The 143,237-nt window shown below is 37.6% G+C and overlaps 12 protein-coding genes across 22 annotated transcripts in view; 6 read left to right on the forward strand and 6 right to left on the reverse strand.

The window, feature by feature from the left end:
- The window catches only part of LOC117991345 (chitinase domain-containing protein 1), a 3,984-nt gene extending 763 nt beyond the window's left edge, over positions 1-3,221 (reverse strand). Inside the window, exons 1-5 of the mRNA XM_034978915.2 lie at positions 2,864-3,221; positions 2,234-2,414; positions 1,537-1,743; positions 868-1,029; positions 184-421 (exon numbers count right to left, since the gene is read on the reverse strand). Of these exons, the coding sequence (XP_034834806.1) occupies positions 184-421; positions 868-1,029; positions 1,537-1,743; positions 2,234-2,414; positions 2,864-3,118 (1,043 nt within the window). The 5' untranslated portion in view covers positions 3,119-3,221. The remainder of the gene's footprint in view (positions 1-183; positions 422-867; positions 1,030-1,536; positions 1,744-2,233; positions 2,415-2,863) is intronic.
- Positions 3,222-5,946: 2,725 nt separating this feature from the next.
- Prp6 (pre-mRNA processing factor 6) lies at positions 5,947-21,367 on the forward strand. The gene is made up of 17 exons (XM_069505143.1): positions 5,947-6,136; positions 7,400-7,459; positions 8,683-8,806; positions 10,087-10,217; positions 10,850-11,109; positions 11,556-11,816; positions 12,252-12,445; positions 13,021-13,291; positions 13,572-13,708; positions 14,190-14,267; positions 14,435-14,651; positions 14,926-15,089; positions 15,698-15,874; positions 16,543-16,676; positions 17,091-17,241; positions 18,176-18,286; positions 20,158-21,367. Exons 1-17 carry the CDS (start codon positions 6,042-6,044, stop codon positions 20,380-20,382), a joined length of 2,790 nt encoding a protein of 929 aa, XP_069361244.1. The 5' UTR covers positions 5,947-6,041; the 3' UTR covers positions 20,383-21,367.
- Positions 21,368-21,630: 263 nt separating this feature from the next.
- LOC117991344 (uncharacterized) lies at positions 21,631-24,365 on the forward strand. Its single transcript, XM_034978914.2, has 2 exons — positions 21,631-23,046; positions 23,420-24,365. The coding sequence occupies exons 1-2, from the start codon at positions 21,818-21,820 to the stop codon at positions 23,655-23,657; spliced, it is 1,467 nt and encodes a 488-aa protein (XP_034834805.1). The 5' UTR covers positions 21,631-21,817; the 3' UTR covers positions 23,658-24,365.
- A 740-nt stretch (positions 24,366-25,105) lies between these two features.
- On the reverse strand, positions 25,106-31,414 carry LOC117991347 (uncharacterized). Of its 2 annotated transcripts, none has more exons than XM_069505029.1 (6): positions 31,135-31,414; positions 27,708-27,862; positions 26,644-27,258; positions 26,396-26,508; positions 26,000-26,143; positions 25,106-25,693 (listed from the first exon to the last, which is right to left on the reverse strand). In XM_069505029.1, exons 1-6 carry the CDS (start codon positions 31,178-31,180, stop codon positions 25,528-25,530), a joined length of 1,239 nt encoding a protein of 412 aa, XP_069361130.1. In that variant the 5' UTR covers positions 31,181-31,414; the 3' UTR covers positions 25,106-25,527. The 2 variants fall into 2 exon arrangements, with proteins under 2 accessions (XP_069361130.1, XP_034834807.2); XM_034978916.2 differs by lacking the exon at positions 31,135-31,414 and adding an exon at positions 30,927-31,124.
- A 332-nt stretch (positions 31,415-31,746) lies between these two features.
- Positions 31,747-33,422, forward strand: LOC117991349 (uncharacterized). Its single transcript, XM_034978919.2, has 3 exons — positions 31,747-32,070; positions 32,152-32,295; positions 32,777-33,422. The coding sequence occupies exons 1-3, from the start codon at positions 31,970-31,972 to the stop codon at positions 33,369-33,371; spliced, it is 840 nt and encodes a 279-aa protein (XP_034834810.1). The 5' UTR covers positions 31,747-31,969; the 3' UTR covers positions 33,372-33,422.
- An 864-nt stretch (positions 33,423-34,286) lies between these two features.
- On the reverse strand, positions 34,287-54,878 carry LOC117991343 (probable ribonuclease ZC3H12B). Of its 2 annotated transcripts, none has more exons than XM_034978912.2 (4): positions 54,498-54,878; positions 39,090-39,266; positions 37,050-37,282; positions 34,287-36,934 (listed from the first exon to the last, which is right to left on the reverse strand). In XM_034978912.2, the coding sequence occupies exons 1-4, from the start codon at positions 54,720-54,722 to the stop codon at positions 35,836-35,838; spliced, it is 1,734 nt and encodes a 577-aa protein (XP_034834803.1). In that variant the 5' UTR covers positions 54,723-54,878; the 3' UTR covers positions 34,287-35,835. The 2 variants fall into 2 exon arrangements, with proteins under 2 accessions (XP_034834803.1, XP_034834804.1); XM_034978913.2 differs by lacking the exon at positions 54,498-54,878 and adding an exon at positions 52,374-52,613.
- Positions 54,879-55,950: 1,072 nt separating this feature from the next.
- Positions 55,951-67,608, reverse strand: LOC117991495 (protein insensitive-like). 5 transcript variants are annotated; one of them, XM_069505159.1, is made up of 13 exons: positions 67,502-67,608; positions 66,201-66,373; positions 65,245-65,394; positions 64,760-64,925; positions 63,474-63,632; positions 63,065-63,163; positions 61,621-61,703; positions 59,635-59,988; positions 58,581-58,721; positions 57,802-57,914; positions 57,425-57,568; positions 56,632-56,804; positions 55,951-56,114 (listed from the first exon to the last, which is right to left on the reverse strand). In XM_069505159.1, exons 6-12 carry the CDS (start codon positions 63,156-63,158, stop codon positions 56,666-56,668), a joined length of 1,068 nt encoding a protein of 355 aa, XP_069361260.1. In that variant the 5' UTR covers positions 63,159-63,163; positions 63,474-63,632; positions 64,760-64,925; positions 65,245-65,394; positions 66,201-66,373; positions 67,502-67,608; the 3' UTR covers positions 55,951-56,114; positions 56,632-56,665. The 5 variants fall into 5 exon arrangements, with proteins under 5 accessions (XP_069361260.1, XP_069361263.1, XP_069361259.1 ...); XM_069505162.1 differs by lacking the exons at positions 66,201-66,373; positions 67,502-67,608 and having other exon boundaries at positions 63,461-63,632; positions 65,245-65,625; XM_069505158.1 differs by lacking the exons at positions 66,201-66,373; positions 67,502-67,608 and having other exon boundaries at positions 65,245-65,514.
- On the forward strand, positions 66,151-73,603 carry LOC117991307 (uncharacterized). 5 transcript variants are annotated; one of them, XM_069505154.1, is made up of 8 exons: positions 66,151-66,234; positions 67,141-67,341; positions 68,120-68,235; positions 69,636-69,740; positions 70,464-71,003; positions 71,554-71,666; positions 72,596-72,739; positions 73,379-73,603. In XM_069505154.1, exons 2-8 carry the CDS (start codon positions 67,158-67,160, stop codon positions 73,524-73,526), a joined length of 1,350 nt encoding a protein of 449 aa, XP_069361255.1. In that variant the 5' UTR covers positions 66,151-66,234; positions 67,141-67,157; the 3' UTR covers positions 73,527-73,603. The 5 variants fall into 5 exon arrangements, with proteins under 5 accessions (XP_069361255.1, XP_069361256.1, XP_034834763.1 ...); XM_069505155.1 differs by lacking the exon at positions 66,151-66,234 and having other exon boundaries at positions 67,008-67,341; positions 72,596-72,676; XM_034978872.2 differs by lacking the exon at positions 66,151-66,234 and having other exon boundaries at positions 67,010-67,341.
- A 1,254-nt stretch (positions 73,604-74,857) lies between these two features.
- Positions 74,858-77,800, forward strand: LOC117990942 (U3 small nucleolar RNA-associated protein 14 homolog A). Its single transcript, XM_034978444.2, has 3 exons — positions 74,858-75,674; positions 76,044-76,236; positions 76,317-77,800. Exons 1-3 carry the CDS (start codon positions 75,022-75,024, stop codon positions 77,775-77,777), a joined length of 2,307 nt encoding a protein of 768 aa, XP_034834335.1. The 5' UTR covers positions 74,858-75,021; the 3' UTR covers positions 77,778-77,800.
- LSm3 (U6 snRNA-associated Sm-like protein LSm3) lies at positions 77,793-78,597 on the reverse strand. The gene is made up of 3 exons (XM_034978445.2): positions 78,422-78,597; positions 78,228-78,335; positions 77,793-78,007 (listed from the first exon to the last, which is right to left on the reverse strand). Exons 1-3 carry the CDS (start codon positions 78,440-78,442, stop codon positions 77,828-77,830), a joined length of 309 nt encoding a protein of 102 aa, XP_034834336.1. The 5' UTR covers positions 78,443-78,597; the 3' UTR covers positions 77,793-77,827.
- Positions 78,598-78,970: 373 nt separating this feature from the next.
- Positions 78,971-101,221, forward strand: Prp5 (pre-mRNA processing factor 5). The gene is made up of 18 exons (XM_034978443.2): positions 78,971-79,178; positions 79,273-79,464; positions 80,346-80,490; positions 81,071-81,260; positions 81,901-82,001; positions 84,527-84,656; positions 84,753-84,922; positions 86,474-86,688; positions 87,425-87,659; positions 88,689-88,850; positions 89,376-89,495; positions 89,683-89,890; positions 91,353-91,515; positions 92,129-92,340; positions 93,293-93,456; positions 94,284-94,475; positions 95,801-95,968; positions 100,954-101,221. The coding sequence occupies exons 1-18, from the start codon at positions 79,165-79,167 to the stop codon at positions 101,194-101,196; spliced, it is 3,024 nt and encodes a 1,007-aa protein (XP_034834334.1). The 5' UTR covers positions 78,971-79,164; the 3' UTR covers positions 101,197-101,221.
- Positions 101,222-114,708: 13,487 nt separating this feature from the next.
- LOC117991166 (enhancer of split mbeta protein-like) lies at positions 114,709-115,912 on the reverse strand. Its single transcript, XM_034978719.2, has one exon. It carries the CDS (start codon positions 115,707-115,709, stop codon positions 115,098-115,100), a length of 612 nt encoding a protein of 203 aa, XP_034834610.1. The 5' UTR covers positions 115,710-115,912; the 3' UTR covers positions 114,709-115,097.
- Positions 115,913-143,237: the final 27,325 nt, after the last annotated feature.

Consider the following 143,237-nt stretch of genomic DNA (forward strand, 5'->3'; position numbering starts at 1 on the left):
GAAACCTCTCTAGGGGTTACTTATCGTGGTATAAGTTATTTAGTGGCAGAGTGTGAAAAACATCTCTGAATGCGGAATCAATGAAGAAGCTAATCACAAATATATTTTTAAACTTTTAATCATGTTTCCTGATAGCAACGCTAAATTATTATCTAAAACAAACTTCTTCACAAAAAAACTTACCTAACTTCAATATAGTTTTCAGCAGTGTTATTATTGTAGGACAGTGCTTGATTGGGTTTGGCATTCTTCAGAAGTTCAATATACTCAGTACCAACTATGGGCCCGCCCCCATTCGCCGTGTACGAATTACCATAGAAATTGAGGCCTAGTAATATTTTTGATCTTTTTGATGGATTTTCTTCATCACCTATTAATTTCTCTAGACATAACTTCATCCAATATAATGGTGCATTTGGACCTGTATAAAAAACATGGTGTAAATAATTTTGAAAAGTAATTAAAACCGTTTAATCTTTTAGTCAAGCGGTAATGGCCTGGTTAAGACATCGGCCTACTATTCGAAGGGTTTGTCCATGACAATCTTTTCTACTAATTGCTTTTTTGCTAATTGCGACTTTCATGCTAATTGCAGTTTAGTCCAGATTTTATACTAAAGAAAGTTGCTTCAAGTAAGTAAATTTCATAGAATAACTAAAAATTTAAGCATTATTATCCATATCCATACTAATATAATAAATGCGAAAGTGTGTGTGTCTGTCTGTCTGCTAGCCTTTCACAGTCTATCCATTTAACCAATTTTGATGAAATTTGGTACAGAGATAGCTTGTATCCTGGGGAAGGACAAGGACAAGGACAAGGCTACTTTCATCCCGGAAAATAGTCTAGTCTGAAATAAAAACTTACCAGGTTTTTGTGGATTAGAGAAATCGTATGTCATGACAGATACAGCATTGACATATGGATATATTTCATTGAATGCCTCTATAAAGAACTCATCACTGGGGTATCCTCTGAAGGGAGGGTATACTAATATTAGGTGTAAATTGTCTTCTGTCATCTCGAGACCTGTAAAAAGTTTGTGTATTAGCATGCCGGACTCACATGGTCACATCATCATGGTCAATATATAAAGAACTAGATGATGCCCGCGACTTTGTCTTCGTGGATTTAGGTTTTTTAAATCCCGTGGGATCTCTTTAATTTACCAGGATCAAAAGTAGCCTATGTCCTTCCCCGGGATGCAAGCTATCCCCGTACCAAATTTCATTGAAATCGGTTAAGCGGATGGGCCGTAAAAAGACAGACAGACACACTTTCGCATTTATAGTATTAGTATGGATTTACTACACGACCACTGAGAGAATGCAGTTCGTAGGTGGATGTCTAGTGAATATGAGTAACTTTGTATTATTGTACTGTAATACATTGATTGTATACCTATAACAATGTTTTGGTATTGATGGCAAAGGATTTATGGTGATTTTACGTAGTCCAGTAGTTAGCAGGATCATGAATTTAAATCTGGGCATGTACTGATGTAATATAATATTTTAACAGAGGTCTGACACTTACCAAACTGTTGTATAAACTTGACAGACTTGTCGATATACTTTCCAATCTGCGACATTATTTCTAGAACGACCCCATCAAACTTCCACTGCTTGCAGGCCCTCTTTACTTCCTCAATGAGAGCTTTTTGTTCTGTTATTGATGTTGGCTCCATGAAAAATGCTTTGAGATCTGATGGTTCCCAGTTTTCAAAAAGCAGTCTGGGTACAACTGTAATAGAAGGAATTATTTCACTTGGAATTATTTCAATTTATGGTATTCTAAATTCAAACATGAGCTAGAAGATGGCATAAAATATTATAGTAGCAATAATATTTTGGTATTTTGAGTGGTCAGCCACACATAAATTTTAATTATTAGACTAGCTTTTACCCTCAAATTTAACCGTGAAATATAATTTTGCACCGCTCACAGGGTGTTCAAAAGCTTTGCCATTGCAATTCACACGTGATTGAAAAGTCGGCATAAGAGAATCAAGGCATACATTTTTAAGAAAGTTAAAACTGTATTTAAATGATGGGATTGATTTCTGGTGTATTTGAAATAAACCCCAAACTTTTTCCAAAAAAAAATGGTACGGAAAAATAAATGTTGTAAGAAAACCTAGCCCTGACAAAAAAAGTCAAGAATTACAATTTTCTAATTTTTTTTAACAAAAATATTGAGTTGAGTTGTAAATGAATCAACTGATTTTACATACTTTTTACATCATTAGCTGATCCTTTTTGCTTTACAGTTTTCATCCATGCATGGTCCACGTCATGTAAGCCAGATATAATGTAAATGTGTGGGCTTTGTCGCTTGATCTGCAGCCACACTGGAGAGATGTAGTTAAACTTGGGTGCCCATGTTTTCGCTACATCATATCCTTTATTGTTCCACTAAAAAGATAAACTTTCATTAAAATATCAAAATAAAATTCTTCGAAAGATTTGGCAGAAGTAGGGGGTTGAGGTAGGGGAGGGAGGGGGGAGAGGAACCAAACGTCTACCAAAAACAACACCTGTCTCCCTCAAACTCCAGCCAAACGATATCGAATCCAACACGAATAACACGAGTTGCCTCCGATTTTTGAAGCACGCTTTTAGGTGTCAAAGGGTGCGTAAACTCCATGCCAATACCTACCTATTTATTTAGTCTATCGCTACGCGTAGGTATATTATTGTGTGGAAAACAAGAAATATATGTTACAACCAAATTTACAATTTCTTCACTTTTTAAACCCTTATGTATGAGCTCAGCATTATCAGGAGTTTTATAACTTTGGGGGCACCGGTATAAATGGTCGGTACCCCTATGAGTACAAAGTAAACAATTAATTGTAAATTACCGGCGTAACATAACCCAGTACAGTATTCTTGAGATTCCGAAACGATGTCTCCTGGTGGTACGTGGCATGATATTTAAGAATATCTTTAGCATATGGGGTCTCTACGACCAGCTTACGATCCAAAACATTGTTCTTCCTCGAACCCTCTTGAGGTTTAACACCTTTTTGAGACTTTTTATCAGACGGTGGCGATAATGTCGCGAGGCAAACGTTTAATATCAATAGAACTTGTGTTAATGTAATAATACATTTCATCTTATTCACAAATGCTGATCAATAGATATGAAAAATTAGAAAACTACGTGAACAATACAGAAAAGAAACAAGCCGGCGTCCAATCAACAAAATTAATGACATTTGACATATTTGGCAGTGTTTTCTCTCACGATTTTAGCACTACCCTAGTATGTGCTTTAGTATAATATTATTTGTATAAATTTGCCATAAATTACCCAAAATAATCAAAATCCCATGATTTAGGGAGCATAAATCATAATTATTAGAACAACATATAATTTCACGTTTTTAATATTGTAATTTCACAACCCTAAATATCTTCAGCCTTGTGACAAATAAAATGGTTATTATGAATAGTTATTTTCTTCCCTTTTTAAATTGTAATTTTGAATATTTACTGATGAGATGACGATGATGATGATGATAAAAACTTACAGTGAGAGTTGAGACCACAGTGCACAGAGTACTTTGTAAATATTTATAAGAAACCACAGTGCGACAAGGCTCTTGTGGCGCATGGCCAAAATCTGAACTAACGCCGCCATCTTGTGAAGCGTCACGCTGTCCCCTTAATGTTAAGTAAAAAATCTGAATTTTCAGCCACACCATATAAGTAAACATCACGATTGTATAATATCCTGATAAACTACATCATAACGTAACTACACTAGCGGCACGCTATGATGGCCGGTTTGACACATTACAATAGTGATGTGGAATGTCAATTTATTCTCGAACAAAAAACAATTAAGTTTTGTTTTTGTACCTGATTAAATAGGTTTAATAAAACAAAAATGTATATGTTTATTTAATTTATTTGAACGAACTGAATATTTGAACGAAAATGAATATACATACTTTATATGCACACAAGAAACATATGAATACAAAAGATACCGAAAAAGGTGCCACAAAAGGCCATAATTAATCAGATTCGTCCATACTACTATTTTCACTGTCGTCACTGCTATCATCACATACATTAATAATTATATGTTCGTTTTCTATAATATTATCTATTTTCACATCTCTTTCATAATCTTCCCTTATTAATTTAACAGTTCTATTCACAACCTTTTCCCAGTCTCCTTTAGTCACATGTTCACAAGCTTCTTCTAATAATTTTAGCATTTTTTTTGTGGTAAATGGGGGTTCTGTATTGTGTCTTGCAGCATATCCCTTAATTTGAGCCCACACCAACTCAATCGCATTATACTCACAATGGTAAGGCGGTAACCGTATAACTCTGTGCCCATGTTCTAATGCTATTTCGTCAATGACGTATCGGATCTTGGTTGGTTTGTTTTCTTTTAAAAGACGTACTAATTCCGCTTTTAACATATTCATGTTTGCATCTACGCCATTTTTACGAAGCCATGCGACGATATCAGCTTTCTTTTGGGATTGGGCAGGTGGCTTGTCAATTTGCATCGAGTGGTATGGGGCGTTGTCCATAATTATAATAGATGGTTCAGGGAGGCTACACAACATTGAGGTAAACCATTCAGTAAACTTTTCTCCATTCATGTCTTCATGATAGTCTCCAGTGGTTTTTGACGCAAAAGCCATGAGAGAACCTTCGACAAACCCGTTGATGGTTCCGGCGTGACAAATTATAAGTCGCGATCCTTTTCCTACAGGAACTTTGGAAGTAGATGCTGCTGTGTCATCGTTCCAAGAACGGCCTACAGTATGGTTAGCATTAAGCCATGTTTCATCCAAGAACACAACATTTTGCCAATTTTTGATTTCTTTCACTTGCCGTAAAAAAGTATACCTTGCCATCGCTATATCAAATCTTTCCATCAATATTTTGCGTTTGTTACATTTTTTGTATCGAAATCCAATGGTCTTCAAAATCTTCGTTAAAGAACTTTCCCCACCGAAGAATAATCCAGCTTCCTTCAGTGAATGCACCAACTTTTTTCTTGTTGGATACTCCTTCTGTAAATAGTAGCCGTAAACATGTCTTCGGATAGCATCGGCATCAAAGCTATCGATGCCTACGACTGGTTTTGCTCGTTTTCCTCTTTTTTGGTGTGTGAAGTTTATTTTCTTCTGTGCCAGTCTCGCCATATTTTTTTTTAGTTATCCGTCTAACAGTTCGTTGTCCAATATTAAGCGCATCAGCTACGCGTTCAACCACTGACGTTATAGGTAAAATTGGCCCTCCATTTTGAGCTTCACGATCGAAATAGTTACGAAGGCGTATTAGGAACTCACGTGTCTGACTATTTAGAACAGTTCTCTGCGTACGTTCGGTCATATCGACGAAATCCACAACAAAGGGCTTGAACAGAGTCCAAATTAACGAGCAAGGGTCAACAGTAATGCAGTATCAATATTTGAAATCCAAAGCCAGGTCAAAACTATATCACAATCGCATTGCACTGACAGTTTATACTTTTCGAAGCAACGTCAATTCGAAACTGCTTTGTTTTGCATTGAGCATTGACGCGAGTTTGCCGGAGGTAGTAGTTGTGCTAGCCAGCGATCCTATGTGACGATCGTATTAGATTCCATTTTTAAAAATTTATTGATATTTTTTTGCGATTTCAGAGGTTTGTCCACATAGTGAAAATTGTTCATATTCACAAGTACATTCACCCCTTAAATGGTGCAAACTGATTTTTCTACACTTGTATACATTTAAGAAATCAATTTAATAAATAAATTTTGAGTCCTAAACCTAAAACTACATTCGATAAAATTTATGAATCTCTGCACATCACTATCGTCAATAAAGTAATACAATTATTTCCTTCAAAGTCGTTATCAATTAATACGGAACTTCATGAGCGGACAAACGTCAAACCGGCCATCATAGCGTGCCGCTAGTTTAAGCTAAAATGGTGCGAGCTGGTGCGAGAGTATTTTTTTACGCATAATACATTTAAAATACATATGAAGCACGAAATTTAACGAAATATTCAGTTCAGTCATGTCGGTACCACCGCAAGCATTTGTCAATAAAAACAAGAAGCACTTCCTTGGAATTCCAGCACCACTAGGTTATGTTGCTGGTGTCGGAAGAGGGTATGTTTCATCTTTAATAATATATACTTAAATTCTAATGTTTAAGCTTGTGTTTATTTGTGGAATGCATCATGCAACAACTATTGGCATTTGGCGCGATTATTTAGGAGTAATGAGGCAGACCAAACGGAGACTTACACTGTTCCAACATAGATTAAAATTGAGTCCTGACTCTTGAGCCCTTATCTTGCATAACTAAACTTAAGGAATCTATATACAGTAGAAACGCGATTATCCGGACTACCAACCAAAAATTGTTCGGCCAAGTGCGAGTCCGACTCGCACACCGAGGGTTCCATACTCGGGTATTTTTTCCGCCATTTTGTACGATAAATCAAAAACTATTATGTATAAAAATAAATAAAAATCTGTTTTAGAATGTACAGGCAAAGTCCTTTCATATTATGGTATTCCACTTGGCATAGTTATCTTACTTTGAAAATTGAAAATACTATTATAGTGAACTACATAATATGCACAAACCCCGCTTTTCTTCATACATTCGATTATCCGAATCCCTAACGACAACAATTAGTCCGGTTAATCAAGTTTCCACTGTAATATATAAAAGGAAAATGTGACTGACTGACTGGCTGACTGATCTATCAACGCACAGCTCAAACTACTGGACGGATAGGGCTGAAAGGCATGCAGATTGCTGATTGATTATGATGTAGACATCCACTAAGAAAGGATTTTTGAAAATTCAACCCTTAAGGGGATAAAATAGGGGTTTGAAATGTATGTAGTCCACGCGGACGAAATCGCGGGAATAAGCTAGTTTCTTATAAAAAAATGCTACCATTTTTATAACAAGTACTTTGATGATAAATAATAACATCTTTCTAAAAAAAATCTTCAGACTTGTTTTAGATTCTTTTAACTATATATGCTTAAATCTATACCATTAATAATTATTATTGTTATGTTCTTTAATATTCTTACTAGAGTAAGGTAGTTTAGGAATTGTGTTGTATTTACTTTTAACTTTTGCATGCCTTCTGCTAAGCAAAACATATCTACTGTTTAACTCTGTTAGATCAAATCTCCCTCTGTTAGAGTAAATCAATCTTTTTCTGCAAAATAAAAAAATTGAATTGAATTGAATTGCTTTGGTAGAGACCAACCTCTAGTCCTTGGATCCTTATCTTGCTTTGGACCCACTCTTTATGGTGATAAACAGGCTAATTATCCCAATAATAAATCACATTTACCTACGTCTTGTACTATAGGTAATAAATCAATAGCTTTTTACAATTTCAGAGCCACTGGATTCACTACCCGATCTGATATTGGTCCAGCCAGAGATGCAAATGATGTATCGTAAGTATAAAGTATAAATCATAAATACCTAATGATAGAGAAATTTAAGTGGTGTGATGTGTATGTGGAGTACTCATGTTGTGCACGGAGTACTGCAGTCACCTCTTCGATGGCTCCGCTAAGTACCAACTAGCGGCTCTGGATACTGTTGATCGTCAAGCTAGGACACTCATAGGACACACACCCCTTTACTGGCGAAACTACAAAGTCTCGATCACCGCCGCAAGGTCGCCGGCTTATCAGTGTTTTATAGGATATATTTCGGAGGGTGTGCTCAGGAACTTTCGATCTTGTCCCCCCTTCACCATTTTATCACCGAGGCGGCGGTGTTCCACGACGACATTCCATCTACACGCACGAAACGTTTTGCATCATCATTCCTCATACGTATGGCTAAGGTTTGGAATACTCATCTGCGATATGTGTTTCTTACCAATTACAACCCAGGTATCTTTAAAACAAGAGTGGATAGGCATCTTCTAGGTAAACGCGTCCCATCTTAGGCCACATCATTACTTCCCATCAGGTGTGATTGTGGTCAAGCGTATACCTATAATGAATTAAAAAAAAAGTGTTTTATTAACATAATTAGGCATTGTTCTTGTAATAATTTCTATAATGATGCGTTAAAAACTATTGTAATGAAACTAGAATATAATGCAGGAAGTGTCTTGATAGCCACAAATAGGAGTTTGATTTAAAAATTTAACCTACTAACTAAAATCTAGTAAGAAACTTGTGGTCGAATATTACTTTTTGATATCATTAAATTTTGAATGAAAGTGTTTAGTATGCTATTGCCTATGGGTTATTAAATGACAAGAAAGCTTTGGAATGAATTATTGCTCTAATTCTTATACATAAACAGTTCAAATAGTTTAAAGAGTTGAGAGTAAAGTGATATAGGTGGTAGTGATTGTAAAATTCAATTAACAATATTCAAAAGTACCTTCTTTGAAAAGTAAATCTTTGATATTTTATTGTGTTTGTATTTTTATTACAGTACCCAATGTAATGTACATCAACCTTTAGAAGGAGACAGCAAATTTTAAGAGCATTGTCTCTGTCGTTGAGACCAACAAAACATATAGGTATGAGTGACAACGCTCTACAAAGCTGAAATGTCATTCTAATGGTCGATGTAATTACTTTCAGCCGCATACCGTATGTGTGTATTGTGTTTTATGTATTATTATGTAAACGTAAAATGTTTGTTTTCTTAGTGATGACCGTCATGCACCACCTGCTGCTAAACGCAAAAAGAATGAAGAGGAAGATGATGATGAAGACTTAAATGACTCCAATTACGATGAGTTTTCAGGATACAGTGGTTCATTGTTTTCCAAGGTTTTTATTAATTAAATTATTAATTATCCATACATTATCCAAAAAACCGGCCAAGTGCGAGTCAGGCTCGCGCAATGAGGGTTCCGTACTACAGTCGTATTTTTTCGACATTCAAATGATATCGATAATTCAAAAACTATGATGCAGAAAAATAAATAAAAATCTGTTTTAGAATGTACAGGTGAAGACCTTTCATATGATACCCCACTTGATATAGTCACTCACTTCGAAAGTTGAAGGTACTAATTATTAGTTCATGACCACAATTTAATTTTTTTTGTGTGATCTAACCCTAAATTCACGGTTTTCAGATTTTTCCCCAAATGTCAGCTATAAGATCTACCTAGCTGCCAAATTTTGATTCTAGGTCAACGGGAAGTACGCTGTAGGTTTCTTGATAGACAGACAGACAACAAAGTGATCCTATAAGGGTTCCGTTTTTCCTTTTGAGGTACGGATTACGGAACCCTAAAAATGAGAAAGTGTGTCTGTGTGCTATGTTTTCATGGCCCATCCATTGCTACTTTTTATCCTGGAAAAATCAAAGAGTTCCCATGGATTATTGAAAACCTATATCCACACGGGCGAAGTTGCAAGCATCATTAGTTATTCTATAACTAAGCTTATTCTACAATAAATTAACAAAATTAACTAAACATTAAATCTGCCAAGTGCGAGTAATACTCGCGCACCGAGAGTACCGTACTACAGTCGTATTTTTCTACATTTTGCACAATAAATCAAAAATTATTATGCATAAAAATAAATCAAAATCTGTTTTAGAATGTACAGGTAAAGCCCTTTCATTAATATACCCCACTTGGTATATTAATCTTACATTGAAAGTTGAAAAAACTAATTATTTCTCCATGAATACGGTTTCCATTTTTTTCCCCTTACGTGTGCTATACCTACAAATTTCATGATTCTAGGTCAACTGAAAGTACCCTATAGGTTTCTTGATAGAGACGACAGACAGACAGGCAAACAACAAAGTGATCCTATAAGGGTTTCTTTTTCCTTTTGCGGTATGAAACCCAAAAAAGTAAGAATAAACTGTTTTAATTTGAAATACCAAGTATGTAATATTAGAAAAGGATTCACAATAACAATAAAATAACAACTGTCAAGTGTCAACTATTTTTTTTTATAAACATAAAACATGTAGTATAAAAATGACTGGTTCTTGGTGCTATTATGTCAGCATATACTGCCACATACAAGAGGGTATCATGAATTCAAATATCTGCTTAAATAATAACGATCCTCTTTTTCATTAGGATCCATATGACAAAGATGATGCTGAAGCAGATGCTATTTATGAGTCAATTGATAAGAGAATGGATGAAAAGAGGAAGGAGTATAGAGAAAAACGCCTAAAAGAAGACTTGGAGAGATATCGTCAGGAAAGGTACTGATGTTTATAGTACTTGATACTTCCAACTTTATAACACAACGATTTTGAGAAATTAACTTACTTACTTTGCAGAAATTCTTTTTACAAATAAACTCATTTTGTGATATTGAGTAAGCATGAGACTTTAACTTCAATGAAAACATACATACTATATAGCCTTTTTTTATGGCATAGCCTTTTCTTATTTCTCCACTAATAATTATGATTTGAAATTGAATGTATCCCTTTAGCGCGAAAGTTGTGATTTTTACATTGTTACAACTGTAATAGTTGCTGTAACTGCATCTTAGGCAATAGTGAGGTAGCGTCAGCCAATCAGAGGTGATTGTGATCTTCGTACTCGCATGCAGAGTGTAAACAGGCAGGGGTCGTATTGTCACGTGACCTGAGAAACTGACACATCAGTTAAGAGAGAGAGAGATAAGACTTTATGTGATGGAAAGAGAGCTATTTGTTAGATTTTAGGCTGCAGTGCTGTGCAAGCTGAATTGCACTTTATTGCATAGTAACATGAGTCGCTATTTATTGAAAATTCTTTACGGAGTGATCCTTCTTTATCTGGAAAGTACTATTAAGAATTCTGTGCTATAAATTGCCTCTTTGCCAAAATAATCAATATATTTTAGACCAAAAATACAACAGCAGTTCTCAGACTTAAAGCGTGAACTTAAAATGGTATCTGAAGACGAATGGGCTGCGATACCTGAAGTCGGTGACGCTCGAAATAGAAAGCAGCGTAATCCCAGAGCAGAGAAATTTACTCCATTGCCTGACAGTGTGCTGTCGAGGAATCTAGGCGGAGAGTCCTCTTCTACTATTGACCCTAGTTCTGGTCTAGCTTCTATGATGCCTGGAGTTATGACACCTGGAATGCTTACTCCATCAGGTATGTTTATAAAAGTACATCCATACTAATATTATAAATGCGAAAGTGTGTCTGTCTGTATTGTCTGTCTGCTAGCCTTTCACGGCTCATCCGTTCAACCGATTTTGATGAAATTTAGTAGAGATATAGCTTGCATCCCGGGGAAGGACATAGGCTTATGTTGTTTATATGAAAAAGACTTCACAATAAATAATAATAAATGAAGAGTTTGTATTAATTATTTACATTTTACATACACATATCCACTTGGGGTTTGGAACTATTTCTGGTCAGGTCTGGTGGGAGGCTTTGGCCGTGGCTAGTTACCACCCTAACGGCAAAGCCGTGCCGCCAAGCGATTTAGTGGTCCCGTACGGACGGAAACGTTTAATTGCGGAAACCTGCTCAGAAGGAAAAAAGTAATATGTCAATCCACTGTGTTAGTACATCCAATACTTGAATTGCAGGTGATCTGGATTTAAGGAAAATCGGTCAAGCAAGGAATACCCTTATGACTGTCAAACTGTCCCAAGTATCTGACTCAGTGACAGGTCAAACGGTAGTAGATCCAAAGGGATATCTAACAGACCTGCAGTCAATGATTCCCACATATGGAGGTGACATCAATGATATAAAGAAGGCAAGGCTGCTTCTCAAATCAGTGAGGGAAACTAACCCTAACCATCCGCCTGCTTGGATTGCTAGCGCCAGGCTGGAAGAAGTGACTGGTAAGTAAGGATGTTTCTACTGGTTGGTTTGTGCTTAGTCAATCCTTAGCATTGGTATGTGTTATTAAAAGGAAATAAGCGAAAAGTGATACTGTATTTAATTGCTAATCTATACTTATTAAAGTGCCATTTCACGGCCCATCCGTTTAACCGATTTTGGCGAAGTTTGGTACAGAGATATATAAACTATCTCACATGTCGTGATGTACCGCACCATACACCCGGGCCGGGGATTGACATAGGCTATGTTATTCCCTTAAGGCTTTTGTCTGCTACCTACAAGATAGAGTATACATGTAAAGTTTTGCATTATATACTTATTCTAAAAAAATATGTCAGAATTTTTAAAGTAATTCATTAATTTTGCCTTTCTTTAAATAAGCAAACCATAACCATTGCCTGAATTTTTTGTTATAACAATAAAAAATATTTCAGGTAAAATCCAATCAGCCCGTAATCTAATAATGAAAGGATGTGAAGTGAATCCTAGTAGTGAAGAGTTGTGGTTAGAAGCGGCGCGGTTGCAGCCGCCCGACACTGCGCGCGCCGTCATAGCTCACGCGGCCAGAAACTTGCCGCACAGTGTGAGGGTGTGGGTGAAAGCTGCGGACTTAGAGCAGGAGACCAAGGTGAGAAAACTAATATTAATCGAACAATGAAAGGATGTGAAGTGAATCCTAGTAGTGAAGAGTTGTGATTAGAAGCAGCGTGGTTTCAGCCGCCCGACACTGCGCGCGCCGTCATAGCGCACGCGGCCAGAAACCTGCGCACAGTGTGAGGGTGTGGGTGAAGGCTGCGGATTTAGAGCAGGAGACCTAGGTAAGAAAACTATTATTAATCGAACAATGATAGGTTGTGAAGTGAATCCTATTAGTGAAGAGTTGTGGTTAGAAGCGGCGCGTTTGCAGCTGCCTCTTTTCCTTTTTCCCTACGGAGTTTCTTTATACGGATTTTAAATCGCAGAAAGACACAAAAAAGACCACTCCATAGCTGCACAATTTTGAACTTGTATCGGAGGTCCGGCCTACCTTTTACATTCCGAACGCCATCCGGAAATTGTTTTTAGTACGAACTACCAATAATTCTGTATCGTATTTTGCGATTGCCTGTTACAAGTCGTGGGCATATTTTCGTAAATACGCCTCATGACATTCACAAAAACTTTGCCTGGATAAGCCTTGATGACAATCGTATCTTTTACCAGGCAAAACGTCGAGTCTACCGCAAGGCGTTGGAACACATACCCAATTCCGTACGTCTCTGGAAAGCAGCTGTCGAACTAGAAAATCCTGAGGACGCGCGTATATTGCTCTCCAGAGCGGTTGAATGTTGCCCCACTAGCGTAGAACTGTGGCTGGCCTTAGCCCGACTGGAGACATACGAAAATGCAAGGAAAGTGCTCAACAAAGCCCGTGAAAATATACCGACAGATAGGCAGATTTGGGTAACGGCTGCTAAACTTGAAGAAGCGCATGGTATGTTGATTTTTATTTTATAAGTTCCTAAACCTTTTTGGACTCCCAAATCTCGATACATTCGATGTAAATATATAACGTAAATAATCGTCTACATATCTACAGCTTTATATTTTAGTAAATTTGTTCAAATACAATATATTAACCTATTGCGGCGCTAATCTACCTAAGTATTCTCTTTTGAATTGATCATTGTGCTACTCTTTCCTACTATTCAAACGAAGTTCTTAGATATATTATGTATAATCAATAGAACATCTCCTTACTAATTTTTTAACAGGAAACACGCATATGGTAGAAAAGATCATTGATCGTGCGATCACCTCTCTAAGCGCTAACGGTGTTGAAATCAATCGCGAGCATTGGTTCAAAGAGGCCATGGAGGCGGAGAAATCTGGGGCGGTGCATACTTGCCAGGTAACTATACAGGGTGTAACCAGAACGTTAGCAAAAATAGAGTTATTGTTGTACTACCTAAACATAACCCAATACCAATAACCATTTGCCTCATTTTGTAGTTTTAGTGATTTAGTATTTTTCAAACCCGCAATGTATAGCGTGCAAAACTCGGGTTAATCCCGCGGCATTGAATCCGAGTGGCCTACTTACGTAACTTCCGTTGACCTATAGCCTCAGATGTTTTATTTGCAATATATCGTGAACTTTTACAAAATACGTATAGGTTTTTATTTTTTATTTTTTCGCGTTTTTTATGATATATCAGTAATCACCAGTACTATCACCTGTCTTCGTTTTTACTAGCATTCTCGTTACACCCTCAAATTAACCTGGTAAACTAAAAGTTCAAAAATTTCAACTTAAATCCAATATTGAAAATAAAAAATCACCGACCTTAACTTTTAAAGAGCTTAAAATGATGTATGTTTTATTGTTTTAGGCTATCATTCGCGCTGTGATAGGCACGGGTATAGAACCGGAGGACCAGAAACACACGTGGATGGAAGATGCTGAAGCAGTAAGTTCTATCGATGTTACATACTTAAATTTTACCCCATTTTATTTGTCCTACCATTTTTCTTGAGTAACTAATCACTAAAATTTGATGAAGTGATTCACTCTGAATGTCATGGCTTTCGTAATCTCCATTGTCTTCCTAGTTGCAAGCTTATGCTTTGATTCCAGTGCGCAAATGAAGGCGCATACGAGTGCGCGCGCGCAGTATACGGCTACGCGTTGTCCGTGTTTCCCTCTAAGAAGTCAATCTGGCTCCGAGCTGCGTACTTGGAGAAGCAGCACGGCACCAGAGCCAGTCTCGAGGCGCTGCTGCAGAGGGCAGTGGCGCATTGCCCCAAGAGCGAGGTGCTGTGGCTCATGGGCGCTAAGTCTAAGTGGCTGGCAGGTAAGAATTTCTTATATACAGAATAAGTCCCGCAAATTGCTATTGCCCGCGGTCGCAAATACGTGTTGAGGTGATCTATGAATCTATGATCACCTGAAAAAAGAATGTCTTTGAAGGAATGGGGGCTTGTAAGTGTTTTATAGATTCTAGTAAGTATAGGAATAAAAGTAATAAAACTTTTTAATAAAAGTAATAAAATTAAAAAAGTCTAATAGATTACAAAATAAATAAATAGCCGAAAATATGCTTAATTTGACTAGACTATTATGTTCAGGTGACGTACCAGCTGCGCGAGGTATCCTCTCCCTCGCTTTTCAAGCGAACCCTAACTCTGAAGAGATCTGGTTGGCCGCTGTCAAACTTGAGAGCGAGAACAAGGAATATGACCGAGCAAGACGTTTATTGGCGAAAGCCCGGGCCTCTGCTCCTACACCACGGGTAAGAAATACTCATTAGTAATCCCACTGCGCGATTGCGGTAGAATGAGAGCTACAATGTCACGATCGCAATCACCTCTGATTGGTTGATGCTCGCTCACTATTTCCTACAATGCATTGTTTGCAACAAGAATAGCACAAATTCAGCCAATCACAACAACTGAGATTGTAATAATGATTGATGCAGGTTTTCGAAATCGCCCTACCGAAATCAATCGTTATATCCAATACATATATTCAATTGTTTAAATGTAGCATTAATTTGGAGCTTCAGTAGTTAATTAGACATCTTCGATAAACTGTTTGTTTAGTTTCTTTTAGAGCACAAGTTTCTGCTAAGTTGTGTGAAGGCTTTTTAGTGGTTACAAATCTCTTTCTTAGATATTGCCAAATGGCTGAATACCAAGAATACATTTAACAGATTGTAAAACTCCTCTTAACTTTTTATATGCTTTTCAATTTACGGGTGGGTGTTAGGAGATTTTTGTATATTTTTTTAAATTGTAAGGCCAATTTTTTCTATTTTATTGCACCAGTTCAGTCGACCTTTGTCTTTTTTGAGATTTTGAGGTGAAATATCGTAAATTAAATAAATATGTCGTCATTTAGGTAATGATAAAGTCAGCTAAGCTGGAATGGGCGCTCAACAACCTCGACGTGGCACTCAAGCTATTAGAGGAAGCTATAAAAGTGTTCAGCGACTACGCCAAACTCTACATGATGAAGGGAGAAATCGAGGAGCAAATGGGCAGAGACGATGACGCGCATAACACTTATACCCAAGGAGTAAGTATGTTTTTCGGTTGGTTCGTTTCACGGAATTGAAAACGTTTTGAATTGAATGGATTTCGGACAATTAATCTAAAGAGGTCGACTAGATTTAACAACACAAAAACAGACTAGCTAAAGATTTTTTTTGACCTTATGCTCGCGACTTCGTCCACGTGCACTACACAAATTTCAAACCCCTATTTCACCCTCTTAAGGGGTCGAATTTTCGAAAATCCTTTCTTAGCGAAAGCCTACGTCATAATAGCTATCTGTATGCCAAATTTCAGCCAGATCCGTTTTGTAGTCTGAGCTGTGCGTTGATAGATCAGTCAGTCAGTCACCTTTTCCTTTTATATGTGTAGTATATTATAAATATTAAATGTGGGTATTTCAGTAATGAATTGCATCTGTCATTTGTTGTATTAAGCAGTCCGGAATAAACCGTAGTGGAGATTTGGTGTTTTCTTTGATACATTGCAATATGTATTGATAAAAGGTCTAAAATCTATTGTTTAATGCTCGGGTGAGATTGTTGCCAATAACATTTTAATATCACAAAAGATTAGTTACAGAGTAGTTCAATGATACTTTACCATTTGATATGCAACATCATTGATGTATCATTTGTGATCATTTAATTTTATAAGTATTTACTAAGAAATAATTTGAATTGCTTATTTTAGCTCAAAAAATGTGCGACTTGCGTATCGATGTGGATTTTGTTGTCAAGATTAGAAGAAAAGTTGAAGCATGTAACCAAAGCGAGATCAGTGCTGGAAAAGGCAAGACTTAGAAATCCTAAAAATCCTGAACTTTGGTAAGTAAAAATTACCTATTGTCCTTTCCGTTGTCATATCTTGCTATCCTGATGAATTTTTACTTGTTATTTTTGGGCTCCCTCAAAAGCAAAAAGAAACCCTTATAATCCTAAAACTTCGTTGTATGTCTGTCAAGACAAGACAAGGGAATCAAAACGTATAGGGTATAATGCGTAACTCCTCACGCGACTCTTTAACGTTATGTGTCAAAAAAGTACGATTTTAGTACTTATTTTAAAGGTAACCCGTACTTTTAACATGACAGGAGGAGGAGTCATTTGTACGGAATGTCTTGCAGCACAAGTAAAGAAAAAAATCCGAAAACCGTGAATTTGTGGTTATATCACAGCATCGGATGAGTGCGTGATCGCTCTAAAAAGCTGTAAAATAATAATTATTTTTATTGCACACAGGTTAGAAAGCGTACGGCTAGAACGGCGCGCGGGTTGCGCAGAAGTAGCGGGTAGTTTGTTGGCAAAGGCGTTACAGGAGTGTCCGACGGCCGGCCGCCTGTGGGCAGAAGCCATCTTCATGGAAGCACGTCCGCAACGGAAAACTAAAAGTGTAAGTGCCATTAGATCTATTACTGTAATATATCTCGTATCTTCTTAATCTGTTTAAAACATAGGATTAATACGAGATTTTAAGTCTCGCCAACGTTGATAGAATATGGTATTTCACCCTTTTTTTGAAAAGTGTTTTAATTTGACCCTAAAGTGATAATAAACATAAGTGCAATAAAACTGCATTTTTTCGCATTATAAATTTCGCCGCGAAAACGCTACCCACCATCTGTCCAGTTTCATGAGCTGTCATGATGTCACACAGATTGGTAAGATACGGTGTTTTCTTAGTGAAATAGATTACAATTACAATCCATGTGACGTCACAGTCGGAATTAAGATGGCGGCTACGGTATCGTGCGTTTTGGATATGTGTAGAACAGATGAAATCTTTAAAATGAATTATAAAACTCATTATATAATTTTATAAACTGAAATTATCATTTTTCTATTGCTTATTACTAATACTATCTTGTTTACATAATTTTAGATTTTTCTCGCTTGGTGTAAAATACCGCATTCGAGCGTCGAAATGCAGTAACGTCAGAGTAAAATTGATTTAAAGTCATGCATTCAGTACCACCCATTTTTATTTAGCAAGAATTCTCAATGGAGCGCTAGCTGTGTACGGTTACGCTTGCTTATAGGCTGTCTCCACTCTAGGACTTTTCGGCTCCAATGGCCATCGCCTTTAAGACAGGTGTGGCCTGCCCACTGCCACTTCACCTTGCCAACCGGTTGACAATGACCTTGGTTTTCCTGCGGATCTCGTCCTCTCGGGTTCTATCCCTCAGAGAAACTCCTACCATAGCCATACTTCGCATACCATAGCTCGCTGAGTGACTTTGAATTTGTTGATGAGGCCGTGTGGTCGACGTTTCAGAATTTCATATGCCCAATTCAAAATAATTTAATTACTAATTATTTTGATGTAGGTGGACGCACTGAAGAAATGTGAACACGACGCCCACGTGCTGCTCGCCGTGTCTCAGCTGTTCTGGACGGAGAGGAAACTGAACAAATGCCGGGAGTGGTTCAACAGAACGGTAAGAGTGAAGTCACACGATGCGTTGCGTTAGCGGTGCGGCGCCTGAGCGGTGCCGCTGCGTCGTCCTACGTAGAAATCACTACCAAGTACCAAGCTACACGATGCGTTAGGATGTCGTGCGGCGCAGCACCGCACGCGCAACAGACTTGAGACCAGAGAGACGAGCGGGGAGGAGTGGTGCGGTGTTACGCCATACTTTCTGTCGGGGTCTTGGACGATTTAACCTATGGACTTGTAACGCGCCTAATATTACGAATAAAAATTTCTGTCACTTTTGGTGCGGGACGAGGAAACACTACATAGACAACTTGACACACTCACTCAACAAAGTTTTGTGTCATTATTAACACACACATATCTAAATCTTCAACACTACTACATTTTACGCACACTAATAAGTTATATACATCAACATACGAAGACATTACGAGTGTAAGACAGTCAAATTGATTTGCGATGCTACCGTATCGATATTTTAAAATATATCGATAGTTTTTCAGAAACAAAAGTAGAAGTAAGAATTTATTACTCGTATTTAATTACTTAAAACCAGTGTTTGGTCAGCGTAGCGTATTCATCGTAGTATTCGATCGCACAATTGTGCCCACTTCATTTTAAAGTGGGCGTCTTTAGGAAATCTGTAAAAATAAAACGATTATGATAAATTATTACCTGATCCTCATCCTTGAGAAAGGTACACCTTTTAGCTACATATTACCCAGTTCAGAGACACCCTACCCCGTTTCGCGCCTATCACTAAAATTGCGTTGCTTTAATTTTTTTTTTAAATGTATTAAGTACGTGAAATCACAGAAATCGACCAGTTTTATTACAAGTATAGGTAGCGAAAAAATTATGGTAATTAATAATAACTATTCTTTACTTGACTTGAAGACGGTAATTTAGTCGTTAATAATAAAGAAAATGTTTTCATCGATATCGATAATCGAACCGCAATCACTATCGTACTACTACGTAATTTCATGTTGTTCACGCGTATTCAAATTTTAACCTAATTTGTATATATCGAGGGTTGCAATTGTTTAGAAAAAACAAAATATAGTCTCGTGAGGAGTGTGACTCGTTTCTACCGAATTATTACGTACTCAATTACTGAATCGGTAAAGTTCTCGATTGTTATTTTATTATAATAATTTATGTAATTTAATTTATAGAAAGCGTTTATTACACCAAAAATACTTACTTATGAAATGAAATTCCATCTTTTTGTAAATTTGATGTGTTTGATTTGTTCTTGCACTCACTAACGGCACAAACAGGCATTTTTCACCCAGCGTGTAAGACGTCGTCACACATCGAAAACGATTCTGACAATGACAAAATCGATTCCGCAAACAGTGTTTATAAACGCAGTGGATTAAAAATCCATTACTATTGACAGAGGGGAATAATCATGCGAGGCGCGTCCTTAGGTTAAATCGTCCAAGGTCGGGGTGGCACCAAATACTCAAATCCACAGCGGTGCGGCGCCGCAACGCACAGGAAACGGATCGTGTGGCCTCAGTCTAAGACTTGTTGCTAATCCAATGGAGACATTTCATAGCGTTGATATTATAATATTTAGTTATAATCACTACCCATATTATAAATGCGAAAGTGTGTTTGTTTGTTTGTCCTTCTGTCACGTCGACAGAGCATCGGATCGACGACATTTTTGGCATGGAGATAGAGTTAAGAGCTTGCTAAAGAGTTAAGCTTTAACATAAATCTGTTTTCTTTTGAACTCTTCTGTTCAAGAGTTGTCTTATGTTCAAGAGCAAGGTCAAAGCACTGTCTATAAATCTGAGCATAAAAGTCACCTGAATGTCGTTCTGTATGAGATTTTGACGTATCTTAAAATTAAATCAGGTAAAGATCGACCCGGACCTCGGCGACGCGTGGGCGTACTTCTACAAGTTCGAACTGTTACACGGTAACGAGCAACAACAAGAGGATGTCAAGACTCGGTGTAAGACGGCTGAACCGCACCACGGGGAGAACTGGTGTAAAGTATCCAAAGAGATCGCCAACTGGTGCTTCAGTACTGAGCAGATACTGCTGCTGGTCGCGAAGAATTTGCCTGTTCCCACGTAATTTAATTAAAACTTTACTTTTATGGATATAATTATTCTTCACAAAACAATGTCCTAATACAATCAAAAAAAGTTGTGCGTATTTAGTGTGGATACCCAAAAGAAGTGAAACTTCTTCAAGTTCGAGCGAGTTTGAACTACACAATAATGAGCAGCAACAAGAGAACCTCAAGGCTCGCTGCGACTTGCGAGGCCGCTGAACCACGGGGAAAGCTGTGTAAAGTATCCAAAGATATCACCACCTGGCACTTCAGCAATGAGCAGATACAAATCCCTACGTAATTGTGAGAGTCGGTAAACTTTATTTTTATGTATATATTTTATTCTTCAGAAAATTCATATAAAACAAAATATTTTAATCCAATTATATAAAAAGTTGCATTTATCTGGTTTGGATACGCGAAAATAGTGAAACTTCTACTAGTTCGAGTGAGTTTAAATTACACGGCAACGAGCAGCAGCGGGAAGACGTCGAGCGAACTATTCCACAGAAACTGCGCTCTCAAACTACTACTTTTAAAAGTTTCCCTTCAAATAGCTAGAAGCACCAGGAGGAGACGAAAACATTCCATGTTTCATAACTAAAGTCTCCCATACTCAAATAACCTTCCTACCGCGCCTAAGAAGTTTCACTTCAACAATTTTTTTAGTCATCAAACACGAATGTAAATAATTATCGCTTATTCATGACTTATTTACTTAAACTTACTACATACACTGTATTCCCTGTTAACTAAGGTAGCAGTTGTAGTAATTGACACAAAGAAATAGTATTTATATAGTATTTACGGAATATTATCAAAACAAGAATAACGTTTAAAAAAAAAGTGTTACTGTTTTAGAAAAATAATTTGATTTACTTGTCGATCGTTGTAGGTACTATTTGTCGATTTTTCTCAAGACTATCATTTTTGTGTAAAATTGTAAATTATTTATAGATTTTAATTATTGTTAAGCTTAGTAAATTAAACTAGTTTTTAAAAGCATTTGTGTTTGATTTTAAAGTTAGTTTTGGTAATCACTGTTAATTGTATAACGTGTATTATAATGTTGGTCAGGATTAAATAATATAGTTTTTTTTAAATACACAAATCCCCGCATATTAGCATATAATCATCATTAGATTAGATGAGTCCCAATACTATCGGATTCAATGTAATCAAAAGATGATATTGTGTACGGCAAAAGCTGTAAACATGCTTTGCATATAAAAGTTCTATAAATAAAGCTCGGATTTGTGAGTTTGAATTATGTAGTACTGGCACCTCGCCAGCCACGACATGCGCGTGCGCTAAATAGCTCCGCGCATTTTTCGTTTCTTTCTGTTCAGAAAATCGAAAGTGGCAGTAGTTTAGTGATGCTCAAAAAATAGGATAATCATAGTGATATTTATTGTTCATGTTATACATAGATTAAAAAAACATAGTGCAGTGAAAATGTCGCCCAAGTGTCCGGTTCCACCTTTACAAGAAGTAACTCTATCGTTGGTAGCTAGACAATTAATTCACACTCTGTCGAGAGTGACAACCGATGAAGATGTGGCTCTGCCGTTTGCTATGGTGTCTTCTTACTACGAAAGTATGGGAGCGACGAGTGATATATTCCAAGATCTCCTCAATCTAATATTAAATAGCGAATACCTCGATCCGTCGATTAGATATTATACGATGAAATTGCTCCTGAAAGAAAATGTCAAGAGTTTAGCGACGGGCATGTTCCCTTGCCCCTATTACAGAAAAGTCCTTGAACTGATTGCGGAGCAAGGTCGGCACCTGACTTCTCTCAATTTGAAAGGTGTTTGGGTAAAAGACGAGCAGCTTTCGCTTTTGTACCAGATAATTAAGAACCTGACACATTTAACCGCTCTAAATATACCCTACATAGCTAATGATGAAGTGCTTAAGTTCATTGGAGAAAATAACAAAGTTTTAAAACTTCTCGATGTGTCTGGTGAAACTGATATCACTGAGATCGGTCTCGATGCTATGCTATCAGGGAACCCACAGCTTACTCAAAGTCTAACTGTAGTGAACATCGGAACATACGGAGAGGAAAACATAGATCACACAGATGTGGCGCTTCTTATACGCAAACTGCCCAATCTAACAAACCTTGGAAGTTATTCATACGTTGGAAAGGCATTGTATTACGTTTATAATAATGACTGTCCGCCTGATTTTAAAACCAAACTTCAGTACATTCATGACATTCAAACAAATGTAAGAACGATGAAGGCTATAACTGCTTTATGTCCAATGATAGAGACAATTTATTTAGAAGAGCCGGATCAAGGCGTGTTGCAAATGGTGAAAGATCTTCACATCTTAAATAAGATTAAGTTAAACAAATTCCAGTGTCACGAATTGCATCAGCTACTCGACAAGATAGGTTATAAAATTGTGACACTTATGCTTTCTGCTGCCCGGGGATCATTTAATTTTACGAGAATAGCAGAAACTTGTCAAAATTTGGAAAGTTTAGAATTCTACTCGATCCAAACAGCGACGCACGAGGAAGAAGTTCCCTTTAATAAATTGGAGCATATTGAAATTATTGAAGGGCACTTATCACCGTCTTGTCTGAAGTACCTCATGACAGGAAGTCCTAAGCTCAAAAAGCTAATCATCGGGGACGAAGTTAAATTAGACGATCAAGATATGGCACGGTAAGTTCCTTTGTTCCTTACGAGTATAAATAAACATCTGCACTTGATTACGAATAAGGCAAAGCGTAAACAATAAAGTACTTATATATCTTAAAAAAACAATGTAAACAGTCCCAGTTTTATTTATCTCTTTGACTTGCCAAGGACTTTCATAGTTTGTAAAGCAGTTTATTAAACAAATAAATACCAACAAGATTTTTATGGATATCACTTCTAAAAGATTTTGTATTAGTGTGGTTTAAAAGAATTCGAATATGTTGGTGTTCGGACTTAATATGTTTCATCACCATACTCCTACCATGTTCCAAGTATATGTTCCTATCCTATTGTATTGTATAATTTGCTATTAAATGTTTTGACTTGTGCTTTTTAGGATGCTACGTCGCTACAGATTCGAGAACCTCGAGGCCGTCTGGTTTCCCAACGCTCCTCGATTGACCGTGGAGACTGTGGAATTGTTGATGGAGACATGTCCGAAGTTACAAAGCCTCGGTGAACTCAGCGGTTGGCGTTACACTCCTGATGATATGATGTTAATGCGAGCGATCATTGTCAGTACTAATACTGATTTGATCCTGTCGCCGTTGGGTATATTCCAGCAAGGAATCTGAATCACTCTTATGTGTATTGTCTAAGGACCAAATACTGAAACGTCTCTTGTAATGCTAGAACGACTTACAGTACGCGGCAGAAAGTAATGTACATCGACATTACGAAGGAGATCGCAGATTTGTAGAGCATTCTATCTGTCGTAGAGACCGACAAAATGTCATATAGGTATGAGTGACAGAGACAACGCTTTACAAAGCCGAAATGACAATCTAAAGAACGATATAAATTACTTTCTGCCGCGTATTGTAAACATTTATCTTTCGGCATTTTGTCCATACAGTTACAAAAATTTTAACTATCATTTAGCATTAGAGTTAGTCATTTCATAACTCCGTAAGTATTAAGATACGTTTCAGTATTTCTATTTATACGATAAAGCCTGACCAGAAAAAAAAACTTTGCCATATTGCGGAAAACTAGTGGAACAAATTTATAGGTGATATATTAAGATTATCGATGATTGCAATGAAAAATGCAAAGGTCCGATCCCAGAGCTAGTTTTTTATATTTCTAGTTAGGCTATAATTGATTTATTTATACTTACTGATATGGTATTTAATTTTTTTTATTGAAGTTATTATACCTAAGTACTTTAAGATTAAGTACAAAATAATATTAAAAACAAACTGTTTTATCATCTTTAAAATTATTAATGTATTTAAAAGTATACTATACTAATATTATAAATGCGAACGTTTATAACAATGGATCTTTGTTTACTAAATCACGTACCAACACTGAACGGAATTTTATGAAAATTTGCACACAGGTACATCGAGTCATCTGGATTAACAAACATAAACACGGAAAAATAAAATTACTTCCTTCCTTTCTTATGGGGTTTTTAACCAAAGTTTTCAAATGTCGTCGTCTAACTCTATGGTTTATGTCCCTGAAATTCCACCACGATTAGCATATTATCACGGGTTTCATATTACATTTCTATGATCTATCGGCATCATCAAGCGGCAATTATACGATTTAAGTACAGCGCCATCTATAAGAACTATCTACCTGAAATTGAGATAGATAGTTTTCATACAAAACATAGAAATATAATATTTTTAGTCCTAGATAGAACAAAATGTCCCTTCAGTATTTAAAATGAATTTACACAGGAAACCTTATCTAATATGTAGATGGATAGGGAGTTGCAAACGTTGATAAAATAATACTTAACAATAATTTTTATCCAAGGACTAACAAAGAACAAGCCCCCCGATTGGGAGAAAACGTAGGTATTCATCGTAATCGGTCTAAAACTAAATCGATAGGTAATAAACTAACTGTGGAACTGTCAAGATGAAAGTTTTAATAAAACTCAATAATATCTAAAACAATTCAATTTAATACTTACATTCAAAAAGTAAACAATTATTCATTGGTCGTCAATTAAAATTAGAGTATTAATGGTACTGACAAAATACTTAAATCTAGAAATGTACATACAAAATTATCCTTTGGTAATTTAATCTAAATAAAACCATGTCTCATTAACATCGAAATGATGTCATTTTGACGTGATTTGACTATAAAAATATACCATCAGCTCGAAACTTCAGTCTAGCTGACGTCACTAAAATGGCCGCACACGCATTAGCAATTTGCGAGACTTATACGAATATACGTACGTACAAGGTTTTGCATGAAAACAAATCGTAACATGTTGGCGGGGGGCAGGGGAGAATGCTTTGTTGTGATTGGTGGACTCAAAAGTCACGTAATCAAGACAATATGCGGAATGAGGGTACCGTACCGGGCGTTGGCCAACTTTTATGCTAAGCAACTGCCTAAGCTTGGCGATCGGGGGTAGGCGTCTGTGCTCAAGGGCACAGGGATTCCTTGTTTGTCTTTTTATCTATTCTTCTTTCATTCTTGCGAAAACTTACTTTGCTCAGTCTTGACTTGCCTAGGTTCAGGTTGTGCGTTGTTTGACGGTGGAGCATTCTCTTGGTTTTGTATCAGTTTGTTTTTCTTTTTTGATCTTGTTTTTAGCATTTTACATTCGTCAGCACATTTCGTTGTGATTGCACTCCTGAAATTAGTGTTCGAAGTTTATGATTTTTACTAAGTACCTATACTTTCTATTATTTTGAAATACTTGTACGGCTTTACCCTATTCGTAAAATTTTTAGTGAAATTGTATTCAATTTCATATAACTAGGTAGATGTCCTTAATCAGCTGGGAAAAAAAATTAAATATTATAACAGTTTAATTTGTCTTTGGATTGATTTGAGATTGGACTACCTTTTAATCTTCCCTCATTTCGAAAAAAGAACTCTCTTTCTTGAAGTTCTCTGGGAAGATGAAAATCTTTCTAAAACGATCTGCCGAATTTACCTGACTAGATTTTCTTTGACGTTAAACCTGGAGGTGATTTCGATGATTATATCAGAAACAATTTTCGGATCCAGGCACATTTTCGCAGGCTTATCTCGAAAGGCCGGGGATCGCTTTCCCGTCAAGGAGTGTGTTGCTAAAATTCTAAAAAAATCAAACTTGGTAATACCAAATTCTAACAGGGTAAAACATATCTATTTGTAAATTCTAGATGATTTATTTAAACTTTGTTGAGATTTGAATTAAGGCAGGTAAATATTTTTTCGTTGTAAGTAGATTGACATTAGTATAATATTATTTTGATTAGGTAGGTATATCAAATTATTTAAGGTACCTAGTCGTATAAGATTTTGTCCTTTACTAACTAGATTCAAGGTTGAAATATAATTCTCTTACCTTCTTGGAAACGTTGCCAATAATAATGTCCTAGTTGCGATCGTGTACGATCTCCATTTAACTTTGCTAAATTTATCCTTATGTATCAATGTCTTTCCACTTCCAATTGGCACCTGCAAGAGAACATAAAGTAGGTGAGTCTTTTAAAAAAAATTAAAGAACTCGTCAAAAGACTACAACATCGTGCGTAGCAAATTTTAGATTTTTAGACAAACCTACATCTTATTGTTCATAAATTTAGTACCCACCCATTCGTCTACTTCGTCCTCCGCGTTTTGTTCTGTGTTTAATGTTTGTTGAAGCTTGGCTTCTGCTTCGGCTATTTCGAGTATTTTACTATACTTATTGCTAATAAGAACATTGTCGTCAGAACGATTTGATTCCTCACTTTGACTTTTCTCACTTTCTGCATAAGCTTCTGTATTGTTGTAAACAGGAACATTTATTGTATCTTCGTTTATAGGTTCTTGTTGAACTGCTGCAGTGTAATCAAAGTATTTACTCGTACCTCTTTCAGACTCGGGTTTCATATCATGTATGATTTTAAATAGTTCGTCGAAACTAGCTTTCATATCCAAAATATTCTTTTTGTTTAAACTTATTGTATCAACAGAAGTATTAGGGGGTGGTAAGTGTTTTTTTGTTGAATCAGGCAACGACTTTTTGCCAGCTTGAGTTTGTTTGTGCTTCCTTTTGCGGCTTTGGTTGTTTGTTTTACTGTCCATGTTCTTTTGGCGTTCTTTTAATACGTTTACGACCGCGTTCGGTCTATGTACTGGAATAGGAACGTTTTTACTGTTTCGTCTCTTAGCGTAATGGCGTATGTATTGTTCCATTCTGATTGATTTTGTTTCTTTTTTCTTCTGGAAATGAGTATTCAATATATTATTTACACATCTGTACTAAGTATTTCAAACACACTTAATATTATTAACGTCCTTTAACAAGTTCAGTACATAGGTACTCAGTGCGTAAAATTAAGTAATAGTTGTTGAAGCTTATTGTTATATACACATAGAATTAAGTAAAGGGTAAGAATTAGAATCACCTTGAATTTTTCTATAATATGTGCTTACTAGAAAGTACTTAGTACTTGAGGTCACAATGAAACACATTTTACACAAGCATTTCAAATTGGAAGAGCACCACCATATTTGAAAATACTTACATAGCTCTAGTTAAGTCGAAACGGATCGCCGCGACTTCGCTTCGCTTGGGTGAGATTTTTAAAAAATCCTTTCATTAAAATCTCAAGCTTTTAGACCCAGCGGCGTTATACGTTAATATGTCAGGCATTTAGTCAGTTTCTTACATCGGATTCGTCAGAAGAAGACGCCTCGTCACTCGGTGCCCAGGACGAGCAGCTTGGGGAATAGTCCCTGCCTTCGCTCGCAGCATTGTCTTCTCTCGGCCTGCTTTCATCGGCTCTTTTGAGGCGTAGCTGTTGTTCCAATAGAGGCACTTCATCTGCGGGTGATACAGTAGGTAAGTATGTGAAATGAACCAAACGCCGTATTACACAGTTTTTATTCGTTCATGAATGGGCTACTTGACTCATATCTAATTTCGTCCAATAAATCATTATTTATTATAGTATTTTGCTTAAGACAACGAAATATATCAATAACAATTATTAAAAACGCAGGATGGATATATAAATCCAATTTTAAAAAATACAGTTTTTATTTTTATTTGAAACGCAGAAAACGCTGTCAGCCATGATGTGACGTCATTAAATATGTAAACAAAGAAATGTCATCCCTATGTCACGCGGGGACTAACGTAGTATCCATATATATAAAATTTAGAGTCCTGACTAACTTATATATCAACGCACAGCCTAAACATCTAAACAGCTGGTCCTAGATACATGAAATTTGGTGGGTGTGTTCTTTGTAGGTAAAGAGAAGGTATCCACTAGGAAAGAATTTTTTGAAATTCCACCCCTGAGTGGGTTAAATGGAGGTTTGAAATTTATGAAGTCCACGCGGGCGAAGTCACGAGCATAAGCTAGTTTTCATATATTTCTAAAAACTCATAGTAAACGTAAAAAAATATCGTTTTCTCTTTATAAATTGAATAAGTTATTACAACAAAGTGATCTTTGCAAAAATAAATTTGGGTTGAAGTCGTTAGTCATATAGGATCCCTTTAAGCAAGTCTTCGCGTGTTACGTATATTTATTTCACTGGGCACTCTAATCCACAACTTTCCTATGGTCTTTATCGATGCGTTTTTTACATTCTCGGATGATACAATAACGAAAATTACTATATTTTTCATGTACACTAGTATAGAAGTCATGTTTATTAAACTTTGGGAGGTTATGCTGTTGTTTACAAATGCATGACGTCAGAGCACAGATAATCTATCGGCCAAACATGGCCGACAGTGTTTTCACCTGTCTAAGAAAAATATATTTTTAAATGAAAGTTTTACGGGTTTTAGGGCGCAAAAAAATATAGTGTTAATTTTTTTGATATAATAGCACAAATATTAACTATTTAAGACCAACTTAAAAAAAGTGTCAAGTAGCCTATTCATGAATATGGGTACCTACTGCTTACTCAATTTACAAAATCTTTTAACGGATTTACTTAATTCTGCAGAATGTTTTTAGGCTTCCGTACCCGAAGGGTAACAACGGGATCCTATCACCAGAAATTAATTTATTACACTATTACTAAGGTTCCGCTGTCCGTCCGTCTGTCAGCGGGCTCTATATCGTGATTCGTGAACCGTAATTGTTGAAATTTTCACAGAATGTATTCCTATTGCCGCTATAACAACAAATAGGTAATAAGAATTTTAAAATAACCGCCATCTCTACCCCTATTATAAATGCGAAAGTGTGTTTGTTGGTTTATTGGTTTGTTGGTTTGTCCTTCTATCACGTCGCAACGGATCGACGTGATTTTTTGCATGGACGTATAGTTGAAGACCTGGAATGTGACATAGACTACTTTTTATCCGGAAAAATTAAAGAGTTCCCACGGGATTTTTCAAAAATCTAAATCCACGCGGAGGAAGTCGCAGGCATCAGCTTGTAAAAATAAAAAGCGTTATTTCCTGTGTGATAGTACAGAACCCTGCGAGTCCGACTATTATTTTTGATACTGAAATGTTTCAAAGTAGATTGGGTGGTGACCGATCAATTGACAAAAAACAAATGACAAAGTTTCATTTCCCAAACATGGCAAAATTATGAATCGTTTTATGATCGTTATAAAACTTATGTTTCTACAAATAATTCACTTGATAAAACAAATTACCAGACAAATTGTCATTTCATAAAATATCATTTGACAAACAATTGATTTCTTTAATCGTGTTAATTAGTAAAACAACCTATCGCACTTTTTTTTTTTGATAAAATGAACTGTTTGATAAATACTTTAAGAATTATCCAAATCTTTTATATGTCGACCGGGCCGACGGAAGAGACCGCTTACTATAATGGGGGGTCTGTTTCCACCCAGAAAAAAGGAGCCCCGCGAAGCGGGGCTCCGTCGACGGGCCCCGGTCGACGAGAAGAGACCACCAATATGGTGGGGGGTCTCTCTCATCCCCCCCGCTCCCACCATCAAGAGCGAGCTCGGGACTTGGGGCACTCCGACTCGGAACGGTTAGGTTAGAAGGAGATGGCGGGGTCTGTAAGACCCCGCCATCTTCGTGGGTTATTTCTTTTTTTACCACCCAGAAAAAAGGAGCCCCGCGAACGTCGACGGGCCCCGGTCGACGAGAAGAGACCACCACTATGGTGGGGGGTCTCTCTCATCCCCCCCGCTCCCACCATTAAGAGCGAGCGAAGCGAGCTCGGGACTTTGGGCACTCCGACTCGGAACGGTTAGGTTAGAAGAGGATGGCGGGGTCTGAGACCCCGCCATCCCCTTCGTGGGTTATTTCTTTTTTTCGCACCCAGAAAAAAGGAGCCCCATGATATTATTGCTGCGTTGCATAGGGGTTTGCATATGTATGCAAAACAGACTTTTTGTGTGTTTTTTGTTATTTAGTTATTTTATCAAATAATAAATTTATCATCTATTATTTTGTAAAATCGCGAATTTGAAAAACAAATTATTTGGTGATATTAATAAATTTTTAAATGATATTTTAACATTCAGCAAATTTGCAAAGTAAAACATTTGTGAATAGAATATTTGTCAAATGATCTTTTGTAAAATGATATGTTTGCGGTATACGACGTTTGTGATTTGATTAGTTTTTCAAAAGTTTTTGGTGAACTGATAATTTGTCATACGTTTTTTGTCATTCATTAGTGAACCAGATTGGGTAGGTACCTACTCTACTTTGAAACATTTGAAAGGTTAGGTATACCTACGTGTTTAAAATATATAGATTCATATAAGTATATGACGTATTAGGTAGTTCTGTACAGTAGATACCTACTTATATTATTATCTTTGATAGCTTCGTACCTACCTCACTAGATTAAAAAATTACGTTAGTAAAAAGTAGGTAAAGCCACACGTGAAAATTTAAGCATAGTTTATACCACGTTTATACTTACAAGTACGGGCCACTCCTGCCACGTTTCGCTCGTTCGACTGCAAAGAATTGACCTTCACATCTTCCGTCACCACAGGAATATTATTGTTAGCGGTACTCCAGTCAGCCAATAGCCATTTCTCAATTTTGCTTCTCGTACTCATTTGTACAACACAAGTAACACCAAATGCGCATTGAAAGCACGATTGAAAGTGACTAAACTAACTCACCAACCCTCTGCATTACCGGGTACGGGACCTCAGGTAAAAGTTCCATTGCACCCTACTGCAGTCATTATGCATCCCTCGCCCTATTTCGGCCGGAACAATACGGTATTCGCCAACCGCCTGGGCGCCGACAAAAAAGCGACCTTTTTGCAATTCTCATATTTTCTAAGGAGATATTTATATTGTATTCTTCCAAACGGAAAGACGAAATACCCATTGTGTTTACTGTTTTTGGAAGTCGTAAAACTTGTGTCTTTTTGATACCTTACCTAGGTACCTACTCGTTAATTTCAATTGGTTTACAAAATTCTGTATTCGATGGATATTCCGAATTAGAAATTGTTAGGAAAATCCAGCATCAGTAAAGGAACACTTAGTCATAATCGTCCAATGACTTATATAAGTCATTGTAATCATCACGATGTCTTTGAGGGGTTGTAGGGAAGATCAAATCCTACCAAATGACCTTAAATTACCTACCTTTTGGCGAAAATATCCTGTTTTTATGTAAGACCTACCAACCTGGCAAATTTCATGATTCTAGGTTAACGGGAAGTACCCTATATAGTATACTGGCTTATAGGTTTTCTTGACAGACGCGACAAAAAAGACAGACTACAAAGATGCAACGAAGTGATCCTACAAGGGTTCTGTTTTTCCTTTTGAGGTACGGAATCCTAAAAATAATCCTTAATTGAGCAACAACCATAGAGTCTACTCTATGGTTGTTTCGTTCTTTTTTTTCTGGTCGGTGGTTTTGTTTATAATACATAACATAACCTCAACCTCACTTCGAAAAGTTAATGTAATATTGAATAATTAGTATGCGAAAACCACAATGGAAGCTCAAAAATTGAAAAAGAAGAAAAACGCAATTAGCAAAAGCAAGATAAAGAAAACAATTAAAAATGTTATATGTCGTCCGGATCCAGTTTATTGGTAAATATTTTATTAATTTGGTAACTATAGTATTCTTACTTGTTGTTTTACATTATATGTCTAATAAAACTTACATTGCAGGCCCGTTGTGACTGAAGCTGAAGAAAGTAGCCTTCAAACTGCTCTTGAAAAGCATTGTGTTAATATTCCAGAATTCAAGAAACCACATTGGAATGACATAAAATTAATACCTAAAAACGAAAGACCACAGGCTCCTCACATTCAGTAAGTTCTACTACTTATTCAGTTTTTCATACTTGCTAAATTTGCTTAAGTTCTTTCTAACCTACTACCTAACCTCTAAATGTCTATTTACATTAGAAATTTCCTTCGATTTGTTAGCAGTGTGGTAGACTATGGCCATAACCATTCTCATATAAGAGGGGACCCCAGCTCCGTAGTGAGCCAGTCATGGGTGAACTATATCTACCAAATTTTTTATAATTATGAAAATCCATCAGTTAACTTTTTATCATCGATAATAGTTTAAGCTCAATATCTTAAATATAATTTTTGTGGCTATGTTACAAGTAAAATTAATTTTATCAGGTAGGTACATGGTACATAATATGCCTTACATAGTCCGTCCCCCACTATGTTGGACGGACGACGTCAGGCGAGTCGCAGGGAGCCACTGGATGTCTATCGGTTGATGATGATAATGATGATGACTTACCAAATATTTTAAATCATCCATATTTTGCAGGAAAGTTGAAGGACTATTGTTTGGAATATCATCATGTTGTAATATGGTCGAAACCCAAGGCTGTTCAGGAGTGTTGATAGATGCAAATGTTAATCCCCAAGCGATTGTTCAACCAATCATTGAAGCATGCACTTCATCCAATATCCCAGTTCTTTGCTTGAAGAATTTGCGAAGTTTGAGCCTAACTTACTTTGGTATAAAGACAAGTTGTTTGGGAGTAAAAAAAGACTGCTTACAAGAATTAAGTGATAAAATACATGAAATATTTAAGAACTACAAAGTAGAAAAAAAGTCTACACCCATTCCTATAAGCTGTCCAGCAAATGAAAGTTTAATAGAAAATGTGAAAAATGAAGGCTCTCAAATGGATATTGATTCATACTGTCCCTATGTATATAGAACTGACAGGAAAAGTAGAGCATTTGTTCCAGATGCTCAAGAAGACACCAAAGCTAACAATCAATTTACAGGACAGCATTATATTAAGTTACCACAGGAGACTAAATCGAAAAAGGACAGAAAAGCCTATATAAAAATGATGTTAAAGAAAATATCCAATAATCCTAATAGAGTTAAAGTTGAACAAAACTCATAACTATTCATATAGCAATCAATTATATGGCAACAAATAAAAAGTTTAAGCAAAGATGTGTTTTACTGAAAACTTTTCAATGTTCTAAGGCAGCGACTTTTATATGTGTCAGGGTATGAACAGCTGACTTAATACTATAATGCTGGTGGGAGGCTTTGGCCGTGGCGGCTAAGCGATTTAGCGATCCGGTACAATGCTGTGTAGAAACCAAAGGGGTCTGGTTTTAATAAAGATTGCCATACCCCTTCCAGGTTAACCCGCTTCCATCTTAGGCTGCATCATCACTTGAGATTGCAGTCGGACTAAATTGTATCTGAATAAAAAATATACCAGCTACTAAGGGCATCTCAACCCATTGCCGGCCCACTACTGGCCACATGCTGTGACTTCCCACACCTTTGAGAATACTATGGTGAACTCAAAGGCATACATACGTTTTCATTTACTATAAAAGAAAGTGATATTTAATTGCTTACAATATAATATTTAGATGCATACTCAGGGGTTTCCAGGACTCTATACCCCCCTGAATAGAAGGCAGAAGGTATAACCCATAGGCCATCATCTTTCTTTATTTTGCATCAACTAATTTCTCACAATTGAAATTCCTGTAGGTAATTACTTCTAGGATTCTGATAAAATAATGGACACATTCTAATGAGATATTTTATTCTTGCTATGATGTCAATAAAGACATAATTTCAAACATTCCATATATGGAAAATTACTACTTAACTGTACTCAATACTAAAATGTCAGTTTGTTAGTATTTTTAATTAATAATCTAAAATTAATTACATTTGATTATCAAATAACAAGCTAAATTAATGTGCTATACTCCAAATTCTTTACATTTAAATGGTATAGAGCACACAAGTAGATAATATTTATCTTACATTTGATGCATTGCATTTAAGGTTTATAACAGTTCAATTTAATAAAAATCAAACAACAAATGGTGTACAATATAATAATATATTAACTATATCATAGTATATCTAGTGTTTCAAAATGTCTGGCCTTCAGGGCATCTTAAATGTACTTTGCAGATTGCAGATAAATAGTAATGTTTATACTTAATCTTCTATTCTTAATACAATCTACAAAGGCCATTTTAGATGTTGCCTATAGTTGTTTAATCACAGATAAATTTCTGTGATTATTGTCTTGTTATAAAGGACTAATAATATAAAATATATTGTCCACTTAAAACCTACATAAAACTATAACCACTAATAAACTATCAGATACATAACTTTTTACTTGATACATAGTACCAAATATAATTTATACCATCACAAAAGTTAACATTACCTTGCAATACATGAAAAGTTACCTATTATCATGGCTGAAATTTATAGGTTAGTAATATTTTTTTTACAAAAGGGTTTATATGTATATTTATTTGTGTAGTTACTGGGCAGACAGTATAAGGTAAGTGAATGAGATAATATTATGTTATGATATTTAAGATGATTTATCACAATTTCCTCAATAGTTTTCACGCCTGGATACTGAACACATTCAAAACTAAATATTACACTATCCAATACCTTTTAAAGTGTGATTTTAGTGAATTATTTTTACAAAAACTAGCTCAATGAAAGTTAGAAGGAATATATCGTTAAGTGGAAGCTGTGACAACACAACATCTAATGCTTATTAATGCCATATAACATTGATTTTTCAAAAACTGTGATTGCATCATTAGATATATAATTTACTTAATTATTCATTTCCGCTATTCTTTACATACAAAATTCAGCTGTTTGATTTGGGCTTTTTGTTAAAAAATGAAAATGTACCTTAAATATATATAAAGTAGATAACAAGGCGTAAATTAATTGGTTGTTTGCGAAAATTTTAAGTTGTATTTGTACATCCTTACATCTAAACTTAAATAATAATTAAATAACACGCACACTTCTCAGAAGCGTACGTCACGAATAATAAATTTGAATGAACAAAGTTAAATGCCTTTACTGGCGGTAGATTGATATTTTCAACAAACAGTTGGCACTACTTGGATGCAAGTGGATTCATAACAAAAACCTGGAAATAGTTTATAGGAGGGAGAGAAAAATATTTCTACTGTATCCATCATGAAGCTAATATTATAGCAAAAATTTCAGCTGTGCGAAGTTAGAGACCATGGCGGCCTTTACCCACATAATATAAGAATTTTTTAAAGTTTAAAAAATTGTAGTTATGAATACAAGAGACAACATGGTTAAATATCAATCTCATGTGAGTGAAATTGTCAAATGCTGCTTATGTTTTTGCTCATTTCGATGAACATATTGATGATTAGGTACATACATCAATAACTGCCATTCGTCACCTCACAATGCATTGATCCAATGAATATAAACAGCAATTTCCAAAAGGAAATTGGGAATAATTCAAAGATCAACAATTTATTTACAAGAGAGAAATTTCTCGTCAATCTTTTAACATACGTAGGAAATTAATGCGTCGGCCGCGGCAAGGTTGCCTCGCTTGGTCTGTACCGGTCTAGAAGAATCGCGCACATTTTTTGAGGGTCCGTTTCGTCCGGATACGTGGCCATCGCCTCCGTAACTTGGGCTTCAGGGAAAATTCCCGCGAGGTGGAAGTGCATCCGTCGCCTTGCTTCCCAATGCTGGAGAGCTCCTTCGGAAGCGCAAGGTGAAAGAGACATTCCTACCATCTGTGGAGCTATAGCGCCCGCCGCGCCGACCGGGGCTGACGACACGCGAGCGGCGGAGGCGTGAAGCCTCGGGTCACAGTTGGGATTTAGTGTGAGTTGTCGCGCAAGCTTTCGGTGTGGATTTGGATCTGGCGGAGGCTGCGACGGTCCCGGAATTTGAGCACGGTCGAAATGCGTGACGAGACTAGCGTCAGCCAATCGCGGCGTTGCAGAATGGGCTCGGGTCAGTGGTTTCTTGTTGTCGGCGGGCCTTCCGCTCGGAGGAAGGCTCAACGTGTGCAAATCGCGCGCTTTGCGTGCAGCCCGTTCCGATAGTTTCTCTGCAACCGATTTGTGCGGCCGTCCCGCTCGTTCCGGGTGGTGGAATTTACATTTATTTCCGTACGTGCACTTGCGCCCGTAGGGGCACGCGGGAGGTGGGTCGCAGCGGGAGGGTGGCGCTCGGAGAAAAGCGTCCAACGTGGGACCCGATCTCCCTAGAGGGTCATCGGGTGGCATAAATCTGTCGTTAACAAACGAAAACATCAGAAGTCGCTCCTCGACGACCTTACGGAATTCAGGGCTTTCTGCAGCGAGGTCCCTGTAGTTATCGTTCGAAACGACGATTCCGTCCGTTTCGGCCGCGAGTCGTACGATGTATCTATCATCGTAGCAGATAAGTCGTTTTCCGCCTAAAAGGCGACTAGGTGTGTACACGAGTACGCGGTTTCGTTCGAGTCGTTCCAGGGCGTCTCGATCGGCTACTGGGTTATCGGGTCGGGAAGCTTCTTTTCGCCACTTTGGTACGAACACTGTAATTTCTTTATGCCCTCGTGCTCGAAACCAGTCCACACATATTTCGATACCTCTGCACGAGAACACCTCCTTATTTCCGTGGCTGTGAAAAAGAAAATTTTAAATGAGGACAAAAATGTATAGTCATACAAGTAAGTCACTTGGCTATTGTGCCATAAGGATGTAACGTAACGTTTTCCCCCTAAAAGTGTTGTTACCTCATAGCGACATTGCTGCCATCTATGACGATGTGCCGGAGCGGCGCGCGCTCGGGCATGAGCTCGGGCTCGGCGGGCGGCGGCGGGGAAGGCACGCGCGGAGGTCTCTTGGCAGCGAGATTGATGAGCTCAGCCAACAACTCATTCCGAGGAGGATCAGGACCGAGGCGCTGCAGAGCGGTTCTGGCTAGTCGTTCAGAGTAACCCAGTTTCACCGCGAACTCGATTTTAGCCTGGAAAATAATGTTTATTGATATTTTATATACCTGATCACAAAGCGGTTAGGTTTTATAGGTACGTCACGTTTGAAGAGAAAGTCTTGGACGAATCAATTCGCCTAAGGAAAAGTCTGTGTTCTTATATAATTATTCGTAGGTGTTCTTAGGAGATACAGAGTTTCATTAAGAGGAGAGAGTATCATCCTTCGAGTGCGCCCATCGATGTAGTGCGCCCGATTCAAACAAAGATTGATTCTTATTTGAATTTTAAGCTATCAATTTTAATGATGCCGCCTGGTCTACGAAGCTCTGTGTATATGGTGTGTCAAACTTTCGTAATGTAGTTTCACTTTACACGGGCTGAAAGATTTGTATGAAAAGTTTTAGAGCCTCTGTAAAATTAAAATTTGCTCAATATTCAAATAAGAAACTTCGTTTGTATGGAGGGCGTGCTCGAAAAAAACTCCATTTTAGATAACTAATTATGCACTAAGAATCAAACTAGGTATAATGCGTAAAAAATGACTCCTCAACCGACATGTCTTGTGCCAACTTTTTGTGTCAAATTTCATGTCAAAAGTACGATTTTAGTCCTTATTTTAAAGGTGAACCGTACTATTGACATGACAGTTAAGCCATAGAGTTAAAATGGCGTTAAAGTTAAAGTGAGGAGTCATTTTATACGGACTACATTCCACTGTTATAAACATGTGACGTTATGAATATGAAAGTGCATACATTAACGTAATGAGTGCATAGTAACGAAGAGTAGGTATATTCATTATTATCGTCATATTGTTATGAATTTAGTTTTACTCAGAGATTATTTAAATGATCAATTTATATCTACGTAGGATTATGCAATGTTAAGTATTCATTACAACTTACAGATGTTATCTCGTGCATATTTTTTGTCCACAAGTTATATTTGAAGCGGAATATTTTTTGGATAAATGTGTCCCCTTTACTTAAATGATGAAATACACGGAACTGTGTATTTCATCCTTTCCAATCAGTAGAATGCATGTTATTCAATGAAACGACGAATCATATTCGTAGACTTAACTGTCTACGATAATGGGTTTGAATGACTGTCTTTTAAATTTCCAAAGTCCCGGTTTCATTGATTTCCATTTCGTGGTGGTCGTTGTCAAATGTCAAGCATAATAACTTCTCTCCTCTCATGTTATCCATACTAATATTATAAATGCGAAAGTGTGTCTGTCTGTCTGCTAGCTTTTCGCGGCCCAACAGTTCAACCGATTTTGATGAAATATGGTACAAAGTTAGCTTATATCCCGGGGAAGGACATAGGACTTTTCATCCCGGAAAATTTATGAGTTCCCACGGGATTGTTAAAAACCTAAATCCACGCGTACGAAGTCGCGGGCATCAGCTAGTTTCTATATAAAATTATAACGTGAGTGGTCAAGCGAAAAGGGTCTAGTCCCAGAGTGAAATAAATTGATTTTGTGATAAATTGATTTCAGTAAATTGAGATTAAAGTTTGCAGTCGTGTACTGAAACTCCTAAATCATTTAGGACATTAAAAATTACTTAAAAATACTGTTTGGACTAAAATAAAGCCAAAGAATCAATATTACTTCCACTTAATCACTCCACCTAGTCGATTGCGGAAAGGTTCTCTTTCGCTTGATTTATCACAAATTGTTACACTTTTGTTCATGTGGATCATGCATAAACCACAGAGACCGACGGAGACGGAACCTAGTGATTCGAGCCTATATCAGACTGCTCCAAATGCAAGTTTAATCCCATATAGGGCGAGGGGGAGGCAAAAGCTTGTAAAGTATAAGTTTACCTGGTTCGGCTGTGGCGGTGGCGGTGCGAGAGTGACGTACTCCGCGAACTCCGCCGCGAGGGTGTCGGAGGGAGTGCGCGAGGCGGCGCGGTGGCCGCCGTCATCGTCGCACTCCGAGTCGTAGCTCGAATCCTCGCCGCGTTCACCAGCCCATCCTAACGACGACTCCACATATTTCTGTTAACAATAAAACAAATTCAAACATTAATAATTATAAATTACATAATTTCTTTATAATTTTTAAGTTCTCCGAATAGGCTAATGCGAAAGACTGTATGTCCAGACCATTTGTCTGTTATCTCTCACGTCTAATCCGCTCCGACCTTAACGGAATTTAGCACAAAGATAGCTTGCATCCCAGAAATTTTTAATCTCGGCTTAATAACTGTCTCTCGGTAATAGATTTTTTTTTAATAAATGCGGACGAAATCCCTAAGTATAATATAGTCATTCATTTTACATAGAGCGACTACCAAGTACTAACTTGGTAGTCGAGCAATGTTGATTGCGACCATTTTACAAGGAGCGATGTATGGTTGCTCCGTATAAAATGGTCTAGCCTGTCAGAATCAGAATAATACGGACCCTCGTTAAAAACGGAATCTGCTAGGGGGAAGATATCAGCTAGCAACACCTTCGTTCGCACAGCGATCAATAAGCACATTTGCTCAGTACCGGCGCCAGCGCAGGACAGGGTCACGAGGGCGTCGAGGCGGATCTACGGATGATCATTGACCTTTACCGCGCGCGCAAATCCTCAACGTACCGGTTATAATTCATTATTCACTATTAAGGTGCCAATATACCGCGACGCTACACACGAACTCGTAGTTCAATGAAGCCATAATATACTTGGACCGGATGTGAAAAGATGCTGTTTGTGTGTGTCCAATCCAATTTTTACACAGTCATACACAGCGGAAGAAGAGCACTTCGTTCACATAATTATTATTATTATTATTATTTATGTTACATGGAATGCAATACCTAGGTGTCAATTGGTAATTAGGAATCGACTGCAGCGAAGCCAGAGTAGGGTTAGGTATAGACCGTACAGAATGATTCCTCACGCGCCATTTTAACTCTATGGGGCAATTGTCATGTCAAAAGTACGGTGGCTCTACCGCGGTTGTTTGACAGCTACAATGTCACGATCGCAATCATCTCTGATTGGTTAATGCTCGCTCACTATTGGCCACAATGCATTGTTGCAACAAGAATCGCAAAAATTCAGCCAATCAGAACAATTGAGATTGTAATAATGATTGATGCAGGATTTAGACAATCGCCCTGCTGTTCACCTTTAAAATGAGGACTTAAATCGTACCTTTGACATGAAAATTGAGACAAAAAGTAAAAATGGCGCGTGACAAGTTTTTGCGCGTTATAATATGTGTTTGACCTGATTTTGATAAACGACAGACACGTCATAAGATTAGTCTTGATGGAGCGAGTGTCACATAAAATTCATAAAAAATCAAAATGGCGAATTTTATGCGCTTTAATGTGCGGACTGAAAAAGACGAAGTACAAACCACAGTCAGGGTTTTTTGAAAACTTTTTAAATTCTGTTATTTCAAATTACTAACTATCGTTTCACTTTTCCAACACCTAAAACTAGTGGTCGATTTAACTAAAAGGAAACTCAATTTGCTCTTAGTCGCGGCTACATCCGCGTTGGTGTTCGCAAACCACTTGGCCAGGTTTTAAGATCTAAATTCTGATTGTAGATTGCGTTACTTTTGCCAAGTGAGCAACCTATGTCGCAACGAATAACTTACCTACTGCTTTACAAAATAAGTTAGAGCAAAAGTCCGCAACTTCGTCTATATAAATTGCAAGTGAGCTTTAAAAAAACCGGCCAAGTGCGAGTCAGGCTCGCGCAATGAGGGTTCCGTACTACAGTCGTATTTTTTCAACATTTTGCACGATAATTGAAAAACTATGATGCATAAAAATAAATAAAAATCTGTTTTAGAATGTACAGGTGAAGACCTTTCATATGATACCCCACTTGATGTAGTCACTCACTTCGAAAGTTGAAAATACTAATTATTAGTTCATGACCACAATTTAATTTTTTTTTGTGTGATCTAACCCTAAATTCACGGTTTTCAGATTTTCCCCCAAATTTGATTTTGATAAAATATACCTATAGTTCGCCACCGAGTCGATACCGCAAAGCCTTAAGACTAAGGTCTTCAACGAGTGTGTCCTACCTGTGATGACGTATGGAGCGGAAACGTGGACACTGACAGTTGGCCTCGTCCACAAACTAAAAGTCGCTCAGCGTGCTATGGAGCGAGCTATGTTGGGTATCACTCTCAGGGATAAAATCCGGAACGAGGAAATTCGCAGAAGAACAAAAGCGACCGACATAGCTCAAAGGATTAGCGCGCTGAAGTGGCAATGGGCAGGCCATGTCTGTCGCAGAACCGATGGCCGATGGGGCAGACGTGTTCTGGAGTGGAGACCGCGTACCGGTAAGCGCAGTGTAGGACGACCCCCCGCCCGCTGGACCGATGACCTGAAGAAGGTGGTGGGGAGCGGTTGGATGAGGAAGGCGGAGGACCGTGTTTGGTGGCGCGCTCTTGGAAAGGCCTATGTCCAGCAGTGGACGCAAACAGGCTGATGGATGGATGGATGATAGTTCGCCACAGGTCAAGATGGCAATCGGGGTATGGCATGGGACGCCAAAATCTATTCGAAAAATATGTAGGTACCTACTTTTATTTTTTAAATTTTTTTATAGGTAAGTGCATTGCATGGTTCCATCGGATACCTCTTACAATAAGCAAAATAAAAAACCTTTACATTATAAAAAGTGAGAGAGTTTTCGCTTGAGATCCTCAGTTTTTGTAGTAGATTATATAAAAGAAACTACAGACAGATATGACGTATTACATTCCTAAAGTGTGCAAGAGACAAGTAGGTAAACCGGTAGACCTCAATATTAACAAATTATTATATTATCAAATCAGCATAAATATTTAATAGTTACATAAATAATGATCGTTATCACAATATATTTGGATAGGTTAATGGCAAAAGCGTTTAGGAAAACTAAATTATGCACGAAGAATTTTTATTAAAGACTGAACATCAAAACGATTTTCCAGTAATTAATTTGTAAGGGGTCAAAAATAGGTAACGCAGGTACGCATAACGTTTTCGGATAAACTATTGTAAAGTGTGAGTTTTATTCGATACAAGTACACACCTTGCAACGAATAAAATTTTAATAATATTACTTTTAATAATAGCTGTACAGTGTACATTTATGCTTATTAAATAAATATATGGCCTATGTTACTTCTGGATATACTTAGTAGCTTTCTAAGGGTGAAAGAATTATTATAATCGGTTGAGTAGTTTCAGAGTGTATCGATTACAAACTAACAAATCTTTCTTCTTTATAATATTAGTGCAGAAGTACAGATATAGAAATATGTAGATTGATGGTTTTGCAAATCACTCTTAACAATATTTTTAACATGACTGATAACATTTGCAGCACGGAACTATGAATGACATTGATAGTTCCGTGATTTGCAGAGAATGAGCCATAGATTCTCAATGTCATCAATTCAAAGTCATTTATCACTTTTGGACTTGGATGATAGTGTAAATACTAAGGCGATCTCGATTTCTTATCGTCAAGAAAGTCTCTGTAATATTTTTATAAGACAAGTTGTTACCTTGTGTAACTTCAGAAGTAGATATTGTTCACTCGTCATTTAATGTATAGCTGCTATACTATCTACACTGCAGGTTTTGTAACTGGTTGCATTTGCATAAGTTCTCATGGAATCGGATTGTTGACAATGTTCGTTAGTCCTCAACGAAGAAAGATATTATCGTCATCGACAGAAGTACCTATTCCAGTAAATAATAAAACTATGATATATAACTTAGTTGTAGACTTCTAGCCATCGATATAAATGACAAGATATTATGGTCTAGGGAACAAAATTTTTCACGGTTTAGAAACCAAAAAATCAGCGCCACCTCTTAGATACTATTAGAACGACCCGTTTGAAATCCAGACGTCACTGAGGGTGCTTTGGTGCATAAACACCAATGAGTCGGTGCCATTTTGTTTGTTCAATAACCCTGTCCATACGAAGTAATATATAAGTCAATGCTTCTAGCTAATTTCTTCGAATTTCTATGTTTTCACTCTATTTGCCATGTTCCTCTCAAATGAAAAGTATGTAATAACTTTATTTTTGACAATCAGTAGTAATTTAAATAATATGGAGCTAACTTCCATGACGGGTAGCCAGAGTGAACTACCGAAGTGGAGGCAAAGAATCATTTCTAACTAGACTTTTTAATCATCATAATAAAATTATTACATATTAAAAAGTAGGTGATCGGCTTAATTGAGTAACACCAAAGATCGATCATCCACGACCATCGATCAGTTTAAGATTGCGAAACCCAAACCAATCCATACTAATATTATAAATGCGAAAGTGTGTCTGTCTGTCTGCTAGCCTTTCACGGCCCATCCGTTCAACCGATTTTGACGAAATTTGGTGCAGCGATAGCTTGCATCCCGGGGAAGGACATAGGCTACTTTTTATCCCGGAAAATCAAAGAGTTCCCACGGGATTTTAAATCCTAAATCTACGCGGACGAAGTCGCGGTCATCAGCTAGTTTTTAATAAGACAGACATGGGTCATTGACACAAGTTACTCGGATTAGCTATCGAAAGTGTTAAAACAAAACTTTACAGCAAAATCAAGCGTACATAAGTATTTTGTACGGAGCCCACATCCAAACAGAGAACACGGAAGCGCTCCGCCTAGCGCGAAGCCGGATGCGACTTTCTAAAAAAATATGGTGCGCGAGATTCACCGCAATGCCTCGAGATATCGATACCTCAGCATTAAAAAATAATAATGTTCAGAAATATCTAGATAGAATAATAGATCTTTAAGTGCTGGGAGTATGTCACTTGAGTTGTACTATCCGTGCTTGGTACTCGAGTATGATAAACTTGTAAATTGTATCTGACAATGATATACTTAGTAGTTCAGCGGGGAGGGGCAATGCACGCACAACAGACGGAAACGTTTAAGTGCGGAAACCAGCCCAGAGCGAAGAAGAAGAAGAAGAAGAATACTTAGTAGTTAGTTCATAGAAGAACAAAATATTATAATATTAAAGTTTTAAAAATCTGGAATTAAACAAGTTTTTTTAAACAATACTTTGTTTTGCTTATAATATTGTAATAGTTATACGGCATTTAAAATACAAATTAATACAGTCACGTGAAATATTAATTAAGTCATCTTAATTATTATGTAGGTATATACCTACTTATTGTATAACTTGAATTCTTCAAGAAACAATTGTTAAGTAAGTTAGTTAAACAAGTATGCTTACGTGAATGATGAAGATACCTTGGATTAACTATGAGTTTGCATAATAAGAACGGGTGATGAGTTTTATCGATAATTGACACCAAGTTAGCTCAGAATACTTATTTAATATCAGACTGATAGATACAACAACGGAAAAAGAGCATTTAGACATTAATAATCCTGCAACCAACTATGAACCAACTTTAACTATTTTATTTGCGTCAAAAAATACCAATTATTAATCAGATATGTCTAACTCATAAAAAATGTTTAACTTGTAAAGTCATTTTCTCCTTCTAACGGGCCATGTTGAAGTAAATAAGCATTAGTTCAGAAGGAAAGCACCTTATTATTTAACTTAACTTTTACGGTAGGTAAAAAAAAAAGTTGTTGTGTAGAGCAAAGTCGAGAAAATGTAGCTTATTTAATAAAGTGTATAATGCTCTTGAAAAAATTTGCCTTTCGTAAATCAGCCAGCATAGTTTTTGTTACTGTGGTTATATCATGTTATGCGATAAACATCTGTCGTCTGTTTACTTTTACAAAGTAGCTACAAAGGATAAATATTGATCGAAATGTATCTTCAATTACTATAAGGAAGTATAAAAAACTAACGAGAATGGCAAAGGCAAAAAAACCCATTCCACGGCATTGAATTATTAAAGTTCCACAGCAAATTAGAACATTCTGTCTAACAAGCTCGCCATCAAAACAAAGACAGCTGACAATTATATTACGTCTGACTAGATGAACTGTTTAGAAAAAATGAAAAAAACCCATTGGATTCTCCCGTTTTTGATACGATCGTTTAAGCTTGGCATCGTTTGATTTTGTTTGTTTTTTCCTCTTCGGACTTTGCACCAAATACAACTTTATGAACAGGAGCAGCTATGCAGCGTGAGATCTTGGAAAACATCAAGGTCAGACATATAATAGTTACGCACTAACTATTCAAATGAAATACTACCGCTTGCTAATACGCATTGTTGTTTTAATGCTTATAAACTATTGTGAACAATCTTTTAATACACATTACACAGTAGGCGGCATGAGACACATTTTATCTATGAACAGTGAATACTATACTAGAATTTTCACCTAAGTATAAGTTTAATGTTTTTGAAGGTTTCAACAAAAACAAATGTTTGCAGCCTGAAATCCTGTTTTCCATGAGCCACGATTTCCCAACTAGGGTTGGAATCGTTGAAATTTAATATTGGAAGGTTGTTTAAACTTGACTTTAACTATACAACGAGAGTCAATCGTTTCTAACTTGACTTTTATAGTATAGTGATCTTTTATAATACCTAATGTAATTCACAAACATTCCGGGGCTTTATCTGCGGTTAGATCTAGATATTTTTCAATTAATTAATTAATTTAATAATACGTTATCTTTATATATCAATCACGTCACAGTAGGATGACAGAACGAACGGATTGAACCTTGATAAAAAATATGAAAAAAAATCCGCATTGACAAAACAGTTAATTGCCTTGATTTCTTCGCGACCCAGTTTAATTTTGGTGTGGAGGCCACTTAAACTGTTTGTATACAAATGGTGTAACCATACACATTTCGACATTGATGGTGATCTTACGTCCTATTGTAAATAAAGTCCATACTTCAAGGTTATATTTTTGCTGGTTTGTTTGGGTAAAGGCGAAGACCTTTGTAGCTGCTGCGCGTATGATATCATATCAACCGTAAACATAATTCTACAGACAAGATAGATCCTTGTCCCCACTCCCCAGCTGGTTGACGCACGTAGATTTATAGTTATTAGTTCCCGTAAACACTTTCTACCTATACAATTTAGATAACTAAATAGACAACAAGAAATATACGACCCGAATCAATCTTTATGTACTAATCTTTATAGTCTACTTCGTTCTTTCTTTAAATGTTGTACTCTTCGAAACTTTTATAATTAATTAACCCATTAATGTTTTATTGACATACAAAATATTTATAAGCTCGTAGAAAACTAGAAACAGAGGTTATCGAATATACGTCATTCCATCCCGCTGACGTCTATTGTAATCTATTTTGATGTGCGTGTTGTTCATTACGTTTAAATAGGAACATTACACGCGTTTATTTGCAGACAAAATAATGGCAAATTTCATTTATCTAATGCTTTATTATGAACTAAGAGCCAGCGCGTGCCAGACCTTTGTTATTTTATAAAAGCTGAAAGTTTATCTGCGTATTGTCCCCAACACCGGGAGGAACGAATAACGATCAGCGACGGTGCGCGAATCTGACTCGAACTTGGTCGGTTTTTTAATTTTATAATCAATATAATATATAAAATAAAAGGTAAAGCTGACTGACTGACTTATGTATCAACGCACAGCTCAAACTACTTGATGAATTTGGGCTGAAATTTTTTATGTAGATAGCTGGTCATAACATAGACATCTGCTAAGAATTTTTTTTTGAAAATTCAACCCCTAAGGGAGTAAAATAGGGGTTTGAAATTTGTGTAGTCCACGTGGATGAAGTCGCGGAAATAAACTAGTTTTAAATATAGATGCCCCGGCTGTAACAAATTATTGATTATCCAACAAAGCCTGCCGCCGTCCATCATGCAAAGCAACGCGCAACGGTTGCTTTGACAAAACAAAGCCATAAATCCGTACAACGATTACATAGTATCGGATACAAATACATAGTTCCGTTCACCCTTGGAGAAATTCTACTGCGCGATTGTGGTAGAGATAAGAACGACCAATGGAGTAGGAGTATATAGGCGACGTCGGCTCATACGATATTTCGTCAGAGACCAACAGGATGCGAGCTACACATACTAATAGGGTTGCCAACTTGTGTGCCAACCTGTGCTAATATATTTCCCTTGGAATCACAAATTTTAAGAAATAAAAGCGCTAAATGCTCAACCCGCAGAATCTTATACATAGTTATTTTTATTTCTAGTCCACAGAAGTCCAAGTTCAAATTGTTATTAACTAATACAGGTGACCCGAGCTCTACTAAATATTTTTTTTAATAATTTTATTTATATCCACCAAGGTCTTAAAACTATTAGCTCACTATAACAAACTACCAATATTTACTACACAGTTATAGTAACCGTCTAATGCAAATGGTCTGCAACTCTACTCTGTCAACTTTTTATTTTTTCCATCAGTAACCCTAATCATTGATTACTGATTGATCACATAGTAGGTACCTACAGTAATAGAAGTTGATAATATCTTAAATCATTACTCACTGAATATTGTTTGTTATTGTTCACGTTATTAAGAGAATTTGTATTTTTTGGGAAAAATGATTTAAGTACAAAAAAAAACTTTAATTGCCTTCAGACTGTTGATATCGGAAAAGTGTGTAACCGCAACTGACAGCGTTTTAGGTCCATAGTTCAACATAATATCTCAAAGAATATGATTTTAATTAATGAATGAGTAACAATCATCTAAATTCTAACTCCTTTAGGAGAATCCCGTAATGGGATCAGTAAAAATTACATCTATCATAAAAGAGAAATATTTCTCCTAATGGCATTCAAACATCATTTCAGTGAGCATTTCACTTTAAAAAAATTTAAATTTTTCTCTTCGTAAGAACCATCCTCGTATTTCAAGGAATATTATAAAAAAAAGAATTAGCGAAATCGGTTCAGCGGTTCTCGAGTTTTGCGATGAGCAACACATTTGGTGATTCATTTTTATATTATAGAGATGAAGGGTTAAAACATTACAAGAAGAAGAGAGATTTCTTCTAATGGCGTTCGAAATCATTTCAGTAAACATTGTTCTTGATTACACGTGTCGTTATTACATGACATGTATGTGATGTTGTTTATGAAGAGTCAAGAGCTTGCTCCATGCACATCCATCATGACGTCGTCGTCGGAGACTGAGGTTCTGCCCCCCAATTGTGTAAGAATAACCATTTCATGGCTATCGCAATCGTCAAGAATTCGGCCCTTTGATTGGCTGTGAAAAAATGTAAACAGCGAATCAACCAATCAAAAGGCAGAATTTCTTGACGATTGCGATAGCCATGAAATGGTTATTCTTACACAATTGGGGGGCAGATATAGAAATGTAAATTGATTAACATAATTTCAGGTTGAAGATTTAGCTAGTCTAGATTCTATTAGGTGTCAAAATTATTTAAAATAAACTATTGTATGTAGATACAACAGATACACTACACATGGTGATTTGATGATAAAAAAGATGATGGAGGAATTATAATATTAACTCGTTACTGCGTTTATTAAACGAACATTTAAAAATAAATTATTAATCATACTATTATCATAAAAGCAAAGCTGTGAGGGTCACAAACTCATGAATAATTTATAGAAATTATATCTGATGACGTCATATCAGCTATTGGGTGGCCTTCTCACTCTCGTGCAAATATCAATGGGAAGTATTCGGATTCTTTGAAACGTATAATATTAATTTTATAATTAACAACCTACAAGAGAATAGATGCGTCCGAAATTTGAATAACAAAGTAACTAATATTCAAATAACCTGCTCTACATCGATTGATCGCGCTATCTATAAGTGCTGAAAGATTTGTAGCATTTTTATTAGCAATCATTATTACTCTTAAATTGTATTGTTTAATATTATTTAATCTAATACGTTTAAAAATACAAGCATAAACTGAGATAGGTAGGTACATAATTCAATGGTAATTTATTATATACGTGTAAGTATCATATTCTGGCAAAATAAATTATTATGATTAAGAAATCCATGTGCTTTCCTTTTATTAGAATGACTGAATCAATTCAGGGCCAACCGGCACTGTACTCCAAGAAGGCTTTCCATTTTATTCGATTTAGATTTACGAAATAGAATAATTTTTAGAATAGTCGATGCAAAGGAATACCTCTCAGTCCAATCACCAGTCGAACGGACATTCATTGCATCAGAGTTAACAATCGTACCGGATACACCTTATACGTTCCAACAAATATTAGAAGGTTACCGCGCAGGACTTTATCAAAACGATCATTTATTCTTTTCGTTAAAAACTGTTGCTATCTGGCATCCGTCGCCGAATTGGAATATCTACCAACCAATACTTACCTACTCAAAGTCTAGTTGAGTATATTTTTAATATTTCGTTAACTCAAAACATCTCTAATGATGCATTTGGAAAATTACACGCAACACCAGGAGGACAAGGAAAATAATGATGCAGATTAATTTTTTAATAGATATAGCGAGCAAACGAGCAGGCGTGTCACCTGATGTTAAGTGATTACCGTCGCCCATGAACATTTGCAGCACCAGAGGAACCGCCGATGCATTGCTGGCCTTTTAGGGATTTGTTGGTCCGCCCCTTGAATAACCCCATGTTAACATTACATACATCGAGGGTTTAGACATTTTTATGAAATCGGCATTTGAAATAGGAAAGTGGTTTACAAAATGATGACCGTATTATTTATTTATTATACTTAATTTAGTAGAGTTAAAAATCAATAATAATAATTGCCCTTTCTGCAAGTGAACATTATAAAACAACTGACTTGAGTTTTTATCCCGTCAATTTAGCTGCAACTTTTCTTGCGTTAAAAAAACTTTAATAACATAAGTAAAGCAGATGCAAAATTAGAATTTTACATTGTTAAGCTAGCAAACCGAAAGTTGGCAGTACTAATATAAGGCTTCCTTGAGTATCTAATTCTGAACCATAAAGTGAAGTGGTTCATTAATTAAACTACTACCCATAAAGCTTTAAAACGTCAAATTTACATATTCATGAGCCAGTTTTCAAACGGCAATTGCCTCTTCGCTGGAGAAAATGACATATCCGGCTATGTTGGGCACTTGATATTTCTAACAGTTTATAACTAACTAACCGCGGTAAACTTTCTAGGTCAAACTAACTTGAAGTCCTTAAGTAGCTTGGATATGAATATCACGTTCATTATTATCCTGTTTCTTCTGAACACCATATTATTATATTCTTATAAACAGTTTTTTGTGTGAGCATCGTAGAAAAAATTGTGAAGTAGGTACTTATAATAGATACTTAATTATTCTTTGTGTGTTTGCAATGTTTGCAGTAGATTAAGGATCGGCGAAAATATAATATACAAATTGAAGTTAAATAGTCAAGTAAACAGCATATAATATAGTAATTATGATAGTCGTCTAATTTTTTAACATCTGTTGTAATGAAAGGCGACGGACAAGATAACTAAGAAATTGATAAGACAAAAATGGAAATCGTTGAAAAACTATGTTAAGTTAATCCATTAGATTCAAATCCGTGATCGGATGTCGTGGATAACGAGTGAATATAAATTACTGGAGCTCGCTGCGGCCAAGTGAAAGTCCGCAATAATATCCAACTTGTGACCAACTGTCGCAAATACGTGTACTGGCAACAGATCAAGATGGAATAGAAGTAAAAATCTTTGAACCATAAATTATAAAGGATTAACCATAGAAACAAAGGATAGACTGATTAACTCATATACTTTAAGCCGTTAGTCTGGGAACTTGAGATTTTGCATACACCTCGTATATTTTCTCTATAACGTAGACAGTAGGGGACTAAAAAAGGATTTTCAGAAATTCTACCCATACGCAGTGATTAGTTTCGTTTGACTACTGGGGGGTTGGACCTATTATAATCGATATAAAGGCACTGCCTACACAAAAAACATTTGAAATTGCTAAAACACGTTTGAATTGCTAAATTACGTTTAAAATCATATTTTAACTTAGTTACATCTAAAAACGAAATAAATATCCAAATCCAGCCTTTTTGATGACTTCAGTCAATATTTAAGTTAGCTTAAAGGTTTAAACACAATCAGACAGACACAAGCAACGAAATCGACAAATTTTCAACAGTAAAGACGACAGGAGATAGCGAAATCTCTTGAATTTATTTACACTCAAGAGACTTCGCTACGCCTATTCTGTACATATTATATTACTTTACTGCAATGATATGCATCGAGATTTTGCACAAGTAAGTAATGCAATGCATGTAACTAATATGGACATAATAAAATGTGAAGCACTAAAAAATATTTTGAAAAACATGTGGATCTTTAATAGGTAGGTAGTTATTTTCATTTTACAGTATCTTACAATGAAACAGCCACACTAGGTTATAGAGTAGCTGAAATGATTATAAAAGACCGGTATCATGGTGGGATCACGATGACAAGTGGATAATTGTTTTGCAACTACTATTGTTTGAAAACCTACGTTTATTTTACATGTTATATTGGATTTAGTTATACGTATGGCTGATTATCTTATTGTTTTGAGAGTTGATAGTTGTAGATGTAGATTGTAGACTACAACAGATTGTTAGGTCAATACTACAACTTGTAGTATATTTCAATAGCAACAAAGTTATTTCAAACTTAAACTTTGTAAAATGCCTTAGGTAATTTTAAGATAAACGAGAATTACACAACTTTAAGTACACTACAAACTGTTACGGGATAGTTAGTTGAGTAGAGACAAGATTACACTTTGAAGTTCTCTTAAGTAGCATTCTGTAAGGATGATTTTATCGGACTCTAATCTTAAACTATTTTGGTTGATTTGTTACCTTTAATAACGAGACTTTGCAGATTTCCAACCTACTTTTAAACGACGACTTACCGAAACATGCGTCCTGTTCGATACGAAGTACGAATATAAATATATACACACGTTACGTATTTATCAATATTTGCACAATGTCCATGTTAATTAGCATACCTAGATGACGTTAACGAACCGGCTCTACTTCCGGGATCGTTATATCGTATCGTCGTGAATGAACATCATTACAATGCGACGTTGCGTACATCGTTTTGTGCAACTCGTGTACACAGAACATCCGTGACGTGAAATTGTACGCTCAGTAGGGATAAGACGATAGACGGACTTCGCGCTCACCTGGGAGTTGTCAATCGCGTACATAATAAATGCGAGTTAGAGTGCGCGCTCGGAGCGGACGCATGGCATGACGCGCGACTGCGGCGTGTATCGCGGCAAGACTAGCGACTCGGCGAGCGAGGCGAATAGCGAGCGCGAGCGCATACGCACACCTCCACGCATGGGTCCGTTGAGTGAAGGGGAAGCGGGGCACGCGAGATCCGGGTTGCGCGCCCACAGTGCAGCGGGCGGCCCCCAAACAAGCGCCAAGCGCACTGCCGACCTCTGTCACTCACGAATACAGCTGGCGGGCCGCGCATCCAGCTTAATATGTCACATCCGGATACGCTGAAGATGCGTATAAGTTTGATGGCTTATCATTTGTCGAGCATGCATGGAATATGAAAATTTACTTTTTAGGATTACTTACTGGGCTCATTTTATTTGTTTGGGTAGTTAATTATTAGGACATAGCATAAGTATAAGTAGCCTCTATGCTTCTATAACTACTGATCAGGAAGGGGGAGGGGGAAGGATAATCATGTTAGAAAGATACAGTCAAGAGTAAGAAAACCCAACCTGAACCTGCCAAATTTTATGATTCTATTCTAGGTCAACAGGAAGAGAAGTGTGTGTGGTTTTCTCGTCAGACACAACAGACGGACAACAAAGTTTTTTCCTTTCAAGGTAGGGAACCCTAAAAACTATAATTATCATACTTACTAAGTATAATTATTAATTGATATTCTGTCTACTGGAATTAACAAAGCAAAATAACAATGGAAGATTAACTGTAACTCAGTAAAATAAATAAATAAAATGGTAATATTTTATAAGCTACATGGCTACCATTGTACAATGTACACCAATCAGTAATAGGTACTTAATAGATAACAATGAGGAAACTAATTTTAAGACAGCTCTGATAATCCTTATTACTTAAAAATAATAAAGTATTCTTGTCGTTAAAACTAACAACCTCTATGTAGTAACTAAAATGCACTAGACAGGTCATTTCACATAAAAAAATTGTGTGCCAACAACTTGTTAATTTTTGCTTACAACTTGATGTCCAGTCCAGTGTAATACTAATTTTGACAGCTTCATAGAACACAATATTTTTCTTTAGATTAGCCATTCCATACATTTAAGTCACTGGCTAAAACATTATAGAATAAGTACAGTACGCGGCAGAAAATAATGTGCATCTGTAATTAGAATGACATTTCGGCTTTGTAGACTGTTGTCTCTGTCGCTCATAACTATATGACGTTTTGTCAGTCTCAACAGCAAAGACAATGCTCTACAAATCTGCTATCTCCTTTTAAAGGTTGATGTCATATTATATATTATTTTCTGCCGCACTATACTTTATTTTATAGCCATCCACAGTTTCACACTATCAGTTTGTTAGAACAATAATAGGTATTCAAAATGGCGTTTGTTTGTAAAATCTACTAACTATTCATGTTATCTATGATTTATTACTTATAATGCAAAAGGCAGGATAATACACTGGTATTTTTCATGAACGACATCATGTAAAGGAATTAATTCCATTAACAGTACAGTTCTTCAGCAATATTTTGGCTTAATAGTTAAGAAAGACAAGGCAAGGGTTACAAAGGTAGATCTAAAGTACAAGTAAAGCCGCAACAGAAATGACTGAAACCAGTAAGTGGTGCAAGTATGCCTCTCTCATAAGAGTTGAAGTATTCTACAGTATTTTGGAGAGTGTACTAAGAAACTATTCAACCTAGTTCCCCCCTCACCACCAAACCTTGAGGGATTACCAACGTATGCACCCCTACATAGTTGAAAACCCACAGACTTGTATGAAGCTATTTGCTTCCTCGTTTCTAATACACACTGCCAAAATATGAAATGCTGTTGTGGCTTCAGTTTTCCATGCTAGGTATAATATTCGTACCTTCAAATGAAGAGTGAAAAACCACATTCTGGGCAGGTGTGATTCACCATAGGTTCATCTCCATTTTGGTGTGAAGCTTACAGTCAAGCGCAGTGTGTTTTTAGGGTTCCATACCTCATAAGGAAAGTAAAGGAATGAATGGAATAATGGCTGCAAAACGAAAAATGATCGATAGGTACATAACGACTAACTTTTGTTTATTTTTGGTAGCTTACCTGTATCCGGTCGACAAGTTCGCGAGGATTTATATTACTGTCGGCTGGATTCAAATTAAATATGACATTAAAGTACACAAACTCTGGTTTCTCACTCGTATCCCCACTTTTATTTTCAGAAAGCGTAACATAGTAAAAATTTTCCACCAAATTAAGGTATTTACTGTAAAATTCGGTAAGGCACGATCGAGGAACTGATATGAACAGCTGCGGTTCTTTTGACATATTTCGATTGGTGCCGCGATAGAAATCACGCACTAAAATCGATATTTAATTGCATTATTGTCATCAATATTTAATACGACTTTATTTTTTAACACATCACGGCTCACTGAATTTTGCACCATTTCTTCCGTTTTTGTATGGTTTTTTGACAATAAAATAATTGACGGTTCACGACTCACGTTGTTGTGCGTCCTTGACATTGACGTTTTGTCACTTTGATGCACAGATAACATTTAAAAATTTAGAGAACATAGACTATAGACGACTGACTATTGTCTATTATACTATATATAGCTCAATTACCACTCACTCACTGACTGACTCATTGACATAATTGTTCTCCTAGAAAGAGACAGAAAATGATATTATAATGTATGGGAGATATGTTCAGAAGTGGGATTCGAGTAGGGAAAAATTATGACATTTCAGAAAAACAAGATGGCGGCCGACCTGACTTTTGTAACTTTTTTGTTTTCCAACCGATTTTGTTACAACTTGCAGCTCTTGTAGATGTTAGTAAACGATTTTTAGAAAATGTAAAAAAAATTGGAAAAACAAGATGGCGGCCGAGATTTTCAAAAAATTTCCTCCTGTAAAATTTTGTATGAAACTTTTTTTTTTCACTTATACTTTCATATAGAAGACAAAGATTCCTTTAGGGCAACTGATGGAGGGAGCTGATGATTGAGGATTTCGGAGACGGGGGAAGGGAACGCTCGAGGTATTGAAGATAGGTGGGAGGTGCTCGACCAAATGTCATTCAAAACCTCATCCAATTGCCAAAAATTTGAAAAAAAATTCAAAATTGTGAAAAAAAGATGGCCGCCATACAAATTTCATCGGCGTCCATCTCGGAGGGTATGAAAGATGGAAGAGTGGTTTCTTGGCAAGAGATGATCAGGATCCCAAGGTCTACTCGATGGGTGGAAAAAAAATTCAAAATGGCGGAATTTATTTTTTCATACAAAATTTAAAACTTTTTTTAAATTGTTCAAAATGGCCATTATAGACCTCGAGAGCTGCTTTAGCAGCTCGAGCAGCGAGCAAAATACTAGTATTCTCTATAGGCGAAAAACAGGAAACGTGAGGAAAACGTAGAATACCTATTGGCGGGATTTGAAAAGTCGTTACAAAAGAAAGTTCCCGCTAAATTATTGTTTTTGAAATGTTTCGTGAAAATAAAAAAAATACATTTCTTACTAGTTAACTACAATTTATTTAGTATCAACTTCACAGCCATTCAAGCAATATTCCAAAAAACCAACTCTGAACTCTCCTCCTTATTCCAGGCTTGAGACTGGCGCTGGGCTAACCAGCGGCGGAGTTACGTGGCGTCCAGTCCATCCACTATTCGCATATTATTATGCAGATACAGCGTCGCATGCAATTTATCTAAAAAAATGAAAAAAAAAACAACACTAAACATTACTACTGTGGACAAAAAATGAGGAATTCGGTAAATAGCCTATCTTCCTTAATGCCTACCATTATTTATATTTTGTGTCTTTATAGCTAGGTATAGGTGTTATAATTTTATTTGAAGATCTAAAAGCGAAAAAACGATAAATGTGCGTTATGGTGACTCTAGAAAAGAGATTTATTCTGAGAAGTTTTTACATTTTGATACCATACTTTTCCTGTTCTAATGATTGCACCCTACGTCCTATATGCCTGGTATTCCACAAACTCGCACTATTCCAGGTCAATTCAGCCATACATAATATTGTTCTTTAAACTGTGGAACCAATTTCCACCTGAGGCGTTATCTCAAAACTATAATATTAAAGCGGTCGGCGGATAAACAAATTCCTAACAAGATGGAAACTCATTGACAGTTTCTTTAGTTCTGTGAATGTTTATAGGCTCGTTAGCGCGCCATTTTTAGAGAAAATAATATTATAATAATCACCTGGAAAAATCCTAAACTAGGATAAAAGATTTCGTTAATTGTAGGAATATGAGTCATCTGAATCAACACAGGGCGATATATTTTCTTTTTTCAACGCCTTCCGCTTCTTTTTGTTCTGTTGACGGGTTCGGAACATTTTGCTTTCGTCAGCGCATTTGGTTGTTATGCTCGTTCTGAAATAATGAAGAATAAAAAATTGATTACACAGTTCGTTGCATTGCATTTGAATTCTCTGGTACAATACAAGCGTCTTTATGGAAAATCAAGGATCGATCCACGACTAGATAAGTCCTACTTCGGTTTAGGTACCTATATTTAACAAAGATAAAAAATGGCAGCCCGTTACCAGCGTTAGTAACTACTAACTAGGTAGATAGGTACCTAGACCATAAAAAATTCTGGGGGGCTTTGGCACCTCCGACTAATTAAAATATGGGTTTAGAAAACCTCAAACGTATCTTTTATAGGCATATTTACTTTCAACATTTTAGACTACAGTTTCACTGATTAGATCGCTATTTTTTATATTCATCATCATGATCAACCCATCGCCGGCTCACTACAGAGCACGGGTCTCCTCTCAGAGTGAGAAGGGTTTTGGTCATAGTCTACCACGCTGCGTTTAAAGTAATTAAATATCACTTATGCTTGAACGGTGAAGGACAACATCATGAGGAAACCTGCATACCTGAGAGTTCTCCATAATGTTCTCGAAAGTGTGTGAAGTCTACCAATCCGCACATTTTTTATATCTGACTGATATTTAAAAACAATAACATTTTGCGATTCTTACCGGACAACATTTTCAGGCACACGACATTTTTCAACCACTGTTTGGACAATGTCGTTTACAAGTACAGGGTCAAGCTTCTTTTTAGCAGGTTTGTCAGGAAAAGCGGGAGAAGGCTTTCCAGTCAGAGAGTGGGTTGCGAGTACTCTGAAATATTGAAAAGAACTTTTTAATTGCACCTTGCTTTATGCCTTTCATGATCCTATGTCGACGAGAAGTAGGTACCTAAGTACCTACCTTATACAGTGCGTAACCAGAACGCTAGCAAAAACGAAGACAGGTGATACTGTCGATGGTTACTGATATGATAACACCAAAAATAAATCACCAAAAAATGTTTTGTAAAAGTTTGCTATAGGGAGTGGTAAGTAGGTACTTACTTTCTTGTAAATACTGCTGTCAATAATTTTCGCGTAGCATTTGTGTAAGATGTCCAATCCAAATTCTTTATTAGTCGTGCTGGCACTTGTGCATTGCCGTCTCCAATGGGGACCTAAAATTAGTTTCAGATGATATAATTTGATCGAACTTTGTGACGAGGCTGTAGGTACTTATGTATAGTTCAGTAGGTACTTTAATGATTTGCAAGAGAAGAGTGATTTGGTTCCTCTAGGCAAGCGCACTCCAACCTAGACCTCATCTCATCAATGCTTTTATATTATGATTGTCGTCGAGCGTAAATCTATCATCATCATCATCATCATGATCAACCATCACCTGCTCAAGCACGGGTCTCCTCTTACAGTGAGCAGGGTTTTGGCCATAGTCTACCACGCTGACCAAGTGCGGATTGGCAGACTTCACACACCTTTGAGTACATTATGGAGAACTCTAAGGCATGTTTCCTCACGATATTTTCCTTCACCGTTAAAGCAAGTGATATTTTAATTACTTAAAAACGCATAAACTCCGAAAAGTTACGGATGCGTGCGTGTCCGAGATCGAGCCCTCGTCCTCCGATTAGGAGGCGGAGGTCCTAGTCATTAATCTATCACAGCTTCCTAAACCCAAATCCATATTGCAATAAAAAAAAGTATCTAAAAATTCACATAAGTACTCAAGTATTATTCTATAGGCTTTTGAATCTTTGTAAATATTATTTATATCTTTCTTCTATTACTTAGGTAATTGGAATTTAAGTACCTATCTAAGTACGTACCAAGTCGCTATTGCTCTTTAAGTTATTCTTAGGTTTCACCTCTGTCTTGCAAACGCTATATTTAGCCAGCTCAGCTTTCACAACTCTTGCTAATGAATTCTCACGCTCATAGTAAGTTGGATCAAAATCTCCTATAGAACCCTGTAAAAAAACAGAAATTAGGTAAACTATGTTATAACTCTAAGTATAAGTTCTCGTTCTAACCAACAACGAATGTTCTAACAAGAGTGAATAGGCATCTTCTAGGTAAACACGTCCCATCTTAGGCCACATCATCACTTTCCATCAGGTGTGATTGTGGTCAAGCGTTTGCCTATAATGAACTTTTTAAAATTTCCTGCACTAGGTTTTATTTTGTTAGTTTTGACTTCTAAAGACAAAACTTGAGAAGTGCGCAATATGTCTTAACACGAATAAGACTGCGCATTGTATACAAAAACAGATAGGTATTAGCTGGGCTTGTGTATGTTTTGTTACCTACCTTACCTTACCTAGTTCGTGTAAAACATCAGATTGGACTACTGGTTAACTGTACCTATTGTACTGAACTGAACTTTTCGACCTGGTTCCTCCTTCACCTTTCTACTATCGTATCGCAAGTCATCGCCAAGGTCTGCACCCGTGCGTAGTATAAATTCCATGTATATGTACGAAGCGATTTGCCTCCTCATTTCTAATCCGAACGGCTAGGATTTGGAACGCCCTTCCAGCATCAGTTTCCCTCTCCAATTATAATAAATACGGGTACCTTCAAGTCAAGAATGAATAGCATCTTCTAGGCAAGAGCGCTCTATCTTAGGCAGCATCATCACTTCTGCTGCTCGATTGCGGTAAAATGACAGCTACAATATCACGATCGCAATCGCCTCTGATAAGTTGACGCTCGCTCACTATTGGCTACAAAGCATTTTTGCAACAAGAATCGCACAAATTAAGCCAATCACAACAATCGAGATTGTAATAATGATTGATGCAGGTTTTACGAAATCGGCCTACAGGTCTGATTGCAGCCAAGCGCTAGTCTATACTTAAATTTTAAAAAAAATGTACTCACAAAATCAGTATTAGCTGTCAGATTTCTTTTCCGCTTGACGGGTTTCCTATAGCACTGAGCCTCTGAGTATTCTTCGCTCGAAACTTCAGACGTCCGCTCATACGATGTGGTAATCGATGATGTTTCAGCATTTTTCGCTTTTAGTTGTCTTTCTAAGGTCTCGATTTTAGTGGACAGCTCTTTTATAATGGTTTCCATTTTTTCTATTTCCGGTAAGTGCAGATCAAAGTCAGTCTGGGTACCCTGGTCGCAGAATTTTTTGGTTGGCGTGAATTTTCTTTCTTCAGTAAGTTCTTTCAAGCGTTTTGGTAAATATTGATGTTTTGGAGTACTTGTACAAGGATGTTGCGTCACCTACAATCACAGATATATTCAAACAGCAAATAAGAAAAAACCGGCCAAGTGCGAGTCAGACTCGCGCACTGAGGGTTCCGTACCTACTACAATCGTATTTTATCGACATTTTGCACGATGAATCAAAAACTATTATGCTTAAAAATAAATAAAAATCTGTTTTAGAATGTACAAGTACTACCCGTGCGCGATAAGTTGAGACTCGTCTGGAATGCAACCCTCCGCCCGCTTGCCCTGTAACTTCCCTCAAGCTCCCGTGTTGTACTGTAGACAACGCCATTTTTTAACATCTCGTACTTGCTTGCTTACGTTCCGTACTTGCTTACGTTACGCAACGACGACGCGCTCCGATTTTATAATCTTTTCGTTAATAGTTATTAGAGTTACTGCTTGTTATTTTGTGTGTTAAGTTTATTGTTATAATGAAGGGTAAAACTTTACATAACTAGTGGAGAGAGAAATCTCGTGTTAAAAGTGTTGGACTGAAATTGCAGAGTCGCGGGTGGTAGCTTGTTGTAATATTTTTTTGTCTACAGTACAACCACGCGTCTGTGGCGCCACCGCCCCCAGGTCTCAACTTATTGCGCACGGGTAGTAAAGCCCTTTCATATGTTACCCCACTTGGTAGGTATAGTAATCTTACTATGAAAGTTGAAAACAGCAATATGTGTTCATGACTACAATTCAATTTTTTTTGTGTGATGTAACCACAAATTCGTGGTTTTCAGATTTTTCCCCGAATGTCTGCTATAAGACGTATACCTACCTGCCAAATTTCATGATTCTAGGTCAAAGTACCTACCCTGTAGGTTTCTTGACAGACAGACAGACAGACAGACAGACAGACAGATAGACAACAAAGTGATCCTATAAAGGTTCCGTTTTTCCTTTTGAGGTACGGAACCCTAAAAAGTTGTTTCCTGTTTATCACGCGACTACGGCAATGCCAAAAGAAAGGGTTATGATGTTAGCGGTCTATAGGTATGTATGTATGTTGGTATTTACGTTTGTTTCACCGAAGCGTCTAAATTACTGAGCCGATTTTGATGAATTAGGTACCTACCTAATTCATCAAAATCGGCGGTACGAAATGTGGGTGTACAGGCGAATGTTGCGAATCTCATGGAGAGATCGTGTACGCAATACCTCCGTGCTGCAAAGAATGGGGAAGTCCACTGAGTTACTCAAATGTGTGCAAAGGAGAAAGCTCGAATATCTGGGCCATGCTATGCGCAACCCAAAATACGATCTACTGCAGCTTATAATACAGGGCAAGATAAAAGGCAGACGTAGACCTGGCCGTAGACGAATATCCTGGCTCAAGAACCTTCGCCAGTTTAACATGAGCACAAGATCACTGTTTAGGGCAGCAGTAAACAAGATCCAGTTAGCCTTAATGATTGCCAACCTCCGGTAGGAGATGGCACTTGAAGAAGAAGAAGAGGTACCTACCTACCATCGTATCAAGTGGGATGTCAAAGGAAAGAAGAAAATTCTATGTAGATATGGTATCATTAGTAAAATATATATCAAACAGCAGAAAAACAATGTACTAAGTAAATATATTGGAGTAGGAGTCAGGTTTTAGCTTTATTTTGTTTGAGTACAGAAATAACGCAATTTTTATCTTACCTGAGTCTCCATGTAACTGCTCAGTATTTGTGCAATCGCCGTCGAAGACTCCACATTTTCCACCTTACAGCCACGCACATCAACTGAAAAAAATAGAAAACTATAAGTAGGTACTTAAGTTAAGTAGGTACAAGTAGATGTTTTACCTATAAGTTGTAAGATTGTGTAAGTAGATAAGATACAGAATCACAACGTTTTATAATAGTGAAGGTAGCAAAAAATTTCTTTGATAGCAAGATACCTTCCAATTTCCTAATAATACTAACGAAGTACTACTTACTTACAAATCGTGCTCTCCCGACCGAAATTGAGCCACGGCGACTAATCTCCACAGAGATTAGCTGCTGCGCGGGAGATAAGTATCTATAGTGCGCGACAAGTTGAGATGGCAATCGGGGTATGAGGCGGGGGGACGCTCCGCACACCTGCACGTCACCCGTGCTCGCCCGCACCGGGTTAGTGCGGGTGCTGTGCAGGGCGTTCCCTCAACCTTGCCATCTCGTCTCGACCTATCGCACGTATATACCTATTGGGTATCGTATATAAATGCGTGAGCGACATCACAAACGTAATAAATACCTATCTATTATAATTTATCTATTTTTAGCAGGACTTAGCGAATCCATGACCTCGTCATTTGTAGTTAAACATGCTAAACACTACAAGATGCAGCTATTTAAACTACCTACTAGGATTTTTTTATTCCGATAAAAGTTAGCCCTTGACTGCAATCTCACCTGGTAGTAAGTGATTATGCATTCTAAGATGGAAGCGGCCTAACCTGGAAGAGGCATACCAGTTGCAGTTTTAACTTTGGTTTCTACACGGCATCGTACCGGAACGCTAAATCGCTTGGCGGCACGGCTTTGTCGGTAGGGTGGTAACTAGCCACGGCCAAAAGTTTTCAACAGGCCAGACATTTAGAAATTATGAAATTCCAAACCCCCGCCAGGAAAAGAACCCGGGACCTCCCTCTAATAAGACCACATCAGTGCTTACCACTGCGCCTGGGAGGTCGTCATACTAATCCTACTACTAAGTAAGTAGGTACACATAATCTCTAAAAAATGAATCGCTGAATGTGTTGCTGCCCCCCAATTGTGTAAGGATAACCATTTCATGGCTATCGCAATCGTCAAGAATTCTGCCCTTTGATTGGCTGTGAAAAAATGTATACAGCGAATCAACCAATCAAAGGGCAGAATTTCTTGACGATTGCGATAGCCATGAAATGGCTATTCTTACACAATTGGGGGGCTGATCACAAATCTCGAGAACAGCAGAACCGATTTCGCTAATTCTTTTTCATAATATTTCTTGAAGTACGGGCATGGTTCTTACGGAGAGAAAATTTAAAAAAAATCCTGAAAAAGAATCGACTGTTAGGTACGAAGTTCGCCGGGGCAGCTAGTTTATAGTAATAACTAGGTATCTATAGGCTTACCATGATCATAATTAATTATTTCGCGTAGATCACTTTGGAGATCCAATAAGGCCTGTGCAGCATCCAAATCGGATTTGACGGCGAAGTTGGTCATTTTAGCTGTAAATATGTTTAACGAAAGATTAAGTTCCAGGTACGATCAGTACTTTCATGCCTAGGGCTAAGATATTAGTTAGACTAGTTGAGTATAACAGCTTATAGTGTAAATAAAGAACTAAATAAGACTCTCTTTACGTTATCTGCTATCATGAGTCTTCTGCCAGCTAGCTTTTTAATGTTCAAATACGAGTAGATTTTGTAAGACACTTTAAAAACTTAAAAATATCACGTGTATTCCAAAGTCTTAAATAGAGTACACTTGCTAAGCGAGCTGCGGTTCATAGAGTAGGTACTTACATTTACTACTTACTTAGCTCAGTGCAGTTCGAATAATATTCCCTTTGTATTCTTGTAAGGCTGCCTCAAACGTCCTCAATGGTCAATATACCTACCCAACTGTTGTTTTCTCTCCTTATCCTATTGGATCCCGCTTGCGACTTTATCTAATTTTTAACTTAGGTATTTTTACCTGCGAGAGATGCGAAATGCAATTTCATATTTTTACGATTCTGTAATGCGAATAGGTATGCACCTATAGTCCGCGATAGGTCGAGATGGCAGTTGGGGTATGAGGCGGGAGGACTCCAGGCACACCCGCACCTCACCCGCGCTTTGCCCGCACCGGGTTAGCGCGGGAGCTATGCGGGTGTGCGGGGCGTTCCCTCCTCGATTGCCATTTCGACCAGTCGCATACCTGCTATAGATACCCTGAGATAAATTAGGTACAGTATATTGCATCTATAACGCTTTTCTTTACAATTAGGTGCTACTGGGAATCGAACCCGAGACCTTCCTAAATGCGGCACTGAGCGGGAGAATAGGTAGGCCCAGACCTACTCAAAAATTACCATTCTAATATTACAAATGTGAAAGTATGTCTGTCTGTCTGACTGTCTGTCTGTCTGCTAGCTTTTCACGGACCAGTCATGCAACCGATTTTGATGAAATTTAGTACAGGGTTAGCTTACATCCCGGGGAAGGACATAGGCTACTTTTTATCCCGGAAAATTAAAGAGTTCCCACGGGATTTCAAAAAACCTAAATCCACGCGGACAAAGTCGCGGGCATTATCTAGTTATACATAAATAAAAATAATGTTAAAAGTTAAAAAAAAGAACACGCAGGTATAGGTAATAGAAAATGTTAATCACTACCCCAATTAGGTATAAATGCGAAAGTGCGTTTGTTTGTTGGTTTCTCCGCAACGGAGCAACGTGATTTTTTGCATGGATAATAGGCACTCAGGTAGGTACCTATCTAGTTATAGACCAGACCAAAGAGTGACATACGGCACTTTTTATCCAGGAAAAGCAAAGAGTTCCCAAGGGATTTTCAAAAATCTAAATCCACATGGACGGCAAATTCATGGGCATCAGCTAGTCTAATACAAATCCTACTTAGTGCCCAAAATTAACTTGAAATCGTATCCCTAACCTTGCGACAACTTCACACTGCATCAGAAAAATAGACAAAAATGAAATAGAATAAGATAAAAATAAACTTACGGGCAGTAAAATTACACTTCCTTAAAATTATGCAAAATAGACTATGAAAAGCACTTGAACTAACTTCCTCAATCACTCAAACTATACTGACCATATTTGCAAGGGGGTTGTCGAAGTGAACTTGTTGCGGGGGTTGGTCAAAACCAGTCAAAACCATTCCTATTGTTTCCTTATCAGGTACCTACAAATAAGCTGTACTCGGGCTCTCGGTGTTCCCCTATTGTTTTGTATTCAATGAAAGTTGCTTGTTCCTGGAACTTATGAAAATTATGTTTATTATACCAATTAGGTTGTTATGTTATATTCAACTAGCATTCTTATAGGGATTACGTCTGAAGACGGGATTGCAATTATGCTAAATATTATATTTCTAGGTAGGTAAACCTAGGTAGGTAACCTACTTTAAATTATTTTAGGCTAAGTAAGTACCTACCTACTAAATAATGACTTAAATTATTGTACAATTTCGCTATAGGTAATAGGTAGGTATACTTACTTAAACTTAATGTACATTAATTAATATACAAAATTTTTGTTCGCCTAAAAAACAAACATATTATTAAAACCATTACTTACTTCGTCAGTAATTTATTATGTTCTTATAACCAAAACCGTTCTAAAATCACTTTTTCTTGTTTTCCCAAGTAGGTACCTAAGTAGCATATTCTTTGCAATGCATTGTAGATATTCTATTTAACGATCTTCATTTTCATTTATTAATTAACACTGAAAATGTACTTTTCAACATTAAATATTCAAATAAATTCGAGGAACCTAAGTATTTAAGTACAAATTATACGTCTGCCTTCTGTCTATGGGCGTATATTTTATAAACCTACCTCCATTAGGTGTATAAAATATAAAGGTGAAAAGATATGTATCTCCACCTACCTCCAATAAGATGGTTGTGTTGGTTGAGGTATAGGTACCTACTTACCTACTGGATGAAAATGTCTGTCAAAATCTTCAAATATTTAAAAAAAACTAGGAAAACTTAATCATCATACCTACCTGACTAATCGCCTATGATTCGCTTAAGTAATAATGTTAAAGTCGCTTTATTCGCGTTGAACAATGACTTAGTACCTAGTATACATATTTATATGTCATTGGCGTTGAAGTCTTTTACACACATATGTACTTACTTCAATACAAAATGCCAGTACGGGGCCGAAAAGTAATGTACATCGGCCTTTCGAATGACATTTCGGCTTTGTATAGGGTTGTCTCTGTCACTCATACCTATATTATATGATGTTGCTACATATTTCCTTCTAAAGGTAGATGTACATTACTTTCGGCCGCGTAACCTAAGTATCAGATACTTAGGTCGTATCTGATTTTTAAGTTGAATCATTGACTTATTATAGTAGTGTCTTTGATGATACAGGTGTAAGGTGGGTATTGGAACTCATTGATGGCACATGGCAGAAGGACAGTCGAATTGGCACTCTGCATTTGCTTTGTTTTCATGGGTACTTCTTTCAGGATGAAGATGGATGGTGGGCAAGGGCAACCTACTAATGGCATACCTATGGCAGAGTAGTTGAGTTTGAACTTGCCTAGGTAGGTACATATGTTTTGTTTTCATAAGAAGATTTAATACATATTCATGGTGTTGAGAATGAGACCCTAATATTACAAAAGCACTGGACACTGGAACTTTCTAGTGACGGTGTAATGGCAGGTGGCAGCACCGCAGGACCTGCATGCAGAAAAGTCAAGTTTGGGTTCTTTATCTAGCTTGCAGCCCGGAGACGGACGAAAGTTGGAAATATATACCTACCTACTTAAACTACGTAAACGTAAAACTAGAGCCACTAGAGGACTATAGGTTATAGGAAATTTAATTATTAAACAGTTATGGTTACAAGTAAAGAAAGTTATATTTAAGGTTAGCGTCTCAAAGTGGTCTCAAATGACAATGTGGGTTCCCTATTTGCGAACGATTCTTCGGAAATGCAGCTGCATTTACGAAATGATAATAGCTTTTTGCTATTAGATACATATTCTAGAAACATTAATATTAAGTAGATACGTATATCGACTAAGTACTTGAGTATTTCCAACGCGGAGAAACATTTTGAAATACCTATCTTACCTACTACAATAGGTTAGGTATACCTACCGATGTAAATTAGAATTATTCAGATAGGTATGTTATAAGAATTTTTCCCGCTAGAAACTCATTTTGTTACGTTCCTTAAGTTTAACAACCGGCTTAAGAGATAAAAAAACAATGCCAACTATACAATGCCGGGGGTGTATTAAATTTTAAGAGTAACGAATTCTATTGTTTTTCATTACTTAGGGGACGTCGCTCGGTACTCGGGTGGGTATCCCAAGTCCCAAATCTATTGTAGTATATTTCTACCTGCGTGTACCTACCCATGTTGGTACATCAAATAGTAAGTTCAGTTAATTTGTACACACCATCGTGGTTGGAACTTCGAAGATAGTTAATATTTTAAGAGAAGTTTGCTGAGGCGATGGATCAAAAGATGTGGCTCCTAGTCGAGTGGGTAGACGAACAGAATTTATTTTCAAACTATGGTGTGGTAAATAGTAATGCTCTTATTAACTACGAGCCCGATCTACACACGGGGAAGTTGGTGTTTATTCGCGACAAACATAATAATGTAGCACGGAAAGGACAAATTCTTCGGGTTTCTGGTGAGTTCACTTTTTATTTATTTTTACAAGATAAAATAATATAAGTCCTACTTAATAAGTTCTATATAGGAACCTTATAGCAGATCCTACTGCATTTCCACATGGAATCCCTATTTGTAATGTAGGTAAATAGTAACTATTTACATAAATACATACTTACATACATAAATCAACCGCAAATTCTTCGCACAAAAACTAAATCGTCCCTCGTGTCACCCGGAAATGTTTTTGAGCGTAACTAGGTAGGGTAGGTTAATTGCTTCTAACGTCAAAAATGAATAAGAATCGGTCAAGTGCGAGTCGGGACTCGGGTCTCGCTCTTTTAGCGTTTTCCGTACATAATTATGAACATCATATTTTGGTTGTGTGAAATATTTCTTTTCTGAGCTAGAACACCGTAAAAACCGGTGAAAGAAAACCCAAAAAAAATATCATTTGTTTTGGTCAAAGCCGGAAATGTTTTTGTCTTGAGCGTGACTACGATCTCATAGTGGTAAACGAAGATGCAGCTTCTAACGGTGTTCATAATTCACTTAATTTCTTTTCCGAGCTAGAACATCGCGATAAGTAAACCGTGTAAGAAAACCCCAAAAAATGTTTTTCACGCAGAGATTATTTATTAGGTCAAAGCCGTTAAAGCTTACAAACTAAGTATTTTATAAAATATACCTACCTACTTACTTAAATCGTTGTTTTCAGTACCTAAGTAACTAGGTAATAGGCCTACCTAGTACCTACAACTATCAGAATTATATGTAGAATATTATTTATGTTACAGATAACAAAAAATACGTGAAGGAGCTAAAGCTGATGTTGGAAAGGCAGGACAATCAGGTGAAAAGCGTCCTATCACTATGTATGAACACAATCAAGGAAATGAAAACGGGGCCTATGGTGAGTGACTTTTTTTATTCCTAGTTCAAGAACAGGTAAACTCATATATAGTACGCGGCAGCTTGAGATGGCAATCGGATTATGAGGCAAGGGGCTGTGAGGCGGGGCGTCCGCGTCCCCACCGCGATTCCCATCTCAACCTGTCGCGGTATACCGTATAGTACGTAAACTTAGAAACTTATAATGAAAGAAAGGTTTTTCTCTTTACTCGAGTAAAAACATTTTTAATTTTAAATAAACCATAGAAACTATTATATAGGTACGCCTTGAATGCCTAGTGCCTACATTTAACAACCCGACATAAGTCGATTTATCGTTTGCTTAGTTCGGTACCTATTTGCATTAAACAATCGATTGCATGACTGCACTTAACTATTGATGTGTCGCGGCATATTACAAGCCAATTATCTTATCAGAGATCGGTCGATGACTAATCTGAAAGGGAATGAGATCATGTTCACAGAACTTGTCCAACTTCTAGTAAAAAATAACGCACTAACTGTTGCCGTCGTCACGAATTCCTTCTAGCTAATGTCCTACCAAGAAATCGTATTACAAAAAGTCAGCCTTTTCAGTTCTTAGGTGTATTGTTTAACTAGTATATACTAAACCTAAAGCATTGTTTAAACGAAGTCATCGCTGGCTGCCAGTCTTATTGGCAGTCAGCATTGGCTTGGTATTGGCCTTGTATAAACAGTTATTCAAGCCAAGCCAGTGCTGGCGAGAATAGAGCGCCCGAGTATTTTTCAAGCCAGTAGGATTTTTTCTGGCCAGTGGCTTCGCATAGTAATCCGCACTGTAGAGACAAAAGACAAAACGCCTAAATCCTTTTGTAATATTTTCTCATTTTCCCGTAACGTGCATAATATTTTTATCCTGGGTAAATTGTAGGGTACCTAATATGCAATGGCGTGCAGGTCATAGAGGCATAAATGCACTGCTTACCCCAGTTGAATAGCTCAATGCATATTTTTCATAATGACCTGCCAGTAAACAGGCTCTTACTTAACTAGTGCCTACCCTGGCTTCAAACACTGTGCACGCCACTGCTAATATGTATGTATCACCGCCCATGTATCGAACAGAAAGTGTACTTAGTGGGTCGACGGACGGACAAAGCCGTCTTAGCTCCATATCTTTTTACCAGACTACGGCAAAGCCAAGAAGGGTGATGATTTTGGCAGTCCATATTACAATATCGCTCAACCTGTCGCGTAGGTACGTACTATACATGCGACAGGTCGAGATTTCAATCGGGGTTTGAGGCGGGAAACGCTTCGCACACCCGCACGTAACCCGCGCTATCCCGCACCGGGTTAGCGTTAGAGCTACAAAATTTATTGAGCAAAAAGATGCATTATCTACTTAATACTTATTCAAAATTCTGTGTTTGTTTACAGTTTTACAACCCGAACCAAACCCAATCGATATCTTGTTCGAGTGGAGCTAATGTTTTGCATCAAGTACCCGAACCTAGCACTAGTGACAGCGACACCGATCAAGAGGTACTAAGTATTAATCATCATTATCATTATCATCATCATGATCAACCTATGACCGGCTCACTACAGAGCACGGGTCTCCTCTCAGAATGAGAATGGTTTTGACCATAGTCTACCACGCTGGCCAAGTGTGGATTAGCAGACTTCACACAACTTTGAGAACATTATGGATTGCTCTCAGGCTGCAAGCAGGTTTCCTTTCCTCACGACGATGTTTTCCTTCACCGTAAAAGCAAGCAATATTTAATTATTTAAGAAGCACACAACTCCGAAAAGTTAGAGATTCGACCCACTAGGCTATTAATTACACTAGGTAAGTAATTTCGTGATCGTAATTAAAATTTTGCGCAAGGGGAAAAGGTGAGCTATTCTTGCTCTTCTCGTATTTCCAAGGAGATTGGCCGCAAAGGCATGTTGGCGTATATCTCGACTATTCGTATAAAGTTTTATCCTTAGGGCCTTAGCCATACGGAAAAGTTGTGCTATGTTAGCTATTCCTATAGCACAGTACATTTCCAGATGTTTCTGAGCTACGACTTTCTTTCTAAAGCTTGTCGACTCTCCTTTTACCATTAGGATACACCGGTGTCCGGTCATGTCTCAAGATGTCTGAGAACAAGTTCGAGATGAATGCTTCATTTTATGGTCAATTTTCTTATTCTGGAACGTTAAAATCAATTTTATCTAGGTAACTTTTTTGTATTCTAATAATATATTTATTTAAAGGTCAACCCAGAACTGAATATGACAAAAGCTACACTGAGATACAATAATTTCCAACCCAAACGCTCTGAATCTGCTACTAGTGGGCAAATCAGCCGAGTATTACACGAAAATATACTATTTAGCAATCGTAGATCCTTAGTAAGCAGCACTCCTTTACCCGAAAGATTAATACCTCCTGGAAACTTACATAGAAAACTCTTTTTCGATCAAGCAACTCAGACGGATCCAAGTAATGATACATCCATGGATAAACTTGAACAACTGGAATCAGTACTGCATCGTCTTTATACGCAATTCATAACTCTAGTATCTGATTTGCATATCAACGAGGATCAGCTGCAAACTTTAGAGGGAATGTCTGTAAGGTCTGATCACAATACTGATGATGTGAGAGAAGAATCGGCTACGGACCGTCAGACTACACCAAGCGTGGAACTCGATTCCGATAGCAAGAGGAATGTCAAAGGTCTACAAGTTAGAAGAGCTTCAGCACAAACAACTAATACTGGATTGCCAGGTGCTGAAAATGTGGATGATATGGTATGTGGACTTCACAAAGTACAGTGCGTCATACCTACTCAAAACACGAGGGTAGCAAGGCGGCTCAGGCGTATTTATATTTTATTTCAATACAAAAGTTACATGGGTACTATAGTTCTGATAAGCACTTGACGGCTTGTCTGAGCACTACACATTTTATTTATTTATTCAGATACAAGTTAGCCCTTGACTGCAATCTCACCTGGCAACTGGTAAGTGATAGTCATACCTAATGCAGTCTAAGATGGAAGGGGTATGACAGTTTTTATTAAACCCATAGGTTACTTTAGGGGTATACACAGAATTCAACCGTATGGGTACTCCTTTGGTTTCGATACGGCATCGTACCGGAACGCTAAATCACTTTGCGGCACGGCTTTGCCGATGGGGTTAGTGCCGTTAGGGTGGTAACTAGCTACCGCAGCCGCTTGTGTCTGTTAGTCTTTCCAAGACTCGAAAGGAATACTTCGAATACTTCGTGTCGTTATTAAAATCTGACAGGAAAGCTTCATTTGAATAAACTAACAAGGAAATTGTATAAATTATACAGGTATCCCTCGGCAGCGGCAATGTTACTGTGCCGGCTAGATTGATGTTGGGAATTGATTGGTCCTCTTACACTTCCGCTACTAGACATTTGCTGCAAGCTGTTTTTCCAAGGAAGTATGTACCTACCTACCTAATAATAAATACATAATCTACGATATCTTTATCCGTTAGCTCTTAACCTAAGTAGCTCAAAAATAGTCTGGAACCCGAGACTTATACGATTATGCTCAGAAATTTATACGATATCGGTTGTGATATCGGTGTATATCTATGAATAGTCGAGCGAACTGAGTTATAAATCATTAAATTATCGGACCTTTTGGTCGCACTTATCCTTATGGAATTGGAGCCTGATGCTCTGGTATTGTGTGTAACAGTAAAAAAGGATTTGTCGATAGTCGATAGATAACAGGTTATAATATAGCGAGGGGAAATAATACCAAATTAGCTAGGTTCGAATGCCATCCCTTTATCGATAACAACTTCTGCAGCTTTCTTACAACCCTATGATCATTACGATTTACGACTGAGTTCGCACATTTGTAATGGCTTAATTATAGTATCCACAGATTAGAGAAGAAGTATAGTATCTTACCCGCAAACAGATTTTTTTTGATGTAACCACAAAAGCACGGTTTTCAGATTTTTACTTTATTGTGCTATAAGACCTGGGTACCTTTCTACCAGCAAAATTTCATGATTCTAGGTCAACGGGAAGTAGATTATAGGTTTTCTTGACAGACACGACAGATGGACAGACAGATAGATAACGAAGTGATCCTATAAGGATTCCTTATTCTTTGAGGTAAGGAACCCTAAAAAAGACTCCTCATGCGCCATTTTAACTCTATGGATCAACTGTCATGTCAAAAGTAGGTACGGTTCACCGTGGGTTCACCTTTAAAATAAGAACTAAAATCGTACTTTTGACATGAAATTTACACAAAAAGTTAAAATGGCGCGTGAGGGGTCATTTTTTACGCATTATATATAAACTCAAAGTTGCATTAATTCATAACAAGATGGCCATCTCTCTATTCTAGGGTCTTAGCTACTCATTCGCTAAGTGGGAAACAGTCTCCGGCTTTCAAAAACAAACCGCCAAAGAAACTTCTAGAACCGCAGTTAGTACATGACATTGTTAATACTGTCTCTCAACGATGTGGTGTCCCAAAAAGAATTGTAAGGTAGGCAATAATGAAATCCTAAACATATTTAACGACCATGTACCGGTGGTAAACATGACCGTGATAAAAACCAGCCAAGTGCGAGTTGGAATCGCACACAAAGGGTTCCGTACCATCTTTAAAGATTATGTACCTACCTACTTTTTATTTTTTTAATATACATGGCGGCCATTTTGAATTTTTATTATTTTTTGTTAAAGCGGCAATAGAAATACACACTCTGTGAAATTTTCAACTATTTATCTATATCGTGAGATGTAAAAGTGGATGAAAGTTGCGTAGTCTAGCGGGGTGCGGTGAAAGTCTAGATGACATGTTTAATTTTTACAAGAGGTTTTAATTTCGCGATGAGAGATGGAAAGGTGTTTCTTTAGACATAAACTAAGACATCTTTTTCTATATATAAAAATGAATCGCTAAATGTGTTGCTGATCGCAAATCTCGAGACCAGCTGAACCGATTTCGCTAATTCTTTTTTTTATAATATTCCTTGAAGTACAAGAATGGTTCTTACGGAGAGAAAATTTAAAAAAATTTAATCGACTGTTAGGCGGTACGAAGTTCGCCGGGGCAGCTAGTTCTGAATAAAACTACCCTAACTTCAAAAATTCTCAAGATCTCACAAAAACATTGTTTCAGGAGCTGTATAACAACAAAATGTACTGATGAAGCGAAGATGTACCGCAATCGGCAAAATTTTAAAAAGATGCGTAATGAACAGAACCAAGATCACTTATCGCCACCATCGCCCGCCTCTTCAAACGAGTCTTCTAACCTTAGAGATTAGAATTTTACAATGAATTACCCTCACTGTTAGAATCTCAATTTTGTAAATCATTTTTTTTAAATACATACACATGTAACACATAAGTTTTTTTATTGGCATAGAATAGAATAGAATAGAATGTTTTTTTATTCATGTAATCTTTTTACAAGTGCTTATGAATAGTCAGGTAGTTTTAATTTACCACTGGTTCGGAATGCCATGGCCAATAGTATGGCATGGCTTGGCAAACAAACGACTAAGTAGATACCTATATTATTTTATCACTTATACATATATATGTACCTAATTTAATTCCCCCCTGCCGAATTACAGTCACAGTAAGTAGACCTTGGCCCAATTTTGAAAGATCTTATAGCCAATACACGTTCTAAAACTCGTATTTAAAACGACGATGAGATTTAGAAGTTAATCCCATCACAAACAATTACTTAATCAATCATCATCTATATTCTCTACTCTCTATACCCGTCACTGGTCCAATACAGCTGAGCACGGATCTCCCCGCAGAGTGCAACTGCTTGCCGGCTTTTTTTACCAGTGGGTAGAGTTACAGAATATGTAGCGTAGACTGGTTCTCTTACATGAAATAAATAGATTTTTAATTTTGATAATGAGAAGGGTTCTAGGTCCATCACTATGGCCAAGTATGGTTTGATAGACTTTACCTTTGAGAATATTATGGAGAATTCTCGGGCATTTATGAAGGTTTCCTCGCGATGTGTAATCATAATCGTTTACCGCGTTAAAGTAAGTCATTTTGCTTAAAATGCACATTTTTCCCGAATAGTTGAACCCCGGACCTTAACGGAGTCCGCTTAACCACTTGGCTATCACCACTTTTTTAGAGCTATAGTAGTAGTTTCATTTTACCACAGTGAAAAATAGCGGCAGATTAAAAAAAATAAGGTCGTGTCTTTGTTTATTAGGTTGTACCTACTAAACGCTACATACCCATAATATGGTAGTGTATGACCCTATGACCGGATTAACTAAAAATAAATGCAATAATTATTATTGTATTAAATTTGATACATATTGTATAAGTCCCGTAAATTGCTAATGCGCGTGGCTGCCATTTTAGTGACGTCAGCACCAGACTGAAGTTTCGAGCTGACGGTATATTTTTATTTCGGTTGGGGCTGATGGTATATTTTTATTTCAGCGGAAGGAAACACAACACAACCAATTTTTTAAAATGCCCGCCATTTTTCACAGCTTTTCATTAATTGATTTGTTAAGTTGCAAGGACTGATAATTACACAGATTAGCAGAAAATCCCGCTTTTCTACCAGGCTAAAAAGGGCTAGAACCCAGACTACCCAGTGCCGCTCAGACTAAGAGACGTAAAACAAGCGTAAAACCAGTTAAAAAAAAGATTGAATTTGTTTTACTCTATGATTTGTTTGGGACATTCTTTTTTGAGGTTATCTTCTAATTTTTTTACTTTAAATATCGTTAATAATCAGCGTTGTAAATACTTATATCCGTCTCAACAATGGAAGATAATGATGACCTTGATTTTGTTGCATCTGAACACGACCGTCTCGTTAGTGCAATAACCAAACTTGATAAAACTCAACATATCACGGAGCCCACCAGGAACGAATCTACTAACCAGAACTCGGAATTCAATTTAATCAAACGGTCTAGTAAATTACAGTTTGACAATGTCGTCAAAGTTTTGGAAGACACAGCCCACAATGTGCAAATTGGCAAGAAACTAAAGAAAAGCCAAGCAGTAGGTAAGGTCTTACCGAAACCGCTGGAAAAGCCTGAAGCCGAACGTATAAAGAGGGCTACTGGTTATGAAGAAACTACAAAGAAAATTGGCAGGTGGGACCCTGTTGTTGCTAGAAATAGGACTGTAGATTTTGTCTCCTTTCCTATACAACGATTTCCGAGCAAAGTACAGCAGACAGGCGATTTTCTCTCGAAACTTGAGCTCAAATCTCCGTTACAAAAGGAGTTAGAAGAGATTGATCCTCCTCCAGAATCAACAGAAGTCGAAGAAGAAGAACAAACATATCCGATGAGCTATGAAGAAATGCTGGAGCATAGACAGAATGCAGCGAAGTTTAGGGCGCAGCAGTCATATAAAGCTGCTAAAGCAAAGAGACAAAGTAAAATAAAAAGTAAAAAATATCACCGGTATGTATTTATAATATTTACAGCGATCACGCACGCATCCGATCCGAATCCGTGAAAATACGGATATAAAAAATATCTACGACATTATGTCACAAGCTACCATACAAAACAAAAAGGAACATATTTTCACAGACTCAGATTGGATGAGTGTGAGTGTGAATGCATGACATTAGACAGCTGACCATAGCACACTAATTTGAACGTTCACGTCAAGAGTAAATAGGCATCTACAAAGCAAGCGCGCTCCATCTTAGGGTGCATCATCACTTGCCACTAGGTCTGATCGCAGCCAAGCGCTATACATATATTTAAAAAAAATGTAGTTGACTATTTTTGGCTTTTGCATAATTACATGAATTTTTCTTTCAGTATCCTCAAGAAGGAACGACTAAAACAACAGTTAAATGAATTTGAAGAATTACAGAGTAAAAATCCAGAGGAAGCTCTCAAAAAATTGGAAGAGCTTGAAAAAGCTAGGGCTTTGGAGAGACACACTCTTAGACATAAGAGCACAGGGAAGTGGGCTAAGAACAAATTGGTTCGGGCTAAATATGACAAAGAGGTAATCTTTTGTTCAATTGTCTGTTTTTTGTTTTCAACACCACCTTAAAGATAACTTTTCAAAACATTACATTGTTATAGGTACGACAACAGCTAGCTGAACAGTTGTCTGTGGGTAGAAGTTTAACACACAAAACTCAAGATACACAGAGTACTGAAGATGAAGCAGATGAAACAGAAAATATTCCAGATTTAAATCTAGCACAAGACCCAATGAACCCATGGATGATGAAGAGTTCGGATAAAAGTAATGTTGATGCAGATTTCGACTTTGGTTACAAAAAGTATCTAAAAGATAAAATGTATAAGCGAACTGAGATTGATTCAGATTCTGATCAAGAAGAAACTAATAATGAAAAGGCAAACTCATCACTGAGAATTCTTAAGGATAGTGTAAAAAAAATATTTGATATGAATGTTCCAAAAGTTATATTGAATGAAGAAGTAAAATCAGATGAAAATATCAAAAACACTGTCACAATTAGTAATGCAGCTGAAAAAAGTAAATACAAAACAAGATCAACTAAAAAGGTTACTAATAAAATAATAGCAACTTCTGATTGGGTTGTTGAAGAATTTGTAGCATCTAAAATTAATGATGATGCTGCTGTTGAAGATATTTCAATTGCATTTGATAAATTTGAAAACAAACTTGTTGGAAAGGTAGAGAAAAAGTTAAAGAAGCTAAGAAAACAGATTAGCAATATAAATAAACAATCTAAAGAGGTACACAACAAAGAGCAGAATGAAATTGATGATGAACAAGATAATCTTGAATACTTTAAGTTCAAGAACCAAAATCCGAAACCCCAAATTGATGAAGAATTGTTAGAAACAAATAAAAGTGTTGCAGATATAAAGGAAAAAGAACTAACTTTGTCACATATACTGTCATCAATAAAAAAACCTTCACATGAAAATGTAAATGTGGATATTGATCCTAATAGATTTATCGAAGTTAAGCCCAAGTATTTAAACACAGCTGTCTCAAAGGAAGAAAATGGTCTTGATGACTTAGATGATAATGAAGAACAAGTTGTTCCAAAGGTTGACATTGAAGAAGTTTTTGAAGAAGATGATGTTGTTGACAGCTTTAGACAAGAGAAAGAGGAGGAAATAAATAAAGATACACCACAAGATATTGATCTTACTCTGCCAGGATGGGGTAGCTGGGGTGGTAAAGGAGTAAAAGCTCCCAAGCGCAAGAAAAACAGGTTCATTGGTAAACCAGCCCCCAAGATGCCTAGACGTGATAAAAATAAAGGTGATATTATAATTAATGAATTCCAAAATCCTAAACTTGCTGTGCATAAAGTGTCTGACTTGCCTTTTCCTTTCACTAGCGTGAAAGACTATGAAGCTTCTATAAGGACACCCCTCGGTAATACTTTTATACCAGAAACTGCTCATAAGAAACTTATTCAGCCCAGTGTTATTACTAAAGCAGGTACAGTCATTGAACCAATGCATGAAGATGAATTACTTGTCAAAAAGAATCGTACTTTTACGAATACTTCTATTTTAAAATTACCTATTGGCTAAGTAATAAAATTCAAATTTGTTTAGTATAACATAATTTTATTTCCTTAACTCTACATTCCCACTCGCACAGGTGGAGATACGAGTATAACACCATCACCCCTCACAAATAACATAGGAATGTTCCTTTTAGTTGTTCTGTAAACTTCCTCATATGTTTCTTCATCAATTTCAACGGTTGTTATAGTTTCCTCTGCATCACCCAATACCATGTTCAAATGTTGATCATATGCCTGTAACAAGATAACACAAACTCTGCAGAGATTATATTTTAATTTAGTTAAAGGGTTTAGTTTAGATTATTTTAAACAGTTTACTTTACACTCCATTCCAGGCAAAGAAGAAATATTTGTCATGTTTATAATAGGATGCCATTAAAAAAAAGCCTACAGGTTGGCGGAAGCTCTGCACTCAACAAGATAACAATGAGAATAATCGGGTTGTCTCCCTTACATGTAATTTCCCGCGTAACTCGCGTTCATTCCGCATTTTGACATAAATTCTTTCATCTAGGCTAAGTCTTATTAAATCCAAAGGTTCCTTCACAGTCATTACCGCTACCTGGAATATAAATAAATATTATACTAGCTGATTTATCTTCGTTAAACTGTAGGTACCTAATAAAGTAAAAACAAATATGAAATTACTGTGTCGCCGTCGTCTGCCATAGTGTTAGAGATTTTATACAATGTTTCACGATCACGATACACGCAAGATAAACATAAACACTTTATTTTATTTAATTATTACGGTTTTATTTTCTGAAAATGCCGCTTCGGTTTCTCTTTCTTAAATATTTTTGACATTGACATTTGACAACACCGTTTGACAATAACTTTTATGGGTTATGTTTTTTTTCCCCATAGACCACGAACAGTTTTTATTAATAATGACAAAGATAATGAGCTCTGAGTTCTGGCTTCTGAATGGACTATGAATTTATTAGTTGAATAGTCCATCGTATTGATTCTTAGTAGTATAGTAGTCTGTGCTACCACGATAGTAAACCAAACACCATGACCATTATCGTGTGGCCAGACTAAGTAGTCTAAGATCTTCGTACACACACTGCACTGATATAGGCTCAAAAAGGCTAGAACCCAAATCTGCATTGACAATTTTGACATTGACAATTATAGCAATTAGCAATAGACAAATCTATCATAGAGATCTAGAAGCTGTGTTTTGTAATTTGTGAATGTGATTTTTGTGGTGATTTTTGTGAAATATTGGCGAATGGTGCATTGTTGTACGCCCGATAATAATTTTGTAACTTCACCAAGCGTACAAATTATTCGCTAAATTTGACCTGTAAAATAATAATCAACAACATTCTGTTATACCTAACCATCGTCCGTAATTCGTACATTGAATATTAGTGTGAAAAAATATGGTTAGGAGTGGGTACGTTTACATTGTGACTTTTATATGTTTTAATGCTTAAAATAATGTGTATTGGATTGTAATGTGTTACGTGTAATTATTGTTTTCGTTGTAGGAGAGATCGGGATAGAGATCGCGAACGTAGACGCTCGCATAGCCGCTCAGCGACTCCGGATCGTAAACGCAGGCGTTCCCGTTCCAGAAGTAGAGATCGCAGTTCCAAAGTGACGAAAAGGAAGCGTAGTCGCAGCAGAGAGAGGGAATCTAAACGTGATCGCAGCAGGGATCGCGATAGGGACCGTAAAAGGTAAGTTTCTTGTGTTATGAGTTTGACCTAAATTTAGAAGAGCTTACTTCTATATATTCATTTTGTGATAAATTAACATTTTATTACAATTGTTTAGAAAATAGACAAAACTAGTTTGTCCCCGTACATCACAATTCAGAATACTAAATGTGCACATATTATAGTTTATTAAGCGAGGTTTAGATTAGCAACAAAACTTGCAGAAGTTGACTTCCGCAAGCTATTTCTACCGTGTAAACGATCACGTGAAGCTCACTTCCGCAAGTTTTGTAACTTGCTGGACTTGCCTCAACTCACAAATATATATATATGTACAATATTGCTCGTAGTGTAAACAGTTCTGCAAATACTTGCGGAATAACTTGCAAGAAGTTCTTTCTAGTCTAAACCTCGCTTTATAGTGTGCACAAAACAGTTACCTACCTAGTCCAATTTGAACATGAGGCATATTACTGCACATTGTACAAAAAGATCACAGCTGGGTTTGTGTATTTAACCTTTAATCTATGACCTGCACACACCTCTCGGTTGCAACTTCAGGTTGGACTACTTGTTCTGCGTGCTCTATTTGTCCATCAAATGCTTATATAATAACTTATAGCACATACAATCTGAGAAAGAACTCACCATATTTACTTGACAGTTGACACAGAGCAAAGATAGCAAGCCCTTTAAATAAATAAATAAATGAAATATATATTTTTTTAATTCAATTAAACTTTTACAAGTACTTTTGAATCGTCAAATGCATCTACAACTGGTTCGGAATTCCTTCCCTTCCTTCCTTTCTCAGATTGTATGTGTAATACTACAAATAGCTGTTTAAAATAAGGTTACTGTCAAAATTAATTTATTCATATCCTGTCATGTCATATTTGCAGTGACAAGCGAGATGACAAGAGGAATGGATCAAGTAGCAAATCCCGGAAAAAGTCCCCGGAAAGAGACAGAGATAAAGAGAGGTCCAAATCAAAGGAAAAAACTATCAAGTCTGAAGATTATAATCCAGGATCTGGTCTTGACAAGGTCTTATTCAGGATCTTACTTATGGCTAAGAGAAATACAATTTAACATCATGATCAACTAATGACATGACTGATCGCTGGCACACTAGTGAGCAGGGGTCTCCTCCCAGAGCGAGAAAGGTACCCAGCCACTTGGCCAGCATAGTCTACCATGCTGGCCAAGTTCGGGTTGGCAGACTTCACACAATTTTGAGAACATTATGGAGAACTCTTAGCCATGTAGGTTTCCTCACGATCTTCAATTTAGTTTGGGCTGGTTTCCGCACTTAAACATTTCCATCTGTTGTGCGTGCATTGCCCCTCCCCGCAAAAGTCGTCACTCCAGCCATCCAATTGCCCACATCACATACCTTACTAGCTGATGCCCGCAACATTGTACGCTTGGATTTAGGTTTTTAAAAATCCCGTGGAAACTGTGTGATTTTCCAGGATAAGAAGTAGCCTATGTCACTCTCCAGGTCTTAAACTATACCCATGCAAAAAATCACATCGATCCGTTGAGACGTGATTGAAGGACAAATCAACAATCAAACAAACTTTTGCATATATAATAAGGGTACTGATTATAAATTGGTTATCAGGAAGAGGAGCAAAGCAGGTTGGAAGCGGAAATGCAGAAAAGGCGAGATCGCATAGAGCGTTGGAGGGCAGAGCGCAAACGCAAAGAAATTGAGTCCGCTAAGAAAGAGGTGCAAAAAGGAAGTATTGTGACTAATATCCAATTGCCCACTTCAAAAAAATGGTCTTTAGAGGACGATTCTGGGGACGAAGGTGAGATATAAGTACTATAATTTATGCCGTGCTTTAATTTGTGCTATATAATACCTGTGATTTTGTCCACATGGCTTTAGGCTTTTTAAAAATCCTATGGTAAGCGTTTGATTTTTCCAGGCCAAAAAGTATGGTCTATATCCTTAGTGATGAAAGCTATCTTTATACCAAATTTCGTCAAAATTCTATGTACAGATGGGGCCATGAAAAGCTAATAGATAGAGTCACACTTAAAAGTTGCCTGCGTCAATTTCCGGTATGCAAGCTATCTCTGTACCAAAACCATAATCTACGCGGACGAAATCGCGGGCATCATCTAGTTTCATATGAATCAGTTAAACAGATGGAAGTTTAAGAATTCTGTGGGAACTCTTTGATTTTTGGGGATAAAAAGTAGCCTGTTTGTCCCGAGATATAAGCAAACTCTGTATCATCAAAATCGGTTGAACCATGAAAAGCTAGTAGATAGACAGAGAAGACTTCGGTCTTCAAGCACTGAGGATGTGGATTTAGGTTTTTGAAAATCCAGTGTGAACTCTTTGTTTACTTAACTTTTACGGGTAGGAAGTCGCAGGTATCTAGTTATAAAATATGTATGTTTAGGTTGTCAAAAAGATAAATATGAGTGCATATTTTTTAGGGGAAGATGGCGAAGGCAAGGACAAGGAGAAGGCTGAAGAGAAGAAAGAGGAAGAAGATGAAATAGATCCATTGGACGCCTACATGCAAGAAGTACAACAAGTAAGTTGTAGAAAACAGACAGACTACTTACTTATATATTAGCATATATCTGGAAAATAAAAGACTAACTTTAAAAAAATGAGTTGATTCGTAAATCATAATCGTAATCGTAAGTGAATGGAATATCATCTATATTCTATATGTACACTAAAATTATAAAGAGGTAAAGTTTGTAAGTTTTAGGGGTAATCTCTGGAATACTGATTCGATTATGCAAATTTGAAATATTTTATTATCAAAAGAAATAGAGGTAATAAAATTGAAATAAGCTACCCGTGCGAAGCCTTTGCGGTTTACTAGTACAAAATATGTTGGATATAGGCAGGTGTTATAAACCAAACTTAATCTTGAGTGTAGAATTTTAGCAAATTATAGCAAACTAGATATCATATCCACAATGTAATAATTTAGATAAATATTTACATTTTTCAACTTAAATTGTCTTTTTTTTTTTTTTTTTTTTTTTTAATACAATAAAACTTAAAGCTAGCCTTATCTAATTACTATATAAATCATGACCGCGTGGAATGGTGCCAAGAATACTGGCTGCATTTCCGCGCTGGACAGCCAGGCTGATCCGTTGCGCAAAAAATGAGCCAGCCCTTCTGTCACCAGTTGAGGCTATTAATCGCGGTGAAATGTCTCGTAAAAATTTTTTAGCACTAAGACTCCATGGCCCCAGGGTCTCCACGGCAAACGGCACAAAAATGTAACTCTCTATAAGAGAGGCATACTTGCGCCGCTTGCCGTTTTCAGCTGTTTCTGCTGCGGCTCCCGGTCTTGATGCTGTCTTCCTGATATGACACGGGGCCAATGTGTCAACGCAAGTTGCGTCCCACATTAGCGCCCGTCCCCGTTCCCAGGGAACCAGCGTCAATCCATCAGGTCTCTTGCCATCATCCCGACTAATCCCTGCCGGCTCAATGAGCGCAGGAATATTTATGGTGGCAAGAGCTCTTTTAATTGTATCGTTAAGAGAGCCATGCCTAAACAGCCTACCGGAGCTCCTTTGGCAAGAGAGTCCGTGGATTCCAAATTTATCAACCTCTTTTCCACACGGACATCTGTGCTGATGGCACAGTGGTGTTCCCAATCTGAGACCTAGAGCCACACGAAAACTTTCGTTATCTAAAAGTGTGCCGAGATTTTTTGATGGCAAGGCATGCAGCCAATACCCAGATTCCTTTTCGGATAATGCTAGAAGCCTGGCACGATCTCTGTCACTTGTAAGATTTTGAACCAAATTCGTATGTGTCAGTTGAACCAATGGCAAATCCCAAAGTTTTTGTGTAGTACGTTCCTTCGGGATGTCGACATTGGGACATCTGACCTTCCAACTCTCTAGGGCCTCTGTGGCATAGGTCAATGATGAATTGGATTTGAGAATTTGAGAGCTAAGCTCTTTTATACTATGCACAGAGGACAGAAAAGCCGGAAGAGCTACACTGGAAATTTTCCTCACGCCGATGCCACCGTACTTGACCGGTAAAGTTGCTTGGTTCCAGGAGTGCTCATCAAAAGTTAAATTTAGAATTTGTTCTAGTGTACTTTTAAGGGTGGCATCCATGTTATCGAGTAGTCCATGAAATTTCCAAATTGGGCTCGCGCGGAGAATGTAAATTAATTTAGGTACAAAAAGGCAATATTTTAGGATCGAAAATGCAATGTGAGAATTTAGAGTGCCCAATTTGTCGGTATTAGCCGAAAATGTTCTGACTTTTTGATCCAAGAGTGGTTGTATGGATTCATTATAAAGAGGAGCACCGAGAAGGCAAAGTGAACGTTTATCAAGTATTTTAATATTAGGTGAAATTTCATTGAATAATTCAGAGGCCAATAGAATTCTTTCTTGCGACAGTTTTTCTGTAAAAAACAATTCGCATTTCGAAAAATTAAGTTCTAAACCAATTTTCCCAAACTGTTGCTTAATATGATTAAGATCTTTTAGAACGTCATCCACGTTGCCCCCAATGGTTCCATCATCAAGATACCATATGTTAAATTTAGATGTTAAATTTGAGATATGGTTATGGATCCCTAAAATTACTTAAATTGTCCAGCCTATTAAGGAGGAGTAGTATTTTGTATGATTATTGGTGACTAGCTTATGCCTGCGACTTCGTCCGCGTGGACTACACAAATTTCGAACCCCTATTTTACCCCCTTAGGAGTTGCATTTTCAAAATCCTTTCTTAGCAGATGTCTACGTCATAATAGCTATCTGTATGCCAAATTTCAGCCGGATCCTAAGGAGGAGTAGTATTTTGTATGATTATAGGTGACTAGCTTATGCCTGCGACTTCGTCCGCATGGACTACACAAATTTCGAACCCCTATTTTACCCCCTTAGGGGTTGCATTTTCAAAAATCCTTTATTAGCGGATGTCTACGTCATAATAGCTATCTGTATGCCAAATTTCAGCCTGATCCGTCCAGTAGTTTGAGCTGTGCCTTGATAGATTAGTCAGTCAGTCAAACACCTTTTCGTTTTATACATTTAGATTATAGTCATGATTTTACTGTAGGAAGTGAGGAAGGTAAATGAACTGGACCAAGCAAGAGGCATCATCAGTGTACCATCTACTGGCGGAGGCACTGGTGTTGTGATCCTCACCGGGACTGCTAAGAAGAAAGTCACAGAACAGAAGAATAAAGGTAACTTACCTGATTGCTTTTTACATTAATTTAAAGGTTTAGACCAGTGCAGTGGTACTAATTCTGATCACAACTATAATATTTGCGTCTTTTCAGGAGAATTAATAGAACAAAACCAGGATGGTCTAGAATATTCATCTGAGGAAGAAACGGAAGATATTAAAGATGCGGCGGCCAACCTTGCCTCCAAGCAGAAGAAGGAGTTAGCCAAAGTTGATCACTCCAGCTTGGAATATATGCCTTTTAGGAAAGCATTCTATACAGAAGTAAGATAATTTAATTTTATTCAGAATTATTTAAATACAAAATACATAAATATATTCTGGGTAAGAGCTAGCAAGCACCACGGTGCAGCTAGTTGCGGTGCGTTTTAAAATCAGTAAATTTGAATTTAAATGTATCAAAATCGGGTGTGGAATTAATTCCGCAATGCGCGCGCTTCCATATAGATCACAGATTTTGCGGAAAAAATACGTACGGAAATTTACCGTGGTGCGCGCTAGCTCTAATTTTATATTGAACCAATTTGATAGATCTAATCTCTAAATGTATTGGTATCCCTTTTCATAATGCTTGCTGTGGAAAAGGACAGCATTAGATTTAGTCCTGTCAAAAGGTATGTTGCCAAACGTAGATAGAATAATAGGTATATGTAAGTACTGTGTAACCGCGTATGAGATAGCGATAGCACGACGTTACGTTGAATAACACTACAATTATTACCATTGTTCAGTAGTCAATATATTTTGTATTAACCGATCAACAATATTTGTATTAAACGTTTTTTATGTGAAAACAAGTAAATAACTCATGAGAAATACAATTACGCCACGAATTCTCAAAGTTTGTTTTGCAACTTCTTGTATGTATTCTTGAAAAAAACCAGTTACACGATAAGGGACAAAGACTAGGTTAGCTGCGTCTCTGTTTATCACATTAGTAACTTTATCTGTGCTCTCTTTTTAGTGCGAATGAGAAAGCAAACGTTCCTGCATCTACCTTTATTACTCTATCTACGTTGCCAAATAATCAAATCAGCAACTGTTCATCAAATGTCAAGACGCGCGTTTAGATATATAAAATAGTTAACTGTGACGTCATAAAAATTTGACGTGCTTATTTAGTTTGATTGGTAATTTAAAATGGTTGTTAAACTTAAAACTAACAGAGGCAGTAGATTTCACGTATTTTGGAGGGTTCCTATTTAATAATCACTAGAAAATAATATATTTTTTTGACCTGGGCAACATTTAGGTTAACGTTAGAGGTTCTGTATAGTATAGTGGAATGATAAAAAAAGCTTGGGAATGAGTTGCTTAACAGCTTTGTGTTAGTTCTAAGTGATTTTGTAAAGTGGTGATAATAAAAAGAATACCCGGCTGACTTTGTTGTGGGCTCTTCTCAGACCTGGGCGTGTTTTGAACCCTCGTAGCTTTAGTTTTAAGTACGTATTAATTATCACCACTATATCATATCATAAAAATTTATGACAATCAGGAAGCGTAAAATTTTACCAATCCATACTAATATTATAAATGCAAAAGTGTGTCTGTCTGTCTGCTAGCCTTTCACGGGTTAACCGTTCAACCGATTTTGACGAAATTTGGTACAGAGATAGCTTGCATCCCGGGGAAGGGATGGGATAGGATGGGAAGCTCCCGGGGAGCTACTTTTTATCCCGAAAAATCATGGAGTTCCCACGGGATTAAAAAAAACCTAAATCCACGCGGACGAAGTCGCGGGCATCATCTAGTTCTGAATAAATAATTTGAGTTTGAGAGTTTGAATCACTGAAATGGTCTTGTTTACACCATCAGGTAAGTGAGCTAGCTCGCATGACGCCGGAAGAAGTGGAGGCATACAGGACGGAGCTGGAAGGCATACGCGTGAAGGGCAAGGGCTGTCCCAAGCCTATCAGGTCGTGGGCCCACTGCGGAGTCAGCAAGAAGGAGCTTGACGTGCTCAAGAAGCTGGGCTTCGAGAAGCCAACGCCCATACAGGCGCAAGCCATCCCTGCTATTATGTCAGGGAGGTAAATATCACTACCCATATTATAAATGCGAAAGTGTGTTTGTTTGTTGGTTTGTTCTTCAATCACGTCGCAACGGAGCAACGAATTGACGTGATTTTTTGCATGGGTATAGTTAAAGACCTGGAGAGTGACATAGGCTACTTTAAAACCTAAATCTACGCGGATGAAGTCGCGTTTCTACACGGCATCGTACCGGAACGCTAAATTGCTTGGCGGCACAGCTTTGCCGGTAGGGTGGTAACTAAAATTATAAAAATAAAGAAATTTTGAAATTACAAAATTCCAAACCCCTGCCAGGAATCGAACCCAGGGCCTCCCACAAATAAGACCACAGTGCTTACCACTGCGTCCAGGAGATTGTCAAAAAAGACGTACAGAAAGGAGCTGAAAAGCATCTGCGTAAAGAACAAGGGCTGTCCCAAGCCCATCAAGTCCTAGGCCCACTTTTTAGGGGGATCATGCCATATGGATCACTTTATAATCCGGTATTTGACAACTAGTCAAATCAGTAACTTTTTATCAAACGTTTAGTATGCGAGATATGAAATAGCGGTATGTGACGTCACAATCATTTGGCGTCCTTTTTTAATTTAATCCATAATTTAAAATAGTTATCACACAAAACTAACAAAGGACGTGTATCTTACGTATTTTGGAAGTCCGTCTATTTAATAATAGCTGATAAATAATTTATTTTTTACATAGTCAAATACCGTATTATGTATTGTTGTTCCAGAGATCTAATTGGGATAGCGAAAACAGGTTCAGGCAAAACTCTAGCATTTATTCTACCAATGTTTCGACACGTCCTAGACCAACAGCCGCTGGAAGACACGGACGGGCCGATATCTCTTATAATGACGCCTACCAGAGAGCTGTGCATGCAGATAGGAAAGGATATTCGCAAGTTCGCCAAATCCCTGGGCCTGCGAGTCGTTTGTGTGTATGGAGGCACTGGCATATCTGAACAGGTTCGTTTTAACCCTATCATAGATTTAACACTTTCATTGCCAATCACTCGATGTCAAATCACTTGATAGCCGTTATATATAATCATCATCATCATCATCATCATCAGCCTGTGGATGTCCACTGTTGGACATAGGCCTTCCCTAAAGAGCGCCACCACACCCGGTCCTCAGCCTTCCTCATCCAGCCACTTCCCGCCAGCCTCTTTATATCGTCGGTCCATCGTGCTGGAGGGCATCCCACACTACGCTTGCTTAAACGCGGTCTCCACTCAACGACTTTCCGGCTCCAACGGCCATCGCCTCTACGACAGGCATGACCTGCCCACTGCCACTTCAGCTTGCTAATAGTTTGGGCTATGTCAGTGACCTTGGTTCTCCTGCGGATGTCCTCATTTCGGATCTTGTCCCTCAAGGAAATTCCTAACATAATATAATGTTTGAAAAAATGTCCTGCGACGTCGAGTATGAAATCATACTTTTTTGTTCGATGTATATTGAGCTGGCCGTAGCGTAAACGCATATCTATGCGTTCCCTAGAGGCCCCCAATAAATCTTTGTTAGGTGCTTCTAGGGAAAGGATTGACCTGTCGGGTCCATTAGTGTCACGCGTTTGTTCTTGCGTGACGTAATTGCTTAGTTCGCGCACTGACGCAAATTAGAGCACGTACTCTCCGTTATTTTTATTTGGCTTTGTAGATTGTTAACGTCATTTTTAGTAAAATATTGATGGAAAACAATCACATCTAACATTGAGTGATGAACCTGCCCTTCGATTGTGTAAGGAAAACGTATTCATCGTTATCGTAAGCGTCAAAAAATTCTGCCCTTTGATTGGTTGATTCGCTGTTTACATTTTTTCACAGCCAATCAAAGGGCAGAATTTGTTGACTATTACGATGAATACGTTTTTCTTACACAATTGGGGGGCTGGTACCTCTAGCTAGGGGTACAAAACCGCCAAGTCTCAATTCGTGCGTCGTTTAACCGTAGCCTAAAAGGCAATTTTTAAAAATAAATATTTTGTTGCAGATTGCGGAACTGAAGCGCGGCGCGGAGATGATAGTGTGCACGCCGGGGCGCATGATTGACATGTTGGCCGCCAACTCTGGTCGCGTCACCAACCTGCGCAGAGTCACCTACATTGTCCTTGACGAGGCGGACCGCATGTTCGATATGGGCTTTGAGCCGCAGGTAACGTAACGTATACCACGAAACTCTAAAAGAAATTTGTGGTTATGGGTATAACCTTTTATAACAAAATCCCGCAAACTATTTTGGACTTGCCTTTACACAAGTTTAATAAATCTATTAAAAGTATGCTCCTGAAAAAAGCATATTACACAATTGAAGATTATCTAAATGATAAAAGAGCGTGGATTTGACCTGCAGCTCGTTCCAGCAACGCGCAGGACTGCAAATACTTATGGTTCTTCTCGGTAGGAAAGGCATTCCGAAAAAGTGGTAGATACATCTGAAGATTCACAAAATCTTGTAAAAGTTTAATTGAATAAAAAATATTTTTATTTTTATTTTAAAGGATCCAAAAAGATCTCCCAGCCAGACCCCAGACCATTGAAATTGAAAGGTTTATTTTTTCAAGGGCATAATAACTTTTGATAGCTTTTATGCAAATTACTATTAATTTACGTTTGAAATCTACTTGTTAAATAGCCGGAGAGAATGATGAGTGTATTTATTTTGGAACTGTTTATTAAGGTGATGAAGATAATCGACAACGTGCGGCCTGACCGGCAAACTGTGATGTTCAGTGCAACGTTCCCGCGCCAGATGGAAGCTCTCGCCAGGCGCATCCTGCAGAAACCTATCGAAGTTCAGGTATACTTTACATAATTCCACTGACCTTCACTAATACAAGTACACTGGACCTGGACCTGAAAATTCAAAAAATTCAAAATTCGTCATGTAAGCGTACTCAAAACTAAATGTTAGAGACATCTGTCAACATGTCACAACACGAAGACTAAGTTGTCAAGAATTTATCAGATTATTGATTTAATCGTAGGTGGGTGGTCGCAGCGTAGTGTGCAAGGAAGTGGAGCAACACGTAGCGGTTCTGGAAGACGACGCGAAGTTCTTCAAGCTCCTAGAACTGTTGGGACTGTACAGTCAGATGGGCAGCATCATAGTGTTCGTGGACAAGCAGGAGAACGCCGACAGCCTCCTCAAGGACTTGATGAAGGCCTCGTATTCTTGCATGAGTTTGCATGGAGGTAAGTCGTAGTTTGTCGTCGTTAAAAAAAATTGTGAAGTGTAACTTCTTTAGGCATGACTTGCGACTACTCAGATTTTTTTACGGACGAAAGTAACTCAAGCGTTCACCATCATCAACCGATAGACGTCCGCTGCTGTCTTTTGTAGGGACTTCGGCACACCACGGTCTTGCGCCACCTAAATTCAGCGGCTCCCTGCGACTCGTTTGATGTCGTCTGTCCACCTAGTGGGGCTACTTTCAAACGTTACTTCCTTCCATATCTAACATGCCTGCCAAACAGAACATTTGTTATGCGACCGTCATCTTTTAATGAGCTGTTTACCATACTTAATAAGTATAGTACGCGACGGGTCGCGATAGAATTCGGGGAGGGAACGCCCTGCACACCCGCACAGCCCCCGCGCTAACCTGGTGCGGGCGAGTGCGCGTGACGTGCGGGGCGAACCCCTGCCTCATACCCCGATTGCCATCTCAACCTATCGCAGACTATACCTGTGTTTAAATTTCGTCAAGATTGCTTCAGCGATTGAGCCTTGAAAAAGTAACAGATATGGCCACCTATTAAATATTTACTCTTATTTAAATTTACCCAAGTTATAGTTGTTTAGAGAAATGGACGCTGGAAGGGCATGCCAAATCCTAGCGTTGTGTATTTAGATTTTACTTTAAAACAAATCGACTTAAATTCGTGATTATATTTTTCTTTCAATGTTGAGAAATAAGTATACAAAACCATACTAAAATTTATCCATTTTTATTTCAGCTTTGTTCCTGATATATCTGTTCAGAGGAGTCATATTTGCAACATTTGTAAAATTCGGTGTACTGTCTCCATAGTTTATAGCATTGCAAAAGAGTTAAATCATAGACAAATGTAAAAAAATTAATGGTATTTCTATTCCATATCAGAATTTAGGATGCATTCTTTGTCAGCAATTGTTTGTTTATTAAATTAAGTCGTTATTCAATTAGTCAAAGATCCTACCGACTGCGCCAACTCTTTGAAAATCACGATTTAAATTATTTTTTTGGTTTAAAAACTAGTACATATGAATATGATTCACAGTGTTATTGAAGTCTGTCGGCCGAAAATTAAACCGTAAATTGTTTGTTTATTTATTTGTTCAAGTCCCTTATAAAACGCCAAAAAGCATGCCAATTAAAAAGGTCTAAACTCTAAGGCACCATCTCCACGAACGAGAGAATCGCGGCGATAGTCTCGCTGTGCTACAAAATTTGATACAAACTCTATAGGCTCTCAACTGGGCGATACTATCGCGGCGATAGTTTGTATCGCATATTGTCACACGGCAAGACTAACGCCGCGGTTCTCTCGTCCGTGGAGATGGCGCCTAAAGGTGCTTTGCAGTTCACGGGTATTTTTTATTCCAAAGGGGGCAGTACACTGACGTCAAACGTGTATTAAAAGCGACGAATATATTAATAGTGGCCTGTTACAGGTATTGATCAATTCGACAGGGACTCGACGATCGTGGACTTCAAGTCGGGCAAGGTGAAGCTGCTGGTCGCTACGAGCGTCGCGGCGCGCGGTCTGGACGTCAAGCAACTCGTGCTGGTGGTCAACTACGACTGCCCCAACCACTACGAGGACTATGTGCACAGGTAGCGTTCTCTGTTGATTTATATCTCCAACTAGTATTTGTTCAGCCATGACCCAAGTAAGAAGGCAGGAACCCAGAATCCAAACTGTATCATACTAAAAAAAAATATTTGAAAGCATTATTATGCAATATTTTCCGTACAAAATAGTGTTACAATGGCACCGATTCCGTTGTCTTTCTCTAAACTAAATTTAGAGTATGTGCATCCTTTTCTTTTTAACAATGCTAAAAAGGGACAGAACATGAACTTTACATTTAAAGACTCTAGATTTTAGTGCACGCTACAAATTTAAACAGTAGGCTCACGACTGTGCGCTAAAATCACGGGTTTAACCATCTAAAAATCAAATTTAAAACTGTCAAACTGCGTCTGTCCTTTTCATATTACATTCGGAAGAAGAAGATGCGAATACTCTAAAATTAGGTTGTGCTCATAATCAGTACCAATGAATTTTTATTTATATTATAGATGTATGTCAATAAAGTAGGTGACACATCGACATGGGATGTGAGTAATGTGACACATTTTGATTTCATAATCAAAATTTTAAAAAATGAGCGTAGATATATTTTGTTACCTACGCAGATGTAATAATTACCTGTTTTCGTCATAGATGCGGTCGAACAGGACGCGCCGGCAACAAGGGCTACGCGTGGACCTTCCTCACTCCGGAGCAGGGGCGGTACGCGGGCGACGTTCTGCGCGCCTTCGAGCTCGCAGGCACCAACCCGCCGCCTGAGCTCAAGCAACTATGGGAGACTTATAAGGAAGCGCAGGAGAAGGATGGGAAGAAAGTACATACGGGGGGTGGATTTAGCGGGAAAGGTGAGTTTGAAAAAGTTCATAACAGTCGCACTGGTTGCAAAGCCTAACAACTCAACATCCACAATTATTCAACTCTTGTAACTTTGGGAGACCTACAAAGAAAAATGAGAAATAGAGAAAGAACGTGCATACAAGAGAAATTATGTTTGTTATTATTTCACGTGCTCAACTTAAAATAGTCCAAAACTGATACAGTTTTTGAATCGATTGATTGATTTGAGGAGCTGGCGAACATAACAGTGTTATTCTTATTACATTTAAAGAATATTATCCAAGTTAATTGCTGACTAATATTCCCGTTTCCTCTCGAAATAAGCATAAAGCTTGTGCTAGGAGTAGGTACGACAATAGTGCAACGGGTGGGATTTGAACCGGCGACCTTTCGGTTTTCAGTCCGCTCTTTTAACCGTTGAGCTATCGAGGCTCTGCTATGGACAATAGAAGCACAAAACAAAACAACAACACAAAACTTCTAATCGGAGGTCGAGGGTTCGATCCCGGGCACCTCTAACTTTTCGGAGTTATGTGCGTTTTAATTAATTAAATATCACTTGCTTTAACGGTGAAGGAAACCTGCATGCCTGAGATGAGAGTTCTCCATAATATTCTCAAAGGTGTGTGAAGTCTACCAATCCGCACATGGTCAGCGCGGTAGACTATGGCCAAAACCCTTCTCACTCTGAGAGGAGACCCGTGTTGTGTAGTGAGCTGGCGATGGGTTGATCATGATGATGATCTTCTTCTTCTTCTTCTTTGGGGCTATACAGGTCCTTGCTATCCCTGAATCACTGCGACCGTCTCCGATCTATTGTGTTTGCCTCCACTTCACACTTCCTTATCAAATCCTGTGGCCGCCAGATACAGCAGCACCTTCTTGACTGGAATTGAAGTAACATCCTCAGGATGATGATAGAATATTTCGGAATGTAGCACGAACATGTTTTGGTATCAGGGTTCAAGTTCGACGAGTCGGAGGCGCAAGCGGCCACGGAGCGCAAGAAGTACCAGAAGGCGGCGCTCGGCCTGCAGGACTCGGACGACGAGGACGTGGAGGGCGACCTCGACCAACAGATCGAGGTCATGCTCGCGGCCAAGAAGATCGTCAAAGAAATTAAGGTAGGTTACATTAGACTCAGGTGAGATCGCAGTCAAGGGCTAACTTATAATGGAAAGAAATTGGTCAAGTGCGAGATAAAAAGTAGCCTATGTTTTAATCCAGGGTATAATCTATTTCCATTCCGAATTTCAGCCAAATCCGTCCGGTAGTTTTTGCGTGATTGAGTAACAAACACCCAAACATCCACACTTTCACATTTATAATATTATTAGTTTATTAGGAATTATAATTAGGATAAATAATTCTAGATATTATTCTAGTCGATGGAAACTTTATAAAGTTTGAAGTAAGAAAAAAACTTTTTAAATTGTTTAGGTTTTCTAATGTACTAAAATAACTAAAACTTATTCATAAAAACAAAAGTATAAGTCAAAACATGACTATCTTACCCTAGGAGTTTCAGTGACTACCTTTCATCTTCATTATTAAGTTCTTGTAATTGTATCTTTGAGAAGCCCAACTTGGTTTGCATGTTGATGCAACCCAACAGCCAGGACTTTCTTTTTATTGTTCTACATTATAATGGGAACCTCTGTGCAAACTTTCAGCTTTCTGGGTTTCGAAGCGTTTGGGTTGGGCTTTGATAAGTCAGACAGTGACTGATGCCCGCGACTTGGTCCGCGTGGATTTTGGTTTTTAAAAATCCCGTGGGAACTCTTTGATTTTCCGGGATAAAAAGTAGCCTATGTCTTTCCCCGGGATGCAAGCTATATTTACACCACATTTCGTCAAAATCGGTTGAATGGATGGGCCGTGAAAGGCTAGCAGCCAGACAGACACACTTTCGCATTTATAATATTAGTATGGATGAGATACTTTTGTACAGCCTGGAGTGGCCAACGCCGCGCCGCCAACCGCTGCAGGTGCGGCCTCTACTGACGGCAAACTGGAGTTGGCGAAACGGTTGGCGTCTCGCATCAACATTGCCAAAGGCTTGGGCGTGGAGCAGAAGGGTGCCACGCAACAAGCTGCTGAAGCTATCCTCAAGGGTGCACCTTCTGCACATACGCTTATTACGGTGAGTTAAGCTGTGTTATGGAACATCTAAGTCTTATAGCATGTGTTAGCGTATCGTCGTTACGAAGAATTTAGGTGGAAAGGCCAAAGGCTTGGTAGTGGAGCAAAAGAACATTGCTGGAGTTGGCGAAACGATTGGCGTCTTGCATATGTATAAATAGATGAGCACTGTCGTTTCGGATCGGACGTCCGAGCGCTCAGAGTTACTGCCCCTACTTACGTTCGATAGTTTACACAATTCAATGAACATTTTATTATCCAGATAGGTACGTATAAGTTGCTGCCGTCAGCCGCGTCCGATAGTTTGTTTCCCCCTTTATACCTATTTTTTACATTGGACGTAACTTCTAGTACAGTAGCCGGCAAGAAATATTGTACATCAACCTTAAGAATGAGATTTCGGCTTTGAAGAGCGTTGTCTTTGTCACTCATACTTATGTGACGTTTTGTGGGTCTCAACGACAGAGACAACGCTCTACGAAACCGCTATATCTTTCTAAAGATCGATGTACAGTATTTATTTTTTGCCGCGTACTGTATGATTGTTTTTACGAGTCACGCGCTCATAATTATTTATATAACGTCACATGATGATGATGATGAATTACAAAAGGAATTAGCACTGACATTGTGAAAATTGTGTCACAATCACATTGACTATCCCATGACTTGTGACTGTTTGATCTGGTATATCATATTATTTGTACACATTTATAATATTGGTCGTTTTCATTAACATAGAATTGTATGCAGTTAATGCGTTTGCCTCAATGTAAGATACAAATGTTTAAAATCAACAGAAATATTTTAGAAGAGGCTTTCTTACCTTTTATGTAAATAAAATTGCGTCCTTTACGTCATTTGCGTCATTTGTTTGCACTAAATATTATATATATTATTATTCTTGAACTAGATACCGGGAGCGTTCGTTAATTATTAGTTATTACCTTTTTATAACCGTTTTGACGTTCCGTATCTGCGTTCGATCGCTATATAAATAAATAATTAAGTAAGTATAAGTAAATCAGTTTGTATAAATAATTATTAAATAGAAAAGAGACTTGTCGCTTTAACTGTAGTGCAGTAGGTATGTGTGCAGAGTGGAGCGTTCAATTGCGGCATCGAGCTTCCGAAAAGAGCATCGTCTCTGCTATAGTCCTTATGCGTAAATTTTCTGTATCTATGAGATAAACTTCAATTTCAGGCACGATTCTTTTTTACATTGATGGCAGAAAGTTGTGTATTTAAAAACATTTTCTGTTTTAAGAATCTTTGAAATATAATATTGTGTTGATGCTAATATTTTTTTTATTTTTTTATTCATAGGCCAAAACAGTAGCAGAACAGTTAGCGGCAAAACTGAACACTCGCCTCAACTATCAGCCTCGCGATGAAAGCTCTTCAGAACCAGCCGAAGAGGTGTTCAGGAAGTATGAAACAGAACTGGAGATCAACGACTTCCCGCAACAAGCACGTTGGCGAGTTACTAGCAAGGTTAGTAAAATCCTTAAGCCTTTTATGTTTTATTTATTTTTATGCATAATCGTTTTTGATTTATCGTGCAAAATGTCGAAAAAAATAACCGAATACCGAACCCTCGGTGCGCGAGTCTGACTCGCATTTGGCCGGTTTTTCTTAACGCATTTCTTGGTCATAAGATGGTTATATATATAATTTTATTATCGTTGTAAATAATTTATTTTTAATTTTAAGTATAATTGTTAATAGGTATAAGATAGATTAGAGTGCACTGTCGCATTAGGACTACCCTGTAAGGACAGTGCACATTATGGTATAATAATAAATAATAAATAATAATAATAAATAAATAAAATATTTGTATCGCATTTCATGTAATGCCGTGCAACTGTCGTGTTCTTGTCTGATATTCACTTCACTCCACTTATCTAGAAATACCTATGTTATGCAACTGTGATCGCTTTTTATCAAGATGTTTTTGCTAAGTGTCTGTCTATAAAGTGTAATCCAATCTCACGGCATCTTGTATACTTCTACCAGAACTTGAGATAAACTGTTTCCGAAATCCGATAATGTCTTTGGCTCTTACAACGAGGTTATAAATATAAAACCTAAGCCGTCTACGGCGGCATGTTCCTATATGATATCAACTTTGTTTTGGGCACAACACTACATTTGAATTTTGTTCTCAAAAACTTAAACATGACCATTCCAGTTTCCCTCTCAACTAATCGTAGAGCTTATTATAGATGTGCATACCTATGACTAAGAGCTAGCGCGCACCACAGTATATTTCCGTACGTTTTTTCCCCGCAAAATCTGTGAATTATAAGACTATAGGTATATATATGCGCGCGCACTGCGGAATTAATTCCGCGCCGGATTTTGATACATTTAAATTCAAATTTACGCATTTTAAAACGCACCGCAACTCACTGCACCGTGGTGCGCGCTAGGTCCAAGTCTACAACCCAGGTGGGCGCGGGTGCGTCTTGCGGGGCGGCCAGTGGGCTCGATGCCATACTCTCCATGCCGCTCGGCATCCGCTCCCGATTAGGACGCGTCCACGCATCTTTCTTCCAATTTTTTGTAAATATTAAGAGTTTGGTCTACACGCTGGCCTACCCGCAAGATGCACCCGCTCCCACTTGGGCCGCAGACTAATAGTGCTACGGGAAGGGTTTATATTGCGTTGCTTGTTTGTTTCTAGTTCCTACGTCTTGGTTTGAAATTAACATACGAAAATTAATCTAGATCCTTGACTGTAGGGTACTATTTTTCCTCACATTACTAATGTAATATGAAAAGGACAGACACAGTTTGACAGTTTTAAATTTAATTTTTAGATGGTAAAACCCGTGCTTTTAGCACGCACTCGCGAAACTTCTGTTTAATGTGCTGTGTGTATTGTGCACTAAAATTTAGAGTCTTTAAATGTGAAAGTCATGTTCCGTTCCTTTACTCATACTCTAAATTTAGTTTAGAGAGAGACTAGAGAATCAGGGCCAATATTTCTGTCGTGGAATTATGCGATTTAAAGCTATGCTCTAAGTCAAGAGTGAATAGGCATCTTCTACACAAGCGTGCTACATCTTAGATTGCAGCCAAGCGTTAGTCTATAAATTCAAAAAAATCTAAATAGCTGGTATAGGTATTTTCCACCAATTATTATAAGAGATGTTTTTATTTTTTTAACAAACAACTATAAGCTAGCCGCTGATAAGTACAGTACTTATATAGTAATCTTTCCAAAGTATGTTTTGTTTTAAATAGTTGACAATCTATTTTAAACAATCTTGAAGACTCATTGAAAAGTCTAAGTATATTCTCGCATGTTCACTTAGATAGCTATTATCTCGAGTGTTTTGGAGCCAGATCTTTTGACAGATATCTTTTAGAAATTGCAACGTTTAATAATAGTTACTTGTCATGCCAGAGACAGCTTATCATAATTCATAATCTATATCTAAACCCATTTAATAAATAAAATTAAAGTGTCTGTCTGTAATTTCGAAATAAGTACCTCACATTAAGTTCATATCATATGGTTATTTGAACTTTACCATAACTGAATCAAACGTTTTTAAAATTTTTGTCTGTTGTCTGTTTGAACGGGCTAATCTTCGGAACGGCTGAACCTATTTTGACGGGACTTTCAGAGACAAGTAGAGGATTAACCAAGGAGTAACATAGGCTACTTTATTAACAGACTTTTAAAAAAGGAGGAGTTGTGTTTTTCTACCTATGTACACCGAAATCTCCGAGATTTCTGAACCGGTTTTCGTATTTTTTTTTAATCGATAGAGAAATTTTGTGACATTATCCCGTGAAAAATTTGGTATCCAACACCTCAAACCTGATGCTTCAGGGGACCTGACCTCCAAAACTGATGGGATTTTCGAAACTGTCGGTTATAAATTGATATTGGAGTTACCAACCAAGTAAAGACTTTATTGTTGAACTGGAGGATTAACCTCTGCTTCGCCTAGGCCTACATTTAGATACATGTTCGTCCATCAATGCCTCTTTTGCTGGCCGCTGCGGTAATGTACTATTTCAAGTTCACAACCTCATTTACCACGTATATTGACATGAGGTCAACCTCCATTTGCGATAACCCTTGCAATAGGTATTACTTCCATTTCATCACCTCAGTGCATGAGAAATACTCACGCAGATTAGTTAAAATGTTACTCAAGGTAGCATTGATTGGTGTTGTTAAATGTTATATTTTTCTGAGTCAAGCTTCTGAATCGACGCAGGTTAGACATGTGTCCGCTATAGCTTAACTTAACTGAAAACCGCTGCCGTGCCTATAGCGTACCGTAGCGTTATTGTCGTAGCTAGCAACGGTTTTCAGTTATCATCTATGACGAACCACCTGACAACGCAACACTGCCAACTGGCAACTGACAATGCATTGTTTGGTTTTTTGGTAACTAGAAACGCAATAATTATGCCTTCTCTTTCTTTCTTTCACTGAAAGCTGAGAAGGAGCGGTTATTGGCTACCGGCTTAGTAACTAAGAACTTGGTAAACCAAAGCCGACCTTATCTCTATTACGCTAAGGCTTAACTGTACAAGTATTTGTCCATTACACTTTGATCTATCATTCTAAATACAGTTAGCCTTAGAGTAATAGAGATAAGGTCCTCTTTGGTTTATCAATCTTCATGAAATGTTTTTGGTTAACTGGACTGTGGCAAACTATTCGTGCAGGCGTCCACTATAGTTTGACCTATGTCAATGATCAAATTAAACTTTACTGCTATGAACTTAAGGTTGTGATTACTTCACGATATTCATGAAAGTAAAATTGGTTTTATTTTAGTGAATATGCGCGCGCTAGCTATACAGACGGTATTGATACGGCAGCTAGCTTAGTTACTACTACGTAAACCGCTGCGCGTTGCGCATATTAAATTAGTTGAAACACAACTCTGATACCGATATTCAGCAACGGTTAACAATATCGGTATTGAAACTAAGTAACTGTTGATTAACCGTTGCCGTAAATAGCCAATAACGCCCATCTTTAACGCAGGTGTTTACCTACCTAAATTATTATTGACTATTGTCAATAATAATTTAGGTAGGTAAACACCTGCGTCGTCTGCCTAGTCAATAATAATTTAGGTAGGTAATTCCCCGCTTTTGCAGCTTTGTTCTTATTCAATTTTCTAAGTAGCTGAACTTATTCATTATTTTTCAATAGTGATACAAAGTTGTTCATATCATACGCCCATTACATTTAGATTCCAATTTTTTAAAGAATATTAGCCATGTTAAATGACTAACATTCCCCTTTCCTCTCCAACTAAGCGTCACGCTCGCGCTTGTGCTAGGAGGAGGTACGACAATAGTGCAACGGGCGGGGTTTGGACCCGTCGACCTTTCGGTTTTCAGTCCACTCCTTTACCGGTTGAGCTATTGAGGCTCTAAATAAAGTGGTTGGCATGTAACCTTATTTACTAACAAATCGAGACTGATTTTATTACTTTTCCAAGTCCACAACCTCATAACCCACGTATATTAACCTGAGGTCAACCTCCATTCGCGATAACCCTTGCAATACTTATGCATCTCCCTCGCGTCCATCACCTCAGTGCATGACCAATTCTCACACAGATCAGTCAAAATGTTGCTGAAGCTAGCATTGATTGGTGTTTTTATATTTTTCTGTGTCAAGCTTCTGAATCGACGAAGGTGTTTCTATTGTAATTAATAATTTAGGCAGGTAATTCCCAGCTTTTCCAGCTTTGTTCTTATTCATTTTTAAACTTGTTTTTTTGCATTCAATATCAATTGATAACCATCTTTGCTTATGATTGATTCCCATCTTCATGATTGATCATAATCTTTTGACGTTTAGTGATGGCTAAACAAGTAGTCTAATCTGAAATTGCAACATGGCGTTTGCGCAGGTCATAGACTAAGGAATATGTACACAAGTCCAACTGAGATCTCTTTTTGTACAATGCGCAGTCAATACGCATCATGTTCGGATTGGACTACTTGTCCTTCGTGCACTGTACAATGGAAATTTTAACTTTAGGCACTTTCAAAATATTGTGACATATTAAATCGACTGCAACCAAAGAACTATGAATGACACATGGATTAAAATAAAAACTGAGTTTACGTATATATTATTCAATTTTCGCTCACTCGCACATAAAAGTGAGTGAAATAAAACATAATAGTTAGCTTCTAGTAGTTCTGAACGTGTCACTAGATTCGAATTATCTAAATGTCAAATGAAAGAGATAGCGATTTCGTAGAGCGTTGTATCTGTCGTTGAGACCGACAAAACGGTATGAGTGACAGAAACAACGCTCTACAAAGTCAAAATCTCATTCTAAAGGTCGATGTACAATATTTCTTGCCTTCTTACTAAGTCTTATTATAGAATCTATAATAGGTATAGATCTTTATACCGACAGAGATTCATATAATTACAATTCTTTATCTAATCAATCCAATAATTCTCTTCTTCACAGGAGGCGCTAGCGTTAATCAGCGAGTACTCCGAGGCCGGCATCACAGTCCGTGGCACCTATGTACCGCCCGGCAAAGCCCCTCCAGAAGGCGAAAGAAAACTATACTTAGCCATTGAGAGTTCCCAGGAGCTCGCAGTCGCCAAAGCCAAGTCTGAGATCACGCGCCTCATCAAAGAAGAACTGCTCAAACTACAGACCTCAGCCCATCATGTGATCAACAAAGCTAGATATAAGGTTCTTTAATATTCGACGGAAATTATAGTTTGACTATCTGGTACTCTGTCGTATTATTTTTTATCATTAATTTATTTGCCCTGACTATGCTTTTCCCCTCACTAATCTCCACGGGCGAGGGAAACGCAACGAGTCCGACCCACTATCGTCGGCGATAGTATCGCCCTGTGGAGATTTGTCTATAAGAGTTGTATCGAGTTTGGTGGCACGGCGAGACTATCGATTCTCTCGTCCGTGGAGATGGCGTCTAAGCATCACAATAGTTTCTAGTGTAACTTTTCGAATTAATTAACTGTAAAACAGTTAATTAACTTGAAAAGTCTACCACTTTTAATATGGACAGGACATAGACGGAAAAACGCCTTGATTTGATATCTCAAGCAAAACCGAAAATTAGCAATCCGACCCGGCTTCGCACGGATAGATTATTACAATTTTTTTAGGGATCTCTGATTTAAAAAAAAATTTAGCCTATGTCACTCAGGAATAATGTAGCTTTCTACTGGTGAAAGGATTTTCAATATCGGTTTAGTAGTTGTAGAGATTACTTCCTATAAACAAAGTTACAAACTTTACCTCTTTGTAATATGAGTAGAATATAAACACAAACAAAGTGAGCGCAATAGTTTATCTTTAATTTTACAGAAAACATACTATAATTTTTCGCCCCTTTATAGGTAGTTGGGCGGTTAACCGCTATCTTCTATTGCAGCATTAGTTGGGAAGTTTGTTGCTGCGGAGTGCGGAATAGAAACCGAAGGGGCCAAGAAAATACTTAGATACGAAACGAAACTGTTGCTAGTTAAAATTTTAAGGCGCTCATTTTTCCTCCACTAAAATATAGGTACCTACTACGCATGAATCGTAAAACTTGTCTATGAAATAAATCTATACTAATGGCTTCTGTAATTATTCAAATACACGATGCGCTACACGTATTCATATTATTATTATGTACCTATATAACATTGAAGGCAATAATTAAGGTTTGAATGGAGAATTCCAGTCAGTCAGATAAAGAGACGCACGTGTTCTGACATCCCAAGATAGCCTGTGTCAATAGGTACTCAATAATAAAATAACCCGGTACTTATCATCTCAGAATTCTCAGATATAAATAGCAGCGCGTCTCGTGCTATTATTGATAAGAGGTTATCGCCGCGGGAAGATTCCATGGCAAACAAAGTGCGTTGCAGCAAACATCGTGAGTCGTGACGACCTCACGATAACATTATTCCGGAATCTTTGAACAGTTTCTTGAATCTTCACAAAGTGGAATCACGCTGGTATCCCAGTAACATTTCTATCGGTGATGAAATAAGGCTTCAAAGTTCTAGGTTTCATTGCTTAATGGATTAGTGCATTGATATCCGGTTTTTTTTTTATTAAATTGCCCGTACTTCGATTATTACAAAACCTTTAGGTAGCTACTACCTATAGGACTAAACTCTTAGGTACCTACTTTACAATGAAAAAGACAAGATAGGTACCTTGGTATACTTACCACTTCCGTTTTCAGTGGTATCTACTTAGTAACTATACCCTGTACCCATGCCTATTGCCCGGGCTAACTAAAATCCTATTCGTAGGTCTTCTATTCCACCGTGATAGACGAAACATCCCTGTATTCTGAAACAAGGCTGATTCGTGGACGACTAGAAATGTCAAAAGTTCGACACCTACCTATTACAAATACCTACCTACTATTTTTACAAGGCTGATCATTGACCCGTATAGTAATCATGTTATAAAAATAGGAAAAGGTACCTATTTAATATTTATCTATGTTATTGTATGAAACTAAAATAGATCCTCCTAATATGAACAGTCAATAGCACCATTGACAACAGCATTAGTAAGTAGTAGGCAATTCTGTGCTTATCTAATTCTAAACATGATAATGAAATTCAAGGGTCACGTAGGTATCAAGCAAGTGCGAATAATTCCAAACCTATTTTCGGCGGCAGAATGATTCTTCTTTCAGTTTTACCCGTAAGTAGGTATAGTACGCGACAGGTAGAGGCAATCGGAGAGGGAACGCCCGCACAGCTCCCGCGCTAACCCGGTGCGGGCGAGCGCGGGTGACGTGCGGGTGCCCCGCGACCTGTCGCCGGACTATAGGTACCTACCTACATAACTGCTTCATCATCTCATGATCAATGTATCGCTCCTTCTGCTCTTCTGTCAGATTGAGAAGGGTTTGGCCTTAGTACAAAGTAGTACTGTACTTTAAATAGGTAGGTACCTACTTAAATTTTTTTTAATTTTTACTTTTTATTTTTTAAGCAGTAAGTACTTTAAATTTCTTACTTGCAACAGGTGACAACCCTATAAGAATAGGTATAAATTTTTGAACGGTATTAGGAAGCTTCCCCTCTGTAGGGATATCTACTCGTGTGGCCATAGTAAGGGATTTATTGAATAGGTAATAATATTAGACTTGCTCAAAATCACTCAGTGTGCTATGGAGCGGAGCTACTTATGTTAGGTGTCTCTCTGAGGGACAAAATCTGTTACAAGGAAATCCGTATGAGAACGAAAGTAGGTAATCGACATAACGAATTAACAAGCTGAATTGGCAGTGGGTACTCACAGTGTGGAACGACTTCAACCCACTGGACTGGCGACCTTATGCAGGTATAGCGAAAATTGGGTGGATGAGGCAGTTGGAGAAAGGTGTGTGATGTACTTAAACAAACTGATGGATTGAATAAGCTTGTTGATCTAAGTATAGTCTAAATTCACTATCAATTAATCTTTAGGTGTGTATAAAAGGAAAGCTGACTGACTGACTGATCTATCAACGTAGGACTCGTAGGTACGCTCAAACCACTGAACGGATCAGGCTGAAATTTGGCATGCAGATAACTGTTATAACGTACACACTACACATCCGCTAAGAAAGAATTTTTGAGAATTCAACCCCTAAAGGGGTAAAATAGTGGTTTATAAATTGTGTAGTCCAGCGGATGAAGTCGCGGGAATAAGCTAGTCTTTAATATAAAAGGGAAAGCTGACTGACTGACTGAGTGACTGACCGACTGAGCTATCAATGTACAGCTCAAACCACCTGAACGGATCGGGTTGAAATTTGGTATGCAGATAGCTATTATGACGTACCCATCCGCTAAGAAAGGATTTTGGAAAATTTGAAATTTGTGTAGTTCACGCGGTTAAATACGTGAGCATAAGTTAGTACCTATACCCATATCTATTTCCTCTTAGGATTAATTACCAAGTACCATTTTGCGTAGGTAATGTTTGATTGTTGGGTACAATTACGTCATGGCAGATAAAAGTTGTTTCTATCAAGTGCCGAACTAACATGTGATGTTGTCGTTATGTCACCTTTCGTCCCGTAATCTGCGCAATTCTGGTGTTTTCAATATCCACAATCATTGTTTAATAATAAAAAGCTATGTAATTAAAAAATATATTGATCAAGTGACAGCTGATTCTGCACACAGTGTTCCGTAGGCTTTTGTGACTATACAAAAAAATAAAAATGTAATATGTACCTACCTATTATAAATGCGAAAGTGTGTCTGTGTGTCTGTTATAACTTTTCACTGTCCATCCGTTTAACCGATTTTGACGAAATTTGGTACAGGGCTGGTTTGGTTCAAAGACTGATAAGTAGACATATCAATTTAAGATGGTAGGCGTACAGTGTAGCCGGGAAATAATATTGTAAGTACATCGACCTTTAGAATAAGATTTCGGCTTTGTAAAGCCACTGTTTTAAATCGTAAAACTGTAGTAGAAAGTTGTCTCTGTCACTCATACCTATGTGACGACAGAGACAACGCTCTACGAAACCGCTATCTCTCTAAAGGTCTTTCTTTCTTCTTAACACCCGGTACAGTAAAATTCATTTTTTTTAACACCCGGTACAGTCGATGTAAAATATTTTCCGCCGGGTACCGACTGCCTAACATTTCCACTGCTCTAGGGACCCCTAATATCCATCACAGCAACAGAGTCAAACAATCAAGTTTCTGACCTACGATACGACCGTTAGGTAAACAAGTTTTTCGTTCCATTGTTTATATTTAAAAAGATGATATTGAATATTACGATGTTTATTAAACAGATCCCAAAATTATACCTATAATCATAGTAGCTTATTTCATAACATCAATATAATATTATTTACTGGAAAAGAATTCTATATTATTATCTAACTACCTACAGATTAAACCTTTCTGTCCGAGACTTCGTCCGCGTAGATTTTTTTAAATTCTTGAGTGAACTCTTTAATTTGTGCGGCACAAAAGTAGCCTATGTCCTAATGTCCACCCCGGGATGCAAGCTTTCTCTATAGCTATCAAAGACGTTCAAACGGATGGGACGTAAAAAGTTAGCAGACAGACAGACACACACTTTCGCGTTCATTAAATTAGTATGGATTATGATTAGGCTTACCTAGCCTCCTAGCCTAGGATGGTGCCCGCGACTTCTTTTGCGTGGATAGGTATCTATAGGTTTTTAATCCCACGGGAACTCTTTGATTTTTCAATCATTGGCGTGAAGGAGTAACAAACATCCAAACTTTCACATTTATTATTAAGATTAGGATATTAGATTGAAAGCATAAAATCCATTTGATGACAGAATCACAATACACTCACAAGCTAAGTACCTATGTAGTTACAAGTTACAACCAATCTATTTGCAACCACGCCAGCGTTTTAAAAAAATCGAATAAAGTGGAAAGTTGAAGAGAATATGCATCAACACACAACATTGTTGTTTTCTCACAACAATCTTGCCTGGGGTCAATTCCGTCAAGTAAGGGAAAGGGCCGTCTGTAATCAACGCCAGTCTTAATTATGACTAATTGTTTTTTTTTTCTTTGCGAGTCATCTTTAATTAAGTGCGCAGTAAACTCTTAATTAGAAAATGCGTTGCTTTTATTTCACTTGCTGTTGATTTTATTTCGCACTAGTTAATGCCGCGGCTTCGTACGCGTGGATTTAGATTTTTAAAAATCCCGTGGGAATTCTTTGATCTTCCGGGATAAAAAGTATCCTCGGGATGCAGGCTATCTCTGTACTAAATTTCATCAAAATCGGTTGAAAGTGCGAGCCGTAGAAAGCTAGCAGACAGACAGACAGACAGACACACTTTCGCATTTATAATATTAGTATGGGTAAGTATTATTATGGATAATGAAATCAGTTCAATTCAAAATTAATCAGACTAAATATGTCTACGTGTTTGCAAGCATGTATGCAAGTATATGACGCACATAATAACACGTAATTATAGGTAGGTAATTATTTTCGCAATTATCATGTAGAGTTGCGTAACAATTGCAATAATCTATCTTCTAAATATATAAAAGGAAAAGGTGACTGAATGACTGATCTATCAACGCACAGCTCTAACTACTGGACGGATCGGGTTGAAATTTGGCATGCAGATAGCTATTATGACGTAGACATCCGCTAAGAAAGGATTTTTGAAAATTCAATCCCAAAAGGGGTAAAACAGGGGTTTGAAATTTGTGTAGTCCACGCGGATGAAGTCGCGGGCATAAGCTAGTTATACCTACCTATAAGTGGGGTATGGGTGGTGCGTTATATGGAACTACCAAACGTCTTCCAAGTGCCGAGTGTTATTTTCTCAAACTGTATGAAAAATTGAAAACTGATTGTTTTAATGAATCATTCTCATAGTTACCTACCCATCATTAGATAAGTATATTATCACCACGACTACTATTTCTATGCAAAAAAACATAATTAAAGCCACGTGGCTCATGTATTTACGATTTGCGTCAATGACAAATACACATTTCACAACAATAATTTGTACAATGATAAAGTAAAACACATTTAGCAGCTAGGTACCTAGTTACTTAATTACTCTAAAGTGTCTACGTAAAATAAGATTAGCATTGTTATTTCGTACGTCATTGTACTCAATATGTACTTAGGTACTTATTTACAATGTGGTTACTTACTATAGTAGTAATAATGTATAGGTACTTAGTTATAAAACTTATTAAGTAAAGACCATTGATAGTTCACAATGTTATATGAATACTTAGAGAGTCTTTAGCTGCAGATTGCGTTTATCTCGATTTTTGGTTCATCATCATCATCATCAACTTGACCCATCGCCGGCTCACTAAAATGACACAGACTAATGAGCACGGGTCTTCTCTCAGAATGAGGTGGGTGTGGTCGTAGTCTACCACGCTGGTTTAGTGCGGATTGGCAGGCTTCACACACCTCTAAGTACATTATGGAGAACTCTCATGCATTCAAGTTTCCTCACGATGTTTTCCTTCACCGTTAAAGCAAGTGATACATAGTTGCTTAACACCGAAAAGTGAGAGGTGCGTGCCCAGGACCGAACCCCGGAAATCCGACTAGGAGGCCGATTTCTTAACTATTAGGCTATCGTCGCTTTATTTTAGCATCGATTTTGGGTTGCGTACTATTTCATACTTAATATTACGAAATATTTTTGGTTTTTAAATCGCATTATTGGCCGCGATCAGGGTATCACAACCTCAAAAAATTGCAACCCCTGTAAACATGGCAGCAACTGACGTATCAAGCTCATATTAAGTGAGTGATAACGATATTTTTAAGCTGCGCTCGTGATAGTGATAGCACACGGTGGGCACGAATCCGTTGATAGATAGGAGTGGGTACTACATGGAGTGATAACAGAACGTACCGTGACGTCACTAATCACTATGGTACGTTCTAGAAAATGTCGTGATCGTGAGCCACACTCCGTAGCCAGACACTTACCTATTTGTTGTGTATTTTGCCTATTGGATTAATTGAATTATCTGAATAATTAACTAGGTAAAGTGCATTCAATATTAACTGGCGTATTTCCACATTATCATTAGCAATAACAATAGGATTACATTCGACATGACACGTAAACAATAGGGGTAATAAACCAAACACTCATAGAGCCCTTTTATTTTTAAAGGAGCCGGTTCAACCTTATATATTTTTTTGCAAATCAAGCAGTGTTGATACTTTGATGTTATTGCTAATTACGGTCTCAAGTGGAAACGCGCCAGTTAATATTGAATGCACTATATATCTACCAAATAATGAAACTAAGTCAACAACAACGTAGGTAAAACGTTCACAAAGAGTTCATTAATGAACGCTCATCATGAACAGTTTCATCGAAATTAGGCCTTGTATACTGCGATCTTTCCAACATTTCCTAATGTCTAGAGATAGATAGATAGTAGGTATATATCTATAGCAAATCTTGGAAAAATGAAAAGCCTGCAACTGTTATGTGGTTTTTCAGGTGAAACATTTCAAGTTTCAACCTTATTTCAATATTCAATACTCATACCTGGGGGTGTTTGGAACCCTCGTAGCTTTAGATTTAAGTTGAAATAAATAAATTATCACCACTATATTATCATTGTATTTCAAATTCAGCAATTGACCATCAGAAAGTGTAGTACTTTTACCTATAGCCCCAATTTGAATAAATGATTTGACTTTTGACTTCATTACCACCAAGTACCAACCAATTTATTGCTTTGAATCCGTTACACTGAGGTTACACTCTTCTTAGTAGTTGTTATGTATGTAAAGTATGGGTTGTTAACTGACTCTTCGTTTTCAAAAGATTGGGTTGGTTGGGTCATCTGAAATGGTCAAGTTCTTTTTGTACCTTCTTGGTTTATTTTGGGAAAGCGACCGGAATCCGGACCAAAGTCTTCTAAACAATTTTTATGAAAATTTGATCATTATTTTTAACAATTTGCTATCGTAAAAGATCATTTCCAAAGGAGTAATTCAATAAAGTAAACAGCTGATAAGGTCGTCAATGATAACAATGTAATTTGGAGTCACGCCCATCGCGGGTGTTTTTCCTTATCGTCCACGCGCTGTCTTGCTGCCAAAAGTTCGTTGCAGGTGTGTACTGCGAGTCCGTGAGGTGTGACCATGCTATTAAGCCATAAATCACTGATTACTGATTAGTAAACATCGTTACCTACATTACAATCACGTAGACATTAAGTCCAACGTTCTATCGATGTTTAGATACTAATCAGGTCTCCGTCTTCTTTCGATAACTGTTCACGCGATGACATGTAAGGTTCATTTCTGTCTTGCTTCTAATCAGCGGTTGTCGGAGGCCCCGAACTCTCTTTGTCTCGTTTTTTTGTGAGTTTGTACCCCGGAGGGCGAGGTGGGTTTCATAAAGGGAATTTTAACGAGGTAGTTGCTGATGCCTGCAACTTCATTTACGTGGATTTAGTTTTTCTAATTCCGGGAAACTCTTTGCTTTTCCAGGGAAAAACGTAGCCTCTGGGATGTAAGCTATGTACCAAGCGTCAAAAACGATACAGATGAGCCGTGAAAAGTTAGCTTTCGCATTTGTAAAATTAAGTAGTAGGTATGGATATCATATTAGTACCTAGGTATACTGCATTCAAAATAAACTGACGTTAATAATGATATCAAGTGGAAACACGCCAGTTTATTTTGAATGCACTATACCTAAGGAAACACGAGCGCGAGCGAAGCGATCCCAATTTTTTGCTATAATGTTACAGAAAATACCTATGCTTATTCATACTGAAAAGCCATGCAGATACTGAGTAGGGTACACCACAAGCGAAACGAGCGGAATTTCTTATAAGTAAATATATACCTACTTGAATTTTTTAAAAAAAGATCCGAAAATGAGCAGAAAATCGTGAAACATACTAGGCGCACGCGAAATTTTTTTGTTCATTTTACTGAAACGATCGCGTTATTCAGAATTACATATTTCACTTTAATTTTTATGGCGGCGGCATCCAACTTCAAAGTCTTTTCTGTAACCTAAAGAATATTAGTAGGTAGGTAATTGAAAAGAAATAATTTTGCGAGGCCAATGAGACTACGGCCGTTGCAGGTTGCAGTGCAGCTTTTTGTTAAATAGGTACTTAGTTCATTATGATTGTAGAACTTCAAGAAAGCTGCGTGATGACCACCATTTAATGCATCTGTGCCATCTACTTGAATATTTTTGACCAAAAATTTGATGAATGGTCTCTATTAAATAAATAATTACTCTTTGTTCCTCATAAACGAACTTTTTTTTTCTGTTCCGTGATTTTATCAAATGAAGTACCTACTCGTAGGTGCATATTTATGTAAGTAGTTTATTTACATGCTGATTAATACCGTATGTCATATCATTATGTGTTTTATCTTTGCAAACTTTCCGTTGAAGCGTGTTTTATTATGTTCGTTATAATAAGACGTTGATTACTTGCTGTTCCATTTATAGTTTAATAACGTTGGTAGAGTCGTTATGGTTCAATGATAAGAGCACGGAGATCCTTTTCAATTTGTCGTGGTTTTAAAAATCGAACAAAATAATTAATATCTAAGTAGGTAGGTAGATAGAAGACCCCCCAATAGATACACGGACGACATCAAGCGAGTAGCAGGGAGCCGCTGGATGCAGGCGGCGTTGTGCAAGACAGGGGGTGTGGACTATTGGAAGCAGGAAGTCCCTACAAGAGACCTATGTCCATCAGTGGACGTCTATCGATTGATGATGGTGATGATGATGATGATGATTATGACCTAGGTATAGTCCGTCACAAGTCGAGATGGCAATCGGGGTATGAAGCGGGCGGACGCCCCGCACACCCGCACGCCCGTTAGCGCGGGGGCTGTGCGGGAATGCGGGGTGTTCCCTCTACGCCATTTCAACCTTTCGCGTACTAAAGGTAATATTTGCAAGTAGGTACCCATGTAGGTATTTGTACTCGTACAGACCTATGTAATCATCCAATACAATAACATTTAAAATCATTAGGTAACTCAACAAAACTCTTAGTAAACCAGAAGCCAGTATATTATAATCTTTAGAGGTCAGGATCATCTTATCGCCCGGTCTCAGGCGCCCCGTCCCACTGATAGCGCAAACAACATCGCTTATGCAGGACTTTTTCTTATTGCATCATTACATTAGTGCCTATTGAGCACAAGATAACAATACCTACTTGTTGTTAGAATTAGAATCTAAATATTATATAAAAGGAAAAGGTGACTGACTGACTGATCTATCAACGCACAGCTCAAACTACTGGACGGATCGGACTGAAATTTAGCATGCAGATAGCTATTGTGACGTAGGCATCCGCTAAGAAAGGATTTTTGAAAATTCAACCACTAAGGGGGTGAAATAGGGGTTTGAAATTTGTGTAGTCCACGCGGACGAAGTCGCGAGCATAAGCTAGTATAAAATAAATAACTGACCCGCCCCGGTCACTTTCTGGGTAAACCCATTTCTTAGTGGGGGTCTACATGTGTACTCCCATCGGCGGTGTTCCCACTAGATTACTATACGGGATTATTCAAGGGGCGGACCAACAAATTCCTGAAAGGCCGGCAGTTCCTCTGATGCTGGAAATGTTCATGGGTGGCGGTAATCACTTAGCATCCGGTGACCCGCCTGCTAATTTGCTAGCTATCTCTATTGAAAAAAATATTTAACGAGACCTTACATGCAAAATCACAAGCTTCTAAGTAGTTTATCTATGCCAGTTTCTCCATTTTGTTTTTGACGTTTTAACTTTTTATAGCTATATGAAAGTTAGTAAACAGTTAACTTAAATGTAGTTGAACCAAATTCACAAAGTAGTTCACGAAAATATTTCAGTACCTACGTTTTGCTGATAGATTGGGTAGTGGGTATGGATCACTATGGAGTGGAGATTGGAGCTTCTCTATCGAGTCTATCGACGTATTAGGAACTTTGCCATCTAGTGCCGGAGCTTTTCGCTAGATGGCGGATACAAGGGTCTTCTGATAAAGCTTTCGTTTTTTTCAGGGGCGTATTGTAGATGGCGTGATAGGTTTCGTTTTAAGCATCTTTTTTAGTTATCTTTGAATTTTCTCTGTACAACGTAGGCATTTCGTAAAAACGATTATGGTGAATGGAATTATGGTAAAATAATATAGAAAACTTTGTAAAATTGTATAGGCTTCATTCTCGTCTCGCTGGCTCTCATGGGCTGTACGTAGTACTAGCTAACTAGCCCAATGATCATTGGACATTATTATAGTGTCGTGTAGGAATTTCTATAAAGCTGCCTTGTACCACTCCAATTGCGACAAGTGGCTTCTTGAAAAAAAACAATTGAAATAATAATTGTTTGCTGTACATAATACTGTAGGTGAAATAATTACGAAACTGTTAATTACTTGCGTTCGTGACACTAATTAACTTTTATTTATTTATTTTGTACTATACATTGTAAGAAAATGAAAAAAAAGATGGACAAGGAAACACTTATCTCTATTCTCTATCAGTGAGCTTTGCCAGTGGGAGAGGTTTTTACTTAGGTGCTTAATTACTGCATAGACTTTATTTATATTACAACACCTGAAAAAAAAACAATATTTATGTTTGAATTTCGATGTAAGTAGGTTTGTAGCTGAACTGAAAGACAAACTTCCTGTAAGTGTCAAATTCCGGTTAGCTGAATTTAGGAAATGAGCTTATCTAAGTTGGATCAGGTTTAGGTTTAATTACCTATATTATGTATAATTAATGGTAAAGGTAAATGTGTATCTAGGGAGTTCTTTGGTTATTGTTAATAATGTATAAGATTACTTACTTCCTAAGCTGATAATATTTTCTTAGTGGTGGTCTACGTTATAGCGGTTATAGAGACAACCTGTAGGCCCTACAGGTTCTCTACACTGTAGGGGCATTATGCATACGTTGCACTTTGAAGCAATATATTCGCTTGCGTGAACTGAATGGTAGTGCTAACAATTCCTACTCTTGTGTTCTAAGATATACAAATATAAAGTCCAGTTAAAATACATCTTGTATTTAGCACTCCATCAACATATTTCTCCAGTTGTGACCTAACTATGTGCTAACTGACACAACAAACCAATACGCAAAATCTAGTTTCTAGACTCTGCGCGCTTCGGTTTCAAGTACCTACATTGGTTATGTCAGTCAGTCATTTTCTCCACTGGTTTTAAAGGAGAAAATTAGTCTTCCTTTTATAGTTAACTAGATTTTGCCTGTAACTTCGTACGCGTTATAAAATAATAATTTATGGTCTCTATCACAGATTAGAGAAACTTCACTCATCTGTGGTCTCTATCTACGTGTGGAAGAATTTTCAGAATAGGATCATTAGTTCCGGAGGATACCTCCTAAATCCAAACAGCAAACTTACGTACAAACTGTACCTCTTAATAATATTAGTGTAGATATTATGATGTACTTAGTTAAACAGAGAGTAACACAATACTTCATTATTTCTATGAATTAAAGATTGGGAGCGGTCATCGACTAAATAATCAACTTGTACTCTAATTTTATTATTCTGAATTAGAATATTACGCGAAAAATTTGGAAATGATAATGGATTCTATAATATTCATAGCATAATTATAGTTGACCAAATTGTCTAAATTATTCAAACGTACTTACCTACCTAATTAATCTAATATCACAATTATCAATATTTCACTATTAGGTATACCTAAGAGTTTTCTCAGAAAACTAATTTGTATCTAATCAAATAACATTAATTTTCTTTGAGCATGCAGTTTCTCTGTTAATTAATTAATCTTGTCTGTCTTATCGATCACTCTACAAATCTTCAATGATTACATTCATAGGTAGGTAATCAATTCTTCTTTTCAATTTTTGGAAAAATATTTTGAATCAGATTTTTGTACTTACTTGTTAATTCAACAATCTTCTTTATGAAATAGCACATTAGCCAATTTATATCGGAATATTGTAAGTTCCAATTTTTTATTAAATCTTTTCTATATTTTTTTTGTGACGCTTTTATTATCATTCTAGAATATTACCAACATATTTTATCCAAGGGCTGCATGTTATTAACTATTTGACAGTTTTTATAAATTAGAAGTTACTTGACTGAATATCTGATTTGATTAGGTATAGCAATTTACCTATTACCTACCTAATCAGATATTCAGTCAATATATTATTCCTTGCTAAAGATTGCTGTATAATAAATAGCTATCAGTATCATGGCATATAAATTATACTAGTAAGTAGTTACATCATAACGTGGCTTACTGTATTCGGTATAGAAACGAGGATGTCTTGTAGTTTGCGGACGGTAAACAGGAAAGTTACCGCGCACGCGCACTCGGTGTCAGAGGTCTGCGCCCTTAACCTCTTTAATATTTATCACTGCCTACTTCTATTCTGTTTTGTTTTGCATCTATCGTATTGTCTGCCACGGTAGCATACGCTTAGTCGTGCGACTTTGTGGTAGCAATACTGAATAAATTTACTTTGCTTATTTTTAATTCACTTAGCTTACTTTCAATATGTTGTTTTATTATGTCTTCTTTTTTTTCTATTATCATTTATAGCTTCTTCATGTAAAGATCTATAAATTTGAAATTTGTATTAGTATTAGGCACAATAAAAATGAAAGATTTTATTGATCAGAAAAAAAGGTTGAGATCATCAGGTTTTCGGGAATAAAATGCAGAAATAAGTTTCATAATAATAATTATTTTATTATTAATTTATTAAATTATTCTTTTGCGTAATGGTTCACAGTAATGTGAAATCTTTTCAACGATAATAAAATAACAATTTGAACCCACTCAAAATCGGCGAGGCTCGATACATCTCTCTACATACAATAATTATTCTTTAATATCACAAATATACTTATGACCTATTTTGTTTAAAGCTTTCGGTTTAACTTACGAGCTAGATTTTTTAAACCTACACTAATTAGTTGTGAGATCTAAAGTTTTCTTGATAACACGTAGGTACACTAAACTTATGGACGAGGGCGGACACTTTGGGGGCCGAGCGACTCCGAGCGGTGCTGGAACAGATGTGACCGTGGAGCCGGGTCCGCCCGCTCCGAGCGTCGCCGTCTACCACGGTCGCCACACTGCGGGCGTCTTGGGGAAGCTGTTGGTGGTGCAGTCCAGGGGAACGGCGGTGTGCACTGGGACCGGCGAGGCCGGTGGCGAAGGAGTCACGTAGCCGGACGAGGAGGACACGGTGGAGAGCGCGGGGCTCGGCGGGCTGGCGGGAGGAGTGTCGCTGCCGGCCGCTGCGCGCTGGATGTCGTTCAAGCGGTGTCCGAGGTGGGTCATCAGCTGCGTGCCCAGCCTCACATCCACTCCAGGGATGGAAGCCAAGCAGCGGGAAACTTCGTTGGCGGCATGAGTGAATCCAGCTCTGAAGCGGTCGGCGTCCACGGTAGGGTTGAGCGACAGCCGACGTTGGCGGCGAAGTTTGTGAAGGTGGCGAACGGTCAATTCCAAAATATCAGCTTTCTCCAACTTTGCGACGTTCTCTCCTTCCGACTGAAGAGCGCTGACCATCAGCTCCTTGAGCTCGTCGAGGCAGCGGTTGATGCGAGCGCGCCTTTTGCGCTCGAGCATCGGCTTCATCACTTTGCGATATTGATAAGTACGTGAGACTGGCTGCGGGCCGTCGTCCGCGAGCGGATACGCGATATCGTAAGACATGGTAGACATTGTGTGTGTGTGAATGAGTGCGTGCGTTAGCGCTGAGCGTTGAACGCGGAATGCGGTACGGCGTTTCAGCGGGGGCTTATATAGGGAGTGGAGGGCGCGCGATCGTGGGAACGCGCAGAGCCGTCGAGTTCCCACACGCGCCACCTGTGCGGAGCAGCTGCCGCCGGGGCGCGGGGGGACACGCGCCGCGCCGCGCGTGCGCGCTGTAAACAATCGTCGGCGCGGCGCGGGCGCACGCCGCGACGCCGCACGCCGCACCTCCGGCCCACGGCTATTGCTGCCGTGGATGGACTAATGTTCATTGCGCTCGCTTCCTAGTACGATATCACGGGTTAATGTGTCACACAGAACATTAGCGCTTTTTGGAATGACTCCAATAGTCTCCAAGATCACTTTCAACCGATTGTTGTAGGTATGTTCTCACACGTCTAGGTACGTTTATTGGTCGTCTGTTGCTTGTTGTATAGAGCAATATGAAAGTGACATTTCCTGTTATTATGGTTAGTCATATTTAAATTTTCGACTGGACTTTTGATTAATGTATGTAAGATATTGTATCCGCAACAAATTAAAAATTAATTCCATAACATCTAACGCAGTCGTTTATCTCGATTAGACACGGTCTGCGCATTCTCAATTAATCCGCTATCCCAGGGTTTCTATTGCATAAGTTACGTGTCTAATTAAACCTGCATTTAATTATGCGATTTATACATGTATGGGTATGTTGCAATACGGTATTGGTGGCGCGGGGCGATCAATCAAGCGCCGGGCGCCGCACAATGGTGGCTTCAATTATAAACAGCTACTGTTGGCGTTCATCAATCATGGATTATGCGTAGTAATAATTATTGACAGATAGAATTACTGATGCCGCACTACGGTCCAGTAACATCCACTAATGGATCCGGAGAGCCGTTGGTCGGTGGAGTTAAAAATGTGTTTTGCAATGAGGTTTTGTTTTGTTATTAATGTTGATTGCGCGTGTACGTACGCGGCGCGGCGTGCCACGGTAGCATTTCTCGGGATTACTTTCTGACCTCATAATCCCAAGGCGTTTTTGCTAATTCACTTGCTTATAATTTGCATTTATGTTGCATAAATAATAATGCTGACTGAATTACGTACAAATTCAGTCCACACAAATAAAACTTTGAACACAGGTTTCAATTGAATATTTTTTACATCATCGAGAAAAATCATTGAGATTTGATAGTAGGTAGCTAGTAGCAAGCAGCCGCCAATTAGACGGGGGATTCAGTTTCAGATGGGATTTCAATGAGACAGTAAAAAAGTTTGAAAGTATTAATACGGTATCTCCAACGTTTTATGGGGAAAAGCCCGGGGAAACGCATCGTCGCACACTTATAGTTGTGTTTACGGGTTATGAATGTTATAATGACTTTTATTGATGAGTCAGACAATACTTTGAACTTTTGTTCGCTAATTGGAGTGTCGATTTAAAAAACTATATCTCAGGCAAACCGGATTGTTGATCTTTAATCTGTGTAGATTGTTTTGAGCAATTAAAAATGTTGTTCTCCAAAGCGAAATATATTTAATAGTTCGCGTTAAATGTTTCATATATTTTTTTAATGTTTTTTTTGCATTCGAAGTGGTTGCGTGCGTCCGTATGTCGTCATGATTCATTGATGATTTAGCAGAATTCAGATCACAAAGTCCAAAGACAGAAAAGACTTTGGACTTTAATTTGCAATCTTCATTAATGCCGATGATAGTCATTTTTAGCATACCTATTAGTGTCTTTCAGGGCAAAAGGCACACTTTTGCCTTTTTTGCTATATTTAGCAAAAACTACGTTGTTGTTACACACATTTAATGTCTATTTGTAGCACGTTTATTAGGCTCCCTAATTAATTATAAAGATAAAATATCTTATAACGATTTTTTAAGGTTTCTTACCTCAAAAAGAAATAAGGATCACTTCGTTGTCTGTCTGTCTGTCAAGAAACCTATAGGGTAGGTACCTACTTCCCGTTGACCTAGAATCATAAAATTTGGCAGGTAGGTAGGTCTTATAGCACACTTAAGGGGAATAATCAGAAAACCATAAATCGCAAAAAAATTAAAATATGTTCATGAACAAATAATTTGTATTTTCAACTTTCAAAGTAAGATAATAATATCAAGTGGGGTATCATATTATATAAGGGCTTCATCTATACATTTTTTTATTTGTTATGCATTATAGTTTTTGACTTATCGTGAAAAATGACAAAAAAATAGGTACGTACGACTGTAAATGGAACCCTCGATGCGCGAGTCTGACTCGCACTTGGCCGGTTTTTTTAATTGTTTATTAACAAAAGGATGAAATGGTTAAACTGAGGTAAGAATAAAAGTTCGCGTGTTGTTTTGTTGAATAATTGTCGTACCTAAAGGTGCAACAATTCGTCTTTGTATTTTTGAAATAAGTACATAATGTTAAATTAGGTAGCGATGCATAATATTCTTTGAGAATTTAAGTTTGTTTGCAGCAGTGCCAGTGAGATGGACTAGACATATTAGTGTAACGAGTGGGAGGCTGTGTGGGACGTAGTGTGAGAAAATGTCGGAGTCAGTCGTCTCGCGTCCTACGTCCAAGTAAATTATTGAACACTTTCTCCGAAAAATGTTCGCCTACTTACTAATAAAATGTTTATCGAAATTATTATCGACTTTGCTGCGCCACGCGTGCTTATAATTACATTTTTTAAGTAAGTACTGGACAGAATTTAAAGATTAGGGTCCCGTTTTTACAGTTTGTTATGTTGAAACACTTTACTGTTTGTTTATATTTTGTGGATAAATATTATGTAACAGTGGTTTTCGGTGTTTTGTCAGATGATATACTATAAAAACCGACTTCGTTACACAAACACTAAAAATTGAAAAATAATTTAATTTATTACCGATTATATTATGTATACAAGAGTTAATATAGTTCCATAATAATACTTTTTGGTGCCGGTGCCAATTAGCTTTAGCTGCGCGAATCGTCTAGACTTCATATTTTTATGGGACTCCACAATGGCACCTCATTGGCACCGACCCCAAAAAATATTATTATGGAACTATATTAACTCTTGTATACATAATATAATCGGTAATAAATTAAATTATTTTTCAATTTTTAGTGTTTGTGTAACGAAGTCGGTTTTTATTTTTTTTGTAAAAAAAATTTATTTCACAATTTTTAGTGGCCCCATGGAATTATGCTATGACTGGTTAAAAATCTACTGTTTACTAAGCTATTACACTGATCGCGAGCAATTTACTCTTATCCGTTGAGGAGTTCCAGTAGATCTTCGAAGATGTTCATCAGATCTTCACCAAATTGAAATGGGACCAACTTTGAAGTATACCCTTTCAAACAAAAAAGAATTTTCAAAATCGGTCCAGGCGTTTTCGAGTAATCGGGGAACATACATAAAAAAAAAAAAAAAAAAAAAAAAAAAAAAGATTCCGACGAATTGAGAACCTCCTCCTTTTTTTGAAGTCGGTTAAAAAATTACCATTTGAAGTTTGAAGCTCAATTTTTTTTAAATTATAGACTAGTGCTTGGCTGCAATCAGACCTGGTGGCAAGTGATGATGCAGCCTAGGATGGAGCTCGTTTGCCTAGAAGATGCCTATTTACTCTTGACTTGAATGTACTTACATATATAATTGGAGGGGAAACTGATGCTAGAAGGGCGTAAGGCGTTCCAAATCCTAGCTGCTGTTCGCATTACCTACATATGAGGAGGCAAATCGCTTCGTACGTATCCGTCGAATTTCGACTAAGTATGGACGGGAAGCAGACCTTGGCGATGCCTTGCGGTATGGGTACGATAGTAGAAAGGTGAAGGAGGAACCAGGTTGAAAATTTCTTGGGTACACTCTCTGAAATATATCCTTTAGAATAACCTGAGGTCCTATCATCAGATTCATTATTGTCTTTGTTTCCTCTGAAAGACGTCCATGGCATAGCTCGACATACTTAGATCTCTTGCAAGGACTCTCACATATTCTTGTGTGGGTACCGCTTGTGTCCATGGCTTAAAATCTTACTTTAGCCTCACTTTACTTTTGGGTCAATAAGTAATAACTGACCCGATTAAAGCAATTGAAATATAGGTACCTACTTAAAGTAGATGAATACAGGATCGATTTTTGGATATAAGTGTGTTGGCAGGTCAATCATTCATCAGTCGGGTAGTTGGACATAGGCCTTTCCTAGAGCGCGTCAGCCGTCATCATACATGGTCATCCAGCCACGTTTTGCTACCTAACTTATTAAAGATAAATTCAGGCATTCAGGAATTGCAGGCGAGGTTGTAGGCTCAAACGTTACCCGTTGCTCTATTCTAATGCCATACTCGTTCTCCCAGCATAAAATGCTTAGTTGGAGGGCTACGAAAAATGTTAGTCGTGCTTAAAAATAAAATAAAGAAGGACATGCTAGTGTCACAGCCATGAAATATACAGTCCAATTACGAATGTACTTGTACAGAGCAACGGTGGGGTGGGTTGCGGAGCGCGGGCGGCGCGGCCCGCTGCACACAGATTCGCGTAGTCTGTGTGATTGATGGACGAGGGTTTACGTGAGCGTGGTTTTAAATATTTTAAGTGTCGTTTAGTAAGTTCTATCATAAAATGGTGCAAAACTGTTCTGTCTACGGATGCTATACGAATTCTAAACAGAACAAGGGTTTAAAATTTCACTAATTTCCCCGCGATTTTATTCCCAATTTTGTGACAACCCTTACATATTTGCGTAGGAACACGTATATACCTACACGAGCGGCGGCATCGCTCGACTTCAAAGGCGTCGAACAACTGTATTTCGTTAAACTGTGCTAGTGTAACTTGCGTGAACTAGCGTTGTCGACACGTGTCAGACAGGAAATTCGACCACTGTACCAGATGGCCGTGGGACCTTGGTATTGTTTTATCAAATCGTTATCGCCTTTGCTGGGTAGCACGTGTTGGGGCGTGTACAATGTCGATATACATTGACTAAAAGCTATTGTATTAACTAAATTACAAAGGAGAACGGTGTCTGTACAGTGTAGATCGTACGAATTAGGCAATAGGTGCCTAATCTGTTAGTAAAAATTAGTTGTAGGTTACCCGTAGGTCGATTTCGTAAAACCTGCATCAATCATTATTACAATCTCAATTGTTATGATTGGCTGAATTTGAGCGATTCTTGTTGCAACAATGCATTGTAGCCAATAGTGAGCGAGCATCAACCAATCAGAGGTGATTGCGATCATGACATTGTAGCTGTCATTCTACCGCAATCGAGATGTTGAATGAATGGAGGACTAAAATTTTAAATTTTTACTTTTAAAACCGCTTAGATTCTTTGATTTTCAGGAAAGATAAACAAGTCCATGATCCGTCCCAGTATTTCATTAAAAAAAACCTTTACCAACCATTTACCAGCATCCGTAGGTAGGTAACCAATAATTTATTGGGAAGAGTTACGAATGGTTAGAGACTAGATAAAAAGATTATCGTACATATGACTTTAGTTTGCCCTGCTAATCATTGTATCGTTTACTTCACTTTAAGTGTAGGGTATAGAAACTTCCGGGTACGTAGCATAGAACGATAATAAATAGTTTTATGATCATTTACATCGATAATAATAATTGATAATGATAACAAATCGTCGTCCATCGTGGACATACACATCGAAATCCCTAACACTTGATACGAATTAAAAATCACGCGATGGCATAAAGATTACTTAATCTTATGATAGGTGCAGGTATAAACGTAAACCGTAAAAGCAAGGTAAGTAGGTAGATACTTATTACTTTTACGTAACAGATTATAAGTTGTTATTTTTTTATGTTGATTAGTTATTTTATGGTAGATACCACCGATATGGTACCTATATGCTCTCGGGTTGTGGCGTTACCTGAGTCATAAAGGCGTAAAGGCACTGCTTACTCTAGTAGTGCTCTATAAATCTTTTTAATTTAGAAATAAAATGCGAACCGAGATTACCTACTGCTGTTGTAGGGAGATAGGTAGCTACCTAGATCAGAAAAATAAGGAAAATTATGAATTTAATCAATTTCCTCCTTACCAATGCTTAAAGTTATGCAAAATATTTATAGTTTTTCCAATAAACACAGATCACGTATTAAGGATTTCCGAATTCTTAAAAAATGACTAATATTTGAAGATTTGGTAGGTACAGATTTGAAATGTGTTTCGGACAGTCGGAGAACGGTCAAGATAGTGTCTGCCTGGTAAGTATTAAAAAATGTTTAAACTCCGTTTCTGTTTTGATCTTGGGAATTTTAGCGTTTAAACTACCGTGAGTGATTTCCATTCTAAATAATATCTGTCCCGGCTGTACTCAAGTGTTTAGTCGTGTGATAGCCCGACTAGTTTCGAACCCATCCGGTGTCCTTTTTCAAGGGAGTCCGTTCGCGCACGCGCCGCGGTTTTGACTGCGGGCCGCTGCCCGTAGAGCAAGAGCCCGTTGTGAGGGTGGCGTGCGCGACTAATATCTATTATAAATGCGAAACCTAGCCTAGCCTTTAGCGGCCCATCCATTCAACCGATTTTGATGAAGTTTAGTACAGAGGTAGCTTGCATCCCGAGGAAAGACATAGGCTACTTTACTTTATCCCAGAAAATCAAAGAGTTCTCACGGGATTAAAAAAAAACCTTCAACCAAAGTCGCGGGCATCATCTTGTCTAGTCTAGTTGTCTATAGTTAAGTCAGATATAGTCATTTGCTGAGCGTCATTTGAATAATAAATTAGTCTGCCAATCCGCACTTGACTATGGCCAAACCCTTCTCTTACTGAGAAGATACCCGTGCTCTGTGATGCCCGGTGTTGGGTTAATATGATGATGACGATGATGAAGTTAGAGATAAGTAATTTTACAACAATAGACAACTAATTTCTGCCTAAGTAGAAGATCCATTAAATTCCACAAATCAATTGACATTGCCCTTATTACGTTGCCTATTAGAAATGTTTCGTGTGAGTAAACAAAGAGATAATAATTATAAATATTCCACTCCTCTGATAGCTATATTATGAACGGAAAAATAACGATTGAACGGCCGCGTCTGAGACAGTGTACCTCAGCGAAATGATATCTATCTACTATTCAATAAATCAATGGTTTACCTTCACATTACAACAGGGAAGTGGAATATGACAATCAATTAATAGGGGCGGTATTTAAGTAAACATTTACGTATTTAGTCATATCCAGGTTTTGGGAACTAAGCGTCGTCCATTAGGACGCGACGCTTACTTCCCAAAACCTGACCCAAACCCAACCCAAACCCCTACATATTAATGTAGGTACCTCTAACGCAATTACGCGATCATCGCGCAAGTAAGCGATGCGACCATCGCGTGCTTGCGTCAAATAAAACGCAAATACGCGATCATCGCGCGATTATCAATAAGGACACCTATTCGTGATGAGTATGTCTGATCGCGCGTTGCGCGAATGCCATAGGAGACATCACCGAAACGACCGAAATTATCGCAGTTCTGAAATGCAGACAGAATATGTTCTACCCTTAGTTTGATCAAAACCAATTAAGTTAATAAGGGAGAAGAAGCTAGATTTTTATGATATTTCGCTAGGTAATGTGTTGTGGTAGTGGCACCAATCTTTACCTAGCGAGATACCTATGCGTCGTATATAAAAATATCCGAGTCTCAGGCTTGAAGTTATAAACGTTGCATTGTCCGAAATCGAGCTACATCTAAGAATAACAAATTATTCGTAGAGCTAAACTAAAAATTTACCAACTGGGTAATTAGCTAGCTTTATTAGGTGCCTGTTAATTAAAATTACACATAATCACATAAAAAAGTAGACCCTCCTGAGACCACGTCAACTAATCGATACATTAAACATACTTGATAGGTTTAATGTATACCTACGAGTTTATTCACGAAAGATCGTTACCTACACAAATAACTTAAAAAAAAATAGAAATAGCGAGCAAACGAGCAGGCGGGTCACCTGATGTTAAGTGATTACCGCCGCCTATGAACATTTGCAGCACCAGAAGAACTGCCGATGCGTTGCCGCCGGCCTTTCAGGAATTTGTTGGTCCGCCCCTTGAATAACCCCATGTTTTAATCTAGTGGGAACACCGCCGATGGGAGTTGATTCCACAGTGTGCATGTGCGTGGAAGGAAGGATCTGGCACAACGGACAGTCGAAGTGCACCAGACACCCAGGTGGTGAATGTGAAATTGCTTACGGTGGTGCGCGGTGCGGTTGTAGAAAAAGAAAGGTGGAGTGAGGTTAAAAAGCTCACACAACACGTAAAGAAAGAAAGCCTTAAGTCTCTGAGGTGCTCTGCTCCAGGCTTTCCAACGAGCCGGTTAATTTGGGATCGTCCACAAGTCGAATAGCCCGCCTTTGGATCCGATCAAATGGAAGGAGGAAGAGTAGAGTATCATTATTCATTTTCTAAGCTTGTTTAGTTTATAAAATTGCATTTTACATAAATTATGGTAATTTTAACGCAATCAATATATTCACACACACGAGCGACGTCAACAGCCCCATAAATAAGTCGTTTCCTCGTTTCTCGAAATGTCATAAAATTACAATGATTAACAACAAAATATGGGCCGCGAGCCCGTTGCCTAATTTGAGGAGGTGTTTGATACACGTCCCAAGTAAGCATCTTGAACATGAGGCGCCGAAAACAAGGACTGTCTAGCATGCTCCCGAGCGATAGAAATCCGCTTAATTTTTAGGAATCATACCTATTACAATATAAATGACTAGCTTATACCCTCGACTTTGTCCGCGTGGACTACAAAAATTTCAAACCCTTGTTTTATCCCCTTAGGGATTGAATTTGCGAAAATCCTTTCTTAACGGACGTCTACGTCATAATAGCTATCTGCATAACTTTCAGCCTGATCCGTCTAGTAGTTTGAACTGTGCGATGATAGATCAGTCAGTCAGTCAGCGTTTCTTTTTACATATACATAGATTTTCAGCTTTTAACTTCTTTTTTTGTGAAATTTAAACAGCTAGTTTGCCATTCACATTTGAAATATAGTTGTAGTGTACAAGTTGATGAACCACCTTAAAACCATTTAGCTTTCATCAGCCACCTCCTCAAAATGTCCTACAGGCTCTCGTGCCAAATTACAATCAACAACAAAATACCGGTTGTTTGGAATGCAAGGGGTTTTATCTCTTATTTTGCATTTCATTTTATTTGCCAATTTCAGATTTAATCAGCGTGAGAAAATAATGCAGGAACGCTACCGCAAAACCTCAAGAGATATTATTTACGGCTCTACTTTCCATAAAAGTAGGTAGAACCTGATTACAAATGATCCTACGAACTTTTTAGACACAGCTCACGAAGAATACCTAGCCTGCCGAGACCTGTTTCCTTAGCTTTGTTTTATATTTGCCTACAAAACACAGGGATTTTTGGAAATTTGCGAACACTGACCTTACAGATAAGATTCTTTAGTCTGGAAGCATTTTTTTAATGTAGCACACGCTAGAGGTCATAAGTCGCTCGAACATATTTAGTCTACCCCGGTAGTCGGTATGCTGCAAAGATTTTAACTTCTTATTCCTATGTATAGTGTCGCAAAACAAGTAGGTATAACCAGTCTCAAGTTTCAATATGGTAGTCTACACAGTTTATAGACATAGGATAAATTACACAAGCCCCGCTGAAATCTGTTTTTGATAGCTACGAGTACACTACAGAGAAAGAATGGTAGGTAAGGTATATGTCTCTCCTTATAGTGTGGCTTCTTCTTCTTCTTGTGCCTCTCCACTATTGGAGGTTGGCCGTCATCTCGTCATATAATTTCCTATCTTTCGCCAAACGAAAAACTTGTGCTACGTTGGCTATCCCGGCTATCCCAGTCCATTCTCGGATGTTTCTAAGCCACGACTTTCCTTTTCTACCGACGATTCTCATTCCCTCAATTTTAGCCATCTTGATGGCTTGAATAACTGACTTTTCTGCGTTTGAAGGTCAAAATTAGGTCTTTATTTTTACCGATGCGTCGTAGGACTTCGTCGTTTCTAATTTTTTGGACTCAGCTTATTCGCAGCATTCTTCGGTAGCACCACATTTCAAAGGCCACTAGTCTCTTGTGACACTCGTTCCAACATAAATGGTGGCTACACACACTGTGCAGTCGTAGGGTATACGCCTCGTGTACAGATTGGGCTACTTATTTTACGATATGTACAAAGCTTAAGCACAAAGGAAGTGATATGTGTAATTTATCTAGTTCGGAAGATTTTATGAACACAAATTTTCGCTAAATTTTCCTTTCTACCATTAGCCGTTAATGAATGAACCCATTTAAATTCTATTTGCGACACCGCATATCTCCAACGCATTCGGGTTAATGACTGGTCATGTATTGTATCCACAACAGACTGCACTTGATTGTAATGTAGGAATTTTCCTATTTATAATTAGACTTGTTTGTAATGTCAGCACGCGTGCGTAATAGCTTCGAGATACTGTTAAAGTGCTGTCATATCAGATAAGATATGAACGTCCCATTTATAAACTTGATCCGACTTAGATGTCTAGGTACTTAGGTGTTTTACCTGCTTAGCTATTACCACCGAGCAGTAAACCTAGCCATAACGATATTGTCTAAAAGCTAAAGTTTACATTGAGTAACCTACCCTGCATAGACATCCCTATTAAAACTCAGCAACCCACAAGAGTGAAGACTGTTGTCTATAATATCCTGCCTAAGACTTCTCCATAATGTTCTCAAAGGCATGTGAAGTCTACCAATCCGCACTTGATCAGTATGGTGAACTATGGCCATTGCCAAACCCTTCTCATTCTGAGAGGAGACCCGTGCTCAGTACTTAGCCGGCGATGGATTGTTACTTGTTGATGATGATGAATCGGCTGTAAGTTGTAGGTAACTAGGTGTAGTACCTACACTTGCGAGCAATTCTATCGACTCACATTCTAAGCGTGAATGTGAGTTGATTAGTTTTCTCAAATAGAGGATTGTTAGGTATTATAATTGTCGCTAAATTGTCGTTCGCCTACTAGCTACTAGTTACTACCTACCTATACCTACCTATTTTAGATCCTGGAAGACTACGCGGATGAAGTTGTAGTAGGCTAGAGATACTACAAGTAATTATCGTTCTAAAAAACCCGACAAACAAACGAGTGGTTTTCCTTACACGGCTTGGAGTTCGCAAGTGCGAAGTCATGTAATGTGAACGGAATAGCGTACGTGGTTGATGGTGGCACGCGCGCAGTGAACTGCCTGTGACTCATAAAGAGTGCGCGTGCGAGGCCCGAACGCTGATGCTTGCGTAGATTGCTGTCGTATGTTTTGTGATGGGATTTTTTAGAAACAAACAAACATACCTACCGACAAGAAAGCTAGTTAGTAAAATCGTGTTAAAAATTAAAATAGACAAGCGTTTGATTGTAATAATAGGTATAGTGCATTCAAAATAAACTGGCGTGTTTCCACTTGAGACCGTCATTAGCAATAACAATAGGATTAAGTCGTGGCGGGTGAATGCAAAAGTCAAGACTGGTTGCTTTGCAACTAAATATATAAGGTTGAACCGGCTCCTTTAAAAATGAATGGGCTCTATGAGTGCTTGGTTTATTACCCCTATTGTTTACGTGTCATGTCGAATGTAATCCTCATGTAGATAAGATTGGTAAGTATCTGTATACCCGTATGTTCTCGTGAAATGTTGAAGCGAAGCAATGCGCAAGAGTGGAATAGGTTCGAGTAGTTACCTATATCAACTACGATTTCGTTTTAGGCGTGTACATGTAGATAAGTTGTTGTTGATATGACCAACGCTATTAGCAACAGAAAATTGCTCACTTAATAATCTCTCGTCTCATGATTATAAAGTAACCAACTAGCGGAAATTCCAATGCAAGCCTACGGCTGCTGTATACCTACACGGTAGCCTGGTATCAAAACCTAGTAAGTGACATTTTTTTTAATACATTTGTAATGTAAAATAATTGTTTCTGTATCTGAAAAGTATGTAGGAATGTTTTTGCTATTCGGTTTGATTTATCATTTATATGAAAGGAAACGATAAAATCGCGAAAAACTCATCAAAAAGTGGATTTTATGATTTTTGGAATAAATAATCAATAAGGTAGAGCTCTATAAATATTATATGATAATTAGGATGAATACATAGATTTATATGTCTAGCGTCTAGACTTTAAGACTGGTTTAGCGTGATCCTTCTCCACTCCCCTGATAGATTTATGTGTCCGGTAATATTTTTTTCAAGGTAGTATCTAATGCCGGGAAGTCAATCTATGACGAACATACAACTATGCAGCATTAACACTTTTATAAAACGCATCGGCAAACTAGAAAAAGGAAAAACGCAACCTAACGCCGACTAAAATCGAATGTACACCAATGAAATACAAATCTTATAGCTGGACATTAAGATTTGAAATACAAGAACATTATAGACTCGTGCTATCTCGCTCATAATTCACGCGTACAAAACATGGCGCGTAGGCAACAACCAATACCAGAGGTACGCGTGCTGTGATTGGTTGAAACATTTTCACGGCATTCAAAAATAAGTTTTCTGCGCAGGTATATTTGCGTAACTTATAAAAGTGATAGTATAGTCTGCTCTCGAAAATACCTCATATGCAATGCGGTCTCATGATTGATTGAAATCATATCTAGGTTCTGATTCAAAGTAGCCAACCGGTATAGGGTTATTTACAGGTAATCATAGTGGATAACCATCTAGCGCCTGCGCCGTTCCGGATCTTTCGTATGACGGTGCTTCCAAGGACCGGTTCGCCGTCTAATCTAAGGTCGCCGGGGGCATGACGCAGACGTTATAACTTAAGTTATAAGTGATAGGTATACGTAAGTAGCAATGCCGAGTGGAGTGACGACATGGCTGACTCACATAATACTTCTGACTAAGCTAAGGATTAAGTTTATTGAAGTTTGGACGCAGTTTACTACGTCATCGTTCAGTGTAACTTATCATTTTGTGAGTCTTGGAACTGAGAGGGAATTAATTGAAATGCAAATTGTGAAACATTCTGAATTAACTACTTCTGAATAAGTAGGTAAGTAGGATGCATCACGCAGGTATTAAGTATCTATTTATTTATTTATTTAACGCACAACAGACGGAAACGTTTAAGTGCGGAAACCAGCCCAGAAAGAAAGAAAGAAGTATCTATTTAGTTACGAGTACGTCATCGTACTTGTGACTCTGTCGTCATGTGAGTCTCGGAAGACGGTTTTTGAATTAATCTCGCGTCCCTATCATTGCGAATGTGTCATTGTTTTACATTATGGAGCTATTTTAAACTGAGATAAAATCTCTACCTCTAAATTTTCCATACTTCCGTACTAAATTTTTTCCACTAAATATTTGTAGATCATTATACTATCTAGTTTATTCTTGTAACACGTATTTATTTACTGGTACACCTTTGTGGCCACTTTCAGCGAATCTCGAAAGTCTTCGAAATTGTAGGAGTTGATAGTTAGGTATTTTAATTTGATATTTAGACAATACAATTTTAACATAACAATTTTAGCTTGGATACGGAAAATTTTCGCATTCTGGAGACTACCAGGTTATTTATGATTATTTGGCACACACTTAGGTTACGTGGCCTTTTTCGGTGAATCTCCAAAATCGACAAAAATCGGCAGCTGCTACCATTTAGCAGCCCGTTAGCTATTAGTGCGGTTTCGATACCAAATCCTACGCTCATTTGTGTTCATTTGCCGACTCCTCAAATATTGTTTTAGCTGCCGTCACACGTCGCCTCAAACTGTCCTCTGTCGGCATCGGAGTTACCAGATAGCACTAACTAGTTTTTTTGGATATTTGCAAGAAGTGTGGTATCCATATTATCACGGTTTGGAATTCGGGACAAGATAATTCTAGAAAAATACGGCCGCGGCTCCAGGCTGCGCTTGGAAAACAATTTCACAGATTCATAGAAACCAGTGGTGTCGCTTGCAATTTGCAGTCTGCAGCCCATCTCGGACTTGTTTTCGATGCTCTACTTATTCAGATTGTATAGTAAACTATTTTGTTTGAATTTGACTCTACATCGTTAAAGCTATGTTCTGAGGACACTCCTGGAATTTATTGACATTTGGTAATCACAGTCGGCACTTTTAAAGAAGCTGTCTGTCGTCTCAGCGGCGCCGAGATTTGCAAGCATCGCCAAATATTTGAGCTCAAGATGCCAGTCCCTATGCTAATGATTTACACGTGAGCGACATATTTTCAAAAATTTCTTTCTTATCTTTGGCGGCAATTTTTTCAATTTCCCTCTTCTGGGATGTTATTGGACTCTCGAGTAAGTATAATTAAGTACGCGACGTATCATTTTTTGTGTAAAGAAAATTTATCAGAGCGATTAATATATAAGTATGTCAATATTATGGTGGAAAATTTACAACGCCCTTACCTTGTTAGTGTTTTTATCTCATAGCCTCGAGTTTATTTATTTCGCAATATTTTTGTGAAAAGACTCACTGACGTACGCATTTTGTAATTTTAATAGTTTAGCGGCTCTAATCTCAATCCATTAATCAGACTGTTATCCAAAATTAGTGGGCGATCTTAAAAACCATAACTAACAGAATACAACGGATATAATTTTTACTTCCATTTTCGATTCAGGAAGATTGATTCAGATTGTTGGCTTTGCAATAGAATATTTCAAAATTATAATTATTATTATAAATGACAGCTGATAATAATTATCTTCCAACTCTCCATGTCGGTAGCCGCATTTTGTTTAGGTGCTCAAAGCCCTAGGAGAAACCACTTGAGAATCTTATCTTTTGAAGATCTGTGCTGTTATAAATGAAGTGTTAACAAATGGGCCCCATAAAGTCATAACTGGCGCAATAAAACCTGTTTTTCTTATAGTAATATCACAGAATATTATCTCTTCGGCATCTCTTTAAGCTTTGTTCCAAGCGCTCTCGAGAAAGACAATAGACTTTACTGTCTTAAGTTGCCACGTGTTCGCTAATACTTCGAGGAACATAGACAATAGAGGGTAAAAACAGGTACAAACCCACAGAGGCAAGTGCACGGCCATAAACAATAATGCGGTTGCTCTTGAAACAGTTACAAATCCCGAGGGTTCAACATAGGGTTGTCAAATGTCCCGACTTAATCAGAATGGTAAACAGATTTTCGCCTTAAGGACAAAAAATCACCTTATTCATGAATTAGCTGTAAGTTTATAGTGAACAGTTATCTATTTATCAGTAGGTACATTACCCATTTCATATTTTGTTGTTAATGGAAAGCGTCTATCATGTCCCTTTTAAATGAAAATATGCACACGTGTATTACTCCAAAAGACATGGAAACTAAACATTATTTTGAATAATTTTAAGTATAATTTTTTTGTGACAAAACCCATAGCTAGATTTTCCATAATAAACATCGGACATATAGTCCATACAAAATGACTCCTCATGCGCCATTTTAACTCTATGGGTCAACGGTCATGTCAGAAGTACGGTCCACCTTTAAAATAAGGATTAAAATCGTACTTTTGACATAAAATTTGACACAAAAAGCTAAAAAAAAGGTAAAATTTTATGCGTTATATGCTGCATCATCACCTTGCAGCCTACTCCATAAATTAAAAAAAAATATTGTTACATTTTCGGTCTAATCTGGCAAATGGCAATTGACAACCCTAGTATAACTGTCGCGTTTAACTTCATTTATGATAACAATGTGGCGCCAATTTTTTTGCCACTTGTTCCTTTTGACGTCGCGGCGAGGTGACGGTACAAACGATGTGAAATGTCTGCCTTTTCTACGAAGCGTCAAGTGTCAGCAGATGAGGCACTTGAAATAATGGCACTGCTAATAACATGGACGGAAGACGCCACAAGCCACGCCTTGAAAAAAACTCCTTGATTTGTGACTGTCCTTTGACTTTTTTGGCCGTTCCTAAGTTTCCTTGTTATTAGGTATTATTACCACGTAGGTATTTGTACTCCATGCAGGTAACCACTTATTTAATTTACTTACTTACATTTTATTTAAAAATGTAAAGAAGAAATACTTTTTAAATATTTTCGTTTTATTTTTGCACTTACCTGGTTGTCAATTTCTTGCGTCGATATTTTTGCACTAAGTAGATACAATTTTGCCTGGGACTTCATCCGCGCAGATTAGTACACAAACAAACCCCTATTTTACCCCTTTAGGAGTTGAATTTTCAAAAATCTTTTCTTAGCGGACGTCTATAGTCTACGTCATAACAACAGCTATCTGCATGCCAATTTTCAGTCCAATCCGTCCATACTTACCTAGTTTGAGTTGTGCATTGATAGATCAATCAGTCAGTCAGTCACCCTTTCCTTTTATATAATACTAGCTGATGCCCGCGACTTCGTACGCGTGGATTTAAGTTTAAAAATCTCGTGGGACCTCTTTGGTTTTCCGGGATAAAAATTACCCATCCTATGTCACTTTCCAGGTCTTGAACTATAACAATGCAAAAAAATACATTATTGTAGAGAAGGATTAACTTTCTGGGTTTTATTCAGGTTTCTCAATGAACAAACAGAATGTAAGACTTTTGGAAATTTGAAATTACAGTGATTGAACGAAATCAAGGAAGCGCGTAATTTAAATTATTGTGATTGAACATTCTTTTTCCCAAGCGATTAATTCGCTAAGCTTTTGTATTAAAGCTTGATTCACACTTGCGCACACGCACGAACCGTGCACACGTCGAATACCTGTGGAGTGTGGACGTCACTTGAATTCTCTGTGGTGGACGCGACTATCTCTGTGCGCACGTGGTTGTCGCGATCGCGTATAGGTGTTTGTACTCCCTAAAACTCACGAAAATGTGCACGCGAACCGCTTGCAAACAACTCATGAACCCATCTATGATGATGCATTTTATGTGCGGTTCATAAGCGTGGGCAAGTGTGGATTAGCCTTTACAAGGTGGCGCATAAAATAAGTGTAGTTTGAGACTTGAGAGTATTCGCTATTCGTAAATAATATGAATACAATGGGTTTTTTGTTTCCCATAACTGTCCGTACAAATTCCGAGAATGTTGTAAAATTAAAACCCTTTTCGTGTTTGACGTTCCTCACATAGCCACGTGCCGACAAACGTACCTCTGGCCTTGGTATATAACCAACCTGGACCTACTACAAAAAGCCTTTATGCTTGACTTTATTTCTTGTTATTGTGTAGGCTACAAATAATAAAACGATATTATTTAGACGCCGCGGCCGTTTATAGACGTCTTTCTTCAAAAGTACCGCGTTTTGAATAGGTTATGATCAGCAATTTTAAAAGTCATACCTACCTAGTTAATTGTTTTGTTGGTTAGTCCAAATTTTATGGTCGCTCTTGTAATTTTATGATTTTAAAGTTTTCTTTGTAATTTTTTGGCTTTTAAGATGAGTTCTTTGTTGTGCCAACGGTTTATGGTAGGTAGATAATTATCAGCAGGTATCGAGATGTCTTCTCATCCAAAATTATTCAGTGCTTGTTTACCAAAGTCTTCGTATTGTCAGTGATTGCCAATAATATTCAAGCGGCGCAAGACCGTGGCGTGTGGAAGTCCCTACAAGAGACATATGTCCAGCAGTGGATGTCAATCAGTTGATTATGACGATGATGATGATGATTGTGGTTATATCACGGTATGAAATATATAATTTAAAGTAAGTAGATTTAAACCCCTTTTATCTCATAAAGCCGCGACCTCGCCTCTGAACACTTTTGAAAAAGGAAAAATACTGGTTTGCATAGGGATGTTAGATGTTAATGATAATGATAAATATTGATTTATCTTAATTCTGTTAATGCTAGGTATCTTTATTTTAAGATTGTGATTTTTTCGATAACAAGTGGGTAGATATCAGATAAAAAACAATCTTTGTTAAATATTGAGATTTGAATGGATTATCTACTTAGGTATCCGCGATAGGACGAGACAATCGGGGAGGGAACAAATCCGGTGAGAGTGAACGCGGGTGATGTGCGGGGCGTCCCCACGCCTCATACCCCGATTGCCATCTCAACATGTCGCGTACCTACTATAGTTATATCATTAGGTTCTACACGAGATTTTTTCGGATAGGTATACATTGGTATGTATTAGCATGGGTTTGGCAGATGAAAAGTTTGAATTTAACTGATAGGTTACCTACTCGTATTATAACGTTAACTAACACCGAACTTGATATTTCACCTTCGAGAAAAAATTAGAAAAGAAAAAAATAAGAAAAGGGAGAGGCGAGAGTTGGGCACAACGGCGACTATTGCTAAAATAAGCCCACCACAGTATCTTCCCTTATTATCTTCCGACAGGAAGGGCATTCCAAACCAGTGCATGTGGTAGGTTTACCCGACGATTCTAAAGCACTTCGAAAAAGTTTATTGATATAAAAAACTCTTCTATTTTTTAAAAATGTTTAAAAAACTGCCTATCTAAATATAATTACGAGGAAACAGAAAAACTTTTGAATACATAGATACATTGCACATCTTAAAACACAGACAATAGGCACTCACGTCCACGCATATTAGGACACACACAGCAACACACACACACTCACACACAAACACAACACACACAAATACACAATCTTTGTTTGTAATTAATTTTTAAATTAATTAATTTGTATAAATATTCTTAATTACGAACAAATATTGAACCACTATCTATGGTAAGGCACTGGCCCCTAAGACACGGATGAATATTTAATAATTATTAACAAATTCATTCACTCTATTTCATCAGCATAGTGGCCTACTCAGATTTACGATCTTTGATAATACTAGAAATTAAAAAATATTTAAAAGTAAGTACAAGAAAACATCGCAATTTTCACACTGCCATACCTGATAATTATTTCAGAACAAAATAAGAAGAGCCACATAAGGTATCGGCCACACAATATGTAATGGGTTGTAATTTAGCCGGGAGCACAGTGGCGAAGTCCGATTGATCGTATCGAAGCAAATTGCTGGTTGCCACGCTTTGCGTGTGCACAAACAAGATGACAAATTGATAGTGATGTATTTTAGTGCAGCACCAGCCTTATTTAGCTAAGGATCTTTAAACGCTTTAATGGAGAGCCTATAAATAACCGCGGTTAAAAATAATATTGTTTTTGAGGATATGGGATAGCAATAAAAAATTAATTATGACTGATTCATCAGTAAAATGATTTTCATCAATTAGGTGAGATGATAGCAAAATATACCTAATATATCTTCTATGGGTAGGTATCTATGTAATGAATAATGGATCTAACCTTATTATTTTAAGCATTAGTAGGTATCTACTAATTGCTATAATATGTAATGTAAAACTCGTTGCTCTAAAGAATTTTTTAAGTACTTCCTTTAAATCTAAATGATAAGAAAGCTTGGGAATGAGTTCCGGGGCAGCTCTATGATAGTTCTAACTTCTAATAAGTTTAGGTGACTTTGTAAAGTGGTAATAATAAAAATACCCGTCTGAGCTCTTTTCAGACCGGCGCGTTTCGAACCCTCGTAGCTTTAGTTTTAAGGTCGCGTAAAAATTATCACCAGTATATAATTTATTACCTATTTTGAATAAATTATTTGACTTTGATCTACCTACCTATAGATAGCTACATATTAATAATGGGTTTATTATATAAACTATAACCTCCATGTTTGAAACAGGAAAAGGTATTTATTTACCTACCATAACCAACCAATTTTCTTTATCTACCTATATAATATATTTTCATTTGGAACATAAAATCGTCAGGTTGGTTATATTATCACGTAGGTAATATTTAATTAAGTTTAATATATTCCATTGCTGTCAAGATCTATTAATTTGTAGATAAAGTAAACCATGTGTGCTGGAGGCGTTGAAAGATAAAATTTGGTAGGTACACCATAAAAATATATTTAAGTTAATTTCGACCTAGTATCGAATAAATGGGAAAAGGAAGCTTCTATTGGGTTTTTTATAGAATTATTTAGATAAATACGTCTTTCTATCAAGTCTTGTTATATATACCTCTTTAGTTACTGGTTTGCTTTTAAAATATTTAAATTTTGTAAGATATAATTAATTTAACACATGTTATTTGATTACGAAATGGTACAAAAGATTGTTATGTTACTCATACATTTATTATATTAAGATTATATTGTACTAGATGATGCCCGCGACTTCGTCCGCGTGGATTTAGGTTTTCTAAAAATCTCGTGAGAACTCTTTAATTTTCCGGCCTATGTCCTTCCCTGGGATGTAAGCTAACTCTGTACCAAATTTAATCAAAATCGGTCAAACTGTTGGGCCGTGAAAAGCTAGCAGACAGACAGACAGACACACTCTAATTTTATTTACATTTATAATATTAGAATATTGGAGTCAAGTTTTTATTTATCACATTTTTTGTACAGGCAGGTAGATAAGTACCTTATACCTATACATATCACACTGTCATTGCACTTCGTTAATTAGACTAGGTACTACAATCTAAAACTGGTAAGTAGTAGATAATCGTGTGAGATTTCCCTAATAAGTAAGTAGGTACCTGCTATAACATTGAGGTAATCATGATTATCAACCGTTAGACGTCCACTGCTGGACCACATTTTACTTCCACACGCCACGGTCTTGCGCCGCACCCGCCTGAATCCAGCGGCTCCCTGCGACTCCTTTGATGTCGTCTATTCACCTCAAATTTAATCAGTAGAATGGAATCCAATCAGATCAGATATGTAAGCTGATCCAGTATTAAACTCATCTTATCGACGATATTCTCACGATGATCTTCATAATTGAGGCAGGTGACTCGGTACGATTAACGCTAGTTGACAGCCAATTCACATTATGCTTCCGTTATACCGTTAATAAGGTAGGTACCTTACTACCTATCTACATACTATTGGTGGACCATTTCACAGCTAGCATATTATGAAAAATCACGTGAAAAGCTTTCATATGAAACACTGGCTACCATACTTACTTAAAGTAGGTAGCATGAGCAAACTCACGAAGAAAAATCTTACAGTCTTACAGTCTTACAGCGAGAACACTACATAGCTTCGTTTTAAAAAGGGGAAAACATTTATTAAATTAATATTGCAAACCATTATTTGTTACGTTTTTCGCATTTAGAATCGCGAAAATTCACGTTCTGTGAAGTGAAACCTGTGAAATTAGTAATTACCTACTACTGGTCAAATTAATGTAGCAAACGATTGTAGGTACAATGGGTAGGTATGGTAGAAACAATTCCGACAGGCTGACAGAAGAATTCAGCTGGGCTGGGCAGCATTTTCAAAGCTACGACCTACGACCTACGAGGAGAGTGACATTGACTACTTTTTATCCCGGAAAATAAAAGAGTTCCCAAGGGATTTTAAAACCTAAATCCACGCGAACGAAGTTGTGGGCATCTGCTAGTGTAGACTAGTAATTGGAACATTGATATTTCAAATATCGCTAGATACATAAACGCCGTCAAATATTCTAGTTTTCTTACTATAAAATATCGCCAAATCTTTGTGTCTAGCAAATAACTTCGTCCTTCGTTGTGTTCAGAAGACCGTGAGTCACTCTTGGAGTGTGTGTTCCACGACAAGTGTTCCAAACACTTGTTAAAACATTTGTTTTATATGGCACATTACAAAATGACGACATCGCTTAAAACTTTATATGTTAAATACACCTGAATGAGTCACCGCCATAGCAGCCATAGTGTTATAAATTATAATTTAAAAGCTATCTCAGTAGTTTTCATGGCATAGATAGGTAGTAACTACATCAAGTTCAACGTAAAAGAAATTCCGCCTTAGTATAACGTTTGTCTCTGTCTGTCTGTCGTTTGTATAAGATGTGTTATTTGTAATATATCGTGAACTTTTACGAAATATAGATATTTTTCAATTTTATTTTTCGCGTTTTTTTGTGGTATCATATCAGTAGGTAATCATCAGTACTAGCACCTGTCTTCCCTTTTGCTAGCGTTCTTGTTACACCCTTTATACTCAGAGTAGGTGCATTAGGTATACCTACCTCAATGGTTTATACTATCATTTTTCTTAGCAAATAGGAAAAATCGACCCTCTTTTCTGTTATACTTAGTCTGGCTTACTGACGCGTGTCGATTGACTTGGCGTCAACTTGGTGATCATCACTAAATGACTCTCGTGACCTCATCGTATATAAAATCAAAGAATACCCGGCTGAGTTTGTTGTGGGCTCTTCTCAGACCTGGGCGCGTTTGGAACCCTCGTAGCTTTAGTTTTAAGTTTGCGTTATAATTATCACCACTATATCTTACAAATCTAACACCATACCAGACCATCAATAAGCGTAATTTATTACCTATTTTGAATAAATCATTTGACTTTGACTTTGACTTTATATACCTACCTACCTAGGAAAATATAGGCAACGCTGATTTTCATATTATATATTGTACTAGCTTATGCTCGCGACTTCTTAGAATCCATTCTTAGCGGATGCCTACGTCTTAATAGCTATCTACATGCCAAATTTCAGCCCGATCCGTCCAGTAGTTCGAGCTGTGCGTTGATAGATCAGTCAGTCAGTCAATCGTTTTATATATTTAGAGAAGAGAAGAGAAGAAGATTGTGCGGCATTTAGCTATTTCAAGTCCGCGGTAGAACTGATGAGCTACCTACGTACAATTGCGGTCACAGGTCATGTACCTACGTAACTGTTATACATGCGCACGTAATACACGTAATTGTAACACAATTGTAATACACAAGAAGGTATTGTAAATCACATGATGTCCGTGCGTCCGTGGAGGTCGCTCGTGACTTATTGTCGTATATTTAACTCACGAGTTTGAGTTCACGACTGCGGTGCGCCTTCTCACCTCTGGCTCCGCGTCATCTCAAATTAATAAGGCGGAATTTACACGTTCACGACTACATTTTCATGTTTTAGTGAAACATGCTAGTTTAAAACTTAATGTTTTAAGAATATAATTCAATTTGGGTTGTTTTTAAAACAGACAACGCATCATCATGAGTTCCTGTTGATAGAATCAAGTGATTGATGTAGTTGGTAGTTACCTATCGATAGTACGCGACAGGTCGAGGTGGCAATCGGAGTATGAGGCGTGGGGACGCCACGCACATCCGCACGTTACCAGCGCTATCCCGCACCGGGCTAGCGCGGGGACTGTGCGGGAGTGCGCGGCGTCTTTTTGTAGGTTCAGAATAAAATATGCATGCCATTAAATATGCACAATATAATATAAACATCGGAAGCACACGAGTAGATATTTATCTACTCATGTGTAAGTAGGATATTACTTGTACATGGTAGGTTTTAGGTAGGTAAGTACCTATAAATCTGATAGTTAGGGGGCATCCACAAATTACGTGGGATGTTTAAGGGGGGGAGGGGGTCGAGTCAAATCTCATCTAATTTTATGTTGGAGAGAGGGGGGGGTTATTTATCTCAGCAATATTGTTTACTAGTCTTAACTAGTCGTAAATAAAAGCACGAAGCAAATTGTTTTTTCTTTTTACGATAACAATCCAACGCGTTTACGTAAGAAACCCACATTTTGAAAAATCTCACGTGAGATTGGGGGATGGGGGAGGGGGTTGAATAAAATCTCACGACATCTCACCAGGGTGGGTGGGAGGGAGAGAAATTTTTAAAAAACATCTCACGTAATTAACGGACGCTCCCTTACCTACTATTTATCAATAGCTTAATTATAAGGTTTTAGTCACCCAATTTCGGAGTAATGACACAGTCATGGGATTGGCGAAGTAGAATGTTAGAGGTTGTTTGAACCCCAAGTAAGTATATTATGAAGTTATTCCTGTTAATTAAATACCGAGATTTAGGATTTTTATGGTGGAAAAAAAAGATCGTAAATTTTAAAAAAGCCACGTGAGAAGTAACAATTCAAGTAAAAAAACCAGCAAAGTGCGAGTTAGGCTCGCGCAATTAGGGTTCCGTACTGCAGTCGTATTTTTTCGACATTTTGCACGATAATTCAAAAACTATGATGCATAAAAAATAAAAATAAATAAAAATCTGTATTAGAATTTACAGGTGAAGGCCTTTCATATGGTACCCCACTTGATATAGTCACTCACTTCGAAAGTTGAAAATACTAATTATTAGTTCATGACCACAATTTAATTTTTTTTGTGTGATCAAACCCTAAATTCACGATTTTCAGATTTTTCACCAAATGTCAGCTATAAGATCTACCTACCTGCCAAATTTCATGATTCTAGGTCAACGGGAAGTACCCTGTAAGTTTCATGACAGACAGACAGACAACAAAGTGATCCTATAAGGGTTCCGTTTTTCCTTTTGAGGTACGGAACCCTAAAAACCGAACGGAATTTTTCCGAGCAACACATGTTTAGTATTGACGCAAGCTCTATTATTTACTCATCTGCAATAATTGCGGTACACGGTGTATTTATGTTAATGAATGAACGAATGAATGGATGTATAAAATATATTTTTCAAGAAACAGTAAATTACTTACATTGTCTCAACTTAACGACTTGGTATGTTCGAAAACGTTTGTATTACAATTTGTGTATGAAACTGTGTTGTAGAGTGGTATACCTACCTAGATGATTAATTTGCATAAGAGCAAATGAAGGTAAATCACATCACGAGCAAAAAGGATAAAGGCTAGAAATATTTTAATCAATTTAATATAATATTTACATCGATGTATAATACACGCGCCTATTTCCTACTTATTGAATAAAATCATCATAAAAGGTATAGGCATTTTTTTAACGTAGAATCAGGCGGATAATCCGGTACAGATAAATCTTTCATCTATGTTAATTTAAGATTTTAAGGTTGTTATAATAATAAAAATCGTGTTAGGTATGTAATTAACCTTGGGATGATGGATGTTTTGCGTGGCAGACGTGCTATGTTGCGTAGGTAGTTTTGTCTATCCTCAAAAGATAAATTTGTTCACGAAAATTTTAAAATCGTCAGAGGTCTGTTTAATTCGATTAAGTACACAATAAAACACAGTTCATTCAGTCAGTAGCTCAGTGTACCCGCTCTAACCCGGTGCGAGATAGCACGGATGACGTGCGGGTGTGCGGGGCGTCCCCACCCCGATTGCCATCCTGACCTGTCGCTTACTATACGTTACGTTTGTTGAGAGTTAGTGGTTCAATAAAATTTATTCTATTCTATTCTATATACCTATTCTATTCCCAGTTTTCTTACTGGTTGTAAAACTAGGAGAAATGGTCTCAATATTCATATTGCCAGTATAATGGGTAATTACTAATAATACGTTTTTTTTTTAAGAATAAGAATAATTTATTTTGAATTTAGAATTTAGACACAAGAAACGAGTTTCCTACCCTCTGTATTAGTATTAGTAATAGGGTACCTAAATCTGGGATCCAGAGTCCACTTTTAAGCTTTGATTGTGAGGTTGCTATATGATAGTCAAATATTTATTAAACTGTTCGATTCATGCAGAGGACTAGATTTAAATTCCAGAAACAAATATGGCTACCTAACTAGTTTGATACAGCATTCAAAATTGGTTGCCTTCATTAATACGAGTAACTGATACGTACCTAAAATCTTGTTCCAATCACACCTTACGTCCAACGATCTCCCACAGGAAATGAGGCGCCCACACGTTTAGGGGTCGGCCGCATATCATCAGAAATTATCTATGAGAAAAATTTCTGACGCATGCTAGACGATCATCTGCACACATCGCACATTAGTCGCTATTAGGTGACTGCCAGCTCTCGGATTCTGAAGTAAATTAGATGGTTTAGAAGGTCTAGTGTGGTCTAGTACTTACTAAGGCCGGCCACATACGATCAGAATTTTTTGTAAGAAAAATTTGGACGTACATTAGTAAATCACTCTGCTCATAGGTAGGCTACTTACCTTTTATACTAGACTCCGTAGACAATCAGAATGTTCTGGATCGGCTATTCGCACGGACAATTCGTTATTCTGATTCTGAAAGATTTACAGGGTCTAATACCTACCTAGGTACTAAAGTCAGCCGCATACCTACTATTAGAAATTTTCGTCGGAATAATTTAGCCGTGTGTAAGAATATAATCACTTGGCTCATACATTTTGTACTAGACCCTGTAGGTAGAATATCACAATTTAAACAGATCGGATGTATCTTCTGATAATTACATATGTAGTGAGTTTTCTGACAGACAATTTCTGATATCATGCAACCAGCCAAAATCTATGAAAAGCGTGCTTTCCGACTTTCTGATCCAGTAAATTTCTGGTGTCCAGTTAGCTTGCATCCGGCGAACATCAGAATACAATATATAGAATACTATTTATATTCGATCCAGCAAAATTCTGACACTCTCTGAGGTCTAGTAGAAAATTATAAGCAGAGTGCCTTCCGGCGCGCGTAAGATGTTCTCTGGAAGACTATTTCTGATAATATGCGGCAAGCCTTATGATCCATGTCTCCATATACATTTCATTGAATTACAATAATATAACCTAATTCATACTAACGTATGCCCGATGTGAATGGTGCCGGTGTTCATTCATTATCAAGTATGCAAATGAATGTTAGACGCCATTCTAATGAAGAGTGTCGCGAGTTTTATCTTCTCGCCAGAACATAAAATCTGGTGTCTGTTTCATATACAGCTAGGTAGGTATGTACTATACCTCATGAAATCTTCTAAATTTATAAAAGGAAAAGGTTGACTGACTGATCTATCAACACACAGCTCAAACTACTGGACGGGCTGGATTTTTGAAAATTCAAGCCCTAAGGAGGTGAATAAGGGGTTTGAAATTTGTGCAGTCCACGCGGACGAAGTCGCGAGCATAAGCTAGTTGGTAATATGGTAGTCGGTCAAGAGTACCTTGAGTACCCAATGTTAGACAGATGCTTCTCTCATAGCCTCATATTTATAGGGTAGAGCTTCTGGGCTCTCATAGCGCGCGGAAAAACATCTACTTACCTACCTACTGCATACACCAGCGTAATAAAAAGCTGAGAGAACTCGACAACATAACTGTTTAAAAGACTATACGAATAAGTATAGGTAGGTACGTAGGTATAATATACTGCATGACCGTTTAATACATAATCCACAAGATATCAATATGACATCAATAAACCCAAGGGAACAGATTCTCGTAGCACGTAACAAGGCTTATAATATCCTCAAATACAAACAAAAAGCTATCTATATCCATCCTAATGAGCTAAGCCATTTATATACACTATCGTTGCGTCTTATACATAAAACCGAATACCAATCAGTCGCTGAAGTAAAAACAATAAAGAAAGCTTAACGCCATGTTAAATCCGAGACGCGCCGCCCGCCTACACGCACAGCACTAAAAAATCTAATACTTTACAAGTTTATACTCTGTGTCTTGTAGGACACCCACACAAAACAAAATTCGAAATTCGAACACGACCCACACATATACACGCCACCCATTAGTATGTG

The sequence above is a fragment of the Maniola hyperantus genome, chromosome 19 (assembly GCF_902806685.2).
Source record: "Maniola hyperantus chromosome 19, iAphHyp1.2, whole genome shotgun sequence".
Classification (NCBI taxonomy): Eukaryota; Metazoa; Arthropoda; class Insecta; order Lepidoptera; family Nymphalidae; genus Maniola; species Maniola hyperantus.

Excerpts from the sequence above, each read along its gene's own strand:
- LOC117991495 (XM_069505159.1), bottom strand. The coding sequence starts at position 63,158 with ATGACCAACTTCGCCGTCAAATCCGATTTGGATGCTGCACAGGCCTTA. Across the intron at positions 57,915-58,580 it reads TAAAGAGCAATAGCGACTTG|GTCCCCATTGGAGACGGCAA; the intron begins GTACGTACTTAG and ends AACTAATTTTAG. Across the intron at positions 56,805-57,424 it reads GTGCCTGAAAATGTTGTCCG|AACGAGCATAACAACCAAAT; the intron begins GTAAGAATCGCA and ends TCATTATTTCAG.
- LOC117991307 (XM_069505154.1), top strand. The coding sequence starts at position 67,158 with ATGGATCAAAAGATGTGGCTCCTAGTCGAGTGGGTAGACGAACAGAAT. Across the intron at positions 68,236-69,635 it reads AAATGAAAACGGGGCCTATG|TTTTACAACCCGAACCAAAC; the intron begins GTGAGTGACTTT and ends GTTTGTTTACAG. Across the intron at positions 72,740-73,378 it reads GTCCCAAAAAGAATTGTAAG|GAGCTGTATAACAACAAAAT; the intron begins GTAGGCAATAAT and ends ACATTGTTTCAG.
- Prp6 (XM_069505143.1), top strand. The coding sequence starts at position 6,042 with ATGTCGGTACCACCGCAAGCATTTGTCAATAAAAACAAGAAGCACTTC. Across the intron at positions 12,446-13,020 it reads ACTTAGAGCAGGAGACCAAG|GCAAAACGTCGAGTCTACCG; the intron begins GTGAGAAAACTA and ends ATCTTTTACCAG. Across the intron at positions 14,652-14,925 it reads TAAGTCTAAGTGGCTGGCAG|GTGACGTACCAGCTGCGCGA; the intron begins GTAAGAATTTCT and ends TATTATGTTCAG.
- LOC117991166 (XM_034978719.2), bottom strand. The coding sequence starts at position 115,709 with ATGTCTACCATGTCTTACGATATCGCGTATCCGCTCGCGGACGACGGC.
- LOC117991343 (XM_034978912.2), bottom strand. The coding sequence starts at position 54,722 with ATGTCAAAAGAACCGCAGCTGTTCATATCAGTTCCTCGATCGTGCCTT. Across the intron at positions 39,267-54,497 it reads AACTTGTCGACCGGATACAG|AAATATGTGGAGTCGTCGTT; the intron begins GTAAGCTACCAA and ends TATTGTTAACAG. Across the intron at positions 36,935-37,049 it reads GGCAGCAATGTCGCTATGAG|CCACGGAAATAAGGAGGTGT; the intron begins GTAACAACACTT and ends TCTTTTTCACAG.
- LOC117991349 (XM_034978919.2), top strand. The coding sequence starts at position 31,970 with ATGGAAGCTCAAAAATTGAAAAAGAAGAAAAACGCAATTAGCAAAAGC. Across the intron at positions 32,071-32,151 it reads CGTCCGGATCCAGTTTATTG|GCCCGTTGTGACTGAAGCTG; the intron begins GTAAATATTTTA and ends CTTACATTGCAG. Across the intron at positions 32,296-32,776 it reads CCACAGGCTCCTCACATTCA|GAAAGTTGAAGGACTATTGT; the intron begins GTAAGTTCTACT and ends CATATTTTGCAG.
- LSm3 (XM_034978445.2), bottom strand. The coding sequence starts at position 78,442 with ATGGCAGACGACGGCGACACA. Across the intron at positions 78,336-78,421 it reads TGGCAGACGACGGCGACACA|GTAGCGGTAATGACTGTGAA; the intron begins GTAATTTCATAT and ends TTTATATTCCAG. Across the intron at positions 78,008-78,227 it reads AGTTACGCGGGAAATTACAT|GCATATGATCAACATTTGAA; the intron begins GTAAGGGAGACA and ends ATCTTGTTACAG.
- LOC117991347 (XM_034978916.2), bottom strand. The coding sequence starts at position 31,068 with ATGAGTACGAGAAGCAAAATTGAGAAATGGCTATTGGCTGACTGGAGT. Across the intron at positions 27,863-30,926 it reads GGCAGGAGTGGCCCGTACTT|ATGAAGTGCCTCTATTGGAA; the intron begins GTAAGTATAAAC and ends TATCACCCGCAG. Across the intron at positions 26,509-26,643 it reads AGGACGAAGTAGACGAATGG|GTGCCAATTGGAAGTGGAAA; the intron begins GTGGGTACTAAA and ends GTTCTCTTGCAG.
- LOC117991344 (XM_034978914.2), top strand. The coding sequence starts at position 21,818 with ATGTCGCCCAAGTGTCCGGTTCCACCTTTACAAGAAGTAACTCTATCG. Across the intron at positions 23,047-23,419 it reads GACGATCAAGATATGGCACG|GATGCTACGTCGCTACAGAT; the intron begins GTAAGTTCCTTT and ends TGTGCTTTTTAG.
- Prp5 (XM_034978443.2), top strand. Across the intron at positions 86,689-87,424 it reads CCTGCTATTATGTCAGGGAG|AGATCTAATTGGGATAGCGA; the intron begins GTAAATATCACT and ends TTGTTGTTCCAG. Across the intron at positions 94,476-95,800 it reads CTGCACATACGCTTATTACG|GCCAAAACAGTAGCAGAACA; the intron begins GTGAGTTAAGCT and ends TTTTATTCATAG.
- LOC117990942 (XM_034978444.2), top strand. The coding sequence starts at position 75,022 with ATGGAAGATAATGATGACCTTGATTTTGTTGCATCTGAACACGACCGT. Across the intron at positions 75,675-76,043 it reads AAAAGTAAAAAATATCACCG|TATCCTCAAGAAGGAACGAC; the intron begins GTATGTATTTAT and ends TTTTTCTTTCAG. Across the intron at positions 76,237-76,316 it reads GGGCTAAATATGACAAAGAG|GTACGACAACAGCTAGCTGA; the intron begins GTAATCTTTTGT and ends ACATTGTTATAG.